Raw genomic sequence first — 122,267 nt, 5'->3', positions numbered from 1 at the left:
GGGACCAAAAAGTTTTGGGTGGTAGGAAGGGGGGGTGGGCCAAAGAAGTTTTCCTCTTCAAAACCCAAAATTCGCGCGCATTGAGACCCTCTATATCACTTTTAACATGGGCAAGTTTGGGTTTTCAGTGCTTTTGTTTGAAACAATGATGGCACTTAGTGTACACATATAATTAATATAACATTAAAGATGATCAGCAACATGCAACATCTGGGTTGGTCTAAGAAATACTGGCACTTTTATATCTCTTCAAAGTAGGCTACAAATATGATTATAATCATATTTGTAGCCTACTTTAAAGAGATATAAATGTACCAATCTGATCAAAATACAACTAAATCAAGAAAATAAATGGGATTTCTTTGCACGTAAACTGTACACTTCAGTTTACTATTTCTCATTATTTTGTACACATAGGCCCATGGGTAGATTTACCATAGGGCAGAGTGGTACCACAGTCTTTGGGGGCCAAAACTGATACCTGTGTACATTTGCGTGACCAAATTAATCTCATATTTGACCATTTTAGCTTTTTGCATAAATTAGTTCCAATTTTAACAAAATTATATTTGACCATTCAAGCTTCAATATGGCCAAATTTTTTTCGCAGTTCGCGCGCATTTGTACTATCATAATAGCCACGGATCCAAATTATGCTGATGTGCCTATGAACCTCCAAATAAATTCTCTATTTCATTTATCCCTGTAAAATCAGATAAACACCCTGATTTGGGACAAATCTAAATTAAGTACGGTATAAAATGAAAATTTGGCCTTGTGCTTGTATTTCATGCCCAATTGTCCCACCGGGAATGTTTCAAATAATTATTTGCCTTCCTCAATGACATGTGACCCAGATACCACACCACTGGAAACAACACTATTATTATGTTTGTTATACGATACCGTAATGGGGGGGGGGGTCAAAAAGTTTTGTCTGTCAAAAGAGGGGGGTCAAAAAGTTTAGCGGTCCATCAAGGGGGGGTCAAAAAAGTTTTCGAGTGAAAAATTTGAGGAAGACCAGCCCCCTACCAAAGTATTAATGAACACTCCCTTAGTTACTTTTTTTAGATGTTTATAACCTTTTTAATTCTGGTGGTTCCATGAAGCATAAAAAATTTAATATCGCATCAGCTGTGGGATAAATAGACCTAATTATTTACACGGTGTTGATACAGTGCAACATTGCAACATTGCATAGAAAGGTAAAAGTTCATATTGTGATCACGACCATGACAACATGACAAAAGGACTGTTGTGTCTTTAGCCTTGATAATTGTACGTACGCAAAATATTTATTGCCTGCTATCACCGCGCAGTGTCAAATCCGCGAGAGCGAGTCCGGACGGATAAAGATAATTTGAAAGCCGCAGGTTTATTTTCATGTCGATCATTTTTAAGGTATTTCTGCATTATAATGGTTTGGATGTTGCGATGGATGATACTGTTACAGGTGCTATCTGTAACTTTCTTATTATGCCTGACATATCTAGACAAACAGAACAGAAATAGGTGTGCACCTATCTGTAGCAAACGAGAACATATTACTGGAAATGTTGGCACCGACCTTTGTGGAATCGTGAATAGTCGGCCAGTAGTTCATTTCTATCGGCGGAAAAATGTGAGTAATATTTATGACCAGTTTTGATGAAATCGGACCATTTTTCAATTTTGACCTCTGTGTATGAAATTTTTGACATTTGACCTATTCGACCTTATAACTCCTGAACTAAACACCGTAGAAAAATATGACAATTGACTTTTTTTATTCCCTGTGATGAGAGGAACAATTTTTGTCCTCGTGGGAACCACAGGGGCATAGAAAAAAATGGAACCAATCAAATTCTTATAATTTAAGGATGCCAAAAAACATTGGTTCTAGTTCTACTAATGTCGCAATATAAAATCCCAAACCCATAGCACCCTGTACTATTCTGCACGGAATTTTGGCAAAGTGAGCCAAGCGTTCCAAGTTATATAAGCATCCTATAGCGCAATATGACAATTGACTTTTTTTTATTCCCAGCAATTAAGGTATATTACAGCACGATTAAATATATATTCGTGGGAAGTATAGAGGGCATAGAAAAAAAATGGAACCAATTCTAGTTTTATCCTTTGAGAATTGTTTATACATGTACAGAGAAAAAGAAATAGATGAAGTGAAAGAAATAAGAAGTAAGAAATTATTAAGAAGTTAAGAGAAAGAAAAAGCAAAAATGATAACGGAGAGTGAGAAGACGAGAGAGGAGAATAAGCGAATAACAGAGAAAGCAAACAAAGAAAGGAAAACATGAACTAGAAACACAACAGCACAAGGTGGCCTTTCGATGAAGCCAGACTCTTGATGCGTTACGTAATTAAAACACCCATTCAGGTATATTTCACACCTGCTTAACATAAGTCACCCAATTTCGAAGACTGGACGTTGTTTGCCCAATCTTGTGAATATTTATTGGCAACATTTTCCAATATGTCAGCGGTCAAATCATACACAATAGATGAATAGAAGCTTCAGTCCCAGCTTTAAAGTTAGCAACTATTTTAAACAGTTGCGATTTGGTAGTTCACAGCATCGAATGGTAGTGAGCTTTGGCAAAAATTGCATTGATCATTTCATAGCCAATGATAGCGAGTGTGTAGGAGAAGCAAAATATCACAGATATACTTTTGTAAGTCCTGTGGTTCTTGAGTTATGATGTAAAGGGGGCTAAAACTACAACAACTCATTAACAACAGTTAATAAAGCTAAGGTTTCACTGAAAGTATATGATTTGTAGAATGAAGTTTTGCAAAACATTAAAGTGTTATTTGTCAATAATATATTGATTTAGATAATGAAATTTGTTCAAGTCCTTCCAGAGGTAAAATTTCCGAACGGCCCACCAAAAATCGCTTGCCCCTCCCCCCTCTCTGCCAAAAATCGCTTGCCTCCCCCCCCCCTTACACATGCCCAATTTTGTGGATCCAAATTTGCATATTAAAGCGTTTTTAGAGCGTTTTATTTAAAATCACTTGCCCCCCCCTCGGCTGCCCTAAAATGTCTTGCCCCCCACCCCCTTCGGCTCGCCAAAAATGTCTTGCCCCCCCCATTTTACCCTCCCCATGGCTCATAATTATTGCACAGCCCCTTAGTGTAACGGTTTCATATCAAAAAGTCGTTCCGTTAACCAAAAACTATTTTTATGGTATATGTTGGAGTTTGGTGTCTAAAATCAATGCGCAATATTTGCATGAAAATGTCTTTGCGATAGACATGACTTTACAATATCCTACAGACAAATACACATATCGCTTCAAATATAACTTAATTTAGTAGAACAAAGTTTATCAACTTGACACACTTATAAAATAATTAAATAAATTGTGCAAATTATATATATTTTTTGTTACATTTGACCTATACTTCCGTTTTGTTTCCTAATGTTTTAAACGACAATTAGTGAACACTTTTGCAACAAATATATTACCCCGAATGTTTTGCGTCAGTACTAGGCAGTTTCAAGTGTAAACAAATAAGCGTTAAACAAAATTGACCTGCTCATTATTTTGGAAAAACACGCTTACAACGATGTATACTATAAATTACTACACTCCTGGTTCACCGTAGCATGCAGTACCGGTTACATTGCGGCCTATACACGATCAATTTGATTGATCAATATCAAAGACCCTAGACACAAGAGTAGATACAAAATCTGCTATTATACACTGTACATGTACACACGAACATCAATAGTGATTTTATTGTCCAGCCGTCAATAAAATTAAACTAGATTAGATCTCTTCAAAAATATTGTATGTTGTAATATCTTGTATCCAATCCTGCATCTAGGGTCCCCAATATCGATCAATCGAATTGATCGTGGATGGACCGCATAAAACATAAATTTTATTGTATTTATTTATTTAGTTCAGGATATTTAAAACTATAAATATCCTACAAAAAATGAAATGAGCCGTTCATTTTTTGGTTAACTGTCTCTTTTTAGAAACTATAAAATTTTATTAGGTTAACTACTCAATTTTATGACAACTGTCAAATCTCTTTTTAGAAGTTTGGTAGCTCTGAAAAGAGCCGTTTGTTTTGGGCTTTACTGCCGCTTATTCGTTCCCGGCTTTTTCTGCCAGGACCGTTTCTTCTTCTGATGTTGATGATGATGAGAAGGTTCCCGGACTCTCTGCTCAGGTGTTGGCTGTGAATCCAGACTTGGAAACGTTGGAGACGGCGTTGAAGGTTGCTTAACCTGGCTAGGTTTAGACACTTGTTGTGCTGGCGATGATGTCGAGTCCTGACTAGGACCTGATTTGCTTGGAGAAAGTTGACGACTACTTGAAGATATCCTTCTCTTCTTGTTGGATGATGTACTTTAACTTGCTATTCTTGCTTGCTGATTCTATGTTACTGGTTCTGGTACTAAATACTGAATGACGTTTCTCACTGAATACGTCGCTATTTATCATCTATCCGCTGCACTCTGATTGGCCCGTAAACCCGGATGTCTGATTGGACGGTCAGATCGGCCAATTGCGTAGCCCGCTTAATTGGCCAATCATGCCAATCAAAGTCGCTCCCTGTTTTCTCGCCATTTCTCGTATATTTACGTCTTATTAAATGGTATGCTTTCCATTAAAATTAAAACACTTTTTTTCTGTGTGGTATTACGATAATATTCTTAACTTAGAATAATTAAAAACCGCCGTTTCTATCAAGAACCAGATAAACCCATATTTTATGTGCTACAATAACATCACTTATAATATATATAGGCCTATATGTTATAAAACTGAAAAACATTATGATTCTAATTATATATTAGGTAATAACTTAACTTATATAGAGGAATATTTATGCGGACTGGCTTAAATACTTAGCATACAGTAAAGCTAGACAAGCCTGTTTCGATCCTCAAGGGATATCATCAGTAGCACTGTACATGCTGTATAAGGTCTAATTATTACTAACCTTTGCATGTCGTAAAAAAATAAAATTAAAAATATAAATTTTCAAAATTAATTTTTACTGCTCGAGAGACTTATTGAACTTTTGATGGCTCTGAAAAGAGCCGTTCATTTTACGGAAAAAACCTTTTTTCGTACTATTTTTTTGCGAATAACTTATCGCTCTTTATAGGGTTAGGCTTGCCCTTTTATAGACCTATAGATAGTAGACTTACTATTTAGAACTTTTAGTGGCTCTTAAAAGAGCCGTTCTGTATGTGATGAACCAAAAACAAGAACTTTGTTTTGGTATGAGGGAAACTGTCGTTCATAACGATCAGTTATAATGGTGGAAAAAACTCATCTAGTCCTCTACTCTCCATTGCTAAATCTGTTAGCATACAGAGGGTGGGTGATTCTGTTCTTGAATCAAGGGCAAAGCTTTTTTCATCGTCATTTCCTACCGGTAATGTTGCCTTCACTAACATATCATTCAAATTCTTAGTCCTACTATGAGCTATAATAGGAATTTCAGGAGAGGTACGTTTAAGATCGGGCTGGTCGGAAATGATATCCCAGTGTTTTAGGAGCGCGTTCTTGACATGTTTACTATTGATATGCGGGTAGTAATTGATTTTGAAAACTAGCGGGATTTTATCATCTTTTTGTTTTTCTGTGATAAACCACTGTCTGTTTTCAAAATACACTTCACTTTCTGCCTTTTCTATTTCTCCAATACTGTAGCCTCTTGCTACGAGTTTACTCTTGAAGACGGATTTCTTTTCAACGTATGACTCTACGTTGTTCGAGTTACGTGCCTTTGATAAAACCCCTAAAGTAGGGATGCCCCTTTTGCTACAAAAGATTGTTTTCTGGAAAGAACTCATCAACAGAAGTATTTTGGTGGTTAAATGGTCAAAATCGGTCAAAAACTTTTCGAATTATGAATTTTCAAAGTTTCCCATTCTGACCGGTCATTGGAACTAAATAAATTGACAAAGTCTAAATATAGCAATGTGAGCAAAATTGGTATAAGCATATATTTACCTTTTTATATTTCTTTATTTTAATATATATGCAAACATGAAACAAGCATATTGTGAAAGCATCAAAGGGGTTTCTTATGAAATGGCACTTTACTAGTCAATAGCATTAAGTATTTCTTCAAACCGAGGCACTGAAATCATGCTTTTAGAAAACATTTGCCAAAAATCATCCATAATGGCCAAAGTGGCACAAAATCAAAAGTCCAGGAGAACTTTTTTTCCACAACAATATACACTACACATAAGAAAAATACTAATGTACTACAAGGGATTTTCAACATAGGAATCCAAACAATCAAGTACCAACATGCACAGCTTTGTCCTGATATCACTTCTGGGGTTTTAACAAAATGTTTAACCTCTATTGCAGCATAAGGTATCTCTTTGATAGCTGATAATGCCCAACCATTCAGCAAGTGGCTAATAACTGACCTTGATAGGCTTGAATGAATACTGTCATGTGCTACAAAACCATCACACTCCAGGGCCTGGTCACTCCATATGCTACAGGGAGCACAGTACTTTAACAATGGAGTGAAAGACTCATTATTGATTAGGCGCGTATTTTAAAAGTACAGCTCCTGTGCGTGTATAGCAACAAGTCAGTGCAGATGGTATAAATATAAGAAAATGTTTAGGGTTGAGATCAGGTGAATAATACAACAAATGAGCACGAAACTTCACATTTATGTTCAAAAAGGTGTCTATTTAACATGATTCGAAAGGTGTTTGGAAATTCCAAAGGGAAGCTGGTATTTAATTTTTAACTCGAGATCTACTTGTCCATTTTTTTTTCTTTTTTACAGAGGGTATGATAGAGGTAATAACGACAACTCTGCCAAATTACAGCTCAGTAGGTCTAGGTGTTCACCTGATCTTATTCATCTGAATATTTTGTGCCATTCTGAGCAGTGCTGCTGACTGGGCCACTGGCAATTAAGCGCACTGTGGCGATGGACCAATTTTGACTCACACTTACAGAAAAACCAAATAAGTTATGATGCTGTAATTTGCAGGATAGTTACAAAACATATTTGGCATTAACATCTCCAATTTTTACAGAAAAATTATGAACAATAATAGAATGAGCTCAATTTAGAAATGTCTGTGCAAGCAGTGCACAGTTGAGCTCCCTGTATGTCTATGGGAGTGTTCTAATCAAGTTGATGGTTCATTGGTCATCCCTACCTAAAGACTGAGGGGCTGTGACATGAGCTTCTATCTAGATAGCACCATGTTTCCGTAGGCTTAGTGTAGCATCTAACGTCTAAGATGTTTAAAGTTCTAAACCTTATACCTTATATTGTATATTACTAGGTCTAGAAATTGGATTTCTTCCTTAGAGGCTGTATATGTGATGGATGTAATTCATTAATTTCTGTTATGAATTCTTCCAATTCTTTCATTGAACCTGTCCACGTGAGGAGTGAATCATCCATATTTCATACACTCTTTGATAGCGAGAACCAATCAGAGCAAGCGTTAGAAAAATCCAAAAGATGCATTAATTGTGTCTAATGCACTCCGCGTACTACGCGAAGTGCTTTCGCACGCGTTCGCGTCGCGTAGGATTGATTCATTTTTCGGGCGGGTTGATGCATTTATATTTGGTTCTATTTTCCAACATTTTTAGTAATAATTTTGTAATAAAAACAGCAAAAATCACGTGTTGTTTTTCTTCTCGTGTATGAAATAAGTTAATGAACGCGTATTATTTATTGCTCGAGAAATTAGACAAAATAATGCACTTGCGCTGATGTTGATGCGTCTAATGCACTCCCCCCCCCCCCTTCGGGGCTCGTGCATTAGACGCATCGACCTCAGCGCGCGTGCATTATTTTGTCTAATCTCTCTCCCAACAAGTAGTACGCGTTCATTAACCTATAAATATGTGAAATGAAAAACGCGGTACTTTTTCATTCATGGTCAATATTCTTTGAACCAATCTATTAACTATTAGACAACATAACGAGGGACTACTCCTTAGGCCCATGGGGCAACCAGCGACCTGAAGATAAAATTCCATTACTCGGTGACCTACGATAAAACGCCCAATAAAGACTTACTCACCGGACCGCGCCGGCCAGTTAAAGTACATGCCTATATGGAGATAACCAATCCTTTTGTGATATGTCCATTCACCCATTATAATAATAGCAATCAGATTTTGGGATGGATGTTTACACAGTGATTTAGAGAAAAAGCTATGTAAATAATCAAAAGTACATGTCTACAAATTGACAAGGACAACTCCTTTTGTCAAATTTGATTCTATGCTCAATCATGGAAATAGTCAAACACCAATCTTTAATCCTATTGTTGAAGAGGATAATAAGCTTATACTTATGTATAGCATTAGTAAAAAGCTTAAGTCTTTGTTTGCTTTGGCTAAATCCTGTTCAAGTGGTGGGTTAACCAACAATTAACAATGAGAGGACATTCCTGAACCTCGTTCAGTTGGGGATGATTTGAAGTGACCGCCAATTATGACCATTTGATATTTAATACCAGCAATGTGGAAAAAAAGAAATAATGTAGTGCCAAAATAAAGTACTCTTTTACGGAATGAGCAAAGTTTAACAAGTTATAACTCCGCTTCTGCAGTACGAATGTCAGGTTATTATTTCCCAGTCTTGGAAAAAAATTGCAGGCGGAGGTGGGAATCGATCTCGGTACCTCCCGGTTAAAAAGCATGTGCAAGACCACTAAGCCAACTAAATATCTGTTATGAGATGTGTGACATTAATCTTTGATATTGCTTAATGGAACAAATCGCGGAATTGAATCAGTAATAAGAGAAGTTGATTCTTTTTAGCGGTCAAATTGGATAAAAGGGTAAATATTTGTCCCTGCTCTAAAGAAAATATAGGTTAGAAAATTATCAAATAAATTTAAATTAAAAATTGAGATTTTATATTTATTTATTTCACGAGGCGGCATTATCACAGACAAACACTGTATACGCTAAAAACTCGACCTTCATCACTAGATGCTGTCATATAGCTCAGTGGTAGAGCATCAGACTGCTAATGTCAATATCGTTGGTTCGAATCCGCCTGCCAGCAATGGTTATTATGATTTTAATGCTACGCTACAATTCTGCATCTTCTCTAAGTGTTAGGCGGCTTTTATTTGCACAATGTGGCGCTCAAAACACCAGGTTGGTGCTAGCGGCTACCCAAAGATGGCCGACCAAATCCTGACCATGACTTGGCTCGTTGGATTCGTCTATACATTTGACATGTTGATCCATTCACAAATTATCATCAAAAACAATTCCTAGGTTAATACGGGCACTTTTTGAAGCATGGATTGTAGCGGTACCGACGTGAATAGAATGGTCATGAATTTTCTATGGTTCCATGAAGCATAAAAAATCTACACACGGGGATACATCATTAATCGGGGTGTTAATACAGTGCAGCATTGTACGGTGTAACTGGGTGTAAGTTCATTGCGATTATTGTGATCATGACCGTGAACACATGACAAAAGGACTGTCGCGTCGCATCGTTAGCCTTGAATATTGCCTGCTCTCACCGCAGTGTCAAATCTGCGAAAGCAAGTCAGCACGGAAAAAGATAATTTCTGAGCAGGTTTACCAGTCCGGTCCGACTGCCTGATCAGGAAGTACTGCCGAATCAGGCAGTATGTTGCAGAGTCAGGCAGTATGGTATCCCACAATGCAATGCTCTATTTCAAATAGAGCATCTTTTGATATCTACATTATTTCTTGGTTTAGAGTAAAGAAGTAGGTAAAATATATAAAATTATCAATGAATGTACAATTAGTAGTAATTTTTCATCAATTTTAGTTAAAATAAAGTTAATTTGCATATTTAAATCAAATTTTTTTAAAACCATTAGAAATTGTTTTTTTATTTAAATTATTTTTCTCCCGGTGGAATTTTTTTTCGCCCGGTGAAAAATTGTCAACTTACATGTAGCTCATGTGTGTCAAAGTAAAATTTCCCCCGATCTTTTATAAAGTCACCATGAACAATTTAGTCCTTAGTCTGTCGAATTCGGAAGGGTTACCAAAGCCTGTGTTGCCTAACTCGGCAACATGCTGCCTGATTCGGCAGTACTTCCTGATCAGGCAGTCGGACCGGACTGTTTACTTTCATGTCAGTCATTTTTAAGGTATTCTGCATTATAATGGTTTTGATGTTGCGATGGATGATACTGGTACAGGTATTGTCTGTAACTTTCTTATTATGCCTGACATATCTAGACAAACAGATTGGAAATCAGTGTGCACCTATGTGTAGCAAACGGGACAATATTAGTGGAAATCTTAGCACCGACCTTTGTGGAAGCATAGATTATATAATCTATAGTGGAATCGTCAATAGTCGGCCAGTAGACTGCGGAACTCAGTCCTCAATGATAGTCAGTCATTTATCTTTTGGTCGTTATATGACTATCATTTGAGGGACTGAGTTGTTATAATATATCTTCCGAGGTGCAATTTCAGACAATAGCTGGGGATTAGTGGGGCAGAGGTTATCTATTGAATCCTTTCATGACCACTGAAGCATAGTCAAGTCTGCCAAGGACATCGACACAAATTGAAAGACCATCACAAAAGAATGCATGCATGTCAGGTCATCGACACCAATTTGGTGTTTGTTATGACACAAATTTTGTGTCTGTTATGCACCTCGAAATATGTACCTTAAAGTCTGTATCTAGTCGGCCAGTAGTTCATTTCTATCGACGGAAAGATGTGAGTAACTTGAAACATTGTGGCAGGTGTGGGTGGTGCGTTGGTTTTTGCCATACAATTGGGGATATATTCCAATTTTTTAACCTGTAATTGGGGATATACCGCCAACCGGGGATATCCCCGATTTTCAAAAGGACTCTATACAGGGTAACAGGTAGCTCGAGATACTCTAGCTAAAATACAGGTTTACATTTACTATCTTACATTATCTTGCTGTATTTCAGCTAGAGCGCCAAACGACAAGCTTCCGGGTTTTTTGGAGAACAATACAGTTACGTAAGATGAAGAAGAAACCCGCCTCGGAGCCCGCCCTACTCATTATTTCATTGTACTTATTGCAATTTGCCTCCACACATTACGTAATCAACACAAAGCTTTTGTGAGGATTAGTGAGTGGATAAAGAAATGGACAGCGGAGGATACCAGGAATAATAGACAAAGGGATAGGCATCCTAGTCTGCTGCCCTCTTTCGAAATATGTATCCTAGGTCTCACAATAGGCGGATTAGCGGCCATTTTGTCTTCGACATGATTTTATTCACGTGTCCTTATATTTTAGTACACAAATATATAAGTTAACAGGTTTACTATTTTAAAATTATATTTTGAGTATACAATATATTCTGTAGTAAATAGATCAAATGACGATGATTGTTTAGGTATTATATGCTTGATAGAATTAAACTGTTTGACCAGCTAGTATTCTCCTCCGCCGTCAGTGTGATTCTAGTCACTCCACGTACCGTGTTGCGAAGGTGGAGGAGTCTAAAGCTGTATTGACGAACACGCATGCGTTAAAAATTATGTAGCCTAGGTCGAACAATAGCGTGACGTAGTTTCCGGCATTGTTCCTATGCACTTTCACCCTCCTGAGGATACGAAGGATACGCCGATTGCTAGTTGTCAATCATGAATTGCCGCAACGTTTTAATATTTTACTGCATGGCATTCCGCAAGCACCAAGACAAATTATGCCGTATTTTTCCAAAGATCATCTCATATGAAGTAAGCTGAATGCGATCTGTACTTTTGTAACATTCCGATCGCTTTTGATCACCTATTATCGGCAAATTTGCTTGAAAACACGTGAGTTCATGTTGTGTAAACATAATTAGCATAGACACAAATGAAATTACGATGCAATACAACGCAATTTGAATGCGCAGCAGATCTGGTAACAGGGGCTATACGCCGTAGAAGTGACGTAGTTAATCGGATTAACTACCATAGCAATAGATGAATACAATTTTGGCAATATCGCCCAGCACTACAACGTTCATGCGGTACCGATGCATTGAACCATAGATTTCAAAGAAATGCTAATCACTTGCACCTGTAAGATTAGTCTCTTTGAAAAGAGCGGTATTGTATTCAATCTATTATTTGATTGAAGACAGGTGATGAGTGCAACCTGCTGCAGTGCAGCGCGGTATATTCAAAAATTGTATTCATCTATTGCTATGGTAGTTAATCCGATTATGACGTCACTTCTACAGCGTATAGAGCGTGTTAAGACACTCTACAGGGCAATAGGGGGTGATGTCTCCATTTGCCCTGTAGAAAGTCAGGAATGTTTGACAATTTCCTAGTCAACTGGGGAAGATCGGGCTCTATTATGTGCCAACTGGGTGTCCCCATTTTCATGGTTACGCAACCTGTGTAAAATGTGTGTATCCCCGATTGAAGGGGGTTTACCTACAGTCCCTCATTTCAAATATATAGTTTTGGTTTCTCTATTGTTCAGAAACCAAAAATCAAGGGATTAAAATGTGGAGATGAACTGGTATGCAATCATAACACTTTTGTGCTGAGAGGACACAAGAGGGTATATAATCAAAAGTACAATGGCCTATAACCATACGTATATCAGAGAGTTGATATTCTTGAGAGGGCACTCTATTCACGTGGTTTCTTTTCCAACGCTAAAAGATCACGAATTTTGGTGGTTTGCAAATAAAAAGTGTCCGCACTATCGATTGATTACGTAACTGTTATGAATAATTTATTAGGTTTTTCAATGCAATCGCCTCGACCCATTAATACATATTATCTGTATTATCAAAGTACTTAGAATAGCAATCCGGTGAGTTCACTGAACTACGCCCTAATACTGATGGCGTTTTAATGGCGTTTAATGGCGCTAATCCTCTCCATACACAGATGAACAAATACAATAGATGAAGGTCAACACGTATGACCTCCTATGTGACATGTTATTATGTGATGTACAAAAACCTGAATATCATAAAGATCAGTATTCGTTTGTGCATATGAACTGCACATTTACGTTGCTAGATATTACTCATTATATATAATGACAAATATTGGTATTATGACAATACGGTATATACATTGTATATAAAACGACTAATAGATCCTACTATCATGGCGTCAGGTCAATGTTCATCATACCCCGTATGTTTCTTAAAATTCATTCATATTTGAGACAAATTGCTGTGCCAATTTTATTGGTGCACAAGTAGATCCGTGTTTTTTTAATTTTCATTTCCTTTTAATGAAAGAATTAAGGTTTTCCACTGCACGGTGGCCACAAGGGTGATACTAATTTTAATGCTATATTTTCAAAACGAATACGTGCTCCCGGTTGGCTCTATAGCGATTTCACAGAAAAGGTATTTCTAGTGCAATGCAGCGTCGGACTCTAGCTGAGAGCGTAGCCTAAGTCATTCCGGACTCCAAAAGGGCTCTCCATACACAAATGAACAAACACAAAGGAGGGTAGTCTCCTCCGTGACCGGCTTGATTTCGATGGAGCGGAACCAAATTGGCTGCGGAGGAGACGGGTCATTTTTCCATGCAAATTTTTCAGTGTCAGCCGCCTGCGTATATAATAGCCTATTGTGCTAACATTTGAATTATCGATATCTATCAACGCCGGCGACTTTTGATGCTCTCTGCCGTAGGTGGCACACTTCCATGACACCATAAAATTGCACCCAAGTTCCGATAAGTTATGCATAGACATCGTTGAGACATAAAAGATGGATATATAGAGGGTATGCAATACGACGTCACTCATGACAGAGTCATCCTCATTTAAATAAAATTCTGTCCTCCATAAGGTGCCACGGGGCAAATCGCATGATAATACATTAAAACAGGTGATAGGTATAAATGGATGTGGAATCGATCTAGAGACCTGTCCCTCTGTCATCTTAAGCTATTTTAGAACTGTCCTCCAACATGGCTGCCATCTCAATTGTTATATCGTTCCGGTTGGTTTATTGCATACACTCTATAGAGGCCTTGCATGAAATTATCGATTGGCTCCAGACAAAGGATTTGAACCGGTGTCCTCACCGTAGTTATGGCGGAGTGCAGTCCATTCAATCAAATGTTGTCATCAACCTATTTGATCGTAGTGCAGGGTTATGTGTGTGAGACGAACTGTCACGGTAGATTGCAATCATGCTTTTGTTGAATGCATTTGAGTAGTCCGCCATATTTACGGGATGATACGTCACATGCAAGGCCTCTATACGAGGCCTAGACCTACATGTAGAAATCATGTGCATATATTGAGGGGGGGGGTGTTTTGTTTATTTGTCTGAAATATAAACGATGATGATGATGTAGATGATTTGATTATGAATTAGATTATTCCCCGGAAAGCACAACCCATACCTCTTACCTATGTTCCGCCACCTATATATATCCTCCTCCCTCCCCCTCCCCACACTCGATATCGACTCTTCCCTATTATTCCACTCCACTCTTGAGCCCCCTCTCCCCCTCCTTCCCTTCCCACTTCCAATGCTCTCTCCCCTCTTTTTTTCTCCCTTACCCTTACCCCCCCCCTCACACACACACACATACCCTCTTTCCCTGGCGATCTCTTCTATCTCTCTCTCTCTATTCTCCAAATTGAATAAAAGTTAGTTTCAACCAGCTTTCTATGATATTGATCTTCCGTCATGCGACATGCACATAAATAGAATTGTGTATAATAGTGTTTATAACACTGAAGTCATAATCTGTCAAGTGCCTATTGTAATGTCTGTGGAAATATTTTGATGGTCTATATATTTTCACAGTGAAATCAGCTTAGGCTAATTCGTAGTCTCAAGTCAATGCTTTCAAACTAAATCAATGCTTTCAAATGTAGACTTCTTTGTTTGACTTCTCTGCTCGTGAATATTGCACTGCGAAATTTAAACATTTCTTTTGTATACTTAGAGTAGGTAACTTCAAATCAAATAATTTTACGATCCACACCACTTATAAGAAACTGAAACCAAAACCGAAACTGACTGTCACAAATGTTCGGTTTTAAACAAAAGGTAGAAACAATGAGTTCGATATCTTATGATTCAAGTGGTTAGGCAGGACAATAGGAAAACACGTGACCAAAACCAAAACCAAAACCTAAAACTATATATTTGAAATGAGGCAGTGAATGTGTAAACACCTGTCAAATGTCAGAAGCCTTATATCATAGAACATGTTTATAATATATTTCCGTAACCACCGTGTACATCATGTTAAATTCACCATATATAGGAGAGATACAGAACTTACAGAGCTATAGTCTATAGGGCTATTTCAACGGCACCCCTATTTGGTGGGAAAATGTCATTGAACTGTTACACAGCAGACAAGTTCAAAATTAATCGGGTTTGGTTAAAAATAACAATAACGTGTTCCTCTAGTATTCAGCAAAAGTATAGTTTGACCTATCTACATCATACAGTTATAAGCATAAGCAAAGAGGTAACATTGTGTCTAATTGTGACTCCACGGGGGGGGCAAAATGGTATCAAATTATTTGTCTTCAGAAAAAGAATAGTTTGCCCTGTGTATGATGTTTCGTTACCTTGGTAACACAGCAACTAATTAACGTGCGAACCACCTGTCACGTTGTGAGATAATTTAATATTTGAATTGAACATTAAAGGAAACACGAGCATTGATCCCGGGGCATTGATATATTGAAATTGGAATCAATCAATCAATCAAGATTTATTTATTTAAAAATTCATATATATTTGATCGTGTATGGGCGCATTAAATAACGTTACCGAACGCCACCAGTGTCCTTGCCATTCAATAAAGTGTGGAGACCTCGCAATTAATGAAAGTCACAATTGAACCATTCAGGAATACAGATCATAATACGTAATTCTAAAGATACAATCATCCAGAACGCTACGCTGGAATTAATTTGGCAATTTCAAAAATAGTAGAGTGATCAGTTAAGGCTCTAACGAAAATACCAGATTTTATTGAGAAAATCATTAATCGTGTTATTGTTACACGGTTGTTTGATGGGATCATTTATTAGTTTTTCAAACAAAACATCATGTATAACCAACTTTTAGGCTTAAACAACTAAAAGTGATATCGTGCTAATGTATACAGATGCTTTTGAGTCATTCTCAACTTTAATTTCCCCTCTTTTACAAAATTATTCACTTTTATAGTATTTTTTAAAGCTTTTTCGGATATAAAATGTATGTATTAATCCCAAAATTGGTGGCGCTATTTAGTTACTGGAAATTATCCTTACAAGCTTTTAATACAAATAATTCCTTTTATTATTTGATAAAATATGTTTATAAAATTTCCTTGTTGCTTGTTTCACCTATTCCAGCTGTTTCACCTATTCCAGCTGGCGGTATTAATCACCTAACCCTTGCAAATAAAGAAATATGATTTAGGATAAATAGCGCCATCTATAGTTTGCATTTAGTTAATAATGAAGCCAATTCTATATACATCAAACAGCCGTGGTTAGTATACAGCAATAAATCAAAATTAAAATCGCTAGAAATATAAAATTGCTTATTTTCACCAGAAATTTTAGCCACCCAATTTTTTTGTATATATGTTTCCTTGGGTAGATTCCACATAATGGCATTATCATTTCCTCTTAACAAAGTAACGAAACATATTAGATTTAAATTTCCACCAAAGATTGACCGGGGTTCGAACCAGCAACCTATGGATCCATAATACACACGCTATATCAATTTGCTACGAGTCGTTCTGCCAGAAAGGCGTCTGTTTATCACACTTCTTGATTACGGAATAAAGCGCATGAACACGATATACTATTACGAGTAAATTACAAATGAATACGTATATAATCTCCGATCAATAATGAACCCTAACCCTAACCCTGAGACCCTAGCCCTAAGACCATAACCCCAAGACCCTTACCCTAACCATAAAACCCTAATAGTTCACGTCCCGGGGTCAATAGTACCGTGCGAAAATTGGTTGGGAAATTGGAAGGTGCCAGCAATAGGCAATACTGATACGGTGTTTTTTCTACGTAATGCATTAACATATGTCAAGGTCAATAGGCCTCAATGATACTTGACTTATTTTGTTAGATTCTGCAAATCCTAGAGGGTGCAAACTATTCTTAATTTTAAAAAGTTTTGCAAAATAAACAATTTAAGACATCTTTGGTTAAAATATGAGCATTTTTATGAAGTGCACCCCAAAATGTGGCATTTTACCCTTTTGCTTATAACTCCAGCACTGCGTCATCATCCCTATATCTTCGTGTCAAAAATTGCCGTGATAGTACCATGAATCCTTTCATTTTTGTTCGAGATAGGCCGAGCGACTCAGGCTAAGCATACCATTTACATGATATGAGATACCATAGCCCTGCCATAGAGCCTGCCGCTTAGTTTCTATTCTACGATTTGCGCATGATCAGTACCACATACGGTGTTACTATTATAGAAAATTCGATTTGTTTTCAGGTAAAACGCAGGTTTTGTTTCCAGTACACTAACTATAAAAGCAATACACTGATTAGCGGGGCCTTGCTGTTTGCTGTTGATATCTTTAACTGAATTTTATAAGTAAAGATTTTGAAATCCAAAGTAAAAATTGTGATATTTTCAAGTGTTTGAGAAATGAATTATACATAGGAACCCGTGTAAGATCCAGCTGCTGTATCTATAATACAATGTACATTTATCGACTTTCTTTATCTGCGTCAATAATAGAATATCGATTCAATCGAATTGAATACATGTCTCCATTTTGAGTTTGTACTACACCTCTGAGCGACAAAGCGATCGATTTCTAGCCAATCAGATACGGTGAAATACCAATGCGTTCGGTGAAATACCAATCGCCCGTCGCGTAGCTCACCAACGGAGTATTAAGTTTATATTTATAACACTGGCTGTTGACACTGTGTCCAGAACCATATATCACTGATAGGTCAAACTATACTTTCTCTGAGTCGTTATGAACAGTGGAATACTTTGACCCTTGTATAAACTTTGATATTCTATAGACCCCATTGGTTACCTTCATACTTACCAACCTTTCATGACACATCACTTGAGTATCACTTAAAATCAACATATGTTTCTCATTCATCGATATTATGCACCATAACAGATGCGTCTGAATAAATAACAAAGATCCATTTATATAATAATTTACTCATAGTTTATTCATCGAAAATACAAAGCGTGTATGCACCGTAGGTTGACCAAAAGGTTTGAATACAGTAGGGTAGGGTCGGGAGCGCTAGTTCGAATCCTTCAAAGCCAGTCAGTGCTCAGAGGCTACTAATTGAAGGGATGTCAACCGAATATCGAATTTTTGATTTTAAAAGCACGGGGAAAACCGGATCACCCGGAGAAAAATATGTGAGGACGGGCTTGGATCGGCAACCAAATTCACATGTGGCAACGCGGGGAATTGAATCCGGGTCGCAGTGTTAATAAGAGAGTGAGAAGTCCACTACACTAACCAGTACTCCTTCATTGATTTTAAAAGCATGACACTGTTTAAAACAATGGATGTTTGGAAGTAAACACAGCCGATTTAGTCAAAAAAAAAGGTTTGTCTCAAAGCTCGCGCCCGCATTTGTAAAATCACGCGATTTGAAAAAAAAGAAATGCGGACATTTTTTTTATTTAAATTTTTTTCCGGAAAAATTCGGCAAAAATCAGATTTTTTTTATCAGACCTTTATTTTTTCTAATGTTTGCCTTATATAACGTTCGGGTGATCGTATCGCATCACATCGTGCAGTGTCATGTGGCTAAAATTGCACTTCATCTAATTTTTAAGCTATTCAAAATAGGCAACCCTTGCTCTACTATGACTACAAGATACCATCTATATCAAAATTACTTTTATCCAAATTTAAGGATTTGCCAAAAATTTCACCCCTGATTGAGCAAATTCGAAGCTAGACTTCTCGAGTAATCAGGGGCGTAGCAAGCTTTCTTGGTCAGGCAAGTTTGTCAGGCGGGGATAAAATAAAATTCCGGTCAGTGCTCAGAGGCTACTAATTGAAGGGATGTCAACCGAATATCGAATTTTTGATTTTAAAAGCACGGGGAAAACCGGATCACCCGGAGAAAAATATGTGAGGACGGGCTTGGATCGGCAACCAAATTCACATGTGGCAACGCGGGGAATTGAATCCGGGTCGCAGTGTTAATAAGAGAGTGAGAAGTCCACTACACTAACCAGTACTCCTTCATTGATTTTAAAAGCATGACACTGTTTAAAACAATGGATGTTTGGAAGTAAACACAGCCGATTTAGTCAAAAAAAAGGTTTGTCTCAAAGCTCGCGCCCGCATTTGTAAAATCACGCGATTTGAAAAAAAAGAAATGCGGACATTTTTTTTATTTAAATTTTTTTCCGGAAAAATTCGGCAAAAATCAGATTTTTTTATCAGACCTTTATTTTTTCTAATGTTTGCCTTATATAACGTTCGGGTGATCGTATCGCATCACATCGTGCAGTGTCATGTGGCTAAAATTGCACTTCATCTAATTTTTAAGCTATTCAAAATAGGCAACCCTTGCTCTACTATGACTACAAGATACCATCTATATCAAAATTACTTTTATCCAAATTTAAGGATTTGCCAAAATTTCACCCCTGATTGAGCAAATTCGAAGCTAGACTTCTCGAGTAATCAGGGGCGTAGCAAGCTTTCTTGGTCAGGCAAGTTTGTCAGGTGGGGATAAAATAAAATTCCGGGGGCACAGACGAAAAAAACTGAAGTTGCATTACCGGTTTCATTTTGACTGTACATATTTTCGGGCTTCCAAGAAATTTTTACTGAGACGATGTACTTTACACTATTTTCGCCCATGATCTGGATGGAAATGGCTTTATTGTATTGTGACAATGTGCGCGCGTAACGCTTAAAATGTTGGTATTTTACAATATTTTGGCCCATGATCAGGGTGAATTTAGGTGGAAAAGGGGCTCCTTGTCCTTTGTCTTTTCCTTTGCCCTCCAGATTTTCTATTTCATTGTTTTGTCAGAGGGGCACTTTTTCTATCAATTTTTGTCAGGGGGCACGCAGGCTATGCTTACTGTGAGTAATTACCGTTACTTCCATTTGAGGGTGAAATGGTCAACTCAGGTCCCATTGAACTGCTTTCTTTGCTTTTTGCCGGTTGATATTTCCCAGTAAAAACCCTCTCTCCAGCAGAAGAGGTAAATAACACTATAATTTCACCCTTCCTCATTTCAGAAGCGTGGATTAATTCACGCAAGAAACGTGTTTAAAATGTTGGGGTACGTGAACCAAGAATCCGAAGACGTTACTCAGTGGGACGTTTTATGGGCACACCATTCTCCCTTTTCGCCAAAGAGAAACCTAACCAACGAAGTACAGCACAATCAAAAGGTACAATAGGCCAACTGCATATAAACTTTTACCCTGGTTTGATCACATTGCTACTACTAATAGCATGGTCACTATCGAGGAACGCAGAACGGGAGAGGTGACGAAAGGTCACACAAGGATAAAAAAAATGAAAATGCTTCAATCTTGTTGAGAGATATATCAAATTACTCGTCTGATGACAAGGGTTAGGAAAATGTATAGTATGTGCTATCTACGATCTATTGTTATTGAGTCATCTTACAAAAACCTCATTTTTAGGCAAAATGGTCAAAATGTCAACTTACTCCGATTGGGGCGAAAATGGTGGCAAATTGCTCATCTTGATATAAGAATCAAGAAACGTTTTTGAACTTACCTTCTAAACTGTTTACTTACCCAATGGCCTTTGACATCTCAGTAAGTGAAAACATTAGATAGGCAAAACTATTCTTTTTCTGGCTCTACAAAAACAATTTGCAACCATTTTTGCCCAAATCAGAGTAAGTTAGAATTTTGATCCATGTACAGCCAAAAATGTGTCATTTAGCCTAAAAATTAGTTTTTTGTAGGATAACTCAACAACGATAGGTCGTAGATAGCGCAAACTATACATTTTCTTCTAATATAAATCCATGTCATCAGACGAGTATATCTCTCAACAAGATCGAAGCATTTTCAATTTGTTTACCCCTGTGTGACCTTTCGTGACCTCTAGCGTAAAACGTACCCTACAATTGGAGTCCACTACCACCCTAGCAGTGATCTAGAGGCTCTATACTAGCACCTTAAGGTAACAAACAAACTCGACCATATATAAACTGAGCTCAAAAAGAAACTTATATTTTTTTACAACTTCTGAATCACAAGGTCATATCTTAAAATACGGTCAATCAAAATGAACCAAAATTACACACAGGATTACTTTAATACTCTCCTCAAAACACATGTCAGTAACCAAGCAGTTGTCCAACTGACACAACAGCAAAATGCACTGTCATGGGACAGCTTCCTGGACTTCCTCCACTTTCACAGCCCAACATTTGACACACAGCACAAAAAATCTGTGAGAATGCACACAAGATCCTTGCACAGATGATAAAACGGTGCTGCTTCCTGCTTTTCATACACTTTTTCATGAAACAGGGCTTGGGCTGTGAATGTGATACAGCAATCTGATTCATGTCAGTGCATTTTGCTGTTGTATCAGTTGGATAACTGCTTGTTACTGACATGAGTTAAAGTAGAGTATTGAAGTAAACCTGTGTGTAATTTTGGTTCAATTTGATGGACAGGATTTCAAGATATGACCTTGTGAAAAATTATAAGTTTCTTTTTGAGCTCAGTTTATATATAATATGTTTAATACTACAATACAATATTGTAAGTTGTTAGTTTGAAGATTAATATGGGATTAATATTAAGAGATATTAGGAAAAGGGTAAACATTGATAATTGATATTTATCAAGTTAATTAATATTAATTCTGCTAATTAATTAATATTAGTTCGATTTTTAATTAACAATTAAAAAAAGAATACAATTAAATGAAAACCAGGGGTCTAGTACTCCTAAAACTGAAGCGGGCACTTAGCTCGGCCCACCAATTTGCGGTGCAATAACCGCTCTTGTTTCCTTATTTCTATGTCAAATATTTTCTATAGAATATGCACATTGTTGACATGGAATGATTTATAACCGTGATTTATGTATACATTATTTTTTCAAAGGTTTCGATGACTACTTGATTCATGAGAAGAGACATGAATGATTTTCATAATGATCAAATGACCCTTGAATTCTGTATATAGCTAAGAATATGAAGAATAAAGTTCATTACATTATGTTACAGGTAGACCATGATGCAGTCAGGTCTACAGTAGAATTCACCACGACCTTTGCAGGACTTAAACCCCATTAAAAGCTATTAAACCAAGATAATATTCATTGAAAACAGCTCAACTATGTTACATCAGATCTTCTCTGGTTAAATCCACACACACATGTGTCTGTTTTACCTGTGTGATGAGCAATGAGCTGGTATTATAGTTTAAGTTGGGTGAGCGATTATAAAGCAAACGCAAGGTAACAATTACTGTGTGGCCTTTGTTCACGAAATGAGACAATACTGTGCATATTGTTAACCACATTCTTGAAAATGAGAAACATAATGGCTGTGGGCCGTAACACGGTTTGGAAATAATTTCTTCATATTTTTGGTGTTATCTGTCGTTTACATATCCTTCCTAAAACACCAAAGTGCGAATATTTCCAAACACCTAAATTAGCTAAAAATTTAGGACATGTAAAAAAACTATATTTTCTAGAATATCAGAAGAGTACTTTTAATATTGGCCGGTTATTTTTCACACAGCGACGTTAACTAGGCAATGTACTATTACCTATAACATACACTAAAACACCAAAGTGCGAATATTTCCAAACATCTAAATTAGCTAAAAATTTAGGACATGTTACAAAACTATATTTTCTGGAATTTTAGAAGAGTATTTTTAATATTGGCCGGTTATTTTTCACACAGCGACGTTAACTAGGCAATTACCCATACTTCTATCATACACTATTTGTAGAGGTTACGCGTCAATGGTAAGAGCACTGTGTATTGTGTATAGGAAAACGGACAGTAACTGCAGTATGCTTAGGACTATTAAATTTAGTTACAATGATAAAAAAAATATGGAATGACTTCCTATCAAAATGCATAACCATACATTTTGGCCAAGGATTAGGCTATAGACTTTAGCAAACATGTAAACTTTCGAAGGCGACGTTAAACAATAGTTCAAATCGTCCTCCAGAAGACATGCAAATGCATGGAGTAGAAAAGAATCAACACCACGAACAGGTGATTGGTATTGTACTCACTGACCTTCTTCTACCATATCAATTCGGGGTCACTCGTAATTCACGGACGTCTCTGATTTCAAAGACGGGTCAGTGTTTTCACATACGGGGAGTCTCTGATATCACATACGTCGAGCTTTGTTGACAGCTGGGCACTCGATGCAGCACATCGGAACAAAGCTGAGTGTATTAGAATAAGCTTTCCTATGTTTGGCAAATATCTACCTGTGCAAAAAGTATATCTATCTGTGCAAATTCTGACAAATGGTCCCAGAACACACTTAGATTGCAATGGCCAAAATCAAATGTTTTGAAGTAAAAAAATCCCAAGAGTACCCGAGCCTGCGCTCTAATTCATGAATTGGATAGTAAAATTAGCAGGCACTCAACTTGAGCTAGCTACAACCCTGATAAGGCCTACTCACAAAATTATTCCCACTGCGCCGGCACGTTCACCAAAATTACTAATATCGTTTGCGACTGGGTTTTGAAACTAGGGAGTATGTGATTATTTTATGAGACGTCTCTGAAATATGATACTGTTATGTGACATGACACTTCAAGAGTATTTGATATCAGAGACGTCCGTGAATTATGAGTGCTCCCGAACTGATATTGGTGATCCGGGGCAAAAAGCCATAGCCAGCGGTTTCAATCGGCGACTATCCTACAAATCCTACACGGGCTACAAATTCAGATCTAGAGATGTATTCAATTCCATTTAAATCAATATTCTATTATTGACGCAGATAAAGAAAGTTGTATAGTGTCTCACTATGGTGCATTGTAGTATAGACTTGTAATTTAATATTTAATTTAATAATACATTTAAAAGTTGTCACCAGTAATCCCGTTATGATGATTATAACTTTTTGCCAAAACTGATAATCAAAGAAACGAAGGGCTATTGTAAATGAATTATGAAATTTGTTTTGATTTGAAATTATGCGGATTGTCACAGCGTATCTTTTGATACCAATTTCAAGGTTGTCACTCACTCGATCGCATCAAGTGATTATCAGTTTTGGCAAAAAGTGATAATCAACAAACCGGGATTACTGGTGAAAACTTTTAAAAGTATCAATTTGATTTCGTTTCGTTTCGGTGAATACAATAAGCCCAATCTATGCGTTCATTTATTCATTCGCTGTTTTCCCGCCCTTTTACAGGTTAACCAGATCCCCGGGATGAAGTTTATTACAATCAAGGCACTGCTGACAACTCGAGGGAGACTAAAATATGTCCCCAAATCCTTTCTGATCCCACAGAGTGCACCACACTTTTTGGAAGAGGTTTGTATTTTAATGTTTCTTTAGACAGGGACCTGGGAAGTTAATTTCTAATGCAAACTTCTAAACACGAGAAATTACAATTTCTAACATTCCGTGCACGAAAGTCAGAAAATCTGCTATTATATCATAAAGACGGGAAGTAACTGGAAGGACAGTTTTGGTTTTCAGCTGATATAGTAGGGACTTTTGGTTGTCTTTATTGTTGAATTTGCTCATGTATGCTTCTCAAAAATTCCTCTTATTTCTAGCAGCTTAAGCAAAACAACGACATAAATCTATTATGGATGCAGAAAAACATAAACCACAGAGGGAATCAAGTGAAAAAACTGAAAGGTAATGTATTCATTATATCTGCTATGTGTAAGTAAAAAAACGGTTATAGTTAACAGCGTAAGAGAGTTTATACATGTACTATGCTAAGTTCTGAGCAAAAGATAATAGTGTTTTTAGTTTTTGTTAATTCGTTCATTCTTTCCCTTTTCAGAGCTTGACCTGAAGAAGAAAAGTATAATTCAAGAATACATATCTAATCCTTATTTGGCACAAGGACGTAAGATGAGTCTTGGAATCTATGTGATCGTGACCTCGATTGACCCGCTTAGAGTTTATATTATGGACACGAAATATGTCATCCGGTGCTCCTCAAAACTGTATGACCCGGAAGATTTCAGTGACCCGAGAACTTATATTACCGATGGTTTTGACCACTCGAATCTAGATGACTATCGTCTCGAGATGGGCAAAGGAGACGACCAAGTAAGTGCATATCTTAAGCTGAATTTATACTCCATCGGTGAGCGACGAGGGATTTGTATTTGACCAATGAGGTGACGCTCTTCCCAACGCAGCAAAAAGCGCCCTACCTCATTGGTTAAAACCCAATCGCTATCACTCAGCGATGTAGTATAAATTCAGCTTTAGTCGACAAGTCATCTTTAACCCTCTTCATACCTATACAATTTTCTGTAGCATTATTGGCAACAGGTGTGGTTTTAGTACGCAGAGGCAAACTTTAAAAATCCGGGTAAATCATTTTATTTTATTTTATTTTATTTTATTTTATTTTATTTTATTTTATTTTATTTTATTTTATTTTATTTTATTTTATTTTATTTTATTTTATTTTATTTTATTTTATTTTTAACATTCGGCCGAAGTCAGTCTAAGCCCAATAGTGCTCAGATGCTACTAAATTCAAGGGATGCCATCCGGATATGACGGGACAGGGATATGAGAAGAGGTCCGAATTTAGATGCAGGAGGAAAACCGGAGCACCCAGAGAAAAACCTGCGAGGACGAGCATGGATCGGCAACCAAACTCACATGTGGCACCGCGGGGAATTGAACCCCGGCCACAGTGGTGAGAAGCGAGTGAGAAGACCACTACACTAACCCGCCCTCCTAATTTACAAGCCAACTCTGTTAAAACAAATGTTTGCTGATTTCCATTATTAATGTTCCAGATCCCTTTGAGGTACAAGTACAAAGAAGCTACTGCGAATAATCTTGTGTTTGCAAGCGAAGGTACAGAGTTATTTTCGTATTTTTTTATAATCATTGCAGTGGCTGCTAAAGCTACCCTATATTGAATTGATATTAATGTGTGGCCAATAAATCAGGGGCTATTTTAGGAGGAAAAAGCCACTGCACGTTGGCGAATGTAAAGTGTCCATGATCAACCAACTGTGACGAGTTTGCTGGAGGGATGGAGGGAGGTTCCACCTCCAGTTTTGGAAATTTATACAAATACACGCCTTCGAGATTTCCAAGTTGATCATATTATACGATTTTTACTTTTTACTTTTTTTGGCATGTGTAGGCAATTGCATTTGATCATAATTCATTGTGTTAAAAATAATTTAATTTTATGACCACTCAAACAATTAGAACTTTCTTCTGTTGAGGGGTTTATTACTGACAACATAATGCCCACTATTTTGTTTCCAAACCACGCATATTCGCATTGCGGAAGAATACGTGGATTTGTGCACAAAAGATCTAGATCCTGAAAGGAAACGACAGGTAAGAGATGCACCATTAGACTTTAAGGGGGGTAGAAGTTGGGGTCTGGAAAAAACCAGAAGAACCAGAATTTTTTTTCGCCGCCGGGGCAGCAATTTTTTTTTTTTTTTTTCATGCATTTATACACAGTTAGGTGGAGGAATTTTTTGTTTTTTGGTTTTTTTTAGTGCTGGTGGGGAAAGTTTTTTTTTTTTTGCTCATGTAGTGGGGAAAGTTGTTGTTTTTTTGAAAACTTCCTACCCCCCCTCCCTTTGAATTCTAATGGTGCGTCCCTAACCTACTTTTAGCCTTGGTTCAAGGCTGTTTTTCTCAATCTCTTTCTCACTATTTTGCTTAAGTATTGTTAAACCATATAGTCGGGGTTGGGAACAATAGATTTGGTCGGGAACCTGAATTGGAATATAGTTGCAATTATTTTTGCTTTTCTTGATTGCAATTCCCCCCCCTTCAGTATCCCGAAAAGGTTGACCCAATTTCTTCCGATGGTTTGATAAAGTTCCGCCCTTTTTTCTTAAATACTTGTTTTTGCCGCCCCTTCTTCTTCTGTCGCCCTTCCATTTCGCCGCCCTGCTTTTACCCCGGAGCCACCCCAAAATACGCGCATGGTGATATTGCTGTTAAAGGGCACACTACTACGATGTAATAAGTAGTTGCCTTAATTTTGAATCGCGTGAAAGAAGAAAGATACACTTTGATGGATATCAACCTCTACACGCACAATGCTCTCCAAGTTGAAAAGACCGCGGTCAGGTATTTATCATTGACGGCCACTCAATTCAGGCAAGTAAAGCATTTAGCATGCGTGTATATTGGACGGGTAAAAGCAGGGAGAGGCAGAAGAATTCCTTTTACACAAGCGAGGTACTACACTGCAACTAGCACAATTCCTCGCATGTTGATATAAATATTAATGTTTTTTATCAACCTTTATAAGAAATATGACCACCCAAATCTTTTTGTGCGGTATTATTTCTATATTCATTAGGCTATGACACCTACTGGATTCAAAGTCAACTATACGACGCCGTTAGAGATGTGTTTGAACAAAAATGGTCATCAATAATAAAACATTATTTAAATCCTACCAAGTAAGTACATGTATATTAACATATCTTTAAAGGAAGTCTCCGGCAATCACAACATTATGCCTTATATATATATAAGAAAAATAATTATCAAGCACGAATCACATGGTTTTATTTAAAACAAACTCATATTGACCATAAAACGAATACAAACATCCGTTTCTTGACACGCGATATTCGCGGGCGCCGAAATTGTCTAGTGCAATGGCGTCCCAGTAATACAATGAAAGCCGACAACAATTGAGCACAAATAACCATTACGTCATTGCACTAAACAATTTCGGCGCGGGAATTTTGAATATCGCGTGTTGAGAGCCGGATGTTTTTATTCGTTTTTATGGTCAATGTGGGTTTGTTTTAAATAAAATCATGTGATTCGTGCTTGAAAATAATTTTTCTAACGTATAAGCCATAATGTTGTGCTTGACGGAGACTTCCTTTAATAATCTCGGCTAGGCCTGAATTAAAAGGTATGATTTTGAGTCCATGAAGGATATGACATTTGACCGTTACTGTCATGTCTTGCATTTAAAATCAGAATTAATTGTGATCAAGTTATTTGCACCCTGGCAACTGGTTTACAATCAACTTGGGCTATTCCAGTTGAAATCAACACACCTCTTCAGTGGCGTAGCTAGGGGTGTTGGGCCCAAGGCTAAGGATACATAATGGCGCTCCTCCCCAATTCTTGTAACAATTGCGTAACAATTTGCACAAATAGAGCCTACCACTTAAAGTGAAGTTGAGCATTTGTCTGAAATTAATTTTTCAAATGATTTTGTGCTGAAATGCGCGCGAAATGTTTTACTTTCATCGCTTGGAGAGGGCGCAGAATCGATGCTGTAATGGTCGATTCGGTGCCCCCTAAGGGTGGCGACCAGGGCACGTGCACCTCTTGCCTCCTATCGAAGACATCACGGTTAATCTCCCACACTGGGAGTGTGAATTGCAATGGGTTTACCTGAATGGGTGACTCCATTTGAAATATACACCACCCTGTATGGGAGATTAAGGTCATGTGATGTATTCCATAGGAGGTGTATGGATTATAACTTGAATAACCCAAATGTGGGTTATTCCTTCATGTAATTTTACACGAAATTAGGGTTAGGGTTAGGGTTAGAGTTAGGGTTAGTTTAGGGTTAGGATTAGGATTAGGGTTAGGGTTAGGATTAGGGTTATGATTAGGATTAGGCTTAGGGTTAGGGTTAGAATTAGGGTTAGAGTTAGGATTAGATTACACGAAATAATTACATGAAGGATCGACCCAAATCTGCGTATCATATTTTCTAATAACTGAATTCAGACTGGGGGAGCGTTAGGGCTTTCAGATAAGAAATAGAGTAGAACTCAGCGAAACCTTGTTTGTTATTATAGACCTTAATAATTAACTCATGATCAATACAAAATTTACAGGAGAGATTCGTTTTTTTGCATCACAAGATGGGACTTCGTGCCGGATGAGGACTTCAATTTGCATCTGTTAGAGGTAAGCACATTATGCACCCGGATGTCGGTGATGATGGGATGGATATGATGATGATGACAGTGATGATGATAATGGTGATATCGGTGAGGATTGGGTGACGATGATGATGATGATGATGATGATGATGATGATGATGATGATGATGATGATGATGATGATGATGATGATGATGATGATGATGATGATGATGATAATGATGATGACTATGACGATGTTGATGTTGATGATGATCAGAATTGGTCGGACTTCTTTTCTTTCTTTCTTTTTTAATATCTTTTATATTGTTTGTCTCATTTTTGATATAAAATGTAATCGATTGAGCCCATATTTATTTGTCAAGCTATGAGTTTGTACGTCTCGTCTAATACCGTAAAACCTCATCTACAAGCATATAGAGTGCTTCTGATGTAAGCTAAATTAGTCCAGGCGCCATTATGGAATTTGAGCAAATAAATTACAGATCCAATCATATACAAACAAGTATTATTATAAGACCAATCTATTGTATTGGCATATTCACGGTCGGTAGTATCGTATTAATTTAGCTTTCATCAAAAACACTATATGCTTGTAGACGAGGTTTTACGGTATTTTAAAACTCGGAGACCAATTAACAATGGGCGTTAAGCATCCATTTTTAACATTATTATGTTTTTACACAATATTTTCTCACACATGAATTAATCAAAACATAATAATGGAACATATCGGACTTAAGCGGTACAATTATTACAAAATGGAAAAAACATTTTGTGAATTTTCCACCAACATTTTCACATGACAAAATAAATACAACCCTATATTTTCCAACTGGGTTGGTCAGAAAAGGGCAACACAGCTTCTTATTTGAGTATGTGACGATGCTATTGAAAATGATAACGAAAATGACGGTGATGATGATGACGATGACGATGATAAAGATGTCCACGACCACGGCTTGAGGATTATATTGTGAAATTATTGATGATCGTTTATCCTTTTTAGGCAAACATGTCACCGAATATGCCTGACGTTGAAGGTCCGTTTTATATATCGTTTTTCACTTCAACTTTGTATAGCTTATTTCGAATATCTGGTGTTGACGACATTCGCAAGAACAACAGTACAAAGTATGTAATTTTCTGAAATATATTTTTGTCGTTTACATATTTCTTATGAACTTGGTTGAAATTTATCTGAAGAGCATATCTTTTAATTCAGTGTACATGTAATGGATATGACACGCAGTGAGCTACATTTGACATGCTTGATAGCCGCATTTAGTGTCGAAATGTTGACACTTCATGAGGTAAATAACACCTATAATTCAAATCACCAATCAGTAGTATCTGGGGCATTTGAGCGAAATTATGAATAGCGCCAAAATTCCCCCTAGTGGTGACTTTTGGCCAGTGGCGGCCATTTTGAAAAAAAAAAAAATGAGGGCAGTATAACGGAAGTTACCTATGTGATTTAAGTAAAACAATGCCCTTATGAACAGTTGATATGTAAACCAGCGGGTTCTTTATTTTAAAAAAAACATGCAATGTTTTGGTTAAAAATAATATTTACAAGTGTTTATAGCGTTGCCAAGAGATACGATAAAGCGCCCTCCTACTGAGTCGGCATATATATCCTGTAGATGCTAGGGTTATTTCACTTGTAATTTTGCATCCTTGTAAGAGTACAGGTTATCAGCCATCGAACAGCATTGCATCATTTTCGTCTAGAAAGTATATTAATCATCTAGGTCAGATGGCTAGTGACGGATGGGGCAGTGAAACAGAGGTTTACTTATGGCAAGAGTGTGAGTCGAGACGGTCAACCATTGAGGAACTGAAGCGTCGACTACAATATCTGCTCAACTACATAGTCGGTGACGAGCTAGAACAAAGTTCGGGTGCATTGATGAAAGAAAGGCGCAACGGATATCAAGCAGATAATCCGAGTCAATTGCAGCACATCTGTATAGCCTGTGAGGATCCATTGTTTGACATAATCTACGAGGAAGCCCTAGATAAACTTGATCTGGGATATGTGCAAGCTATATTCCTGGAGTCAGCTAAAATTTTGCAACTTGATCCTAAGGTGATTGATTTCGACGAGATTGTAACCGAATCTTGTGCAAAATGGGGCAACAGGGAGTATCGCAATGGCAAGGAATCCTTCCATGGACCTGCACAGATGCGATTTATGCATCTTGGAAGTCACTTATGGGGTTACTTATCAGAAGCAGAGGCAGTGCATGCAGCACGCATGAAAGTGGACAGGCTGACAAAACGTTTCACTCAGCACTTGTCAAAAGACTAAACTAAAATGAGAGGACAATTCTCGACACTGAAACCGAAAAGATACTTAGATCTGTGTGACTTTCTCCAGTCAGCTTATCATCGCTTCTCAGAGTACCTGACTTGGTATTCTTCTATGGTCTTTATTATTAAAAGTGCCAGATTATCTGATTATGTATATATTGCCTTCATCAAAGCCAATTCAATTGACAATCACAAGAACAGAGCCATACAATGTACAAAAAATGTAGATAGGGTATTCATAGATCTGGCTGGTCCAAGTCCAGGGGTCCAAGTACAACAGATGTCGCTAAATGTGTCACAACAAACTGATCTTTCTCTGGAGCTGTCTTATAAACAAGGAACTGAATGCTTCTAATACACTTGTTTTGCTGGACATGTAAAGTAGCTATACCATGTGTGAACAGAGTGTCATGTCTTCATTTGGAAACAATGATTTTTACCATGCATTAGCACTTATGATATATGCAAGTTATTTTTCAGTGAATGCAGTGAAGCAACGACTAACATATTATAGTCACTGATATTGTCTGAAATCATGTCATTGGAACTTGACTGGAGCTGTTATGTTATATGCAAAAATCAAGACAGAGTTGTGTTTACATTTGACCATAATGCCTCTAAGAGGTCTCTAACAATACTTTGTATAATATTATTGACCAGATACATGTAGAAACGCATTCTGTTTGTTGCTGAAGGTTCAAAATATGTTTAGACATTTAAAAATATTACGTCCAAATATTGTAAGAATTGCTTGGGCAAAATAAAGCTCAGATGAATAAAGAATTAAATCAGTATTCCATTGTTTTTCTTGTTTTTCCTGTTGTCTATTTTATTACCACAAATTCACACTTTCATATATCAAACAATTGTGTAAACTTATGATGTTATCAGGCATGAGAATTTTCCCTTTTTAAAAGGGAGCAGTCAAGGATGGTATTCAGGGCCAACATACTTATTTGTATACGTTAACAGCCCAAATCAACTCTAGACTATAAACAAGGAAGTAACATAAAATGGTCCAATATTTTAAGGGGTTACTTTAGAGAGTCCAGCAGGGTATTGCAGCTTATATGTTATATACATTTATTGTTGTTGTCTCGTTAAGTTGCTAATACACGTGATATTTGAAAAAATTGAAAGTAACAGATTACATCTAGACCATGCCTTAATATGAAGTACATTGCCTATTCCTAAATGTGTTATAAAATAAAATCCAAATAGTAACAACAACACAGTACAGTACAAGAAGATAAATGTCTCGCATTTTACAATTCTTTAATTATAGACTTTTAAAGGCTAAAAACGGTACAAAACAACTGCACGGATTCTTAGTTGTCCAATGAACTCACACTGTTTCTTTGTATACAATAAGTTTATAACATTTAACCTCAGGGGTGCCATTCAAACTTTCTGAGTACGTGCCACTTTTAAGAGCCATATTTTTAAAGCTCCTCACACTTTCAAAACTGGTAGATTACAAGTGCATTTCAGTTCTGATGAATATTGGCATTTAGGTTCAGTAAATATCACCTCAAACCTCAATAAATTTGATAATATCAGAATAATGTTGCTCAAATTCAGACATTTTACCCCACAAAAATCAAATTCAGTCTCTTTAAATCCGCCATTTTAGGCTAATTCGCTACATTATGATCATCATAGTGTAAACTCATAGAAAGCACATTTTCTATCAAAAAATTATTTTACACCATCTCCCGACACATCCCAATTAATTTTTAGCCCTTGCGGTTTATGCAGACCACTTCCAGTCCAGTCTTGGAATTTTGCGAAAAATATTCCATATCAACATCAAACAAATATTTCAAACCCTTCTAAAACAGGGATTGGATTATAAATTCCACAAACTCCTGTTCATAACACTACTGTTATGATTCTTTCATACTGGTTCAACTAGCCTTCTTTCATCATCTAAACAAAGGTTACAATGAGCAATTGAGTAACAAATTGATCAGGATGAGAAGCAAAATGAGTAACAAATTAACCAGAGTGATCAGCAAAATTAGCAAATAAGTAACAAATTGAGCAGGATGAGCAGAAAAATGAGCAAAGGAGTAACAAATTGAGCAGGATGAACAACAAAATGAGCAAATGAGTAACCAATTGAGCATGATGAACAACAAAATGAGCAAATGAGTAACAAATTGAACATGATGAGCAGCAAAATGAGCAAATGAGTAACATATGAACAGGATGAGCAGCAAAAATGAGCAAAGGAGTAACAAATTGAGCAGGATGAGCGGCAAAATGAGCAAAGGAGTAACAAATTGAGCATGATGAGCAGCAAAATGAGCAAATGAGTAACATATGAGCAGGATGAGCAGCAAAAATGAGCAAATGAGTAACAAATTGAGCAGGATGAGCAGCAAAATGAGCAAAGGAGTAACACATTGAGCAGGATGAGCAGCAAAATGAGCAAAGGAGTAACAAATTGAGCATGATGAGCAGCAAAATGAGCAAATAATTAGTAACAAATTGAGCATGATGAGCAGTAAAATGAGCAAATGAGTAACATAAGCAGAATGAGTAGCTAAAGAAACTATAAATATCTGGTTTTCTTCATGTTTCTAATCATTAAGTTCTGAACTTTCAAAGAAACAACATGAATGCCTTATCAGCTGCCGGTAAACCCTATGCTTGTTCCTTGTGCAATAAAATGTTTGCTCGCCAGTTCAATCTGAAGCGACACAAAGAAACTGTACATGCTGTTGAAGAGTCTGAAAAAGATGAAGATTCTGAAGAAGATTCAGAAATTGACAATTCTCCAGGAGATAATTTTGAGCCAGACTATTCTGATTCAATATCTGAGGATTCAGATTCCAACAGCAAAATAAAATCTGAATCATCTGATGGAGAGATGTCTGGTGACGAGTTTGAAGACAATGCTGCATATCAAGAATTGTATCAGCAATCATTAGAAGAAACTCAAGCGATAAGGGATGAAAAATACCAGAAGTATATCAACCAGGGTATGGATGAAGAACAAGCCAATGAAAAAGCCTATATTAAAACTTTATGGGCACTTCAGCGGACCTTTTTAACAATTACATGACATATTTGTGGCGTAATATTCATCTGAAAGACGACGAAACTCACCAGGAGATTATGGATGATCTTGAAGAGAAAATAGATGGCGACTTGGACATACGCAAAGCTCTGAACATAATGAAGAGAGTAATAGCTAAACATAGGAGCAAATTTGATGGTCTTTTCGTTTACGATGAAGGGACGGATGAAGGAATGGAAGAGGATGATGATGACAGCGCTTGAAAAGGAACCAAAATTACTTTACCAACACAACCACCACCACTAAACGTGCTAAATTAAAGTACTTTAAACACTATACTGTAAAATAAATAAATACCAGTGCTGTATATAGTTTAATACTTATTATAAAGTATATTTGATATTAATTCTGTACATAAAACCATCATGTTATATTTACAAATAGCCTTTAAAAGTCTATAATTAAAGAATGTAAAATGCGAGACATTTATCTTCTTGTACTGTACTGTGTTGTTGTTACTATTTGGATTTTATTTTATAACACATTTAGGAATAGGCAATGTACTTCATATTAAGGCATGGTCTAGATGTAATCTGTTACTTTCAATTTTTTCAAATATCACGTGTATTAGCAACTTAACGAGACAACAACAATAAATGTATATAACATATAAGCTGCAATACCCTGCTGGACTCTCTAAAGTAACCCTTAAAATATTGGACCATTTTATGTTACTTCCTTGTTTATAGTCTAGAGTTGATTTGGGCTGTTAACATGGTTAACGTATACAAATAAGTATGTTGGCCCTGAATACCATCCTCTGACTGCTCCCTTTTAAAAGGGAAAATTCTCATGCCTGATAACATCATAAGTTTACACAATTGTTTGATATATGAAAGTGTGAATTTGTGGTAATAAAATAGACAACATGAAAAACAAGAAAAACAATGGAATACTGATTTAATTCTTTATTCATCTGAGCTTTATTTTGCCCAAGCAATTCTTACAATATTTGGACGTAATATTTTTAAATGTCTAAACATATTTTGAACCTTAAGCAACAAACAGAATGCGTTTCTACATGTATCTGGTCAATAATATTATACAAAGTATTGTTAGAGACCTCTTAGAGGCATTATGGTCAAATGTAAACACAACTCTGTCTTGATTTTTGCATATAACATAACAGCTCCAGTCAAGTTCCAATGACATGATTTCAGACAATATCAGTGACTATAATATGTTAGTCGTTGCTTCACTGCATTCACTGAAAAATAACTTGCATATATCATAAGTGCTAATGCATGGTAAAAATCATTGTTTCCAAATGAAGACATGACACTCTGTTCACACATGGTATAGCTACTTTACATGTCCAGCAAAACAAGTGTATTAGAAGCATTCAGTTCCTTGTTTATAAGACAGCTCCAGAGAAAGATCAGTTTGTTGTGACACATTTAGCGACATCTGTTGTACTTGGACCCCTGGACTTGGACCAGCCAGATCTATGAATACCCTATCTACATTTTTTGTACATTGTATGTCTCTGTTCTTGTGATTGTCAATTGAATTGGCTTTGATGAAGGCAATATATACATAATCAGATAATCTGGCACTTTTAATAATAAAGACCATAGAAGAATACCAAGTCAGGTACTCTGAGAAGCGATGATAAGCTGACTGGAGAAAGTCACACAGATCTAAGTATCTTTTCGGTTTCAGTGTCGAGAATTGTCCTCTCATTTTAGTTTAGTCTTTTGACAAGTGCTGAGTGAAACGTTTTGTCAGCCTGTCCACTTTCATGCGTGCTGCATGCACTGCCTCTGCTTCTGATAAGTAACCCCATAAGTGACTTCCAAGATGCATAAATCGCATCTGTGCAGGTCCATGGAAGGATTCCTTGCCATTGCGATACTCCCTGTTGCCCCATTTTGCACAAGATTCGGTTACAATCTCGTCGAAATCAATCACCTTAGGATCAAGTTGCAAAATTTTAGCTGACTCCAGGAATATAGCTTGCACATATCCCAGATCAAGTTTATCTAGGGCTTCCTCGTAGATTATGTCAAACAATGGATCCTCACAGGCTATACAGATGTGCTGCAATTGACTCGGATTATCTGCTTGATATCCGTTGCGCCTTTCTTTCATCAATGCACCCGAACTTTGTTCTAGCTCGTCACCGACTATGTAGTTGAGCAGATATTGTAGTCGACGCTTCAGTTCCTCAATGGTTGACCGTCTCGACTCACACTCTTGCCATAAGTAAACCTCTGTTTCACTGCCCCATCCGTCACTAGCCATCTGACCTAGATGATTAATATACTTCTCTAGAAGAAAATGATGCAATGCTGTTCGATGGCTGATAACCTGTACTCTTACAAGGATGCAAAATTACAAGTGAAATAACCCTAGCATCTACAGGATATATATGCCGACTCAGTAGGAGGGCGCTTTATCGTATCTCTTGGCAACGCTATAAACACTTGTAAATATTATTTTTTAACCAAAACATTGCATGTTTTTTTTTAAATAAAGAACCCGCTGGTTTACATATCAACTGTTCATAAGGGCATTGTTTTACTTAAATCACATAGGTAACTTTCGTTATACTGCCCTCATTTTTTTTCAAAATGGCCGCCACTGGCCAAAAGTCACCACTAGGGGAATTTTGGCGCTATTCATAATTTCGCTCAAATGCCCCAGATACTACTCCAATCATTCGACACTTTTGTAAACACAACCTAAACCAGGCCCGCGGAACTCGGTACAAACTTCTTACACCGATTTGGATGACGTCGATTCGTAAGAGACACAAAATTACCACTCGTTAAACGTTTACAGTGGCGTAGTGTCATAGCCCGGTGTCATAGGGGCACGTGTCTCACCATCGATCCGCAGATAGAAAACTTGTCGGAAAACGGCTTGTACCGCCCCTCATATTAGGCCTGGCGCCACCAACACCCCTCACCCTGCTATCGTGGACGGTGCCCCCACCTCCATATGATGAAACATGCTGCTCCACTGCACGTTCAGGTATTAGTATGTGACGTGTAATGTGAAGTGACCATAGAATCTTATTTACATTGGGCTCTGTTGAAGAGACGGTTCAAAATTTAAATCATGAATAGGCCCTAATTGTATGCAAGAATCACATTTTTGTACCGTTGACTAGAATTAGCCCCACCCTGCAGCTGTCAATACACAGCTACGAATCCAATGTCGAAGCTTAGGGCTATAATCATTTTCTAAATCCTTATGATCAGCGCAGTGACTTCATTTCAAAACCATCAAACATGGTAAAACAATGCTTTTGCAGCCGGACTAACATATATGTTTTCCCTTTTCAGACCATCATACATCATAAGAGACAGTGACGTCATGTTAAACAGTATTCCAAGTTGCTACAACTCATCGAACATATCATGTGCCAATACAGTAAGTAAAATTATGCTTAATGATAAGGGAAATGTTTAATATAAATTGAAAATTCTGCCATTGAGGTTCATTGGCAACTAAAAGCGATCTCCGAAAAATATTGATACGTTCGCAGTTTAACAAATAACGGTTAAAATGAAAGCCATTATTTGGGGGCTAATTATTGTATCAATTTGAAAGGCCTGATACCAATGTAAATATTTGTTTGGGTGACCCAAGTTCATAGTCATTAAGGCTCGCGCTCTTTTTTACAGATTGCCTGGAATTTCATATTAAGGTTTCAGCGATAGCCCGAAAAAAGGTGGTATGTTTTTGAAAAGCGTTTCCGCTTGGAATGTAGATATAGCTACCGTATTGTTGATATTACTGTTCGCAATTTTAATGTATGCACTCTTTAGCCGACAATTTTCAATGCATTTTACACGCTAGAAATGTTGCTTGCATGAATACCGATATGTTTAACAGTAGGTAATAGAAGATTATGTAACCTCAAAGTCGGCCATCGATGGGTTGGCTTTGGTTTATCTTTATCTGTTTAATGAGAGTGCAAGCACCGCCATACATACATTCTCCCAGCCACATTTCCCTAACATAATATGAGATTAAAAAAAGAAATTTATATTGTCAAAGGCGCCGGGCGGGGCTCGAACCCACGCTGCTGCACTGCGCCACTATCATATTATACCATAACACCAGCGCCTTAGACCGCTCGGCCACGAAGACTTTCTGATGTCATCGTGAAAATTTAAACATATATAATATTAATAAATCGCAACTTCAACATACTCAGGGCCGGATATACTTTTTGGGGGCCCTGGGCCAAGCTTAACTTTGGAGGCCTCAAACTCACTCAACTGCCCAGTTTTGGTTTAGGTATAAGATCGATAGTGGCAGCGGAGAGATGAGCATAGGTTTTACTTGATATTTGCATGAAGCACACGAAAAATATTAAATTCAGACTAGTTTTTAGCCCCAAATGAAGGTGAATTTTGGTACGTAAAGGGCCAGTGCGCACAAAGCTCGCAAAATGTTGCAATTTTACCCAACTTTTGCCCAAAGCAAGGTGTTTTCAGGCTAAAAAGGAATATGCACAGGGTCCTTTTGGGGGCCCCTAAAATTTGGGGCCCTGGGCCCTGGCCCATCAGGCCCAATGGTAAATCCGGCCCTGAACATACCATGTGACAAGCAAAGATATAAAACGTATCATATTTTGGAATTTTATCTGCTTAAAACATTAATGTGTATTATAATAGATCTACCATTATTTATATTGTTGAATTCTCAAGCGCATAGAGACAATTAATACGAGCGGCCTATGATACATACACAATACATAAAATCGATTTTGATTTCGGCCACGTGCCCTGCTGTGCTTTCCCGCAAGTGGGCGGAAGTTGTATTACGAACTGCATCCGAACTCCATTTTGAAGTAAATGCTTTTGACAAGGCATTGGACTGTTCCAGTTTGCATTCAAAATCCACATTAGACCCCTAATTTTATTAACGAAATCAAAAGATTAGATTTATCATAACAACAAAGCGTAAAATCATTTGTGGGGTCTAATGTAAATGTTACATAACAAATTTACCGTTTTTACAGAATTTATTTTCAATTCCAAAACAAATGGCGTATATAAGATTGAAATAAATTCTCTACCTTCTATACTAGATCAATTTTGACGCAAGTTGTTATCAACAATAATGATAGATGTACAGTTAATATTCATATATTCCATTACCTATCTGATGGTACAGTTTTTACACAGAAAATATTTATTTGAAAAACCTGCCACTCTGCTTTTTGACCTGTGCAATAATTACAATTAATTTTTTTCTTTTTCTAACAGCAAGCGTTTCTAAAATGCAGTATGGCGAAATGTGGTGCAGGTTTCTACATACCGAATATGGGTTTCTATCATGGCCTCTGATTTATTTCCTTCAAGAGCGCCGCTCTGCGCCGACCAATGCTTTGGAGCGTAATCACTCAATCAGATTCTTGGTTTGTTGTTTTGATTGTCAGATGATTGAATCAGCCTATCAGAACCACAATTCCATGTTTACGCTGTGTACGCTCTGAAAATGAAAGCTCAGTGCCGTTCTTCTCTACCAGAGAAATTACCTAATAAACCATAACGAAGTAGTAATAATTTCCGAATGAAAATGATATGTATTTCTTATTTTCAGGAATATTCCCTTTGCCCGCAGTGCATAACACAAAGTCAGGTAGAAATGTTGAAATCGTTAGTTTTTGAGCAGCTCAATAGACACGGCATGAAACGTGTGTTCCACACGCAAAGGGTGAGTAGGTTTTTAACAGCCTTAAAGAGCCAGTGGCGTATCTCCCGTGGGACGTGCAATATCAGTTAAAGACCAAAAAGCGAATGCCATTAAACTTCCTTTTTCGTAATGAGCTTTTTGTTTTTTGTTTTTCGATTTGGTTTGTTTTTTCGTATTTGTTGTTTATTTATTTATTTGTGTATTAATTTATTCATTTCTGTCCATACAGATGGATGATTTTAGCAGCAACAATACACAGCGTGTCAACATCAATCTTGGTAGTAGCTTCGATTTATACCACGATTGGCTGTCGCACAAATGTCAGTTGGATATGTATTGGTGCTATTAACTGCAAAGCCACCTCAGAAGATTATACTCTTAAAATATCTCAAGCAGGAAGTGTTGTAATGTGAAAATATAATGTTTATAATTAGGCTTGGAATGTCCAGAATACATCATATGTTGTGAAAGTGTGAATGAAGAAATTAATAGCTATTAATATAATGGGGTTTAAGTATATAAGAAAATGTACATGATTTTTGGCAGAGATTATGACAATGTTGTAGTGGGCTGTATTCAAGGAAAAAATGGTTGGCACAGTTTGCCTGTCTTTTGGTATATCTCTACCCCCCCCCCCCCCCACTCCCCCAATTCAATGTTGGACCAAGCCATGTTGTCAACAGGCTTGTAAGACCCTCCAACATTGAAAGATGGTGAGTGGGGAAGGGTGATATATAGGGGGTAGTCTGTACTTCACATATATTGCATGTATGTTTCACTCGCCTCTCCAATTTTGATAGGGCACGCATTTCAATTGTTTAGTGCAAGTGTGCCCACTATTTTTTTTCCTTGATTGTAGATAATGTACTTATTTCCACATGCCTTCAAAGAAAGGCAATTGCGAGTCAACCATGTCTTATGTAGTCAATGTACTACATGATCCAGTTATAAGGGAGAAGAGCTAGAATACGTCAAAGTGCGTACCTCTTCCAAGAAATGAATATATTCTTCTGTCAACTTGCTAAACTTGTGTAAGTCTATAATGGATTATCAATATAATATTCGCTTGGTGCAATAATGGTGAATTCTAAAATATAAAAATATGGTCCAAGCATACATTCAAACATAATGATTCATCAATCATTTTTGCATAAGAACAAATGATAATGAGACAAAATGATGGGTGTTAGCACAATTAATCCTTGAAATAAGGGATCATAAAAAAATCAATCCAAGGTCATCAGAGGCCAAAGGTCATATGGGTCCAATGTTAAACTTTGTTCAATTGGGCTTAAACTTGGTGCAACGCATCCTAAATAATTATGAGTGGAACATGAAGAAGTCAATCTGAGGTCACCCGAGGCCACAGGCCACTTGTGTAATCATGAAAAAAATCGATCTAAAGTCATCAGCGGTCAAATGTCAAATGTTAAACTTTGTTAAATTGGACTTAAACTTTGTGCAAAACATCCCTGATATTAGGGGAGCATGAATAAGCTAACCTGAGCTTAACTGACGTCAAATATCACATGAGGTCAAATGATAAAATGGGGATGGGCCAAGCATTCCCGTTGAATTTTCAGATACGTGACTAGACTATGCCATAGTCGAATTTTGATAAATAAAAATACGCTATTATATATTAATCATGATGATGAGCGCATTTCGTTGAACTCAAAATTATACTAATGGTTATTACAATTAAAGTGTTCAATAGTAAATGGTCATAAAGGGTTTATATAATAAGGACCGTTCACAAACACTTGTAAGGGGGGCTTGGTGCAAAAAGGGGGCCCAGACAATTTTTGACCCTCCTAATGGGGGGCCTGAAAAAATTTCCTGGAAAAATTAAGTTTATATGCTTTTCTATGGGGTTGGCCCATAATTTTCATGTCAAAAAGGGGGGCCCCTGAAATTTTTGAGGTCTGTAAAGGGGGGGCCCGAAAGTTTTTCGCGATGAAATTTTTTGCATCAGCCCCCCCTTACAAGTGTTTGTGAACGGTCCCTAAGTAACAGTAAAAGTAAAGTATACGTAGGCCATGTTATTGAATGCAACATATCCTGCATAGTTATAATGGCTTACTTCAATACTGACCAATTCTGATTTTGGAATCTACCAGTTTATTGATAGCCAAAGCCCGAGTAAAATATGTACTTTGAATTTTGAGCAGGACTTTGATCGAGGACTTTGCCCCTAACACACACTGTCAATCCAATTTAATCGCAAGCCAAAGCATGGAGAGTATAAGACGCGCTAGACGTACGTCATGCACCTAATGAGAGTTTAACTTTTGCGTCATCCACAAAGCGCCGCAAATTCCACAAATAGGTGTGTACGATGTAGTTCTGGGCGACCAATTACAAGCCAGATTTTTAGATGCATTACATCATGGCCAATTTTAGTAGGCCAGAAATCCGACAATCTCATCCATAGACAGCCGTGTTAAGCATGTAAACCGCTTGGGAGGCCAACAAACAGCTTAAATGTAAGAGCCAGATTATGCAAAATAGGCAAGTGGACTGCGGAGAAGTCTAACCTCTATCCCCATCTATGTTTGTAAATAATATTTTCTTGTACAAAAGTTCTTTATCTTTTCTTTGAACAAGTTCATTAAGAATGTTGATTTCAAATGTGAATATTGTTCATTTTGAACAATTCCAACTCAAAACGAAGGTGATTTGCTCACGTTTTAGTGACGTTTCACCACTACACTATTGGCTTCTTCAGACTGGCAACTCATCACGCCCTCTACGGTGCATCCTGTTGCCTATAAAAGCAAGCAGTCAGATGTGATGAGTTGCCAGTCTGAAGAAGCCACTAGTGTAATGGTGAAACGTCACTAAAACGTCAGCAAATCAACTCCGTTTTAGTTGGAATTGTTCAAAGTGAACAATATTCACAGTTCAAAGGTTCTTTTGTTTCCAACGGCCCCTATTAACCAAAACAGTTATTGACAAAAATATTGCAAAATTACAAAATAAATAGAAATCAGCCCTCAGTGCAACACAAGCGTAAAAATGTTCGAATTTAACATTTATACCATATTTTATAATCGACTAGACCATTGATGTGCCTATTATATCATGACCTCCGAGTGCAAACAAATATTGCTTTACAGACCACTTAAACAAACGAACTTGTTTGAATAAGAAACTTTGAATTGAAACATTTGTCACATACACATACACCCAAACATACACCCAGTGGCGTAGCTGGGGGTGGGCAGGGCCCTGGGTGGAATTTTGCAGGGACGAGGGAATTTTGCAGGGACAAGTGAAAAAAGAGAAAGGAAAGGGGAAAAGAAAAAAGAAAAGAAGGAAAAAGGAAAGGAAAGAAGAAAAAGAAAGAAAGGGGAAGGAAGGAAGAGAAAAGGAAGAGGGAATGGGTAAAAGAAAGGGTCAAGAGGGAAGGAAAAGTAACAGAGAGGAAACGAGAATAAATAAAAAAAGAGGCAAATAAAAAGGGAAGCCTAAGAGGAATGGGGGAATAGGGAGAGGGAAATGAAAGAGGGAAAAAGAGGTTTAAGAAAACAACTTGCATGTTAATTGTGGGGAAACAAATCATGCACAAGGGGAAGGAGTGTAAGAAAGGGGAAGGAATTGAAGAGTATGAAGAAGGAAAGGAATTTTAAGGAATGGAACGGAAAGTGATTTGAGGGGGAAGTAATTTATTTAAGTGAGTGTAATGGAGGGGCGAAGGAATGAGAGAAAAGGGAAGAAATTAAAGAAGATGAAGAAGACGGAAAGAGAACGAAGGGGCACTAAAGGAAAAGAAGCGGGAGTAATTTAGGGGATGTAATTTAATGGAAATGGAAGGAATGAGAGAAAGGGGGAAGAATTTACATGGTAAAATTTTCACATAAAAACGTTACAAATGTATGCAAGGAGGCTTCTCCTCATGGTATAAAAATGACCAAAAACCCCTGAGCTTCAGGGGGCTTCGCCCCTGGGACCCCCACAGGGCCCTAATGCGGGCCCCTGGACCCCACGCCAGTATTAAGGCTCTATTCGCTACGCTCGCTCGCTTTGATCTATTTCTTTGTCAACTTCGGGGGAAAAAATTTGGAGCCCATGCCCACCCTGGCAGAGAGGGCTGGCTACGCCCCTGCATACACCCTCCGCTCTACACCTACTCCTACATAGCGTACAACAAGGCTTTTGTAGACCGTCATTTCATGAAGACCACAGATGGTGCCCGGGGCACTCCCACTTTGGAGGTGACGCTGTCACCCACAGACCTCTTATTGCAAACACATGCTCTGTCACCCGAACACCCCTAATTTTTCCATTTGATCTGTCACCCAAGACCTTTTTTTTCAATTTGAACAGCAACTTTCATTTATCATTAAATTTTGAAGCCATTTAGAACTAGAAAGTCAATGTTTGAGGTTTCGGTGGCGCTGTTTCGGCTCTCACCCAAAGGTTCCATTAAAAATGAGGGTCATGTTCTCACCCAATGACCCCATATTATTTACATTTTGCTCTCACCGAATGCCCCTTACTGTGAAAGTGCCAGCCCTACACCTATATCCATTTATATTAAAGTGCCCCCCCCCACCGGGAGCTGGTATGATGAACTAGAGCAGAGTCAAGTCAATAAGGAACAGATGCCCATAACCCACATCCTCTACCACCCATCCACACGCAAACAAATTAATGAATAAATAAATAAGTTAATTCATTCATTCATTCATTTTTTCATTCATTCATTCATTCATACATTAATTAATTAAACAAATAAATATACGCAGGGAATGAATGTGTATAACCTATGTTCTGAAAAAAAACCTAATTAAATGTTTTGCAAGAAACAGATTGTTTCAAAAGAACGGAAAGGATTTCATAGAACAACATATGAAGCACATTGACAGTTAACTACTGTGTTGAATGATCTTTCTTTCAAACTTGGAATGAAGTAAATTCTTCGCAATCAGTCAACCGATTCCAGTAAAATTGGCGTATAAGATGCAGAATAAGATGGGCTACACGCTGATGTTTAGAATTTTGGATTATGATGTCTATTTCTTAACTTACATCCAAATTCATTCGCCCGGTAATTTTTTCTGGGACACCCTGTATATCGTGAATTTCAAAAAATCAAAATTATTTGATTTCAGAAAGACATCCTTCGTATTCAGAATGCAATTCGATATGTCTGATGTGCTCTCATGTGTACAAAATATACTGTCCAAACGTTGCTACCAGAGCCCTTAATAAAGTAATGTTTCAACACGAATTCGTGGCAAATATTGCTATTTTGCCAAACAACACTTCCCGATATTATGAATAAATCATAGCGCATCTAAGTATTATGATATAATATCTGGAACCCGGGGGCACTTTGGAGGTGACGCATATGTAGGCCTGTTAAAACCTCCTTTTACAACATCGCTGTCACGCAAAGACCCCATATTTTTTTATGAGCACATGCTCTGTCACCCAAACACCCCATATTTTTCCTTTCGATTCCATTTGAACAGCAACCAGTCATCTATCACTGATTTTGTTACTTCTTTGGAAATAACAAGCCATTTGATGCCATTTAGAACTAAAAATTCAATTTTCGAGGCTTCTTTTGGCTCTCACCCAAAGACTCCATTTTAAAAAGGTCATATTCTTACCCAACACCCCTTAATTTAGATGCAAATGGTGCGTCTCTCACCCAATGACCCCATATTTGTTATATTTTGCTCTCACCGAATGCCAAAAATCATGCTCTCACCCAATGACCCCATATTTTGTATATTTTGCTCTCACCGAATGTCAAAAAACATGCTCTCACCCAATGACCCCATATTTTTGATATTTTGCTCTCACCGAATGCCAAAAATCATGCTCTCACCCAATGACCCCATATTTTGTATATTTTGCTCTCACCGAATGTCAAAAAACATGCTCTCACCCAATGACCCCATATTTTTGATATTTTGCTCTCACCGAATTCCCCTTACTGCGAAAGTGCCAGACCTACACCTATATCCATTTCATATTGTAGTGCCCCCACCCCCGGACTGGAACATTCGTCCCCATTGCACTAAATGGTTTGATTTTAAAAAAAAGTTTATGGTACCCGATGTTCGTCAACCTTTTTAGAAACGGGAAACGACGACATTTGTGACCCATCACATCGAAACACGGCAGTTGTCGAAAACCCACATTTAAAGATAATAAAGAAAATGTACACCGAAAAATAAAGAAAATAATAAGGAATTTGAATCCTATTTGTCACATAAAATCACCATTCAACATACGACATCAATGGGAGAGGTGTCATTTTAAAGCTTAAAAGCTGTCCTTTAGTCTGGTAAAGAAACCTACAAGTTCATTTTTGACGACAACTGCCGTGGGTCACATTTGTAAAGAATTGTCAAGTGAAAGTTGTAAATTTGTTGGGTCTGACAATAATTCATAAATAATTCATATTTATCGCTACTTTGTCAAAAAATTAACTGATCATATATACATTTCGCAAGAGATCGGGAATCACTTCATTTCATTATCTGCATGCCATTAGACTTTAGTCAAGTAATAATTACAAAGATAATTTCAAGGATTAAGTTTATAAAACAATGGCCCGGTTTAAGCTGGTTACCGTGTAAATAAATAATATTTACAATAATTATTGTTATCGTGTGAGATTTGTTGTGTAAGTATTGTAATATTTTTAGTGGCAGCTATTTTTTTTAAATGTTTGTGTTAATTGGGTTATTCCAGTTGAATTCCATACACCCCTATGGAAGACATAACCTTAATCTCAAACACAGGGAGTATGAATTTCAAACGGAGCTATCTGAATGAGTAACTCCGTTTGAAATTCTCACTCCCTGTGTAGAATGTTAAGGGATGGGGTATGAACGTTTGGACAGTATTTATTGTGGGACCTTAGAGCACATCAGACGTATCGAATTGCATTCTGAATACGAAGAATGTCCTTCTGATATCAAATAATTTTTATTTTTTTTAATTCGCAATGTAATACACATTTTATGGCAAATGATTAAAAATTGATATTTTTGATATTTAACAGTACTCGAAGTAAACTTTATAAATATAATGATTTATACTTAAAGTGTATGTAGGTGGGATGAAAAGCCGACGATAAATTGAAAATTTTGACCTTTCGTATTGAAGATATGGATTTTTTTTTCCAAAACACAAAAACATTTTAGGTCTTTTTCGGGAAAAATCCATATCTTCAATATGAAAGGTCAACATTTTCAAATGATCGTCGGCTTTTCCATCCAGCGACATACACTTTAAGAATATGTCATTAGATTTATAAAATTTACTTCGAGGACTATTATTATATCAAAATGTGAAAATATCAAATTTTAATAATTTGTCATAAAATTTGTATTATATCGTGAATTTCAAAAATTAAAATTATTTGATATCAGAAAGACATTCTTCGTATTCAGAATGCAATTCGATATGTCTGGTGTGCTCTCATGTCCCATAAATAATACTGTCGAAACGCTCATTTCAGATCCCTTAAGGTCATATCTTTCATAGGAGGATGTGTGTAAGTCAACTGGAACAGCCGATTATCAGGCTGGCTCAATGACAGGAGTCACGTTCTGTGGATAATAGTACCAGATTCAACCAGATTCACCATGGAAGCAGTCAATAGTGACAGCCTCGTATTCTTCTGCAATGGTATCAAGGTACGATTTTAATTTCAAAAAAATACTTTTTAGTAACTCTGTAATTACTTTTAGTAAAGTTTTATTATAATATTTTGCTGTAAGCCTTTAACGAGCGGGTACTACCGTGATGTTGCAAACTCAGGCTAACAACGCGTACGGCGTGAAGTTCATTCATAAATTTCCACGCGACAACAGCAGATCGCCTCAGCAGCCAATCAGAGACAAGTGCGTTTCAACGCAGTACGCTTAAAATACGCTCTCGTCAAAGGTTTTCTGCAAAATATTATATCATTATCGTGTTTAAACCTATGTCACACGTATTCATTTTATTAAGTTCAATGCATAGACTAAAATCTACAGCAGTTCTACAGGTAGTTTGAAATCATTTCTTATTTTCTTCAGATTATTGAACCAAGTCCAGACCCCGATTTGTCTTTGCTAGCCTTTCTACGCAACAATTGTATCCTTTTTATCAAAACTATATATAAAATACGCACTGAAAACAATCAAATTCGGTGTTCAAATTAGCAAAAAAAATTTATTTACACATTTTCACTTCATAATTAATTTTCTCAGTCAAATGAAAAGCAATATTTTATTTCTTCAGTAAATATATGACAAAACTATAATATACACTGAAAACGAAAGTTGGTCAATTGACTAAAAAAAAATAGTCATTTGCTATGTCTTATTTGACTAAGAAATAACTAGTCATTAGTTCTTGAATTGACTAATATTAATTAGTCCTTCAGCTTATGTCTTATTTGACTAATCCAGAAAATGATTAGTCTAGCACAAAATTAATTAGTCCGTAATTAGTCATACACTAAAATCGATTAGTCTTGTATTAGTCTCTTGACTAATTATCAACTAGTCAAAGGCATTATAATTAGTCTTAATTCGTGAACGAGTGCCTGCAGCGTATACGCAATGGTCTCTGACGCAAGCGTACATTTTCAAGGTCGTGGTGTGCGCGTCAACTCAAGACTCTCGAGTACGCGTTCAGGAATTAAAATCCAAAAACAGTAATATTCATGTCATGATTGACATGAACATGTACATAATCATGCAATGCCAATGCTTTCTATTTTCTATAAAATGGCCACAGATTTAATTTTAAGATTTTAACTACATTCCCTGGCAACACAGACAATGGCAGATGACTTGCATAAAAACTTACATTCACAATGTCAAAGAGACGACTGTCGTGGAACGAGTCGTCTGCTGATAATTTACATAAGCTTAAGCCCCATAATCATGACAATATGCAGCATGAGCCACGACGACTCGAATTACCTCCAACAATGGGACTAAAATCTGAGTTAAAGCCACGACCGCGAGTGTAATATATAATAAAATGTACACCTTTAATTTATGTTCCATGTGTACTTGTTAAAACGATTTTTACGTGTAATTCTGGAGAAAAACATCACGAAAGCTTACCTCCAAATTTTGCCTGGCACAGAACTTTCCTGCTGGCCCTGCTGTGTTGACTTGGAAACCCGTTTTGTCTGGACGAAGTTAGTATTTCGACAATTAATTAGTCTTGCAATTAGTCGAGTGCGTGATATCAGTCAAACCTGTTCGTATTGACGAAGCGCCATTAGTCAATCAACACTGAACGAATTAGTCAAGAATTATCATTTGTCCTGCATTCGTAATGACCAAACTTTAATTAGTCCGTCATTAGTCGACAATATCATGAAATTAGTCCTGTGCCGTTTTTAAAAGAAGACTAATTATTTCGACCCACTTGACTAACTATTTTCGGAAAATTACTAATTTTTGTTTTTAGTGTATAGACCCGTACAATGTGCCTAATAAAATTGAGAAAATCTTCCTTTAGCGAAGTTTATTAGTCTGAATCGCTAAAAAGTTAAATTTAAAAAAATCATGGGCGAAGTTCAGGTCCAAACTTTTACCGTAAAAGACACAATTTCATGCCTAATTTTAACACCAGGATTTTTTGAAAGGGTATATACAAGCACTATGTATTTATCTGACAAAACTGGAAAAAATATAAAAAAACCAATTTTTTATTTGACCAAAAAAATGAATTTCAAAGCAAAAAGGTATATCTCTGAATTTTGTGGATTTCAACATGTATCGATTGACTTTTAGCACGACTATGTATAACAATAGAGGATGGCCTGTATAGCGTTCTGAGTATTAAAGTCATAATGTACGATCTTATAATATGAATTTGGTTAATTTTTTCAAACCTGATTTTTTGGCATATTTGTAATGTTTACACATGTCACAACTTGCACCTAAATGGAATCGGCCAAATTTGTTGTGTTTGTAGGTAAACAGAGCAAAGTTCGACATAAAGTCATAATTCAAGAAATTATGACTTTATATCCGCCCATAGAACTGCGTGTTAAACGGCCAAAATAACAAGCAGTGTTTCTTTCACGTTACCTCGTTATTTCAGCTCAAAATGGACAGAAACCATTCCCGATCATTATTACTAGTATTATTTCAGCATTTTGAGTATATAATGACAAATTTAACATTTCAAGGTAATCGTACATTAAGCCTTTAAGCGACCTGTTGGAAGTATACTCGAAGGCATTTCGTCTCTTCGCAACTATACGGACTAATTTTGGGTCGTGTTGACTTTTATTCATTTTCTATATCTTGTCAATTTCAAAACCCGGGGGCACTCCAACTTTGGAGGTGACGCGTATGTACTAGGGCTGTTAAGACCCTCTTTTTCAGCGTCGCTGTCACCCAAAGACCCCATATTTTTTACGAACACATCATGCTCTGTCACCCGAAGACCCCCTATTTTTCCATTTGATCTGTCACCCAAAGACCCTTACAAGTTCAATTTGAACAGCTACTTTTATTTATCACTGATTTTGTTACTTATTTTGAAAAAAAAAAAGAAATTTGAAGCCATTTAGAACTAGAAATTCGATTTTCGAGGTTTCTGTGGCGCTGTTTCGGCTCTCACTCAAAGATTCCATTTTAAAAAAAGGTCATGTTCTCACCCAATGACCCCATATTTTTTACATTTTGCTCTCACCGAATGTCAAAAATCATGCTCTCACCCTATGACCCCATATTTTTTACATTTTGCTCTCACCGAATGCCAAAAATCATGCTCTCACCCAATGACCCCATATTTTTTACATTTTGCTCTCACCGAATGCCCCTTAGTGCAAAAGTGCCAGCCCTACACCTATATCCATTTCATATTGAAGTGCCCCCCGAGTTTCAAAACAGTTGTTGTGTCGTCGATTTCGTGTCATAGAAGATTACAAGCAATAGTTGGCACGATGTATCACTAGGATCCACAACATGCTCATCTATCAAGGCACAGTTCTTTAACCCCAATACATTTGCACATTCATTGAATGACCTTTGAAAATTTGGGTACAGAAACTCATACTCTGAAACTTGAGGTCAAATTTTGCATTGTGATTGTTTAATTGAGGTTACTGAACTATGCCATTGGGATGAGGCCATTGTGGTCCATAGTGTATCCGTCTTGTCATTTTAAATCAGCTTGGCCTTGCTCTGTATCAGCTTAGCCTTGTGCTGATATAGACTTAGCCTTGTCCTGGTATTGATCATTCAATTGTTTCAATTTAGTGTCTTTAGATGAGATTGTGATGACAAGGCTAACGTGAAAGTATAATTTTTGAACCCTGGCTAACCCTCAAAAGTTGAAAAAAGATAAAAGACTTCCTTTAACCCTTAAAGGTACCAATCTAACTCGATATGGTAAAAGTTGAAAGTATATCTAGCAAAAGTATAAAAGACTTTTTTACTATTGTTAATAAAATACTACAATATTTCCTTTTTTCTGATGAAAATTTGGTTGGCACAACGTGAACAGTCTGGTAAGTTGTGTCTAATTCAAATACTACTCGCTTAAGGGGGTACTACACCCCTGGCCAATTTTGTGTCTATTTTTGCATTTTTCTCAAAAATTATAGCGCATAGGTGACAAGTAAGATATGTATAATTATAGGGGCAAGGACAACAACTACTGCACTGAAAATTCAGCAACTCAAGGCAAGTAGTTATTGATTTATTGATCAAATATTGGTTTTCCTCATTTTTGACTGTAACTCCACAACTGTTGTCTGTGCTGAAATAAAATTTCCAATGCAGTAGTTGTAGTCCTTGCCCCAATAATATACATATCTTACTTGTCACCAATGCGCTATATTTTTGAGAAAAATGCAAAAATAGGCACAAAATTGGACATTAAACCAACTGAAAACAAATGAGGCAGTCAAGTAAATTGTCTTTTGGTGTATACTATAACTTTATAGTACACCAAAAAAGTTTTGTTTCTTTAAGGTTTTTAAAACATGCGTAATGTGTGTTTATACTTGTAGTACCACATAGGTTAAATGTGTTAAAAATAATCAGGACAGTATTCATGATAATTATTTTTGATACCGCACGCGCCAGACACCGTCGCGTGACAATGATACACCTGTCCACCTCGCACGCCAACGCACATACTGATATAGCGCGTGACTCGCCGATTATTGTACGCATTGTACACGTAAGATATACGCAAGTGAATACACATAAATACGCACATCCGCGCCTGCGTACGATCATAATGCTGAACAGTATACGCAATGACATACGCGGGTGTATACAAATACATACGCACACCGTGAACCGCGAACTCATTTACGCATTTAATGACGTATGACTTGCCAAATCGTGTACGCACATGATATTCACTAGTGCATACACCCCCGCAACCCCCCCCGCATATACGCTAGTGCATAGACATTCACACAAACATCCCCAACATATTACTTGTAACGTGTAAACGCCAAAAGCGTATGTATACGCATACTGATCAATATGCGAAGCGTATGCGAACACCGTACGCGTATATGACATATGAGTGTGCTTATACGCACAACCATGCGTAGTTCATGATTTGCCTCTCGTTATAAAAGGTCAGCAGACCTTACACGTCCTTCGACATGTTTGAGGCGATTATGCAGATTTGATCTTGTGAAATATCCTTTCAAAGCAAATGAACTGGAAATTTGTCCTCGAGAGATTCGCTGTGCATGTGTACGAGCGTATGTTATTTATTTATTTATTTATTATTTTATTTATTTATTGTTTGGATGGGTCTGAGAAGGTGTGGGCCTAGGCCTATTATAAAACTACACATTTATTTTCAATTTGTTATTTCGTTTTCGTTGTTGAATACAAACTATGAGAAGGACATTTGGTAACAAATGTACAAGAAAATATTATTTAAAACAATGACAGGTTACAGAAAACAATTCTTGTAAAGTCACTGTATCTGAAAATGTAAAACAAATGCTGATATTCTTGGGAAAGAATGATGGTATTAAACAAAACTTAATTTACATTGTATCGATGAAACCAGTTGAAAAAAGAACGAAATCAATCATTTTAATGTCATTGTTTAGGAAAATAATGCTCGGAATAATGTTATGCATATTACGTATTAAATCGCGCATACCTCACGGAGCTTCAACTAATTTCGTGCAAAAACCGGTGGACCATCATCACCTATAGACCATATTCAATAACCGGAACAGTATAATTTATTCGTACATTGATCGGGTACATATTGCCATTAAACCATCTGAGGTTCATTTTTGCAAAACTATTCAATCACTATGGAAATAACAAAAAAAATGGTCGGTTGCTAGGCCGTTGAGGTCAATGGCCTTACGGCTCAGGTCATGACCAAAAACGCGTCAAATGCACGCGCGCGATTAGTGGCGAGTCACGCACCCTGATACGTACTGCGTCTGGGTTTATAGGTCGCGCGCCGCAGAGGGTTGTCTGATGGTCTGAGGAGGGGGGTGGTGTCCACTCAGAATTGAACACTTGATCAAAATAAAGGCCTAGGCCAAATTGAAGCCATTTCGGGGACCATTTTTGTTTTGTCATTGCTTTAAAGCAGGGCTCTTGTGGCGCGCCGTGGCTTCCCGAGTGGCGCGCAGCGCCGTTTAGATTTGTGAAAAAAACATTTAAATTATTTAAAAATATTTAAAAAAATAAAATATGTCTCGACCGGCGGCTAAAATGGTACAAAATGTTGCACCAAATGGCGTCATTTGCACCTCAAATTAAAAAAAAATCGATAGCTTCACAGGGGGGACACCCCCTCTGACTCCCCCCGGCGGTGCTACATGTAAAGCATTGAAAGGCGCTTTGCATTTTTCTTTTATTTCATGTGGCGCTTCAACAAATCTATTTGAGGAAGCCTGCTTTAAAGTGTACAGGTGTCCAAAACAGAAGCCAAAACGGACACTTCTTTATACGCAGGGGGTATCAAGGGGAGGGGTATTTGGAAAAAAATCAAAATAAAGGCTCAATTGAAGCACCATTTTGACACTAATGTTGTTATCATCGTTTAAAACGTAAGTGTACAGCTGTCCGAAGCAGAAGCAAAAACGGATACTTCTTAATACCCAGTGGGGATGTGGCCCCCTGAGTAGGGCCTATTTGAACAAAAATTCAAAATAAAGACCGAATTGAAGCTATTTCGCGACCACTTTTACACTATAATAGTTGTTATCGGATTTCCAAAACAAGCTTCTTATCAATACGCGGAGGGAGGGTGTCTGATGGAGGGTGCGCCGGGAAGGGGGGGGGACTCGAGTATGAAAGTAACGTACCTGTCCCTACCAGAGTATGACACTAGGGGTCTATCGAAGGCGATTATGGTCAAAAAGGGGGTTATTCAGTGGGGGCCCCCGCCTCCAAGAAAATGTGTGAGAACGCTAAAATTCAGTGGCTTTAACCGTAAAATATAACTTTCTGGGCAACGTTTTGTGAAAATTTGCCTTTTTGAAACTGAAATTGCTACAAAAATGTTAAATTTGTTCACAATGCGCGCGAAGCGCCTAAAATATTTGCAGATTTGGTGTAAATTTCTATTAAAAAAAGGGGGTCATTGGTATTATTGGGTGACAGATTTGCAAAATAAATCTGAGGGATTGAGTGAGTATAACAACATTATCACAGATCTGGATACGGTATTCACTTAAATAAAAGTTTAGCTTCTTACATGACAGGAGCTAACATGATTATCAACATCTGATTATTACTGGATGAATAATCTAAGACATGCAACATGATTATCATCACCGTTTACTAAACACTCCCGTTTACTAACCGCTCCCGTTTACTCAACTAGCGGGGACCCGCGCGAAGCGCGGGTCTCCCGCTAGTATAACATATTTGCACAACCTAAAGAATTAAAGTTGGATTATAAAATAGATTATGTGGACTAAATTTAATTTAACAAACTTTAGATTTAATTTAATGTGATACACAAATTCATACGGGAGATCGCGGAATATACGGGAAATGGACTGGACTTTATTTGGTTGAAATCGGTCATGAATTGGCTTCAAAAACAGTGAAAATATGGGTAAAAACTGGGTTTTTGTTATGCAAATCGGTTGCCAGCCTACGCGTCACTGCAACTGACCGGCAGCGCGTCGGCGCCGCGTGCGTGTTGCGTGCGACACCAATGCGCGCGTAAACGGCGCAGAGCCACGCAACTTGCGAGCCAGAGACAAGTGGACATGATAATGCGGAAAGAAGGAAAAATAAAGGACAAAAAGGTACATGGACGGGTCACGGGATTATTAAAACGGGTGAACACGTCCCCAGACACGCTATGAGAGGACGTAATAAATACGGGAAAAAGCAAAATAAACTAAAAAAAAAATGTAAGAAGAGACAGATTTAGATACATAAAATGTACCTTTTCAATGATTCTACCTGTTCAGTAATTCTTCCTGTTATAGTGAACGCTCCCATTTACTCATCTAGCGGGGACCCGCGCGAAGCGCGGGTATCCCGCTAGTCAAATAAAATTTTCGTATGTGATGCACAGTAAAAAAGGCTATGCACAACATTGATTCTGATGTCTAGTTCTCGACTTACGTCCAATTGTATTCACTCGGTAATTTTTTTATGGGACACCCTGTATACTATCTTGTATACTTCTAAATAATTGAATCAATTGAAATGTGTTTTGACAAATTAAACAAATAATTACATGCATGTACGAACAATAAATACGTGCCTTTCTTATTTTCGAATAAAAAAAATAAGATCCTTTGTGCGTCCTTAACCCTAACCGAATCAAACATCCAAAAAGCTCAAAGCAACTCAAAAGAGCATTTTGTGGTGCGGTGCGGTGCGGTGCGGTGCGGTGCGGTGCGGTGCGGTGCGGTGGCGACGATTTCTTTTTGACATTGGGGGATGGGGTTGGAAAATTTTTCTTGAAGTATAGTGAATTCAGCACCTGTTGGCGACAAAATAGTTTATGTCACAATTGCACGCGAAGTGCGCTAAAAATGTTGACATATTGAAGCTAAATTGGTGACAAAAAGGCACTCTTTAGGCTAAAATGGCCAAATATGAAGTTAATTTGTTCATAAATCCATATTCAGGCACCAGCATGGGTAGATGATCATGGGCCATCCCCTATCAAATTATTGAGTGGGATTTATCCCTCAAACCCCGGATCTTAGCCTATGTTCACATAATGCGATTCCGTCATCAGCTATGTTTCCTTAAGTTCTGAGACAGTACAACTTACTGGTAGCAAGGAAGGATGTGGCGTTGGAGCTTGCGGAGCGTGCACTGTGATGATATCATCTGCAGATCCCGACACCAAAGATATACAGTAAGATGTTATTCATAACTCAATGCTATTCCAGTTGATATCCATACACCCTCTATGGATGACATACCCTAATCATTCACACGGGGAGAGTAAATTTTAAATGGGGTTATTATTATCAAACATCGAATTAAAAAGATTAGTTTGCGTCTGACGTCAGAGCACAGGCGCAACGTGATTGGTTACTGACCTGCGCAGTACGGCATTTCCGTGTAGTTGACAGGACGTCATACACAAACTAGTCTTTTTAATTTGGTCTTGAATTATACATGACTCCATTTGAAATCTATAGCCCCTTAAAAGGTTATGTCTTCCATATTTGTCTTATTTTTGTTCGAATCATCAATATTTTCGAACCAGTTTCGGTATTGCCTGGGCCCAGGTCTACCCAACATGCCCAAGGAGGAAGATAATGTCAGAGCTTTCCCATTTCCCATTTCTGTTTAGAGGACTTTTGATGTTAATGACCTTTTTTTGACATATTTTGATGTGCATTTATGATTTAAAGCAATGTAAGACCCAAGCTAATCTATTTCATATTCAACACAGCGAAACTTATTTTCGACGAAGTGAACTAGCGGGCGGACACCACGCCTTTAACTACTGGCACGATAATAGCATGCAATGAATTTTGTAATCTTATCTCCCCAGTCATGTGGCAGTGAACGCTTGTCTGTATCCTGTATGTGCCGTCCACGGGAAGGCGGTTACTACCGTAGAAGGCATTGGCAGTACTAGGACTAAGCTACATGCGGTACAGGTAAGATCGACAAACATTCATAATTATTTTTTTACCGCAGACAAAAATGTTTCTCACGAAACATGCAAAAGCCATGGAACCGAGTTCGAAGCCCTTGTTATTTTGACATTTCAATACCGCATTAGGAAACGAATTTAGAGAAAACCTTCTGTTAATAAAATACTATGCTGAGCCACCAGCCTGTGTGGCTCACGCTCCAGTAATTTCAGATGATTGAGCTCAGTAATACATCAAAGAATGTCTTCCAATTCATGAAAACAAATAGATAATCAGCTTATCGGATTAAAAGCTTAGAGGGAAGGTCTTGCTGCTCAGCGAGTGTTTGTAATTATCAGAAGGTTTTCTCCAAATTCATTCTCTAATGGACAGTCGGAGTTCAAATAATAATGCACTGACCAATAAGTGACCTATGTAAAAAAGTTTTAAAAAAAACTTATTTGAAAATTATCACGCAAACAGCATGTCACAGTTAAAAGCCTTTTTTTCTCCAGGAACGTCTAGCTAAAGCCCATGGCTCGCAGTGCGGATTCTGCACTCCTGGTATGGTGATGTCGATGTATACGTTGCTACGCAACCATCCCAAACCCACCAATCAGCAACTCTTACGGGCAGTGGAAGGAAACCTATGTAGATGTACCGGATATAGACCAATATTGGATGCCTTCAAAACGTTCACAAAGGTAAGACATTTCTAACAGGGTTTCCAGTCAACTGACAAGACAATTGACATCCTAAAATATAGTAACGGTGTCCCCTGGAGTTAATACCACCGCTGCTTCATACCATAAAGCTGACCCAAACTGTAGTGGTGGTGGGTACAAACTCATCCAAACCTTCTCGTGAAATTCTTCTTGCTTTTCGTTTCATTTTCACAAAATACCATTTTCTTCTCATTTCGTTTAATTCTTTGTTCATCCTTTGATGATTCATTTGAAAAAGCAAAATATATATATATTTGAAGACAGAATTAAAAAGACTAATATGCGTATGACGTCCTGTCAACCAGACCAAAAATGCCGTACTGCGCAGGTCAGCAACCAATCACGTCGCGCCTTTGCCCTGACGTCAGACGCAAACTAGTCTATTTAATTCAGTCTTCAATTATAATGAGTGAGAAGTGTTATTGACAAATTGAGTTAATTGAACCAAATATCTTTTCAGGAATCGTGTGGCGAAAATTGTCAGTGTGTCAATGGTCTGACCAACGGCAGTACATCTCCAGTTCGTGAGCGGGTAAGTTTTGGTCATCCAGTATAAAATCATCCACCCAGTAAACACAAAACGTTTCCGACATTATTCCCAAAAGGTTAGAAAAGGTTGCCAGAAAACGTTTGAATGTCGGGTTATAGCAAGGCTATATAAAGGGTATAAAATGTTGTAATAACATTCAAAAATCCTCCGTTCATTGAAAACATACTGCAAAATATTCTAACATAATGTTATTTAAAAGTGTTGACAAATATTTGGAAAACAATTTTGCAAAAAATATTTTACAATAACATTTGGACAACATTTTAAAAATATTGTTATAGTGTGTTTTCATACAAAACGTTTTAAAAACGTTTTCATGACCTTATAACCCGATATTTATACGTTTTTACCAATACCAAAGCCCAAAATACAACCGATTTAAAACGTTTTTAAAACGTTTTTGTTTGTTGGGCAATATCAGGAAGCGTGTGAATTGCGGTTGGTTGTACATATGGGTGAATTGATCCCTATGGGGTGTATGTGGATGTGTGTTAGACCATTGTACTCAGAGATGTAAGCCAGCTTTCTTGGTGGGGACGGGGGCAAAATAAATTATTCCCAGTTGTGCATCATTTTGGCCCGATATTCATCGGTGGCGGATGAGTATACCGTTTATCTGTTTTACAAAGATTTTGTTTAAAAACTCCCGGGGAAATTCCTGAGCGTGGCGCACGAAAATTTGAGATTTTACACTATAAGCGTGGCCCATGATTGGTGTAAAACGGGAAAGGCAGAAGGTACAACAAGTAGTTTTGGGGCCCTTTTTTTTGTTGCTTTTTTTCCTTCCCTATCTTTCGCTTTTTCTCCTTTTCATTATTTCCTTTTTCTTTGCCTTCCCGATTTTCTCTTTTGAAATGTTTGAAATTTGTCAGGGGGCACTCTGCAACCCCAACCCAACTGGCTACGCCACTGTTTGTTCTTGATGTACTTAATTTGAAAAATACTTAACAATCTTTACAATAGTAAAGAACGTTGCTGTTATTTCAATACAACAATTTGAACATATATAAAATTTACATTAACAAACTATACGCAACTTTAGTGTATACATGTTGAGGGGCCAAGTGGACTTACGGTCTTCTTGCGCTCAGGTCTTCACATTATACCGGGCATAAAAAAAGTCTGGGAAAATTCCTGCGCATAGCGCGCACAAATTTGGAACTTTACACTTAGTGTGGCTCATGATTGGTGTAAAACGGGAAACACAGTAGATTTGGGGTACTTCTTGCCGTTTTTTCTTCCCAAACGTTACCTTTTTTCTCCTTTCCCTTTTTCATTTTTCTTTGCCTTCCCGACTTTCTCTTTTGACATGTTTGAATTTTGTCAGGGGGCACTCTGCAATCCCAACCCAACTGGCTACGCCACTCCTTGTACTTGATGTACTTAATTTAGAAAATACTTTACAATCTTTACAATAGTTATGAACGTTGACTGTTGTTTCAATACAACAATTCAAGGTAGGACAAATTGAGTAAATTGTGCCAAATCTCTTTTCAGGAATTCAATGGTGATGATTATCAGCGCATGAATGGTCTTACCAACGGCAGTATACCTCAAGTTAATGAGCGGGTAAGCTTTGGTCATCCAGCATAATTTATAGTCGACTATATAGTCGAGGAAAATATAACTGTCTGGACAAAAGGAAACACAAAATGTATAGTTTGCAATATCTACGGAATCTTTCAAGGTTACATAAACTGCACATAATATATAGGGTTGTTGAACTTGAACCCATGATCATGATTCTAGAATAAGATGGCTTTACAGATATAGCAAACTATTCTTATTTGCATTACTTTATAAAGGCGAATAATTTGCTACTATTTGTATTCACTTTGGAACATTTTTAAAATCTGACCCACGGTCACTGTTATAAATACCCTTTGGCACGGCCATCGACATTTTTATCCTTGGGACAAGAGGAACAACATATAATGTTAAAATTTGATTAAAGCATTTCAAAAATATAACCCCTTCTTGTGACCTTTGACCTCAATTTGCTCAACAGTTCCCGATCTTCTCTTTTGATATGTTTGAAATTAGTCAGGGGGCACTCTGCAACCTCAACCCAACTGGCTACGCCACTGTTTGTACATGATGTACTTAATTTGAAAAATACTTTACAATCTTTACAATAGTAAAGAACATTGCTGTTGTTTCAATACAACAATTCAAGGTAGGACAAATTGAGTAAATTGTGCCAAATCTCTTTTCAGGAATTGAATGGTGGTAATTATCAGTGCATGAATGGTCTTACCAACGGCAGTACATCGCCAGTTTATGAGCGGGTAAGTTTTGGTCATCCAGCATAATTTATAGTAGACTATATAGCCGAGGAAAATTTATCCGTCTGCACAAAAGGAAATACAAAATGTATAGTTTGCAATATCTACGGAATCTTCCAAGGTTACGTAAACTGCATATTATGATAATATATATGGTTGTTGAACTTGTACCCATGATTCTAGAATAAGATGGTTTCTCAGATATAGCAAACTACAGTTTGATCAGCTCGTATTCGGCGGGCCTTATAACATCGCGGATTGATATCGATATATTTTCTTTCAAGAATTGTCTTGTGACAACTCGTCACAAGTATCGAAATTTATTAATTAAATAATTTGGATATTTGATTTAAGACGCAATCTTTATAACAGTAAAGAACGCTGCTGTTGTTTCATTACAATAATTCAAGGTAGAACAAATTGAGTAAATTGTGCCAAATTTCTTTGCAGGGATCGTGTGGTGAGAATTGCCAGTGCGTCAATGGTGGTACCAATGGCAGTGTATCTGCAGATCAAGAGCGGGTAAGTTAGTCATCCAATAGTAGATTACGATTGTTGAGAACCACAAAGCCGTAATTCACAAAGGTCTGTTCTAAAACATCAGCATAAAGTTGACAACTTTTCTAAGATATCCCAGATTTTAAAAATTTATTCTGTACCGTTTAAAATCATACTTAACAAGGATAGCTCCCCTCTTTGGTTTCCAAAGAGCAATATTTCCTCCGGAATTCCTAGCTATTTCTTTTCTTTTCTATTGAATTTTACCATGTTTAATAAACTGTATCTTCTATAGTGCCCTGACGACTTTATGCTCATTTTGTGGGAGCAGGTCATTCTGAGTTAAGGCTTTCTCGTTCTCAACCCTCGATTAGTAGATGGGCCTTAATCTAGTAAAAATACTGTTATATTGACGTTAGACCCAAATACAGAAGATAAAATTCAAACAGAATATTTTTTATCACTAAAAACTAACAATCACCAAGCGGAATATAAAATAACTTCAAAGAGATCTGACTGAGAGCAAAGAACTGCAAATAAACGGTATTATTATTCTTATACAAGTCCCGGATACTAGTATCAGTTGTGCCCAGTCGTTTGAAACTTATAAGCATTCGTATCAACAAACCTCCTCTGCGTGTGAATAGAATGTTTCCACCATGATGTGACATTCTTGCTATAACCGTTCACAGATAAAACAACATAGTTACAAGAAACATTATTTGATGCATTCGCACCAATATGTACATCGCGCCAATCAATCCGGGTTCAATGTACAAGTGATGTATATCTTATTGCATAAGCATTGGATTAATGGGTAACCCTGAAAATAGGGACCCAAAATGTGTAGTAACTTATTACAACTTAGTTTAACTTTAAAACTATTAGGTGTACGAACCCAGGTTTGTGTATTGGTGTATTTCTTTTTTTTTCTCATTCATTTGACACCCCTAGATGTCAAACTAGACAACATTGACCACCATTATAGATCCACCATGACACCCTTGACCAACCATATTTTATAACATCTCTTGGCCCACCATGGCAACCCTTAATCCACCATAACACCCATTGCCCCTCCTGAACCCCCTTATCGTGGCACTTGAGAACCAAGGATCCAAAATCATAAGTGTTCTCATTTATTTGACACCACCCTGGGGGTCATACTAGACACCATTGACCCACCATAAAACCATTTGACCCACCATGACACCCACTGACCAAACATATTAGCCTTTGACTCACCACATGACCCACCATCACACTCCTGGATGAACCATGATACCCCTTGACACCCCTTGCCTCACCATGACGCCCCATGACCCACCATGACACCCATTGACCTAAAATATTTGGCATCATGAGAAACCAGAACTACACAAAATTGATATAAAGGGCGTTGGCTCTAAAAATGTTTTATCTTGTTATGTAAATCAGACAATTTCAAGCTCTGTGGCTTTAATGCTAGATCTCGGAGCTTGTTCCTTTGTTATGCTAAATCATTTCCCTATTTTCTGTGCACAAGGTTGTTCTTATACAGGTGAACGTGAAAAGAGTCTTCCGCACGAGTATAACGTGCGAAGTAAATATCGCATTATAGTTTGTTCAGCTCGTAATCGGCGGGCCTTATTAACATCGCGGATTAATATCAACATATTTTATTTTCAAAATTGTCTTGTGACATCTCGTCAGAAGTGTTACAAATTGTTAATTGAAGTCCTATACAGACAGATCAACTATATCAATCTTAACGTGGGTCTATATACTTTTCGGCGTTGGAGTAAGAGCCTAATAATTCTCGCCGATTACGAGTTGACTCAAGAAATGTAATGATGTGCAAATGGGGGAGGGCAAAGATTTTTCAGCAGGTCGGAAGGGTGGCAAGCAATAACTGATATTTTCAAATAACTATAATGACGTATAAGTGACGTATATTTTATTTCTTAAGCATTGAAGAATTGGGTAACCCTGAAAATAGGGACCGAGAGGCGAACAGGCAATTGCCGAAGCCTGAAGTAGTAGTCAAATACTTATTATTATCCCCTTGGGGTCCGCTAAATGGTGAGACGTAAGCAAGGACCATGCTAGATCCCGTGAATGGTTAGGCCTGCCCTGAGGTAGGCCTTACCGGGCTTTGTTATTAATAATTTTGTTAATTATAATGGTCAATGGAAATAACCCTGGGATTGCATGGGCCTACACATATGTTTTGAGAATAGGCCTATGACTATGATTTCTAATTTCTCGACCCAAAGACGGCGTTGCTCAGAGCAAAATTTTATGATTTGATATTCCTTCTGTGTGTAGACGTGTCATCGGGGCCGGGTGGTGTAGCGGTTTAGGTGTGTGGTGTGCAGGTGTGTGCATGTTTTTATTTTCTCTTTTTTAAAGAGCAGCGTGGAAATTAGTTTATCGGCTCTATCCAGGCTGCAGTTTTCCAATGGATATCACATGCATCACCTGACACCTACGCCTACGGACTGACCTGGGTAGTTGTTATCTCCATAATGGTGCATTGTGGAAAAGAAAAACGGTTAACAAGATCACCGTGGAAGAAATCTTGTGGTTGCCTGCTCCGCAGCCGAAGGATGATGATGGGGACAGGAATACTTTTGATTGACGCATAAGTATTAGAAATGTTTTCATTTCCCCACGGTTGTTTGATGGCATGTGAAACTGAGTCATATTTTAAAAAGTTGAACAATGATGGCGCTATTTATCTTAAATCTTGTTTGCATCTTTTCAAGAGGTAGACACTTGTATAATGGTATTAGAACATCAGCAAAAAGACTAACAAATGACAAGTGAATTTTCAAAAAAACTTTTTATCATGAAATGTAAGGTATAACTCATAATATATGGCTAATTCAAATTTAAAATATATGTAAATAGCGCCCTCAATTTGCAACCAAATGTACAGTTTATAGAATAAAAATCACCGCAAAAAGCAGAATAATTTGATATAGAAATGAAAATATATGTTTAAAATTGCTGCAAAATATATGTGTATGTACAGTTTATTAGTGTGATAGCTGTTGGTATTATTCAGGTCTAGAATTGAACGTTATATTATGTTTTGTAAGAAAATTAATAAATGATCACATCAAACAACCGTGCCCATTCCCTCTTTTAAAAAGCAGCATGGAAATTAATTTATCGGCTCTACCCAGACTACAGTTTTCCAATGGATACTAGTAGCACATGAGCATGTATATCACCCAACACCTAGGCCTATGGTCAACGCATAAGTATTAGAAATAAGCATTATTTCAGATATTTTGGCATAGGGCCAAAAGACGTGTCATCTGCAATGACCACGCATGTTCAATTCAATCAGTGTGGCAAATAACAATGACCACGCACAGTACAGGCTGTAATCAGAAAAATTTGTCTAAAAAACACTATTTTCTCTGAAAATAATGAAATTTGATATTTTTTATATTACACACTATCATCGCTGTAATATTTGTTTAGATGAAATTGTCATAAATATTTGAATTACTTTATCCAGGATTTTCTTCAATTCTCCATGTTCGGTTCAAAAGTGAACATTAAATACACTAATCATGCTAATTAATACTAATATATAACACTAATAAATAAATAAACATTTATACACTGAAAGATAACTGTTTGTTATAATTGCAAACCTAATTGAAAAAGACTAGTTTGCGTGTGACGTGAGGGCAAAGGCGCGACGTGATTGGTTGCTGATCTGTGCAGTACACCATTTTTGGTCTGGTTGACAGGACGTAAACTAGTCTTTTATAGACGTCGTTCATTATTAACTGATCGCTGGATTCTGTAAGTAACAAATCATATTAATTTCTTCGCAGATAACAAATGGCCTTGACACTCTTGAACTATTCACTAAGTATGACCCATCTCAAGACATCATATTCCCTCCTGAATTATTGGTAAGTAAACAAATGCAATCTGAAATATACTACAAGGGTCATTCAAAAAGTTTTACCTCCATCATCACATCTCTGTTATCGTAAGCCCCAGGATATTGAAATTACCCATTGTATATACTCTTTAATCTCGGCTACAAAATAAAAGTTATTTGCTGTAAATATGATTTTTGGTTGTTTTAGATATGTTGGTTAAACCGATAACAGATTTGGTACGTCGGAAACGGTTAAAAACTGAAGCCAAAAGTTCATCATCATTTTGTCGCTTCGGATAATCTCCATAAAATATTTTTAAGATAAAGTTGTCCAACTGCTCACTCAGGATAAATATGTTGTTCCTATTTTGAACTCCCTGACATGTCTTGGGACTTCAAAAACCAAATAAAACACGTTTTGTATGTGAAGAAAACGGCGATGGGTTCAACAGACACACAAATGTTAAATTTGCCACATTTCAACCAGACCACGTTTAAGGTTAATTTGTAATTACGCCCTTATTTTAAGCAGTGGATGCATCTTTATGAATGACCCTCGTATATCGTCCAGTATCCATCGTCCCAGCATTTTCCAAACTTCTAGATCATGTACACCGGATTCATATCATTCATCAACAAACACAATATCCTGACTAACTCACAAAATGGTTTTCGTAATAAGCACACAACGAATGCTCCTTTTTAACACAAATCAATGAAGCAAACAAAATGAGTTATTCCAGTTTAAATCCATACACGCCCTATGGAATACATTAATCTTGCACACAGGAAGTGTGAATTTTAGAGGGGTTACCTGAATGGGTGACTTCATTTAAAATATGTGAGATATTTAGGTCATGTCTTCCATAGGCGGTGTTTGGATTTCAACTGGAGAAGCCCAACAGACATCTTTCTTGATCTGTCCAAAGCATTCGACACCATCAACCACGACGTACGACATAACTTGAACTATATATTATAGTATCTGACTACCCAAGCACTGCACTTTAATGGTATAAAAAAGCTCAAGCATCGCCATCAAAATTCACACCAACTCCATTCCCACTTGACATCGCATGATAAAATTTAGTCGTCTTGCGGAGTTCCTCAAGGATCCATTTTGGGAACCTATACAGATTTTCATTTATAATTTTTGCCGATCATACGTACTCGTTACACATACACTGTAAAATATCACTAACACTGAACTCACAAAACTTACAAAACGTTCATAAGCTTCCCTTAACCATGATAACATATAAAAAAAACTATCTTCATGGAATATTCACTCACGCACAGCATTCCTTGGTGTCTCAGTAGATAATAACTTCACGTGGATTCCGCACATTATCATCACTGTGACTAAGATCTATAGGTTAATACCTATTCATCTCAACTAAAATTTACTTCGATGCCTCTGTACCATGATCCGATCAATAGAACGGACAACAAAGGTCTAGAAAAGAACATAGTCCACTAAACAACTCCATCAGCTCATCATTGAAGCCCTCCTGATGAGGATGTGTTGTACACGTCAAAATATTGAGATAAATATGATATGCTAATGTTGAATGACATCAAATCAAGTGGATATCACTTCCGTAAATGACCGTTCTACTTTACATGTTTATCCATCACTTTGATTTGATGAATTCAACTACATTTTCTCATGATACCTATTACAGACTATCAAGGGCGGATTCCAGAAGACGTCTTGGTTTCGCAATGGTGATGTTGCTTGGTCTTCCATCGGTTGTCTTGAAGAGTTGCTGGAATTAAAATCAAAGTACCCTGGTGCTCCAATCATTGCTGGAAATACTGCTCTAGGTAACTAATGGTGCCTCAAATATTACATAAAACAAAACGTAAATCCCCTAAGTCTTTGCGAGTACACCTGAGATGTTGTCATTTCACGTCACGCCGACTTGCAATGAGCAGTAAGTGTGTTCGTTAAACGATGTGCACAACGGAGTGACACGTACTGACGTCAAATGACGACATCTCAGGTGTACTCGCAATGGCGTATAGGATTTTTCGCAAAGGTGAATCCGTTGGTACATGGTTGTGTCTTAATTCACCTTTTGTACATTGTCCATAATGCATCTTGGTTGTAGCTTGATGTATGACGTCACAAAAATGTTACTAATCATGCTAATTTGAACTCTTAAGGCAAATGCTCATATATAAAAAACGTTTTATACCATTTATACACCCTTTATATAGCCCGACATTAAAACATTTTCTGGCAACCTTAAGTTTCTAACCTTCAGCGAATGACGTCGAAAACATTTTGTGTTTGCTGGGCTGTTAGCGTATATTGACATTAATATCCACGTTGCCATTAAAAAACAACGTTGAACAGAGATTAAGGTTTTCACTGCTTTAACTTTGATGTAACCTTTCTCAAAATATCCATCACCTAGGTATTCAGAAGAAGTTTACAGGTGTTAGTCATCCGGTCATATTGGCACCCATTCATGTTCATGAGCTGCAGCAAATAAAGGTAACTGATGACGGTTTGGAAGTGGGCTCAATGGTAACTGTCAGCAAACTATTCGATGTATGCCTGGAACACGTTACGAAAATACCAGGTTAGTTCAGTTGATGCTATACAGAAATATACAATGATTTTGAACATCTATATGAGGGGAATGATGAAACATATAGAACGTATGAGCATTCTTAATCAAATATTTGTTTAATTATGTTTACATTGTCTTTCATGTACCACTTGCCTTATTTACGACAAATGCAAATTTACAGTAGACATTTAAAAAAAAAAGCATAAAATATGGAATAAAAGATTCTCAATACATTTTACGCATTCCACAATGAGTACAACGAACGAAGTGAAAAAGTTACGTCTTCACAGTAAAGCTTATATCCTTTTCTGCTTTCATTACCAATACTTATAGACGAGAAACGAAGAAGCATTGATGCCCTTCTGGAGATCTTGGCCAGGTTTGCTGGAGAGCAAATAAGGAATGTTGCGGTGAGTAAAGTTTCTATCCTTACGCTATTTACGCTTGTTTCCGTGGCTTGTTTTATGGAGCATTCTCAACCGTTCGTGTGTATATAATAAATATCGCAGGCGACGTAATAACGTATGTACGAATATTAATCAGATAATAATGTGTCTATTTTGCTCATAAAGCCAGTAATCCACTTTGTCGTTAAAATACACAGACAAAGAGTGGTTTAAAGCCTTTATGATTCTATGACCATGATCACTGTTCCTGTAGGTGAAATGGCGTCAAACGACCGACTACTGCAAGACAACTTTTGGGGCTAATGTTTTCAAAACGTACGCCAAATTAATAGGGTAATAAACAGTGGTCATTATGCTGCTACCGCGATAAACCAGTTACGAATCTATGTTTATGTTTATAAACACCGCAATGATCTCGTCTAGGTGCCCTTCACAAGTTACTTGCCTATTATGGGAGATTACCTTCACCCAGTAAGCGTGTTTATAGTGGGAGCAAATGTACGGTACAATAAACACCAGTCGTGGTCCTAGACGGCTTGTGCTCCTTCATCATTATGTTTAGTGATGAATGAGCACAAACCGGCTGGGAACGAGACTAGTATTATATACGAAATTTTTATTCAATAATGAACCAATACATAAATATACAAACAACATGATAATGAACAAGAGGGTGGTGCCTTACAAATATGCTTTGGAAGTGTATTCGGTATCCGTGGGCCAGAAACATGGAAAGATTGATCCCCAAGGCAGTGGTTTGTATAATGGAATGTGGAGTCTAGTCGGGAGTCTAGTACTATCAAGAGAGGAACGAAGCAGTCTGGTGTTAAGTGATGAATAAAGGTGAATATTTTCCTGCAAATTAGTTGGAGCTAACCCATGCACCCACTGAAATATGATGGTAAGAAGTTTAAACTTTATGCGTTCTTTAACGGAAGCCAATGAAGCTCAGTAAGATGAGAAGAAATATGATCACGTCGCTTTAAACCAGAAGTAAGACGGACGGCACGATTTTGGATGCGTTGAAGCTTGTTAAGATTTAGTTTCTGTAGTTCCAGTGAGAAGTGAATTTCCATAGTCCAGGCGAGAGCATCACAATAGACTTTCCAACGTACCGTAGAGTGTGTTCTGATAACGTGGTTATTATACACTTAAGCGATGTGCCCAAAACTCGGCTTGTACAGTATATTTACTATAAACCCCTGAGCACTACCTGCCGATCTAACATTGCCTCTGATTGGTCAATTACGTGATATCTTTACTTTAATCACCAATCAGAATGGAGCTTTGCAATTAATTCACCCCAATTTTTTTGTGTGGTGAAATCATTCTAACAATGTTGCTGATTGGTCCAATTGATCAATCGGCAGGTAGTTCTCATGGAGTTAACGGTTTATTCCTTTCATTTATACAAATAATATCTGTATTCTTCCAGACCATTGGCGGACACCTGAGAGCTGCGCAGCCGCATTCAGATCTCAACTCGTTCTTTCTTGCATCCAGATGCTCTGTCACATTAGCAGCACATAAAGGTACAAAAAGCTTTTTATGTTATCGAATAGCTGCATTCTATATTGTATGCACCCGACACCTGGCAGCTATTACAGGTGCGGCAAAAGTGATAGCTGCCCTATAGATATTTGACAATTCTTGTATTTTATATCGTACGAATATGACACCTGGCAACTACTGCAGATGGGTCTTTCGATATCTATATGAGGGTCATCCAAACATTCTACCCAAAGTTCTGCCTCAACTCATATAATTTCAGTTCTGCAAAATAGCTGCTTCTCAAATCATTGGATTATACACAGACAGGAGTTTCATCTACAAATGATATGAGATCAGACTTGATTACCTTTTCAGATTGTACATGCCACCAGAACCATAATAACAAATCAATACAGGGAAAACAATCCTATAACATGATGAAGAAAATTTTCCATACTACGATATTATATGTTTAAGTGTCAACAATAAAATTATTAAAGAGAGAAAATACTTTTGTCACGTAGCTTTAAAAGAAACTTATTGTGTGAACATTATTTTTTTTCTATTTGAAAGACAAAAATAGAGTTTTAAAAAATCTAAATTATTATTAATGTCCTTCAACGAAAAGCTAAACATAAATCATAACCTCTTGAACTGACAGAACAAAGCAGATGGGAAAGTACTTTTGAGGAACCAATATCATTATTGTCATCCTTAATAGAGTGCAGACGACAAGGTTTTTTTTTAATTCAAAAATTTCGAATTGTAAATTTTCATGACCATATTTGGAATCAGCATGAAAAATGCATTCAGATGAGTACAAACAAGCCCAGTATTGGTTCAGTGGTTCTTAAGATAGCTCTTGATATTTTGAGAAAATATCGCAAAACTTGTATACTTTTTATGTTGAAGCCAAGTTAAGTTAACTGAATATGTTAATTACTTTTTTTCTACGGAAGGAGTCAAAAGGACAAGGCCTTTGTCAGGAGACTTCTTTCCTTCAAGATGGAAGACAGATGTTGCAGCAGATGAAGTCATCGTCAATATCAGTATTCCATTCAATAAAAAGGTAATATTTGTCATGTTTGTTGTCACTTCACGCTGAACTTTTCCTACTTACAGCAGTTAGAAGATCTTAGCCATTTCCGTCGACAGCAATCAGTGGCATGACGTGTTGGTCTATTCGTTTGTGCTAACTTTCGAGAACCCTTTTTCAGAAAAAAATGCTGCATCGTTACGATACTAAATTTGTTAAAAGTTGTCATGGTTATTAGCTGCAACCACAATGTATAGCTATAAGACTCCTCTATCCAGTGATACCAAAATAAATATAAACATCCCCTACATAATGTCGCTATGACGTAATAATTTGAAAGCTTTACATAAAGCATCAATTATTTCTACTGCACTTACGGACTTGCACACTGCCCAGGATATGTGAACAGAATACAGAATGAAAGCATGCACGTGTCACGGTTGTTTAATGTGACCATTCATTATTTTTTCTAACAAAACATTATTATAATGATCAATTCTAGACATGAATAAATACCAAAAGCTGTCACACTAATAAACTGTATATACACATATATTTTGTAGCAACTTTTAACATAGATTTTCGTTTCTTGAGGGCGCTATTAACATATATTTTAAATTTAAAATTAGCCAAATAATATAAGCTATACCTTACATTTCATGATAAAAAGTTTTTTGAAAATTCCCTTGTCATTTGTTAGGGTGTTTGCTGATGTTTTCATACCATTTTACAAGTGTCTACCCCTTGTAAAGATGCAAACAAGATTTTAGATAAATAGCGCCATCATTGTTCAACTTTTCTTTAAAATGACTCAGTTTTACATACCATCAAACAGCCGTGGTATACATTCCGTTACATTTTGCTTTCGTGCTCTTTAATGTTTTATTACATTTCCACTAGGATGAGTACATCAATGTGTACAAAGTGTCACGAAGAAATCACGTGGATACAGCCATTGTCAATACAGCATTCAGACTTCAACTTGATGAGGATACCAAGACCATACAAGATATATGCCTTGTGTATGGAGGAGTGGCAGCCACAACTAAGATAGCTACAGTCACAGCCAATAGGCTCATTGGAAAGTAAGACATGGCTTTGTTTATTGCTATAATCTTATCATTTACGCAAATCATACATTTAAGGTTGAGGCCCTGTAATACCAGGCTTTAAATCAGACTATGAGACATCCTGATGTTAAGGTTATAGCCATAATCCATTAAACTTGTATGTGTAGTCTATTTGATTTGGGTATTGTTATCCAATCTACCATTAAATAAGCCAGAGGGTATTATTTTCTCAACCCACCCCCCCCCCCCCTTACACACCCTATACAATGTGCATGTATGCCATGAAAGCTAGTCACTGCTCTATTGTTTATGGCCCTACAGAGAAAGTAATTGTTTATTTAGTCAACCAGATAATCCAATAGCTTAACAAATATAGTTTGACAACTGTAACAATAGGACTGAAAGATTGGCTGGACTCACCACCCTGAATACAGCACTGATTTAAAGCCTGAAATTACAGGGCTTCAACCTCTAATGTCGATTTTATTTTACGATATATGAGCGAGCAAAAATTTGTCATTTTATGAAATAAAGGCGATGGGTCAAAATAACATGACTAATGGAGCATACTATCATGATTTATCTAGAAAATGGAATAAGGACATATTGGCTGAAGCTTATGATGGATTAGTAAAGGAGTTGGCCCTTGACCCCGGTGCCCCTGGAGGAATGGTGGAATATCGGCACTCTTTGATTTTGAGTTGCTTCTTCAAGTTTTATATCGATGTCGTGAAACAAGCTATGCCCAATGACCAACTTGAGGTTTGAATATTAAACGGTGCATGATAACTTCATGAGTAATTATAATAATGTAATCATTGATGATGGTGAAGATGATGATGTTGACAAAGATAGGAGGAGGAGATCCGGGAGGAGGAGGAGGACGACGGCGACGACGACGACGACGACGACGACGACGACGAGGATGATGATGATGATGATGATGATGATGATGATGATGATGTCGATGACGACGACGACGACGACGATGACGATGATGATGATGATGATGATGATGACGACAACGACGACGACGATGATGATGATGATGATGATGATGATGATGATGATGATGATGATAGATGATGATGATGATGATGATGATGATGATGATGATGATGATGATGATGATGATGATGACGATGACAACGAAGACTACAATACGACGATTTAGGTGGGTGCGTGTGGACTATCATTATTGTACAAACGCAAGTTTTCGCAAGATTAACACAATTTCTTAGCTTTGTATTTTCTTTTTCGACAGAATCCTGCAACCCTGAAAAGTGTTCTTCGAAATTTTGATGAAGAATTCCCCAGTGGATCACAAGTTTTCCAGGTAATCAAGAAGCTCATAAATTTCTTAACAGTGGTTGCAACTTAAAGTTTCACTGAATGATGCAAAGAAATGGGGGTATAAATCGATTATCTAAACTTTGGGATCTTTCACAAGTGAAAAGCACTTTTATTATTTTGGTTACTATAGTGATGCACTTACTTAAAGATAATATTAAATGTTTTATAATTATAATCAATTATTTTGAAGATAAACCCAATGTTCAGAATCTCGAGCCGATCAAATTATTACATTTTCAACGTATGTAATAACATTCTGCTTATTCTGATTATTTCATTATAGCCGGTACCAGATGACCAGCCCGCCATTGATCCAATCGGACGGCCAATAGTACACGCTGCGGCGTTGCAGCAGACGACGGGGAAGCCGAGTATATAGATGACATCCCACAACAAAAGGGTAAATGATCGTGAATTATTTAGGGCTAAGCGCAACACTGCCTTATCTCCATTTGTGACCTGGGGTCCATTTCACTAAACTTTTAACCCTTCGTAACTCAAGTAACCGTCCGTAAAGTTACGAATACCCATTACTAGACGTAAGTTTACGAAGGGTCCCTGTAGTAAATCCCTATTAGTTACGAAGGGTACAGTTCGTAAGTAAGTTTAGTGAAATGGAACCTACGACTCGTCGTAAGTTAAGACGATTTTTAGACTTACGAAGCTTCGTAGAGTTTAGTGATATGGACCCCTGATCTGATCCACTCAGATCGAAGTCTGAAATGTTGAAAAAATGAGTTACTACCATTACTAACTTGCTCAGTACCTCAGTCTCTTGAATACTTGGCTGAACCTTTAGTTATGAAACTTTTATCTGACCACTTTCTTATGATTTTTATAATTTTGTATTTCCTCTCTTTTTGCCTAGTCTCAGTTTCATTATTGCCGACACTAGCCTGATTGGATCAGACCTGGTCATATATGTACATAGCAAAAATCATATTTTGGCATGGATTCAGAGAGTATGGGGAGCGTGGAACTTTTCAAAAAATTATGAGCTTTCCCGATATAACAAAGACTTATTCCAATCCCAATAAAGACACAGACCTGTAAAATGTAGCATTATATAGAAAGGCACATGGGACCGGAATTCTTTAGACGAAATCTACACTCCTGTGTAGGAGGTTAAGGTCATGTCTTCCATAGAAGGTGTGTGGATTTCTAATGGAACACCCCGGCCATTTTGAAAGCGATAACGAGTTGACTTAAGAGGTATCAGTTTGTAGTTGAAGGATTTGTTTAGGTTTTATAATGAAATTATGTCGAATTCCGTTTCTCTCCAGGTGAGACGTTTTTAGGATTGGTGACCAGTAGGCGTGCGTATGCAAAGATCATGTAAGTAGGGAATGGGCTATTCTATTTGAAATCCGCCCTCCCGCTGTGGAAGATTTTAGAAATATCTTCCACGTGTGAAATATGAATTTCAATTGGCATAAATACATTCGGTAACTCCATTTGAATTTCATACACCCTCTGAAAAGTGTCCAACATGAATTTACCACAGAAGGAGTGTGGGCTCTAAATGGAATAGCCCAATTACTCAAACTCAAGGTTTTGATTATTACACAGTATTTTATTTGATGAACGAGTTATTTACAGGGTCGTCGAGAGCTGACCCATGACCGGCATGTAAATATCACAATTATATCGTAATGAGTTTGGCAGACGGACGAATCCAGATTCGTCTTTTTGTAATTCATGTTACGGATGAATTATTTTGAATTAGAGAACACGGGACCAGGACTTTAGCTCAAGAGGGCAGCATGTCTGCCCAACATATAACGATATTATGGTCCTCCAAAAATTAGAATAGCAGAGCAGGCCCAGACCTAGTGAGCGTTTCCCTGTTTACCCCATGTCGGCAGTACTAGCAATTTACCTATTCTAAGCTCGTGACAGTTTAAAAGTTTATCAGGGTTACCCGTACTTCACTTTTAAACTATTTTGCCCAGATCAATTGATACCACGAAGGCACTGGCACAACCAGGTGTAGTTGACTATGTAGGAGCTGAGGACATACCGGGGGAGAAGAATATCCATGGAGAAGACGTCTTCGCTTCGGGAAAAGTACATGTATTTCCAATATTTCGATAAAAACGTTTAAAAAGAATACATTTCGCAACATTTTCATCCGTGTTTGTAAATCGATATCAAAGCCTACCGATATATTGTAAGCTATAGTGTCAGATTACACGAAGACAATGGTTAAACTATAATTTAACTTTATTCATATTCATTCGTAGGTAGAGTATTTCGGCCAAGTAATCGGAGGAATTATTGCCAAGACTCCAGAAATAGCTCGTAAGGCAGCTAAAATGGTCGCCATAGAATATGAGAATCTACCACACATTGTATCTATCAAGGTAGAGTTTATATTTCTAAAAGCAACTTAATATATTTATCCAACATTTCCCTAGATCAGAAAAAGACCAAAGAAACAGAACGGAATTGCAAATTAAAACAATCACGCAGCTGAAATTGCCAGGTGTGTTCAAGCTTGCTTTACCCGCTATGAGCCCCTGTCGACTCCCGTACAAAGCGCGGTTTATTCAATTGTTTATTTGAAACGCACAATTAACCCAACATCTCTTGTGTACGCGGGCATGATACGATCAATATTTTTCCTTGCGGTAGTTTCAGACCATGACATGGTCACGCTCTGCAATATACCTGTGCGTGATCCTGTTAATTTGTAACGGTGTCAATTTTTGTCAAGTTAGAGCTTTTGGTAGCAAATGGGGTATCAAATTGGAGCTAACACGGCCGTTTCAATCAAATTATCATATCATCTTAAAACAAGTTCTTCAGGGACGCTTCAGGCTAGCAATGCAGCAACCTGAATCTTGTCCTATTCCCCTGAACCGTTGTCACGTGACCGAGTACGGAATAGGTCGCACATTTTCGGGAACTAGAGTAAGATCCGTGTTATTGCGCTAGCAGGTGCTAAGATGAGAATCAAAATGAATTATAATGCAACAATCATGAAGATCAGAAAAATGAAATGAATGTGACAATAGTTAAATAAAGCTATGTTTTATAATAAGCTACGTCACCCTTGAGCTGCACTTCATTCCGTAAGCATAATTGAAGATCGAATTAAGAAAAGACTAGTTTTTGTCTGACGTCAGGGCAAAGGCGCGGTGTGATTAGTTGCTGACCTGCGCAGTACAGTATTATTGGTCTGGTTGACAGCACGTCATACGCAAACTAATCTTTTTAATTCGGTCTTCAATTCGGTGTATGACAGGAGTGGCCTATCTTATTCTAAGGTTGCATAATTCATAATTCGCCTAAGTAATAGTGTAACAAAGGGTAACCTAATGATGTCAACCAATGCATTAAACAACCCTTATGTTTTCAGGACGCTATTAAGAAACAATCTTTTCTGGCGCAAGAACGCTTCCTAGAAAAGGGCAACATCGAAGCGGCATTTAAACGAGCAGATCACATCGCTGAGGGCGTGGTGCACATTGGTGGGCAGGAACACTTTTACATCGAGACACATGGATGTCTTGCTAAGCCAAAAGAGGATGGAGAAATGGACATCCATGCGACAGTACAGTATCCACAACATGTGCAGGTGTGTTCTCATTTCAAACAACAAGATACCGTAGAACTTCGCCTAATAGCGTATGCGCTAATATTAGATTTTCATGGACAAAAGCAAAGCGCCTCCTTCAAAATACCAACAAGTTTTAAGGAAAGCTAAATATATCCAGTCGGACCGTGATATAATACATCATTATGTTAATGAGGTAACCGCTCCATTTCTTTGTCATACATGTGCGCATCGATTGTAAGCTAGGGGTTCAGACCTAATTTATTTATTTTCTAATTAATTTTCTACAATATTCCACATTCATTCTACGAACGATATTTCCGCTAAAAATGAGCTATTCCATTTTAAATCCACATTAATCCTGTTGAAGATTTAGCTAAAGTATTCAACAGAGGGGGTATAAGTTTCGAATAGAATAAACAATTGGGTAACTTCCATTTGAAAAACTTACTCCAATTGTGGAAGATATAGGTAAAACCATAATACAATGGGAGTATGGGATTCAAAATGATTAACTCTGACCAATTGGTCATTTGAAAAAACTCACTCCCCCGTGGAAGATATTTCCAAAATCTTCCCCAGGGGAGTGTGGATTTAAACTGGAATAGCTCGATATCCTGGAATACGAATCATGTCATGCGCTACTTCCGAACTCGGTATGGGCGCATGAGGCCCCGTGACTTTTTCATTGTGGAATGTGGAAAAAGTTGTATTGTGCTCATAAGTATTCTTTCATGTTATACCGATTTCCCAGCCGCAAAGATGAACGTTATTATTGCTGTTGTAATGTCGTTTTAACAATTTTAACAAATAAACGTTGTTGCTGAGATCGATAATACTAAGTGTATTTTGTATTTGCAAGATGATTTTTAATAGCATGCATGACCTCTGTCTTTCTCATAGATGATTGCGTGCAGAGTATTAGGAGAGAAGGCCAACCGAATCCGATGTCATGTAAGACGAATAGGTGGAGCATTTGGTGGAAAATGCTATCGACTCACAACGGCTTTAGCATGTGCTGTAGCCGCGAGGAAGTAAGGATTTTATTAACCATGTGGGTTTAAAAGCGTGGACTTCCAACAATCACGACTGGACAAAAATTCTGGAAATCAGAGTTCCTCTATATTATTTGGTCTATATAGGTACACCCCGGAAGTACACCTATAAGGGTAATCTAAGTGCAGTCCAGAATTATGATTTTGAGGTGTTTATGAAGTAGGCCTACATGATATTTTGGATTAACATTTCCCTCATACGTGTTTAGAATCTCCAATAGAGTACACTTATAAATTATTTTTTCACAGATGTGGCAAGCCAGTGAGGCTGATTCTAAGCAGGACAGAGGACATGTCGCTTACAGGGACAAGGCAACCCACATATGCGGAATTTAAGGCTGGTTTCACGGATACCGGTGTCTTGCAAGCCTTGAGGGTCAAGGTATATTGCGATGCGGGATGCTATGAAGATTGTATCAATTGGGTAAGAATAATATGAATGCGCAAGACCTTAATGAAGTTTGAATAAATATTATTGTACTGAGAGTACTAGATTTGCCATGTGAGATCTTGCTTGGGCAACCACATAAGCACAACGCAAAGTCCTCACTTATATTCTGTCGGTCGGACATCCGGGCTATCTCTAGTCTCGGGCCCAAACTGCATGTGGCTCACGGTTTGTTATGAACAACAGAAACCGACTGTGAAGGAGGCTACATAGCGATGTTGTTGGAGTGATATTCAATTTCGGAAAAAACGACACTCGACCATGGAATTTAATTTTAAGTTTGTCAGTATATAAACGGTAAATCCAGTAAGTTTCTTCCACTCTGAAGACTTAGAAACGGTTGTGTGATTCCACTGACTATTTGCGGTCGAAATTTACATAACACCAATGACAGAAATCATCAACAAAAATCGAATCAGGGACTTGTTTTCACTCGAACATCATCAACCGGAAGTGACGTGACACGGACCGACAGAATAACCCGACATAAATCTAAACCTGCTCATGTTATGACATCTTGATCGATACCGTCGTGTACAGCATCTTATTAGCTCCAATTTGATACCACATTTGCTACCAAAAGCTCTATAAATTGACAAAGATTGATAACCTGACCTGAGCGCAAGAAGACTGTAAGTCCACTTGGCCCCTCAACATGTATACACTAATGTTGCGTATAGTTTCGTATAGTTTGGTAATGTTTTATATATGTTCAGGGGCCAAAACAAATCTTTCATAACCTTTCACGATGTTTTCATCCTGGAACATGTATTAAACATAAAACCCTAAGAAACTATACGTAACTTTAGTGTATACATGTTGAGGGGCCAAGTGGACTTACGGTCTTCTTGCGCTCAGGTCTTCATATAAGAAACATAAATAAACCCAAGGAAGGCACAAAATTAAAAGTTGCACGCAGTTGGAATTCTAGGCCAAGCTCCCTTCCCAGCAAACACAAAACGTTTTCGACATCATTCGCAAAAGGTTATAAAAGGTTGTCAGAAAACGATAAAATGTCGGGTTATATAAATGGTATATTAAGAGTATAAAACGTTTTCATAACCTTAAAAAAACACATTTTGATAATCTACTGCTCAGCAAACAAAAATGTTTTACACAAACGTTTAAATGTCGGGTTATATAAAGGGTATAAATACGTTTTAATAACATTCCAAAAACATTCTTGAAAACTTGATACAAAACATTCTAAACAAAATGTTATTTTGGGGTTGAAAAAATATTTTGCGAAAAATGTTTGCCTAAAATATTTTCAATAACGTTTTAAAAACGTTTTCATGACCTTTATATAACCCGACATTTAAATGTTATTAAAAGTTTTGAAAAAAACATTTTAAGAACATTTCTGTGGTTGCTGGGTTCAAATATTTTCACATAATGTTATTTAAGTATTGACACAATATTTGGCAACAATGTTTGCAAAAATAGTTTACAATAACATTTTTTGAAAACATTTAAAAATATTGTTGTAGTGTGTTTTCATACAAAACGTTTTAAAACGTTATCATGACCTTTACATAACCCGACATTTTAATGTTATTAAAACGTTTTTACCTGAACCAAAAGCCAAAATATAACTTATTTAAAACGTTTTAAAAACGTTTTTGTGTTTGCTGGGTTGCTCGCGACGAGCCCATGACGACTATCCCAAGAGCCCGGTTTATTCAATTGTGCAATCGATATTATCTAGCGGTCGTTTCGAAGAATGTCATGGTCGATGGTTACGCTCTGCATTTCACCTCTACAGCTCCTTGTTTAATTTTAAATTTCATGCTATCAATCTTTGTCAATTTAAAGCTTTTGGTAGCAAATGTGGTATCAAATGGGATATAACAAGATTTTGATGCACACGACCATATCAATGAAATCTTCACAACACAAGCAGGTTTAGATAAAACAACACAGATATCGTTTTAATATAGTAAGAGCATAGTTATTACTTTAATATCGTAAGAACATAGTTATTACCATATATTTTTACCCAGTAAAGATTGGTTGAATTTCAATTAGTAGATTTGACATATTTTGTAATTATTTCACCAAATAAATCATTGTTTCATAATTGACAGGTGGGGGCGCACATTCTTTTCAACCTAGACTCTGTGTATTCTATTCCCAACATCCACACCACAGCGATATGCTGCAAAACTAACAAAGCCACCAACACCGCATTCCGTGGATATGGTGCCCCGGAAGCAATCCATATCATTGAGAATGTCATGTATGATATTGCTACAGTGTGTCAGATCTCTCAAATGCAGGTAAGCAAATGTTGTATTCTTTAGAACAGTTAAAAGCTGTAGTTTCTTACGCTAACTTTTACGCGGCTGCTAAGATTGATTAAGAATCATAGCACCAGTCTGCAATATTTTTAATGTATTGCCCTGCACTAGATCACCTTTGTTACATAGCCACTAAGGTATAGGACATTTTAAATTTTGGCTATAGCTCCCTCTTCAGAAGTATTTACATTTGTACTTGCTCAAGTAGCATTTTCAGGAAGAAATCTGGAAATCCAAACGTTTCTTTTATTAAAATATAAAAACTTACTCTTCTGTGGGGATGTACACTTTTTATTTTCTGGAATAGCCCACTCGCAAGTTCTCCATTATGCCAATGTCCACTTGCTCTGTTCGTTTAACGAATGTGTGATACTACATAGGACAAAAGGTCTTATCTTAAAACTGATTATTACAAAAAGAAATTGTTACAAGTTCTACCTAACAAAATCCAGAGTAGTTTTTGTTCTCCAATTCAGTTCACTTCTGATGCAAGTTGCTGAAAATAGTTATCACATTTTGTGTTATTACTATGATCACATTAGGAATATTATTTTTACCCAAGTAAAGTACTGTGTTAAATATCCTCTGATTACAACAAATTATATTTAATGTTTCCAAATCAAGGTCAGAGAAATCAATTTCCACCGTGAGAAACCTACATTGACGTACTTCGGTTCGTCTCTTGATGATTTCGATAATTTCCATCGTTGCTGGTTGGAATGCGTAACCAAATCTAACTATCATCAGAGACGCCGTGTTGTCGACGTTTACAATGCGTGAGTTATAAATTATTCCATACATCCGCCGCGTTACGACATAAATGTAGCACCAAGCTCTCCTCCAGTAATGGTTAGCGTTATGGTTAGGGTGGGGTTAGTAGACAGTTGCGTAGTCAGAGGACCCGAGAGCCCCTTGTCGCAATAAATCCCTTTTTTGGAAGACTTTACAATCACATATACAGTCTCTCTAAAAAAAAATACGGGTCTTGCCCCCGAAATTTGTATTTACCCCCAACCAGGAAAGCTGACTACTTACGTGCTAGTCACCCCATCATGATTAGTTGCACATACGGTACCACAGGAGTCGTTGCAGAAGCGTCCACGTAGCGATCCCTGACAGAATTTTTTATCTGTGCAATTCTGCACCCAACTGCACTTTGATGTATGTTGTACATATGCGCAAGAAGAAGAAGCAGATAGATGTTACAAATTACTTATAGTCCAGACTGTATGTGCAGCAAGACTATATACATAGTAATATTTCAATCGGATAACAATTATAGCTATTGCTATAATAATTACCAATATACTAATTTCATTTATATTTTTATAGTCAAAATCGATGGACCAAGCGAGGATTGGCTATAACACCTAATAAACATCTCGTAGGAATGCTGCCCATATACAAGATGCAGGTAAAACAATACGAAGTAAACGTCAGAGCTAATTAAGATTAGGCATTAAACAGCATTTCATAAAGAAACTTTATTTCGTAATGCCCACGTGACCAGATGGGCGCTGACATTACAGGTTCTAGACAGGAAGTCTGGAAAAGTGATCTTTGGAACAGAGAGTGGTCTTCATGTTTATTTCAATTCCAAATTCTCTAATAAAGAACTTTGGGAATAGGACTCGCTAAATATTTTAACCGGCGAGGTAGGTACCAGGGAATAATCACACGGCTTGGTAGATGCGTCTTAGTTCACTCGTCTCGGCTAGTCCTCAAGATTGGTATTCGGTTCATCGTCTCTTCATCGTTGATTTGGCCTGAGTAGGGGCGCTAAAATAAAGTTCTTCATAGAACCAGAGGTTCAACCAGGGACTTATTTAGGCTTTTAGAATCAGCCAAGCACGAGTATTATCACACAAACATGAAGACAATCAAAACCCAATTTACTGTTAATTAAGTTATATTTATTACTTACTACATCTTCTTCATTCGGTATGAAACTTTATATTAAAACTAACAAGAGAACTAGGAGTAGAACAAACTCCATTATCCAGTAATAATTAGCGAGAATTGTACTCGCTCTAAACTAAGAAGTTGTGTTCAAATCTTGACGCACACGGAGAGTTTATGGAGAGATGTTAACCATCTGAGTGAATGCCACAGACTACAATTCATTCTCAGTTTGCGTCGTCCACAAAACCTCTCTTTACAAAAGACCATTGTGACGTTTAACGATAGTCTAATCGAAATGATACGAGAGAGTGATCTCACTCGAGGTGAATGACACCATAGTTTTGAATAAATAAATAAATTAAAATAGAAGGCACGGGCTATAAAATAATATATCGCCACAACATACGCCCTCCCTAAAAGTTTTGGCGCCTGACAAAAGTAAATTTATTGAACACCAAATTTGTTCTACTTTCCAGTTCATAATTGAATTGCAAATTTCATTTATGTTTATACAATCATTGACTGTCCCTGATAACAATTCAGGACATTTTTATAATTTATTGATTATTAAACAAAATTTTATGAAGGTATATCCATGCGATATAAATCCTCTTATCCTCGTCAGTGTATCCTCGTTGTGTGATGATTTCAATATGCGAAGATAATATAAAGTTCTTTATACAAAGCAGCGTACAGCTTTGTTTTGCTGTTTGAAATACAGTGTTTAAATGTTCAACATAATAATAGTTATCGTAGATCAAATTAGCGTAGAAAATCGTTCTTCATCATAATTGTAAGTTCTTCTTCGCTTAAATTGTTTCCTTGTTACGAAATGTAATTCATCAATGCCTTGTCGTATCAGCATCTGTGGAACTCCTGATACCGAATTGACCCGAAAATTTACATGTCTAATTTTCAGGTAATTTCGGTTTCACGGAAAAAGTCAATGACTACATTGTATTTACATTACACAAACATTCCCTTACATACCCTTTCACGTACTTAGGCAAAACTCTTCTCCGGGGTTCCAAAATGATTACATTGAGATGGGAATGTTTCTTTTGAGGATTTTCTCGACTGATTTCCTTCAATATCGCAATATAATGTAACACGCTGAAGTACATATCGCGAAATACAATAATATACCTTACTTTAATTGAATCAAAATAAAATGATGGTGGCATCAACATTACAATTCTACATTTCTTAATTTCTTAAATGTTTCATTACTTAATTACCTACAAACAATTTGTTCCAATATTGTACAAATCCACAACATACGCGCCAACCAAATATACATTCGGGTTCATTGTCATTATAAATCAAAATACATTATTTTGTGATAATCCAATTCCACACAATTACAAATAGTACAATTGTGACAAACTTTCAAATTACAATTCAAAATCAATTCAACATATAACTTTCTACATTTATCAAATGCCAAATATATTTGTTTTCATTTTGACGTCCTTTGACTTTTATATTAGTCATTCATAAATTTGTAAATGCACAAACATCTTTAGAAGTATTCTTTGATAATTACAAATCACATAATAATTATAATATTATGCCTAATTTCACATTTTTTTAAAGACATTATATTTTTCATACAGCCTTTTGATCTAGTTGCTTACAACTGATCTAACAATGATACTGATTCCATAGTCTGGCCTTTACAGTTTACCAGTAATTTTGACAGGGTTGGTCTTCAGAGACTCAAGAGCAGCTGCGTTCAAGTTTGTCTCTGGTTCCCAAGTGTTTCTTGATTTTGAAAAATCCCGCCACTTTATGAGATATTCAAGACGCCCATTTCTATAGCGTCCTCTGATAATATGCTCAATCACATATTCAGGAGTTTTATCCTGAACTGGTGGCAGACCTGGAATGATTGGAACCTTTGTTTTCTCAGATTCTTGTGTGGCCAAAAGAGGAAGAAAAGAGTCCTCAGGACAATCGTCCGGAACAAGTCCTGGAATTGGATCTCTTTGTTCTAAATCTGTTGGTTCAGTATCATTGCTTGGTCGGACATACCTATCATATGCAAATTTCATACGATTGACGTGAATTGGTGTAGTAATCAATTTGTTGTTTTCTAGATTACGTACACGGAAATTGACTGGACCTGTTTGTTCAACAAGCAAGTATGGACCCGACCAGAATTTCTGAAGTTTGCGTGAAAGTCCTTGCTGCAATGCAGGAATATATACCCATACTGAGTCTCCAACTTGATAAGGAACTTCCGTTGCACTCTCATCGAAACGTTCTTTCATCTTGTTTTGATTTTGCTCTGCGTGACGTTGTGAGATCTTCCTCGCAATTTCTAATTGAGAGATTAGATGATGAATGTGCTCTCTGAGATTCTGTTCTGCATAATTGCAGTCTGACGTGAGCGTTACATCTAAAGGAAGTCTCGCTTCTCTACCATACAAAAGAAAGAACGGACTGAATCCAACGGAGTTTTCAGCAGGAGTTGTACGGTACGCAAACTGTATGGCTGTGATATATTGATCCCAATCAGTATGGAATTCATTTACATAGTGTGAAATGGTGTCTAAAATTACAGCATTGTACCGCTCTTGTATCGCGTTGCATTGTGGGTGATAACTTGAGGTATTCAATTTCTGTGTTCGCATGATTCGACACACTTCCAAAACGATCTTGCTAAGAAAATTTGTTCCTCTATCGCTTAATAACGTTTCTGGACAACCGTGGACACATATGACATTATCGAAAAATGCTCTTGCTATTGTTGAAGCATTTGTTACTTTCAAAGGTACCAAAATGGGCCACCTGGTGCAGTGATCCGTAAAGCAAAGAACATAACGGTTGCCAGAGGTTGTAATTGGTAAAGGTCCTAAAATATCAACACTAACGCGTTGGAAAGCACCTGGTACTTTCATGATTTGCATTGGGGCGATAACTTTGTGCCTATGCGTTTTGCGTTGAGAACAGGATATGCAAGATCTAACCCAGTTATCTACATCACGATACATCCCTTTCCAGAAGTACCGCTGACGAATTTTGCTGTAAGTTCTTTGAAATCCAAAATGTGCAGCTAACACGTGATCATGGCAGTTGTTCAGAACTGTATCAACAAAAGTGATTGGAACATGCAACTGATAAGTATTCCTTTCTGGCATGTGCCTCTTTGCTGGAGTATGCCAAATGTGATATAATAATCCTTCATGGACATAATATTGATCAGCCTGCAACAACAGATTTCTAGCTTTAAGAGCATCATCTGGCAATTTGTCGTGCTCTAGAAAATTCAACATAGAACTAGCAAAAGTATCGGTCAGCAGTGCATCTTTAAACCCTTGTAAATTGATTTCAGCTGGAAGAGTCGGTACATCTTTGTTTTCCACCTTTTGTCATTCCCAACACGTTTACCATATTGATAACGTATATTTTGACAACATTCACTTCAGGTTTTGTGTCACTTCTAACATCACTATCTACATTGTCATCAGGCAGCTCAGACAAGACGTCCTCTGAAATCTTGTCCAAGTCTGAACCTATCCATACATTGTTTAATTCTTCAGAATTTTGTGAATCAGACTTACAATGGTTACAATCGACACAAGTGTTTATAGAGTCATAGTTTAACCTACTAAGTGCATCAGCGTTACCATTGTTGCGTCCCCTGACATGTACTACATCAAATGTATATGCTTGAAGTTTAATTGCCCACCTAGCTAAATGACCAATTGTTTGTTTCTTGCTGAAAAGCCATTTCAGTGCACAATGATCTGTGACTACTGTAAATTTTACACCATGTTGTAGATATGGGGCATATTTTTGACTCCTTCAACAACTGCCAAGGCCTCTAATTCTGTGGTCGTGTAATTCTTCTCACCTTTGTGCAAAGCTCTACCACCATAAGATATGACTCTTTCTTTTCCATCTTGATTCTGAGCCAAAATGAATCCTAAGCCTACGCCACTGGCATCGGTTTGTAAAATGAATTCCGTGCCATCAAATCTAGGATAGGCCAAAATTGGTGGTTCTTGCAACTTTTGTTTGAGTGTTTCAAAAGCAGTTTTGCACTTCTCATCCCAAACGAAGTGCACTTCTTTTCTCGTTAAATTGGTGAGAGGTTCTGCAATCTTACAAAAATCTTTGATGTATTTTCTGTAGTACCCTACAAAACCCAAAAATGACCTGACCTCAGAGACCTTGGTAGGTGGGGATACTCCTTTAAAATTTTGACTTTGTCAGGATCTGTCGCAACACCATTTTCACTCACTATATGACCTAAGTATTTCACTTCTTTCTGACCAAATGAACATTTCTTTGGCTGTAGTTTCAGACCAGCTTGACGAAAACGGTCAAACACTTGTTTTAGATGACACAAATGCTCAGAAAATGAATTACTGAAAATGATGACGTCATCAAGATAACATAGAACAAACTGCCAGTTAAGACCTCTCAAAACTTCTTGCATAGCGCGTTGAAATGTCGCAGGAGCATTATGAAGGCCAAATGGCATTCTTTGGAATTCAAATAGACCATCTTGTGTCACAAAAGCGGTGAGAGGTTTTGAATTCTCTTCTAAGCCTATTTGCCAATAACCTGAAGCAAGGTCTAAAGTTGAGAAGTATTTTGGTTTGGCAGCGCCTAAGCTATCTAGTGCGTCGTTAATGTTTGGCAAAGGAAAATTGTCACGTGGACAAATATCATTCAATTTCTTGAAATTTATCGCAAATCTATAAGAACCTGGAGAACCAGCCTTGGGTACCATACATACAGGAAAACACCATGGACTAGTTGACTCTTTAATAATTCCTTGATCTAACATTTCATTGATTTGTTTCTTGATTTCCGCTTGAATATGTGGAGTATATCTATATGGTCGAGATCTAATTGGTGGATGTCCATTTGTTTTTATTTCATGTTTTACACCAGAATAATCTCCATGCGGACCTCCTTCCACTTTAAATATATCAATGTATTCGTTGAACAAATTAGTAATTTCTGACATTTCTGAAGATGACAAATGATCAGTGTTTACAGATATTTTAGAAAGTACTTCTTGAAGTCTAGGATCCTCATCCTTACTATCAATTGGCGATGAGTGAATTTCATTGACAAATTCTTCCTTCAAGTTAGGAAATGGAACTATTTTCTCAGATTCAATCAGTGTAAAAGTGCCTAATTTAGTCCTAGGATACAAAATGATTGGTTCATCAGTTGTATTCATTACAACTAAATGAGCACATTGATCAATTACACTTGACACCGTATTGGCAACTAAAATTCCCAGGGCAGTAACACGCCTACCACCTTGACAGAGACCAATGGTTTGTACTGGTAGCCTATTGTTTATCTTTGCACAAACTACAGACTGAGTGTGAGGAGGAATTTCTTGTTTCTCTAGCACTCTAATCTGACTACGCTTTTTGCGCTTCAACTTACTATCACCACAATCAATAATGGCACAATGTTTCTTCAAAAACTTCTTGCCTAAAATGATGCAAGAACTAAGATTGCGTGCAATATTCAAAGGCACCGGAAAAAGTACACCATTGACAGATATGACCAAAACAATAAATCCTGTTACCTCTAAATCACTACCATTTGCTACTCGAGCAGATTTAATACGAGGTTTTTGTATCATATGATGAACAGAATGCAGGTTTGAATACAACCAATCATGGTTTATTAAATTAATTGAAGCACCTGTGTCAACCAAACATTCAACTGGATTACAATTTATAGAAGCCGAAATGGTATTTGAATCAGACAAATTAATTTCAACAAATAAATCGGAATTGTTCATATCACTCTGTCCATAAGGTGGTAAAGGGCTATGTCCTCCCTTTTTGTCACAATTGGCAATGAATGTTCATTCTTACGACTATACTCACTCCCACCTGCATGTTTTTGAACATGCTTGTTTCTCTTACGATCCCTCGCAGATGGGTACATTAGTTTAAAGGTTTACCGTCAATTCCCTGTTTTGCATAACATTTTCTCCACCCATGGCCTATACGTCCACATCTATAACATGTTATGTTTCGTTTGGTAGACCTATTGATGGGCACATGATCTTGATATGAGTTTGCAAAGGAAACCTTTTTACTATCTTGGTCACTTTCTAACTTCCCCAGTCTAGTACTTATATTAGAAACCATGTTTGCTACAGAATCCAATGTTACATTTACCTCATCCACTGAATTACTAGAGTTTTCTACAGTTTTAGTACTAGATGTGTCACTTTCAGCGGTTTGCTGCACTGCGATACCTAATCGTGCCGCGTCTAAGGCATTACGGAATGTCTTAGGTTCTTTGGAAAACACAAATCCCCGCAAAGAAGGCAATAGACCTCTGACAAAAATTGACATTTGCTCGGAATCTGTTTTACCAACTTGTCTGCACCAGCGCATAATATCTGACGCGTATACGTCCAAAGTTTCATTGGTGAGTTGTTTACGCGACAGCAATTTTGATTCAATTCCCCAACGCCACGAATCACCCTCAAAATTCTCCTTAAGAAGAGCCTTAATCTTATCAACCGTATCCTTGTCGCTTTCGGGTATTGACTCAAGAAAGACGCTAGCATTGCCCTCAATTTTAATTGTCAGAGCCAATGCTGCTTTTGGCGCAGTATAATCTCGAAGTGCAGCATAATTTGAAAATTTGGTAATGAAAGAATCTAAATCATCTTCAGGATCTCCTGAATATTTGATTTTAAATCGTACATGTCGTATTTAGTAGCCATGTTTAAATCAAAATCTAATATTTCATCATCAGAACTACTATCAGATGTATTAGAAATTTCTTCAGAGCTATCATTCAACTTTTCTTCTAATTTAATTTCATCATCACCAGAAGCCATGGATGCTTACAAAAATTAAATCCATCACAATATTTGTCATCAAAATAAGTTGATAAATTGACTCGCTTTAATAAAGCAAAATTATTTAGAATATTTTCAAAGTCAATTTATTAATTTTCATCAACAAAGTTTTGCAAATAACATACATACATACAAGTTTTCCACTATCTATTTACATGCCATTAATTCATTGATCAAATAATTCATATTAGCAATCATAGTACATACTACAAACATGATGACCATCAATGAACCCGGTTGATTGACAAAGAAAGCCAATTCAATTGAATGAGTATACTGTGCGCGAATTTTAAATACATGCCACGCCACAGTTTATGACGGCTGAATGAACAATCAAACACAATACAAAGCCAAGCTTATAAGGACTGACCCAAGAAAGCAAGCTTCAATTCAATGAATACAATTGTACACTCCATTGATTACACATAAATGCAAACCCGTCACATACACAGCTGGTATCGATTGGCAGCCAACGCCCATTTCTAGCGCAAAATTACTCAACTCGCGAAATTTTGAAATGAAATAGGCCTACCTACTACGTGCCTAGACTATAGATTTACACACAATATATGTTGATGCCACCAAAATAAAACTTACCACCATCATTTTAACTTACCAAAATAAAATTTGAAACAAAAATGGTAAGGGTAGCCCGTAGCATCACTCAGAAACTCCGCTGACGTCTTCGGCCGTCGATGAACAAGATGTATTAATATATTGGGCAAAAATTGTCTCTTGTAAGTGTGATCTTTAAAATAACATTGATATAAAAATATCAAAACGCCTTGGCTTTCTCCACCATTTCTAATAAAGAACTTTGGGAATAGGACTCGCTAAATATTTTAACCGGCGAGGTAGGTACCAGGGAATAATCACACGGCTTGGTAGATGCGTCTTAGTTCACTCGTCTCGGCTAGTCCCTCAAGATTGGTATTCGGTTCATCGTCTCTTCATCGTTGATTTGGCCTGAGTAGGGGCGCTAAAATAAAGTTCTTCATAGAACCAGCGGTTCAACCAGGGACTTATTTAGGCTTTTAGAATCAGCCAAGCACGAGTATTATCACACAAACATGAAGACAATCAAAACCCAATTTACTGTTAATTAAGTTATATTTATTACTTACTACATCTTCTTCATTCGGTATGAAACTTTATATTAAAACTAACAAGAGAACTAGGAGTAGAACAAACTCCATTATCCAGTAATAATTAGCGAGAATTGTACTCGCTCTAAACTAAGAAGTTGTGTTCAAATCTTGACGCACACGGAGAGTTTATGGAGAGATGTTAACCATCTGAGTGAATGCCACAGACTACAATTCATTCTCAGTTTGCGTCGTCCACAAAACCTCTCTTTACAAAAAGACCATTGTGACGTTTAACGATAGTCTAATCGAAATGATACGAGAGAGTGATCTCACTCGAGGTGAATGACACCATAGTTTTGAATAAATAAATAAATTAAAATAGAAGGCACGGGCTATAAAATAATATATCGCCACAACAATTCTTATAACTGTTGATCTATGTATTGATCACACAGAATTTCAAAAAATTTTCAACATTCATATTATTATCACACTCACGTGAAAATCCAACGGTGCCTAGAACGGCGATGACGACCCTGGAGGTCAAACATTGGACTGATCAGAGCAACCGCTGGTGGCGCATAGTATGATCACGAGAATTGAAATATACATTATACATAATGATGAAGGTTTAAAGTGTTTCGAACATGAAAATGTGATTCCTCCCTTCAAAGTAATTTTTCATGCATTTATGAGGCTTATTCTTGCAACAAAACGGCTAAAATACTTAGCACAACATAAAAAGCATACCTTTACCCAGTGAATTAGCTTGGAAAAGTCTATTAGTAGTCTCTTTTACTGACGATTTTTTTTATGTTTGCTTTTATCACAGTGCATGGCAATGGTCACTGTTTACATAGACGGAACGGTACTAATTCATCAATCCGGCGTCGAGATGGGACAAGGCATATTCACCAAGATGATCCAGGTAGCAAGTCGTGTACTTGGTGTACCTCATGATTTAGTGCATTGTCAGGAGACTAGTACAACTACAGTACCCAATCAATATGGCGCCAGTGCGTCTTGCACGGCAGATAGGAATGGTTATGCAATCAAGGTACATGTACAAAATATGTTATAATTATAAACAGATAAAGAAACTGGTTCGGGTCTGATGATCCCGTCGATCAAACTCTCCACGGCCGTTGGTTTAGCAGCACGGGAGGTATAATTCATCAGGTGCAGCCTTTTGAGAAACGAAATCGGAGAAGATGTGAAGATGAAAACATTGCGCGCTTTTTTCAGCTGCATTCAGACATTTTAATTATCACGACTAATCGTAAACAAACCGTCTGAGAACCGTCTGAGTTTTATTGACAGGTGACGTCATAAATTTTATCATAGTGTGGGTGCAAAATAGCTCTGTTAAATTTTCTATAGCGCATGAACACTTGGCCTAAATTTAGACATGAATCATGTAGAGAAAATTGGTAAAATTGGGCAAAATTAATATTAATTCGCACAATAAAAAAAATGTATCGATCTACATGTATTAGTAGATTTAAAAAAGAGCATGTACAGTTTTGAGAAACACCATTCCAAATTATCTTTGTATGCGCATTAACTCTTAATGTTTTGATGCTCTTATTATTACGCTGTGTAGAATGCTTGTGAGACCATTATGGAGCGACTGAAGCCATACAAAGACGCTGATCCGAAAGGTTCATGGACTGATTGGGTAACTATTAAATGTTATTGGTAATCAAACCAAATTATGTTTAAAAGGTAAATTAAGAAAATCGGCAAATGCCCTTCGCTATTTCAGTAGGATTTCTTTCGTTAATTTCTGTTCCTAACATACTGTATACCAAATCAAAGTCTCGTACTCCTTAATGTATGCATGTACTCATTTGTATAGACCGTTCCTATAAATTGGCACTTACCGGCCGTTGATAGGGCGAGCAGCGATATCACGTGTTATAAGACAACGAATCCGGGTCAAAAGTATATTATGTGATTATAAAATATTGAGATAATCACGTGATATCCATCTTGACATTGCTTTTGTTATTTTATAATTGATATCGATGTTTACCCCATCAACGGCAGGAAAGTTCCAATTATAGAAATGATCTGTGTAGAGAGCAGCAGATTGTTGGTATATAGAGAATGCCATGCCTAACTTCAACAAAAAATGGTACAGCTCGGATTCGAGTCTATTACCAATTTTAATTGAGAGTCGAGCTGTATACCATACTTTTTGTGCTAAAATATATTTAATAAAGAAATTCTATAATTCTATAAAGCCTATTCTTCCTATTGCTTTCACTGATAATGTTGTGTGTTTTTTTCACTCAGGTAATGTCTGCCTATGAGAATCGTGTGAACCTTGCTGCTATAGGATTCTACAAGTAAGATTATTGTTTTCGTGAGAACTGCCCATTGGTCCGAACGGTCATTGGTCCAAAAAGTGAGGATAAGGTTTAGGAAATTTTAGGTTAGGGTAAGCAATGGGTCATGGTTAGTGTTAGGGATATGGTTAGGTGAAGGTTACGGTAGTTGTTAGGATTAGAGTTATGGTTAGGTTGTAGGTTAGGATAATGTTTAGGATTAGGATTAGGGCTTAGCTTATAGATTAGGGTTATGGTGAAGTTTAAGGATTTAGGTTTATAACATTATTATTTTGGACAAATGACCCTTCTGACTATTCGGATCTGTAAACCGTTTTCGTTATGTTTATAGTGACATTGAATGCATTGTTTAAATGTGTGTGACCCATCAGTCTCGATTGACAGCCATCTCCCTACTTAACCTCTAGTTGCGAGTTTGGTATCTTAAGGGTGGTCTTAACCTTTTTTGGGATTTTCTTCAAAAATTAGCATTTTGGCCCAAATTTGCCGTCACAGTTTAATTTATCACGTCTTTGCCATTCTAAATATGTATACTTTTATATACTTTAGACCAATATTTAGCAGTTATGAGGCCCGATAGTTTCTAGGGTTAAGACCACCCTTCAGCAATATCGTATTTTTACACCAATTAAATTTTAGGCCTGAACCTCGAACTTCGTCGTGATATTTAAAGGAGTATAAGTCATTGCACCATGCGTATGAATTATTGAATAGCGAAATACTATCTTTTTACATATTATACAGATGTGCTGACGTCACCTGGAGTTGGGTGACTAAAACAGGGCGGCCATATATGTATCCTGTCTATGGCACAGCGTGTAGTGAAGTAGAAGTAGATTGTTTGACTGGAAACCACCAAGTGCTACGGACTGATATTGTGATTGATATTGCCAGAAGTATGAACCCAGCTATTGACATTGGACAGGTATTTTCACAAACATTGATATCTCAAGACCAGTTCCAAGTTTAGTTGAAGGCATGGGCGTCAAGTTGAGTTGAAGGCATGGGCCTCCTCCCCCACTTTTCAAGCCGGTTGGCGCTAATGGTTAAAGGTTTTACATTACGCCAGCTATATATATAATTGACGAGCTTATTATATGATAATACCTTATAAATTTATATTTAGTGGACGAGGATTGTAACGAAAATAATGAAGGTGACATCGCCACTAAACGTTGGGACAAAATTGATGTTAAAAAAGTAAAAAATGAATTTCATATGTCCCAACCATTTTGTTGTGAGTATGGCATATTGCCGAAACGAAACATAATAAACTGTATTTATTTATTATGTCAACAGAGGGCGGAATTATTATTTTTTCGGTGAAAAGCCGTTTCTGCCTTCTGCGGTCTGAATCGCGTAAAGCACTTCTTGTGTTAGACGTCATAGAAAACTGTAGTACATTAGAGTAAACTGTCACTGCATTCTGCAAAAATTATTAAGATTAAATTCTGAAAAGGGACGAATAAAGTGTATCGGTGTGCAAACTTCTTGCTCGCATTTAAGTAGCGCTCAGCACAATAGATGGCTGTCTATTCCAGTTATTGATGTTAATTGCAACGTTTGGCCATTTAAAAAGAATTCTAATTCAGTTGGTACGTCTTGTCAAGAATACACGCAATTTGATTGGGTTTCACCTACACATTATGACACAATAGTGGATAGTCATATAAGACAGTGAGCGCGCCGGCACGCAACGGCGGTACGCTTGTAGATCCTCAATGTAGTGGATAGTCATATAAGACAGTGAGCGCGCCGGCACGCAACGGCGGTACACTTGATCCATTATGACACGACATTGGATAGGCAAAAGACAAAATCCTATATTTTATTCTCTAAATATACAAGCAGCTTTCCTGGCGTCTTTTATTTTCCATTCGTTGTACTATCTGATATAACAATCGGGAAGTCCCTTTTAATACTGTAACGTGCCCCGTTTGGGAATGGAAGACACATTATTATTTCTGCAGATGCACTTCTCTTAATACTCTTAAAACGCAAAATAAGTTATTAGGAGATAATACGATAACAGCGTTTATTGTATAGTTTGTTTGAAGTTGTATATGTTATGTTATTCTTTAGATCGAAGGAGCCTTCATGCAAGGGTACGGTCTGTTTGCCTTAGAAGATCATCGCTATTCCCCACAAGGAATACTACTAACGAACGGACCACACGCGTACAAAATACCCTGTTTCATGGACATACCATCTGATTTCAACATCACATTGTTGAGGAATTCAAAGACGGAAAGAGCTGTCTATTCATCAAAGGTAATCGATCTGTAATTAATAAAAAAATACTTTGCTGATCTTACTGATCTAAAATCAGATCTAAAATGTAAACTTTTCCATCCAGCATTCGTTTAAACTCAAATCTAGCAGAGGACAAGTTTCAGTCACAACACTCTAGCGAACGATGTGACACTAGTATTAAAACCTTTGACTTAATGGTATACGGTTCTTTGATGGGATCATTTATTAGATTTTCAAACAAAACATGTATAACCAAATTTTAGGCTTAAACAGCTAAATGTGATATCATGCTAATGTATACAGATGCTTTTGAGTCATTCTCAACTTTAATTTCCCCTCTTTTACAAAATTATTCACTTTTATAGTATTTTTTAAAGCTTTTTCGGATATAAAATGTATCTATTAATGCCAAAATTGATGGCGCTATTTAGTTACTGGAAATTACCCTTTCAAGCTTTTAATGGCAGTATTAATCACCTAGCCCTTGCAAATAAAGAAATATGATTTAAGATAAATAGCGCCATCTATAGTTTGCATTTAGTTAATAATGAAGCTAATTCTATATACATCAAACAGCCGTGACGTAAAAGCTAATCCTCTATAAAGGAAAATCATGATAGTATTTCCTGCACTGTTTTGGCACTGAATAGCAAAGACTGCAAAGCAGAATTCTGAATTCTGGCTCCCAGCATAATATGCCGTCGCTTTTTACATATTCTGCCATAGGCATCCTATAAGAGAAAAGTGTGTGAGCATCGAAAGATTGACTTAAAATTGATTGTGAAAACCTCCTCACTGCATGACAATATGTGGAATCAGCATGAAAAATGCATTAAACCGAGTACAAATAAGCCCAGTTTTAAGGGTTGTGTTTAGCTATTTCAGGTGGGTAGGGGTAGAAAAAAGATTATTGCCATTTTGACCAAAACACGTGAGTATTTATGATTTGCCAAACAGAAACTAACAGAATAATACCTAAAAGTATCACTTTTTAATCATTTTGTCATAAATACGACTTTCCACCATTTACAATTATTTGTACCGGGGTGTGCCTGTTGTCAAGTCGATCAAGATTGTGATGTAACATTCCGTACAGAGGGTAATCAGTACGGCGTGACAGAGCCATTATCATTTAAATAAAAGTATGGCTTCTATAAGGTTACAATAAGCGAACAAACCAAAAGATCGATGACGTCCAATAAACGTAACTAGTTTCGTTCTAGCCTCCATGCCAGAAACGTAATAATGAAATGTTGGAAATTTTGACATAATAATAATAATGACACATTCTTCAGACCGATGTTTTTGTACAAACGTAATCGAGTATTTTTACCCCCACCCCCTTAAACGAAACTGGTTTCGTTTATAAGACGATATCGATTTTTGGTTTGTTCCCTAAAACAGGTAATAGGTATGAATGGCCGTGTAATCGATCTAGAGAAACCTGTCTCGCTGTCATCTTAAGCTGCATGGGTGTCCCAGAAAGATCCATACCGGGAAAGTTGAATTTTGTAGGTAGCATTGTTATCAGTCGTATTGTTTTGAGTTCTAAATATTACATATATTTAGCTTTCTTGGTAATTTAAGATTTTAAAGATCGAATGTTTCTAAAATAAATTACAGAATATTGCGTACAATGGTGAAGTTTAAGTTTTGACAATACAATCTATTATGAAAATAATGAATAACCGTTCAGCACAAACTTATTTGGAAAAAGTTTTGCAGCTAATTTTGTTATGATCTATCGATTACTAGCATGCATGGTATAAAGGATTTGTTAAGCTTGATTGACCTAATACTGCATGTGTCGTCTTTGGCGGCAGTTTCGAAAATAATGATTGCGGTGTATGAGTTTCATCATTTGAAATGCCGGCAGAGATTGATTTAGGGCCTATTATAAAAATATTATAGAGGAGATTCGTCCTTGTGCCACAGCATGTATTTATGTCCCTATTGGCAAACACACAACTAGGAAAAGGTGAAGATTACATTTGCAGCAAGTTTTTCTTAAACAAGTTATACCCTCTATAAAATTACATTTTGGCGTAAAATTTATCGTAAAATGTTTTTTTTTAATTCAGCACAAATATCGGGACTAATATTGAAAACACATGAAAAAGGTCACTTAAATCAATATTAAGAATTATTCAGTGTTTCAAGCTCTACATTTGTGCCAAATTTGGTGTATCTCCTTTGACAACAGAATGATTTCTACACTATATTGCAAAGTAGGTCTACGTCTGGGCGATAGTGATAAATAAAAGCAGGTCAATGTCTGGTGCTTATGAAGCCTGTGCTGTAAGTTACACACGTGCAATTTTTGTCCAGTTTTAAGAATATCAATATCACGCCAAAACGAATCAAGTTTTTGAAATGAAAGTAACACAATAAGTAGGTGACATTTATGTCATTGTATTCCATGTACCGGTACTAAAATTAAATACACTGTTGATTAATTTTTCAAACACGGTATAGATCATTCTGGAACACCCTGTATCTTAGAACTGTCCTTCAACACAGGTGGTAGTATACGGTTATATTGTTCCGATCCATTTATGACATAGCCATCCTCATTTTAATACATGATAATACAATAAAACATGAGATCGGTTTGAATGGTTGTGGAATCAAACTAGAGACCTGTTCCTTTGTCACCTTTATAGACCTGATAAATCAAGCGGAACGATTCTTGTCATATCGTTTTACAGAATTGGTCGTATTGCCAGCGCTGCAGTGTTAGTATTAACTTTGGGCTTCTTATGAATTGACTGTCAATATCTTATACTAGGTATACATTAAAACTCAAACGGGAGAAAGAATCGCGCATACGCATGTTAGAACATTTTCAACAATGTTTTAAAATTTTATATTACAATGTATTTACATTAACATTGTACCCTAAATAACATGGACATTTGGGTGATATGTTGATGTACGAGCGTAGTTACGGGCCATATTTAGTGCCGATTTGTCCCAATTTGCTTTTGACTTGCCTGGCAACACTCCATAAAATATGGCTAGTCGTGTGAAGACAAAGTTGAAGACCTATAAGGAGTTATATTCGTTCTCAAATGGAATCATTATGAAGATCGTAAGTAAAAGTAATATAATAACATAGCGCTATTAGCTCGCCTATGAACCCTGATGTTCGTTAGTTAACCGGATAAATAACTTCGGCAAAACTGACAAACTTGTACCAAAATTGGCGTTAACTCGTTACTGTCGAAAATGTACAAAATATGGCTTCCGTGAATCTGAAAATATTGATATTTCAAAATTGGTTAATTGTATTACCATAAATCGAACACGGACATGCAGGATGGTATCTCCAGAAGTCTTTTGCCTAAAAAAATGGAATTTTGTTGAATTTAGAGTAACAAAATAACATGCGCCAGACAGTGGTCGACGAGACTGTAAAATCAGGTAGAAGTTTGTGTGTTGACGAGCTTCGAACATGCCTTCGTCGCATTCCGAAGTCACAAATATCTATCATAATTCTTATTTTAAGGTCCTGTAAATACCTCAGCAGAAAGATAGGGTCATCGTCCAACACGGACTACTCGAAAACAGTTCGCGTATAAAAAAGTGCGTGGGCTGTTTTGCATCGTTATATGTACAGGCATATTTGAAGAATTTCCCATAAGCTAATAATATTAAGGATGCTGAAATATTAATCTAAAGACTTCATTCTTTCATGTGCACCATAAATTTTGCACCTGAGATACATATTGCTAGGCAAAAATTCACAGCAAACATGGCAGATTTCTCCCATTTCGGAGCTATTTGAGACAAAATGGCCCCATCCCTTAATAGTGGTTCTTGAGATCCCGCTTGAGACCGTTCTTGATATTTTGAGAAAATATTTCAAAATCTTTTAGTGTATGTGTAAACCTATGGTCAACTATTTTCCTCGATCTAGGGCGTTGCTGAGCCGCCAGTGTCGTTAGCGAATTCGGTATTCTTTGCGATCAAGGATGCTATCCGATCAGCTCGTGCCGATGTAGGACTAACCGGACCATTTCGACTTGATAGCCCAGCCACAGGAGAGAGGGTCAGACTGGCATGTGCTGATAGTCTTGTAGGAAAGGTAACAAGGCTTTGTATATTTTGTTTGATCATTACTCTTTAAGTTGGTACTACACTCCCTGATAAATTTTGTGACTAATTTTGCATTTTTCTCAGAAAATAACTACACACTGGTAACAAAAGTTATGTATTATAGGGGCAAAGAATCCAATTACTTCACTGAAATTTCAGTGATTCAAGATAAGTGGTTCATTATATATGTTAAGAAATGGGGTACATTCTAGCGGTACCTCTTTTCTTATCATAAATAACGTACTACTTGTCTTGAATCACTGAAACTCCAGTGTAGTAACTGGATTACTTGTCCCTATGATATACATAACTTTTGTTACCAGTGTGTTATTATTTTTTTGAGAAAGATGCAAAAATAGTCACAAATTTATCAAGGGGTGTAGTACCAAATAAACTCTTTAATTTGATAATAATTGTGATAGTGATAACAACATTATATTTTATAGGAAGAAGCTGCAACATGTACAGCACTGTTACTGCTTCTATTTGAAATAAAAAGCTACATCATCATTTATCGCAAATGGACTATTCTATTTAAAATCCACACTACCCCTGTGGAAGATGTGGGATATATCTTCCACAGGGGGAGTATGAATTTCAAATAGCAAAAAAACATTAGCAGTTCCATTTGAAACACACCCTTCTTCCGTTGAAGATTCAAGTTGAATCTTTCTCAGAGGGTGTATGAAGTTCCAATGGAGCTGCTAATGTGTTCATTCCATTTGAAATTCATACTTCCACTGTGAAAGATATTTCCAAAATCTTCTACCGTGGTAGTGTGGATATTAAATGGAATATCCCAAATAATGGTGACTTATTGCATAAGTATATCGGTATGATTTTGGTATACAGCCGAATCCAGATTCGTCTTTGTTATGCATGAATTATTTTTAATTACGAGCAAGGAATCAACCCTTTAACTCAAGAGGGCACAATATTAATTTTTGACGGTGATCATCATTGATCGCACGGTGCTGCACCATTAGCCAACCCTGTTTGCTGCCGTCTTTAGCTTACTTAAAAAATTGACATGTTGCCAACTAGGGCTAAAGCGCTTGATCCCTTGTTCTCTAATTCAAAATAATTCATGCCTAACATGAATTTATCAACAAGGCGAATCCGGATTCGGCCGTCTGCCGAATTTATAATTAGATGCCGTGCACACGTGCACATGATACGATAGATATTACTTTGTGCGCATTGAAGATTGATACAATACAAGCAATGGAAAATGCTATGTTCGTGCTGCTTGTAAAATACCGCGTTCTTGTTCTTTAAATCTGAAAGTGTTTCTATTCTTATTTTCCTCGTAGTTTCCAGTGCCAGAACCCGGGACGTACAAGCCGTGGGAAGCTCCGCTTTAAGATTAAAACATTAGTAACAAAGATATTACGGTTTTCACAACGTCAGGCGTATGTAATTCAAACCAAGAAGTTAGTCAGTTCTATAAGTTGGTTTCTATAGGTAAATGAACGGTTTACTAAAAGTCTCATTGATGGATATAATTTACCTGTTACGCCATGGAGACCACATTAATGAACCCTGGTCTATCGATGATGCGATAGGTGCCGTCATTTAATATATCAGATACGCCCTCTGTAGATATGAGATACGCCTTATTTTGCTTGACAGGAACAAAACAGTAACAGATATCTTCATTTATATGACGAATCCCATGTTACTACAAACCGTCCCTATACAACTTGTCAAGCACCCTACGCGATTCACCAGAGCGGACAGCGACAGTAGTAAAAACAGCTCTGTGTCACAAAATGTAAATAATGTCCCTCTATAATCATTACAATACAAAAGACCAGTAAAGGTGATGTGCAATTAATCAGTATACAGATATGATACACGCAATACAAACTGCAGAATTTTGTTTACTTATCATTGCTTATAAAGAAAACAATCAACTTTCTTTGGCGACATAATTATTGTTACAGTACCTTGAATAAAGGTCCAAGTAAAACTTTAGAGCCTGTTCAAAAGGATGGTAAGAAAATGTTGCTGCCCATGTGCTCAGCAGTGCCATTTTGTCTGCCAATGTGTACTACGAGTGTACCAATGTGCATATCGAGGGTACCATTTAGACAACCTCACCGTAAGGCTTATGGACACCTTAACCTCTCTATTGTCAAACCTGGAACCAGGGAAGTTCAGGATGATATTTAGAGGTAAGTTTAGATTGTCCTTATCTACTTTAGAGATGGTGGCTCTGAAAAGAGCCGTTTATATTTAGTGCCTCTTTCCTATTTCTAAAAGGAGCCATTCACGAGAACTGCCCCTTGTTCACTAAAACGTTGGTGGCTCTGAACGAGTCGTTTATAGTGTAGTATAGATATTATTGGGCAAGGGTCAGCCCTCTATACCCGGGCAATATGATACTACAGGGTTTAAAAACAGAACCCTAATTACGCCCTCTTTTTCCCCTATTTTAGAAACGATGATCAAATATATTTTCGTATATAAAGAAACCTTTTTTTTCACTATAAACAAGTTGGCTCTGAGAAGTATAGTATAGAGTATATTACATATTGTATAGTGTATTGTAGTATATAGTATATTATATAGTAGAGTAGAGTAGAGTAGAGTATATAGTAGAGTATATAAATTATAGTATAATAAATTAGTATAGTATAGTATAGTATACTAAAGTATAGTATAGTATAGTATAGTATAATAGTATAGATATTATTAGGCACATGTCTCGTACGCCGGTGTGTTGTATGTACTATTTACTCTGACTGTTTATCCGGAACTACCATATTTGAGACTTGTCTATCAGGTACAGTATGTGTAGCACTGTGGTTAGAGTATCGGACTCGCTATACAAACGTATGGGGTTCAAATCCACAGGCAGGTTATGTTCATAGGGATTTTTTCTCTGGTTCATCTGCCTATGCATGTTATGTTTCTATTTTAATTTCATGTTAAAATGTGCTAGTGTGTGATGTGTGGTTCTTATTTCCCTGTGTATTGATATAAAATTATTAAGAATTACGATGCAGCATCATTAATTTGATCGTGTGTGCTAGTCTGTAATGTTTGAGTGTTTCTATGTTCCAGTACACGATGCATAAGCCTTATCGATTGTTGCTATCATTTAGTGCGGCAAAAGTGGTTCAAGAATGGATGAAAATCACGTGATGCAGGGCTGATATTTCATACGAGTGTTTTGTATTAAATATCCGTATAAAATGTTAAAAGTAGGCACGGGTTTTTAAACTTATCCAAAGGGTGAAATTTTGAAAGGCGGTTAATCACTAAGGTTAGAATGACCATTGTAAATGAAATGGAGAGTAGACATGGTAAGCACACACGAGCAGGTATATTTGACTGGGAGGTTAAATTAAGAACAAATTAACACTATTCAGGCTATTAATTATTTTAAATAATGAAGAAGGAGGTGGCCTATATGCTTCACCCTAACAGGGCGTAAGACAATGCGAGATACACATTAATATATGCGAGGATCGGAAATAAACGATGCAAGCCCAAGAAATTATTATTTAAATGACGTGTTTGGGGCTCGAGCAAACTGACTGTCAGTTTGCGCGAGCCCCAAACACGTCATATTAATTAGCTTTTAAAGGGCCTCTGAATCATTAGATAATCAAATGAGAAAACGCTGCCTTATTTTGATTGACCTTTATGGTAAATCTCATAATTCCTTGTGGTTAGAACAGAAATGTCGTCATTTGACGTCACGCCGATGCGCACATCGTTTAACGAACATCGTTACTGCGCATTGCAAATCGGCGTCTAACCGCAAGGAATTGTGGGATACTCAAAGAGCACACTGAGCAGTAATTTTAGACAACAATCTGTAATTATTGAAAATTGAGGCATATTGTGAGTGCCGTGTTAAACTTACCGGCAATTGAACTATGTTGTGAAATAAAGACGGTGAATTCACATAATTGGAAAATATCTGTGGTGAATTACGCTCAACTATTTCACATGCTGATATGGACTAGCATATGATTGCGTACATGTACATGTTAAAAGTGGACTTTGACCAAATTGAGGGCGCACATTAATTTCACAATGCCCCTTTAATGTTTGTAATATGTAAATAATGTAAAAAGTAAATAGTTTTGAGTTTCTTACTGTATTTTATTAGGTTGTAAATATGCTCATTATTCATGTTATTTTCTGTCGTTCATTAAATTGATACATTGATTTGGGATAATACACTCGAAACAAACCGCACAAACAAGTAAAAAGTAAAAAAGAAACGATTTTACGTATAATTTGCGCTATAAAGTTAAATGATTTATTGAGTGTAAAATTGACATTAAGTCATCGAAAATGCTCATTATTTTGTCTTCAACAGGACCTAATAATTATCTTTAACAAGTACAAAGTTTTGCACAAATGAATGATATTTTAAACAAACTAAAGAATAATCACATTTAGATTGTCATATCAAACTGATTTTAGAAAACACAAGGAACATGTTAAATTTATGTCACTATAGTTTGATCAGCTCGTTATCGGCGAGAAATGTTAGGCTTTTACCACTATGCCGAAAAATAGACCCACATTAAGAGTGATATAGTTGACATGTCTGGTCCATATTGTGTGTGTTAAATAAAGTAAAATAATTTTTGATACTTCTGACTAGCTGTCGTAGGACAATTCTCGAAACATATTGATATTTATTGATATTAATCCGCGATGTTATAAGGCCCGCCGATTAAGAGCTAATCAAACTGTTAAGTATAATTCACTTTAACTGATGTTTACAGAGAGATACCTACTTCACCAATATATTTCTAGAGTGCTAGTAATTTACATGTGCAATACTACAGCTATCAAATTATATCAATTTATACAATTTCGCATCATAAACTACACTTTTGTTAATCTTGATCTTACAAAAATTAGCCTATAATCCTAATATCCTTCTTCAAATATTGCAATAAGTAAAAATAACAATAAGATGATAATAAGATGATAATAAAAAAAAGTGCATCATTTTTCATTATAAAATCATTCGTATTGACATTACTGGTCATTATTTTAAAGGTGTTGATTTATAAAACAAAATGAGCTTAAACCAAAAGCATTATCAACAATTACCTGTATTTTATTATGGTTTTAATTTGCATAATAATCTTTCGGAGATACAGCATTAGCCGTTTGTGAATGTTTTTTGATCTATTTCAATGTTCCTTAAACCATTCTAGTTCTACGAGGGGGCTTTACCACACCAGTTTCTTTCATCTAGCATAAACAAAACGCATTTGATTACACCCAAAGAACTTAAGCTAATCGTAGATCCATCCTTGGCGCTCGTTAGTGTTAAAACGTTTACCCCACCACGAGGTAGGGTCGACCATCAAAAATTACTATAGAGGGGGTTGGTGAGGCCCACTGTAGCTTTCTACAGTAGACGCCATGATTTTCATTTAGCTCTTGTACACTTATTCTAATAGAGCAGAATTTCTAATTTAATAATTCGCATGTTCGTAGAATTTAGCCGAAAATAAATTTTTTCTAGCCAGAATTTCGCAATTTTGCGAGGGCATACTCACATAATGACATCATAGCAACATTAGTGACAAATAACGGCATATGATGTTCAATATAGAAAAATAGGCCGGGGATAATTTACATTGTGACTGAATAATTGACAGTAAAAATGCGATAGAGGGCAGTAATTAGAGATTGAGGGCGCCATCTGATCCCCGATTTCTTATTCAAAGCAACCAATCTGTATAAGCTCCACAAACTGACGAATAACTATTTCCCTAAAATGACAAAACCATGACGTTTAGAAAAGCTGATAAACCCGATCCGCTATCAGTATTACAGTAAGGCTAACAAAATGTTATGTCTCAAAACCCCCGCCCGCGTTCGTTTTACTTAGCGCGTCCATTTCAACTGAAATGGCCAATTCAAGTTTTTATTTTTGCCGTAAAATCATGAAATTCTGAGAAATATTTTAAATAAAATAATAAGTTTAATAAAAATCTTTAAAACAATAAAAACGCATTCCGCATTGGTTTTTACAACTGCCATGGGCTTTGAGACATAACCTTTTTAGCCTAATGGACTGTAATTAACAGAAATTAAAGTACAACTTATATCAACAAGGTATGAAATGATTGTTTAATATAAAGGTGCAATATCCTCTAATAGGTCAGTCACAAGAGCGACATCATTTCTCCCCACCCCCTGACACAATTGACGTCATCATCATGATCATCATCATCACCACATATAAGCCGGTTTCACAGCTCTGGCATTGCTTTACACCCTCTAAAAATGTGACATAACAACGGCCACGTAATACCAAACAATAATATGGGCACAATTCACGTGATAAATAAACACTATCTTGTGTAAAAAAAAAAAGCAAACGCGCGTTATTTAAAGTTAAGTGTGAAATCATGGTAACTTGTAAACACTCTTGTTATTCAGACACCACACTTAAATCAATGAATAAACACCGGTCCCCTCTGACATTGAGCAACCAATCTGCATATTTTATTGATGAGCACAGAGGGTCCTTTGTCATTTTTAAACGGATTCATGTCAATATTTACCTTTATCTGAAGTAACGTTGCCATTTTTGTGGCATACACACATAAATAAACAAACGCCCGGTGTAATAATTCAATTGCTGCCCAAACATATCGAGTGAAATAAAGCCTTTTAAGCCGGTGAGTGAGCACATTAGATTACGACAATTTTAATAACTGTCGCCTATTTTCCTTGTTGATCGTGTCGATTTTGTTGATAGACCTATTAGAGGGTATTGCTAAACATTTTTGTCATAAGCTTTCATAATATAAAATCAATTACAGTCACTAAGTCACTATAATATCGTTGTGATTTTGCAGAATGCCGAATAACAGTTTACTATATACCGTCCCTACCTAAAACACGTCGCCCAGCGCGAGTAGCGACCAAAGCATAAACGGCTTTTCATTGTTAAAGAATTGGTGACGGCTCCCTCTATTGACTGAATAATACCATACACCCGGTTTATAGTCGGATATTATTCGGCACTATGACATGAACACTTAACGATATCATCATGAAAGCCTCTGTCAATTTTCCTCATACGAGACTGTAGTTTCCTTCTTTGAATAAGACGACGCCGAATACTTCATTGAGTAGGATTCAAGTTCGGACTGTTTCGATGCTTCTGCCATCTGCATCTTGGAGTGCACCATAGCCTCTTCTCCTGCATTCAGACGTGCCTCGCGTAATTCTGTATAAGGAAATAATGAAAATGGCATTGAACTATCGTGGTTCTCATAATAATGCAGCAATCTCGTATTACACCACATGACGTCATTCGATTACGGACTCAAGCTGAAGTAAGCTTACCTATCACGGGTGATATAATACGAGATATATATAATAATATTCAAGTCTGTAGCCAGGATGATTTATACTTTCAACTCAAGTCTAACGATTTTTTTTTGTGCGCAGTATATAATTCGATGTGTGTTTTTCATAATGCCGAAATCGTTTTACTATAAACCATCCCCATATAACCCATGAATCTAAAATCGGACCTCTTCCCATATCCCTGTCCCGTCATATACGGATGGCATCATCCCTTAAATTTAAAGAATTGCCTTTATAAGTAAAGATTGTTACCAATCTAACTTTAGTGAAGCAAACCGGTACTGTAGATACGCTCCAAAATTTAGTCATCCGGCCAAACCTTTTTGTCTTGCCACATTCAGCTAACGATTATGTTAATTAATACTAACTTTTGTGGGGAAAATCTTTTACTATGATGGAAATGTACATTTAAATGTTAGTGCAGCACAAGTACTGGTATTATGCAGTTTTTGTGTAGGCAAATCATTGTGGAAAAATCAACTATTTTTGACATCCGTTTGCGCAATCACCTCCACTAAATGATGCAAATATAAATGTTCATAAATGTGTGAAACAAATCTTTCATGTAGTATAAGTACAAGTGTTGTATATCCACTTCATCTATGTTACCTGCATTTTCAATTTGTTATAATAATACTCTTCTGAATATTGCATTTTCATAAGACCTTATTAACAATGTGTATGCATAATATGTACAATAATTCTATTTAACCACATTTTACCTCTTTGCCAATAAATTGAAGTATTGAGAAAGCAGGCTAGATTTGACGTTTACTTTTAAAGCAATAATGTACGATTTCCATATCAAAATAGATATTTATTTGTTTTCCACATAATGTTAGTTTTCACTGGTTGCATTATGTACTCTTCTAATTACGAGCCAAATAGATTATGTAAATCGAAGAAATTTGCTATTTCTTATCATCGCCTATAATTATCGTCAATGCGTGTATTAGCTTGCTGATTGTTATTGAGCGGAGCTTCACGCCGCTGGGACGTATAAATCTGTGAGCTTTATTTGGGGGATCCCCGGTTTTATCATCAAAATTAAATTTTACTGTAATTAAAGCACTTCAGACTTAGTCTTTCATATTTTAATACACCATGGGGCATTACAACCATGCAAAAAGTAGAAATTCGAGAAAAATGGAGGGTCCCAGCAAACACAAAAATGTTTTAAAAACGTTTTAAATAAGTTATATTTTGCTTTTGGTTTAGGTAAAAACGTTTTAATAACATTAAAATGTCGGGTTATATAAAGGTCATGATAACGTTTTAAAACGTTTTATATGAAAACACACTACAACAATATTTTAAAAATTTTCAAAAAATGTTATTGTAAACTATTTTTGCAAACATTTTTGCCAAATATTGTGTCAATACTTAAATAACATTATGTTAAAATATTTGAACCCAGCAAACACAGAAATGTTATTAAAATGTTTTTTCAAAACCTTTTAATAACATTTAAATGTCGGGTTATATAAAGGTCATGAAAACGTTTTTAAAACGTTTTTGAAAATATGTTGGGCAAACATTTTTCGCAAAATATTTTTTCAACCCCAAAATAACATGCATTCTGTTTAGAATGTTTTGTATCAAGTTTTCAAGATTTTTAGAATGTTTTTGGAATATTATTAAAACGTTTTTATACCCTTTATATAACCCGACATTTAAACGGTTTCTGACAACCTTTTATAACCTTTTGCGAATGATGTCGAAAACGTTTTGTGTTTGCTGGGGTGTCGCTAGTGGAGCAAATCACACATTATGGCTTTAACTAAAATTACTATATTGTTGATATTATACAGTCAAGTTAGAGTGAAGTAACATAATAGTATATCGGGTAATTCCGACCTAAATGTAGTTAAGGGGGTACTACATCCATTTTTTTTTTGCATTTTTTGAAGAAATGAGAAAAAAACCACTAATGTAACTCATTTTGGCTTCTACCTTTAAAAGCATGTAAGTTACATTGATACCGATGCCACCAATAGAACGAGAAGATTTGCCCCTTCATTTTGCATACCACTTTGTCCAATTTTTTTCTCATTTTTTCACAAAATGCAAAAGAAAAACACTAACAAAATGCAATGGGTGTAGTACCCCCTTAATCAATTAATACCTCGTTTCTTCACACGAACTATTCTGAGTCTAGCACGAACAACCTTCCTCTTATCGGGATCAGACGTGGTATCCAACTAAAAATGATATAAAATTATGAAACGAAAATAAGGGTACATAAATCAGAAATAAAGTTAATTTTATCTGACGTCGTTTGCCTACCAACCAGCGTGTAGTGGCAATTTTGATTAACGTAAATCATTTTATAACGTGTATTCAATGGAAGAGTTCAACATGCTTCCATATAGCGAGCGGTTAATGAATTGTACAAACTTAGTTGCCCGCCCTATTTTGTGCGCATGCTCTATTAATCATCAGATTATTCCTGCAACGAGATCCTGAGTCTGGTAAGTTAACACTATATGCATTTATAATGATAGACAGAGATAAAAAAAAAAAAAGACTAAATCGCGTCTGACGTCATGGCAAAGGGGGCGCCGTGATTGGTTGCCGACCTGCGCAGTACGGCATTTTCTGTCTAGTTGTCAGAATTTCAGACGCGAACTAGTTTATTTATCTCTGTCTTTCATTATAGGCTTATTTGCAAGTACACCGCGTGGAGAAATCCCTGAGGGGATATACCACTAGATATTTATGGGTCAACCCGTCAAGTACTAGCTGTTGTGGTCCTCCAATCTTTCAATATTCGACTGAGACGAGTGGATCAAATGACTCCAAAGATAGCTTTGATATTTTGCAACCTTGTAATACAGGAGTATATGGCCAGCCCTTTGAGATGAAATATCGTGAAAGTTATTTAAACAAACGACTTGGCAGCTAGTTAATTGCTATTTGATTAGTTTATCATAAAGGTTTTATTTCAACGAAATGAGCGGAGTAAAAAACATGCAGTGACTTATAACATTAAATGCCAACCTTACTGTGTGTATTTTAATACATATCGCTGACGTCTGGCTTTTAATGTCATTTTAAATGAATACTTAACATAACTTCAATCTCATTTTATGAGGATTATATTTTTGATGGAATAATCTATTAAAGGAGTATTTTATGATCCTGTCATCCTCTTTCTATGACATTTTTTATTAGATATCCACAAAAAATGCTTATTCCCAAAATTTCATTTAATTCCGATTTTGCGTTTGCGAGTTATGCATGAGTATGTGTATAACACTGCTCTAAAGGCCCTTGTGCAGAACGAAATACAAATTTGACGATATTTTTGCTAGACGATTAAATCTGCAAGAATTGTTTTGTACATAAACATTATGTAACCAGAGGTTTCTAGTGGTACAAAAAATCTTAATTTTTTGTAAAAAGTGGGGTGGATCACGAAATGCCCCAGAATTTTAAAGTTAACGAATTTTAAAGTTTTTAATAACTTTATAAATAAAGATATACTCAACTCTCACACAGCCATTGATTTCTAAACGAAATTATCATTGTTAACGTATGCAAAAACATTAATAGAAAACTGACCGTCCAAAACCTGAGATTCCGTAATACGAAACGCCATACAATAATGCAGACAATATGCTTAAAGAGGCGAAGGGACGTTTGGAATCTAACATGCAGGGGTCCCAATTACAAATGCAACTCGTAAATTAAGTTAACCCTAGAACTACTGAGTCATTCGTCATATACCGTTATATTTGGTACCCTACTAATGTATAGCTATGGGTCTCTTCTATCCAGTGATACCAAAATAAGTACAAACATTCCCCACATAATGTTGCTATGACGTCATATTGTGAGCGCACCCTTGCAAATTTGGAAATTCTGGCTATAAAAGTATAGGCAAAATTGATTTTGCGGCCAAAACATTTCTGCGATTTTCGCCGATTTTCTTTTCTATATTAAAAATGATATGACAGTATTTAAAAACTAACAAGTAAAAATTTCTTTTGGAATAATTTTACAAGAGCGAAAAGTAAATCATGGATTTTACTGTAGAACCTGTGGTGGGTTTCACCCACTTTTCAAGGTCGGTCCTAGTCCTACCCAGGGTAAGGAGCGGGTGTAAAACTGTTATCACAAAAATGAGCGTAAGGATGTATCTACGATCAGATGAAGTCGTTTGGGCGTAAACACACGCATATTTTTTTTTTATAACGGATGACAAATCTTACCAACACTCCCCTTTGTAGTTCTAGGGTTTAAGCGATTTCAGTCAGTTGTCCGAAACACAGCAGACATGGTCAAAGCTTACATGGTTGTTTTTTTAATTGCCACTTTTATTAAATATTTTTATTCATTTATTTGTCTATTTGACTTCATTTCTTATTAATTGTATTAACAAATATTATTAATCTGTAATTAATTTCTTTTGTCTTTAATTTCAACTATGCTAAAATAACTTTTTTTTCAAAAGATGTAAAAATAACCCGAACATCTAATGGGTTATTCCAGATAAATTATTTTTAAACTACCTGTAGAATACACTGGAATAAGTGTAAGCATGTGAAAACAAGTGCATTTTATTTTTGACAGGGAATCTTTAGGACGAGCCTGCAATCTGACCTAGTTTGATTAAAGCTTGCTTCAGTTTTCTTTAGTTTTCGTTTGTATAATTTGTAATTCCATTGAATGTGCTTTTACAGCTTACATAAAACATGATCATCCTCTCCTTCAGAAGTTAAAGAAACATTTGCATTACCTCATGTCAATATCCTTCTTACTGTCGATTTATTAATCTAGCCAAAGATTTTTAAGAGACCCACTCCAAACGATAGTCCGGGACGGTAGTATGGAGTTTTATTTGCACATATTAAACCTCCAAATTTTGGGCCAGTGCATTGAACACAACAAATCCTGAGATTATCATTGTAATGCGTTGAAAATAATTATACACGTATTGAAAATTTTCTTGCTATTTATAACAAAAGAAATGTAGGGTAACCCTGGTGACACACACATTTTTATCGGTAGGCCTACTTCCAAAATAATTAATACTATATACCTGAAATGTAGTGAGAAAATGATTGACAGCTATTTGAATTGAGTCACGGTGTGCTACTAGAAGCGTATCAGCATGATTAGTAGCAGTACCATGAATGGGATAACAAATAATTAAATTATTAAATTAGTTTACAACATGTCCAGTTGATGCTCTAAAGATGTAAAGCTCACGTTTCAAACACTGCGGCACTTCAAAATAATTACATTTATATGCAATTATGATCAGGGTAATGCGCCAGCATCATAGCATTCTTAAATAATTGTCTTAGGTGCAATTCGAAGACTACTAATATTTAAGAATCTGTAATGAATAATAAGCTTTAAAAATCTTTACATGCCTGGACAAAAAGAAAAACCTTATAAAACAGTAATTGAAAAAACGTAGCAAAATAAATCAAGGACAAAAAATAAAAGACAGAAAAAGAATGGAAATAACGGCGCGGCAAAAGCAAGAAGTACAAACCAATATACTTAAACTAAATAATTAAAAATGCATATTTCGCGAATAATTGAAAAAACTAGACAAATAATTATGGCTGTCCCTTATAAATTATCATTTAAATTCAAAACAACGGACAACATTTTGAGATTGTATTATAAGTGCTGGAAACGGTTGTTTTGGAGATCGCAAACTTGGTTGCGATCATCATTCATGGTCATAATTTGGAATTATTGCTTAGAGTTTTGTACGAATGGTGTGGTAGTAATCAGATCCCGGAACCAGATATTCAAATCATTCGTATAGAAGCTCTTTTCTAGTTACTTGCAGGGAAGGTCAATCCTGGGTTATTGGTCCACAAATGGCGACCATAATTAATGAGTTTTATTTTGGCAAACGACCCCCCAAGAAAAATGGGCTCCTATGGGGCTAATGAAAATATTCTGGTTCACTTTATATTTCAATTTGCTTTTCATCCTATCTCCATAGGGTAAACCGTTTGTGAGAAATCATGTTCATAGCGATTTCGCGTCGTTGAAAAAGCACTTTTGAGATATCGGCAATTGAAAAACAATAAAATACATAAGAAATATTGTAAACTACAAAGTTACATTTTTACCATAACTTTTGAACGGAAGCTCCGATTGATGTCAAACAAAAAGCAATAGAAAGGCAGTTTTCCCTTTTCTATAATATATCACAAAATTGTTAGCCCTTCCAAGGATATATTCCCCCTTAACCAATCGCTGTATAGAAGTATGCAACCACGGCGACGTGTCTACGCAAACCTCGTGGCTAATGTATATTCGGGTGTATATTACAGTATCATCTGTAGAACATACGGAGTCCATGCTTCTAGTGTTGGGCGGTGAATTCATACACGTATGTGTAGACACATCGCTATTAATCACATCACTACTCTTCTACCGCAAATTGATTTTTAATTATTAATATTTACTTATATGTTAACCACTCACCAAGCTCTGTAGTTCATCCTCGTCATCCATTGCGTCTACTTTAGCATTAAAATCCTTATCACCACCCCTTTTCAGCATAAGTCTTGATTCTTCACCTTCAGCTTCCGCCATGTTTATCACGTGGTATTACGTGTCTAGTAATGTCACCTGAACCCAAGAGTTGGTTTGGTCAATGTTCTATCTTTAGTCGTATCCAGGACGCTTCTGAAATTTAAAAGAAAGAAAACTAGCAAACCAGTGCAGATAATCGTCGTCACCCAAACACTGACCCTAGCTCTACCACTAAACTCTAACACTAACCCCAACCTTAAGGGTAAATACTCTTGAAGTCCACCCAACTTGTCCATGTTTTCCATTTTGCAAGTTTAGGAAGTACATTAATGCATTCAACACTTGAGATATTCAAATTGCACATTTTGTGCCTAAAATGTGTTTTTAAAAATAAGTGCAATATATTCATTTTTGCCCCACATATATCTTGTTTACTGTTGTTGGGTAGACTTCGCCGTTATTGGCTTGCACCCCTTCCCTAAATTAACCATGTGTACGTCATCTTAATATTGTACTACTACGTATTAATATTTGTTTCTGTATCCGGGTGCAACACAAACTAATCAAAAGAGTTACAGTGCACACCTTCTATCATGTCTATGGGTTAGTAACTTGTCAATAAAAGAAATGTCCAGTTGCCATGCAATGTTACTGGAAAAAGCTTGGACTAAATATTAAGTGAATGAAAATCAAGGAAATATCCAAAATAAACTCTTAAATTGAGGATTTCAGATTTTGAACTATTTTTCTACTGGATTGTTTTCTCCTTTGGACAAAAAGTCTGGATTTCCAACCATCCGAAAACCTCTATCATGTCTATCTGTGTATCTGTTGGAGGATATGAGAACACAGACACTTGCAGTATTTGGTTTGCAATACAACAAACGTTATACACTCATTTATTGGGGTGCGAAGTTGACAAAATCTCTGAAGAAATATCCAGCTAAAAATTTATATCCTGGCGATGACTTGAGGCTTGAAGACAACTGATAGAACATAAATCCTTGCAGCAACAAACGACGATACACAAAATGGTGTGTGTGAAATTCGTTTTTAACAATACGAAAAGGGGGATGATCTGTCCTCACAAACGCGTCTTTACGCCCAAATGACTTAAGCTAATCGTAGACACATCCTTTGACCTCATTTAGCGATAACATTTTTACCATAGCACTTTACTCTGGCGTGGAACCGACCATCCAAATTTACCACAGGAAGGGGGGTGGTTCTACAGTAAAATCCATGATTTTCATTTTGCTCTTGTAAAATTATTCCAAGAGATATTGACTTTTTTTTACTTGTTGGTTAGTTTCAAATAGTCATTTCCTTTTATATTTGTAAAGAAAATCAGTGAAAATCCAACATTCGTAGAATTTTTAGCTGAAAATTTTATTTTGACCTATACTTTTGTACATAGCCAGAATTTTCAAATTTTGCAAGGGTGCGCTCACATTATGACGTCATAGCGGTATTATGTAGGGCATGTTTGTACTTAATATATGACGGTATATGACGTTTATAATTGAAAATTAGGGGGGTTCGCCCCTTCGTAATCGGTGTGACAAAATATGGCTCAGTAATTCTAGGGTCAAATGCCAAAACAAAATCCATGATCAAATTGGATTATTCACTGGCGTAACATTAAGGGTACACGATATATTGTTGGTCGAAGCAGCCAAAAAAAAACGATTTTCATTTATCTTAATCAATATATTATTGAAAAATAACACTTTGATGTTTTGCAAAAGTTCATTCTACAAATCATATACTTTGCAAATTTGCTTGATTTATTGCAGTTAATGAGTTATGTACGTTTCACAAAAGTGTTGTTTTTTCAGCCTTCTTTACAACATAACTCAAGACCCACAAAACCTACAAAACTATATCTGTTATATTTGAATTATTCTACACATTTCGCTATGAAATGATCAATGGAAATATTGCCGAAGCTCAGTATCATTCGCAAGATGCTGTGAACTACCAAATCGCAAATTTAATAGAAAAATGTCTTTAAGGGGTACTACACCCATTGATTTTTTTGGCATTTTTTGCATTTTGTGAAGAAATTACAAAAAAATTGGACAAAGTGGTATGCAAAATGAAGGGGCAAATCTTCTCGTTTTATTGGTGGCATCGGTATCAATAAGCTTACATGCTTTTGAAGATAGAAGCCAAAGGAGGTTCACTGATGATTTAAATTCACTTTATTTTGGAAAGCTTACTATCAACGGATTTCGTTAAAATTTTGGATATGTGTTGCTAACACATTAGGGAAATAATGTTGATATGTAAAATGGGAATAAGTGGTCCCTGATTTCTTTTATGACTTCATGAACTTGGTGCTCCACAACTATCAAAAAACGAACCGGTTAAAATGCTTCTATTTTCAATGTCGAGCTATATTTTGTATTTTGAACTTGCAACACTATGTCACTGAAACTTAATTAAGCCATAGGTAACAGGTTACCACAACCACACTACAGCAATGTTGAAAAAAGATTGTATTTTTGTCACCTATACCATCATATTAGGTAGTTTTCCGTAAGCTTCATTTTTGTGATTTTGGTAACTATTTTATATTTATTTGCCCAATCCAACTCAACTAGGCAATCTAAATTGTACTCACCAGTTACATCCCAAGGTATTTTAGTATATCCACCTCACACATTTCCATTATATATCCAGTAACAGACAAAATATCAAAATTGATGCCTCATTATGACATGTATGATATCACAGACTATCACATGTATTCAAAATTGATGCCTGAATTTGACCTGAACCAATTGACCTATAACCTGACCTTTGATGACCTTATAGCATTTTTTAATCTCTTTTCCTAACAACATATTATAGAAGATACATACATGGTGTAGTATTAAATTGTCTATGTGGAAGAGATTATTTAGGCCTATTTAATTTATTCAGTGTTATAATCAGTGAGTATATTTCTATAGATAGTATAACAAAGGATTTAATGTATTCTATTCATGTATTCTACTTGGACATGTTCAATAGAATAAATTATGGTTTGTTATGAAACACACATCTCAGTTACCAGGATACAGTAAACAAAAAAATATATAGGGCTAAAATGATTTTCTAAAATGGTTTAAAACCACTTTGTATGTAGAGATATTTTATAAGTTCAGGACATGAGATGATGAACATATTTATCGGGATATTTATATACTTTATAAATTTGCAACAAAAAAAAGAAGATGGGTACTGATGAAAATCAGGGTATTAAATCGCCTTAAAAGTAAAGGAAAAAACTTCATTGAATACTCATGGACTGATGACAAATAAACATCGAAAACTTTGGGAGTACATCGGGACGCACTATACACGAGTGATAAAATACTGATGGCATGCGCCTCTGTTCGCCTCAGCCATCATGTCAGTAATATAAACCTTGTGATTCCTTGAACGTGAACATAGTGTAGACACGGCAAGCCATAACTAGCTTCTTTGACACGGCTGTCAGTGAAATATTATGTCTAGGTACTTACGGTGTAGTATGCATTGCTGAAATGCCTCGACGAGAAAAAGTTGTTCGAACCCCGCCAAACATGGACATTAAATGGGAACATCTATATTTTTAATTTGATTATACTTATTTTGCCTCAATTAAAAAAGGAACCACTTAAAATGTAAGAAATGAAATAAATTGAAAAGTAGATAAAGTACCTCTGTACATGACAAAAAATACACAACAATCCTGCCAGTGATGCAAGTTTTACGTGTTAAAGGTCAATTTTTTCCGTGTCCTAAAAATCCCTAAAATTCACAAAGTCTAGGAAATTTTGGCAACTTTCTAAAAACACTGGGCCGTATGTAAACAAAACAAAATGGCGGCTTGTGCGATATTTCTGGATTATCATGATTATCGGGGATTCGGAGAGCCAAAGAATAACCAATTTCATTGGATTTTAAGAGTACTATAGGCTTAAAGGCAAATAAAATAAAGGAATTGAACAAAATATCCGTGAAATATGGGGTTTTCTTGCTGAATGTACATTCAATAGCCATTATATGTGTTTTCCGTTTTCTACTCCTATTACCACCTTAATTTATTTACTTCAAACCTCTATAAAATATACTTTCTTTATTTTTATACTCTCATTTTTATTTTTTATTTTTATTATCTTTATGGTATTTTCTCATAATATCTACTTATTCTTGTGTCTTTCGCATTTTGTGCTTACCTATCGAGGTATGCAGTATTATTTTAAAATGTAAACAAACTTCCTGTATCTCAATTTCCTAACTATGTACGAATTTTACCGGAACCCTTTTTACTATTTAGGTCTATCAGCAAAAATCTTTTGCTTTAATTGCTAATCCATTTAAAACACTTTAATATTTATTTGTTAAAGAAATCTAAAGCTTCACAACCTTGAAAAGGTGGTTTCCAATGTACATTTTTAGAATTATTTTATTTAAATGATTATTGCCTCCTGATTGATTATGTTCCTTTAATTAACTGGTATTTATAAATGATTTATGTTTCGTCATTAGGTTATCGATCTACTATTAATAATAATCTGCACGGTCATGTAAATAAACATTCAAAACTATTAGTAACCAATTATGTTCATGTTCTCATACTCAAAACTGGTAGTAAATGTTCTTGTTATCATACTCAAAACTGGTAGCAACCAATTATGTTTTCATACAGGTTGTATGTAATAGATAAATATTTGAACGTTTCAATTTCCCAGTAGCTGATAATTACCCACTGATATCCACCTGTTCGTCTCCGTATTTATTTATTTATATATCTATTTTTAGCTATTTTTGCATCACCAACTTCAAGCTACCAATAGGCTTTAAGACATCAGGGTGTGTGACCCTATTCCTAGCTGGGCGCTACTGGCTTGTTATTATATGGATATTGTATCTCACGCCCCTATGGTTCAGTGTTTAAAATACAGCAAATACCTGCATTTCATTGAATAGATTCATCAGGTTTGTTCAATAAGTAAACATTTTGGATTTTTGCTTTTCGACACCAAGTGAAATTTTATTCACTACAATATTTCGTCCTACACGTCATACCAGTCATTCATAGCTGATGAAGTCCTCCGACGTGTAGGACAAAATATTGTAGTGAGTAAAATTTCACTTGATTTCGAAAAGCAAAAATCCAAAATGTTTACTTGTATTTCACTCTGAAATTACTTTTATTATGACCCAAAAATGTACAATAGCCCATTAGCTCAATTCTAAATGCATTCTAATGGGTAGACAACATAAAATATCTATCAATTATATTTCAAAAACTATGACTTCTTGAAAAAATATAATAATATTTTAAATAGATTAGCAATTAAAGCAGAACATAATTTTTGTAGTAGACCTAAAAAGTAAAACATGTTCTGGTAAAATTCGTATATATTTAGGAAATTGAGATACAGAAAGTGTGCTTAAATTGTAAAATAATACTTTTTTAAAGTATTATTTAAAGTATTATTTACTTAAGTATTTAAAAGTACTTAAAACTTAAAAGTACTTAAAACTTTTTTTAAAGTATTATTTACTTAAAAGTGCCTCGATAAGCATGATAAGAAGTATGCAAAATTGACGTAGAGCTATAGTTTAGCACAAAATGTGAAGTAGTTAGATATTAGGGGGAAAGCTTTGAGCAATTGAGAATAATTGAGATAACGGAAAAATTCTACCAAATTCTAAATTTTTGAATGATCACAGAAACGCACTTACCTTACTTGGTAGCCAGACGAATGGCAACAAAAAACAATCAGCAAAATAACATTTATATTAAGTAGGTAGCTTACCAATGCGTCAAATATAAACGTGACACAACTCCAGTAGAACCTTCTTGTGAGATGAGGTAGTCCAATGAGTAGATGACTAAAGCATCTACTAGAAAAGTCCGGTGTAAGCTACCAGGGAAAACGAGCAACCGGAAATAGATTAATGTGTTAAGGGCACATGCATACGATTGTTTTTTCTGATCGTCATTTTCGACGTCTTCTTCGTCGTCATTTTCATCTGATGCGAGTTCTTCTCCTTATTCATTTTCTTAATCGTTTTTGTTCCTTCTGCTCTGTCTTCTTCATCTGTTTCTTCTTCATCTTTCTATTTTTCTTCTACTGCTTCTGCTTCGTTTTGCTCCTTTATCTATTTACTCTTCTTCTTTTACTCCATTTGTTTCTTCGTTTTCTGTACGACTTCGTCTCAATGTCGTCTTCAAATTTCAAGGCCACTGAGAATTTTCTGTGAATCTGTGAAACGTAGCAGCGGCGTAGCTAGGGGTAAGGGAAGGCGCGTAGGCGCTGTCTTAGGAGTTCTTTTGGGGCACCGAATCGATCAATTCTGCGCCCACTAATTCGATTCATATGAAAAGGTTAGACTACAAAAACGATTTTATAAGTGCATCTACGCACAATTTCCACCTCGATACCCCGAGCACACAGACATTTCCAAACACACCGAGTCTAGCCTCTTACGCGGTCTGTGTTTATACTACACGGTTGAATGCATAGCATCATAAGAGCTGTGTGAGATCTAGTGGAAAATAGGCATCTGTGATTGGTTTTTGTCAAAACCTCAAGTGTTCCCTTCATGCAATCAGATTTTTTATATCGAATGAAAGCTAACACTTCCCCCTAAAAACACTTTTTTTCATTAGGTCAGCAGATAACGCAATTCAATGTTTATAGCAGGGCGAATATGGTAAATCTGTCGAAAACGACCTATCCCTTGTAATATTTTTCAAATTTTATGTCATTAAATGAAAGAGAACACTTTTATTGTCCTTATAACAACTTCATTTTAATGAGCAATGTCCAATTTTCTTTCAATTGCAAATCTTGTGCAAAAAGGTACTATTTTCGCCTGTTTTGTCATACGGTGTGACTTGTAAATTCAATGAACTATGACTTTGCTAAAGAGCGCTTACAACCAAATTGATATGCTGCGCCCCCTCTAAGCGTTGAAAGTCAACATTTAGCCTGCTTCCCGCGCATTTCAACACAAATTGTCAAGACAGAAAGTCAACTTGATTGTAACCAAATTAGTAGGATTTATGCACATTTTCGTTTCATACTGCCATGCCGCTTACCGATTGTCTCTGAGTGGCATGACGCATGCGCATTACAGGGAAACGGGCATAATCAAGGCTTTCGAGGGCATTCCGTCTGAACAATTCCCAAACCGTACGATCGTATCCTTTTATTTCCAGTGACGTGTCCTTAAAGTAACTCAATTTATTAAGGTCGTCTATTGCCAGTCTCACCTTATTGCATTTGGTATGTGATAGCGGATACGTTGCGTGAGGTTGCAATCCATTATAAAAAAAAATACCTAAATGTAGAGCAATAATTAAGATCGACCCTGTGCATGTAGGATTTCTGGCAAATTTCTATTTACTGAAGAGTTATAATATCACTATGAAAGAGCAAGAATCAAATGAAAGAGACGATATATATAAATGAGAAATTTAAAACTACCCCAGATATGTGGGGGGTTTGGAGCCATATATAAAAGAATTGCTGTATTCAAATTATATACTTAGTTCTCTGGGTTGTTAGGATGATTATATTTTAATCTTTACCCAAAGAAGCCAGAGCACAAAAACGTTGAAAAACCCAGTGCATCTGGCCGGATTCGAACCGGCTATCTTCGTATTACTAGCACGACGCTCTACCCAATTGAGCCACAGAGGCGCACTGGAGAAAAGCGGAAGATTTAAATCTATAGGTATTAGGTTCGAATGATGTTCGTCGCATTCCTAGCAGAAGACATCAGAACTGCATATTTTTATACGAAATATAGAAAGTCACATAAGGATGAAAATTATAAACTTAGTTCTCTGGGTTGATAGGATGAACACATTTTAATCTTTACCCAGAGAAGCCAGCGCACAAAAACGTTGAAAAAACCAGTGCATCTGGCCGGATTCGAGCTGGCGACCTTCGTATTACTACCACGATGCTCTAGCCAATTGAGCCACAGAGGCACACTTGAGAAGAGGGGAAGATTTAAATCTATGCATAGTGCAGTTACGTCCACGGCAAATTCACCGTTAGCTTTCAAGCCATAAACCCGCTTATTGAAGATTAAACCGATATATGCAGTACTAAACCATTATATAGTAATCTATTGTCCAATGCAAATTTATTACCACCTGATAATATTAATCCAATGAGCGACCGAATTGTCCGCTACGGACGACTAATCCAATCGATAATGATGCTATTGACATGTACGAGAGGAGTTCCACTGACCGAGTTTTGGGGTATTTTTCACTGGTTTGCAGCTGTTTGCTGTCATTTACTCATCAAGGCGGTCCCCCGTTATTATAAGGACTATGCCAATTATTTAAAGATTGACATGTAGAGAATAAGCCATACTTGATTGACAGAAAGTACTAAATTTGTACCTATGACGGTTTTATGACACCAATTTTCCAAATACGACCAGGTTATGGCTGCCCGGTGAAGCAAAATGTGCATTGGAATAACACGGCAAGTTTGGATAGATGGTAGGATTTCTTTTTAATAAAAATGTATGTTCCCCCGTTATTAAAGCTTGTACTGGGTTGAAGATTCAGATATTTGGAAAAGAATAAGTAAATGAAACATAGAGCAAGTACTAAAATCATAGCTTTTATACTTTTTGATATATGATGCTAACTAGTTCATCCCCTATAGCTACAACATTTAACACAGCGCTACCAGTAGGGTTCAATTGCCTATTGTGAGTGCCCCTGTGTTGTGTGCATACATTTAGTTAACAATAACTGCATGATGGGGTATTATTAGGTTCGAATAATGTTCGTCGCATTCCTAGCGGAAGGCATCAGAGTCAGAAGCGCGTCAAACTGATATTGTATTGGCCTTCGTCTCTGTTCATTGTGGTCCCTTACTTCTTTGATTTATACTCCCTCTTTAATCCAACGTTTGTATCTGCCTGTCTTCTTGCTCAGTACCTTAGCCTCATCCCAATATATGATGTGACATATGAAAAGGTTTGACTACAAAAACGTTTCTCTTATAAATGCATCTACGCACAGTTTCCACCTCGATACACCCGAGTACACAACGATTTCTAGCATAGCGAGAATGAGCGAGTCTAGTCTCCATGCAGTCTGTATTATACTACACGGTTGAGTGCATAGCATTTTAAGAGCTGTCTGAGATCTAGTGGAAAATAGACATCTGAAGTTGGTTTTTGCCTAAACCTCAAGTGTTCCCTTCATCCAATCAGAAATTCTTTTATATCGAACGAAAGCTAACGCATCTCCCTAAAAACACTCTTTGTCATTAGTCAACAGATGACGCAAGTCAATTTTTATAGCAACGCGAACGTGAAAAATCTGTTGAAAAAGACCTATTCATGCACACTTGTACTTAAAATGTAGATTTTAAAAG

The 122,267-nt window shown here is 36.6% G+C and overlaps 5 protein-coding genes across 6 annotated transcripts; 4 read left to right on the top strand and 1 right to left on the bottom strand.

Moving 5' to 3' along the window:
• Positions 1-10,684: 10,684 nt before the first annotated feature.
• LOC140165019 (probable tubulin polyglutamylase ttll-15) lies at positions 10,685-40,728 on the top strand. The gene is made up of 12 exons (XM_072188431.1): positions 10,685-10,716; positions 20,215-20,370; positions 24,381-24,503; positions 24,752-24,836; positions 24,988-25,259; positions 25,967-26,027; positions 27,511-27,613; positions 29,027-29,099; positions 30,084-30,208; positions 37,766-37,853; positions 40,038-40,151; positions 40,360-40,728. Exons 2-12 carry the CDS (start codon positions 20,251-20,253, stop codon positions 40,477-40,479), a joined length of 1,284 nt encoding a protein of 427 aa, XP_072044532.1. The 5' UTR covers positions 10,685-10,716; positions 20,215-20,250; the 3' UTR covers positions 40,480-40,728.
• A 15,687-nt stretch (positions 40,729-56,415) lies between these two features.
• Positions 56,416-63,728, top strand: LOC140164158 (xanthine dehydrogenase-like). The gene is made up of 8 exons (XM_072187401.1): positions 56,416-56,453; positions 57,102-57,210; positions 57,702-57,890; positions 58,372-58,443; positions 59,959-60,030; positions 60,678-60,749; positions 61,197-61,268; positions 63,636-63,728. The coding sequence occupies exons 1-8, from the start codon at positions 56,416-56,418 to the stop codon at positions 63,726-63,728; spliced, it is 717 nt and encodes a 238-aa protein (XP_072043502.1).
• Positions 63,729-65,062: 1,334 nt separating this feature from the next.
• LOC140164157 (xanthine dehydrogenase/oxidase-like) lies at positions 65,063-73,451 on the top strand (the record flags this gene model as incomplete). Its single annotated transcript, XM_072187400.1, has 10 exons — positions 65,063-65,161; positions 66,819-66,960; positions 67,557-67,724; positions 68,049-68,125; positions 69,558-69,654; positions 70,573-70,682; positions 71,550-71,734; positions 72,307-72,481; positions 72,984-73,055; positions 73,356-73,451. Coding segments are annotated over 10 exons (1,221 nt in total), but the record flags the coding sequence as incomplete, so codon positions are not given.
• On the top strand, positions 71,554-101,555 carry LOC140165018 (xanthine dehydrogenase/oxidase-like). The gene is made up of 20 exons (XM_072188430.1): positions 71,554-71,734; positions 72,307-72,481; positions 72,984-73,055; positions 73,356-73,472; positions 74,356-74,407; positions 75,025-75,139; positions 75,316-75,435; positions 76,434-76,652; positions 77,535-77,665; positions 77,936-78,110; positions 80,222-80,413; positions 81,059-81,210; positions 81,767-81,848; positions 91,119-91,343; positions 91,890-91,964; positions 92,585-92,637; positions 93,382-93,562; positions 94,720-94,908; positions 98,810-98,977; positions 100,302-101,555. Exons 7-20 carry the CDS (start codon positions 75,388-75,390, stop codon positions 100,350-100,352), a joined length of 1,941 nt encoding a protein of 646 aa, XP_072044531.1. The 5' UTR covers positions 71,554-71,734; positions 72,307-72,481; positions 72,984-73,055; positions 73,356-73,472; positions 74,356-74,407; positions 75,025-75,139; positions 75,316-75,387; the 3' UTR covers positions 100,353-101,555.
• Positions 101,556-103,392: 1,837 nt separating this feature from the next.
• Positions 103,393-118,799, bottom strand: LOC140165017 (uncharacterized). 2 transcript variants are annotated; one of them, XM_072188428.1, is made up of 4 exons: positions 118,668-118,799; positions 112,819-113,022; positions 108,485-108,560; positions 103,393-106,216 (listed from the first exon to the last, which is right to left on the bottom strand). In XM_072188428.1, the coding sequence occupies exons 2-4, from the start codon at positions 112,927-112,929 to the stop codon at positions 106,053-106,055; spliced, it is 351 nt and encodes a 116-aa protein (XP_072044529.1). In that variant the 5' UTR covers positions 112,930-113,022; positions 118,668-118,799; the 3' UTR covers positions 103,393-106,052. The 2 variants fall into 2 exon arrangements, with proteins under 2 accessions (XP_072044529.1, XP_072044530.1); XM_072188429.1 differs by having other exon boundaries at positions 118,594-118,699.
• Between the last annotated feature and the right edge of the window lie 3,468 nt (positions 118,800-122,267).

Source organism: Amphiura filiformis, chromosome 11, assembly GCF_039555335.1.
Source record: "Amphiura filiformis chromosome 11, Afil_fr2py, whole genome shotgun sequence".
NCBI classification, from domain to species: Eukaryota; Metazoa; Echinodermata; class Ophiuroidea; order Amphilepidida; family Amphiuridae; genus Amphiura; species Amphiura filiformis.
Note: the sequence above shows the minus strand (reverse complement) of the source record. Positions and strands in the feature narration are given on the sequence as shown.

Bases quoted from the DNA above. Each gene is read 5' to 3' on its own strand.
- LOC140165019 (XM_072188431.1), top strand. From the start codon at position 20,251: ATGTTGGGGTACGTGAACCAAGAATCCGAAGACGTTACTCAGTGGGAC. The intron at 24,837-24,987 runs GTAATGTATTCA...TTCCCTTTTCAG, and splicing joins TCAAGTGAAAAAACTGAAAG to AGCTTGACCTGAAGAAGAAA. The intron at 27,614-29,026 runs GTAAGTACATGT...CAAAATTTACAG, and splicing joins CATTATTTAAATCCTACCAA to GAGAGATTCGTTTTTTTGCA.
- LOC140164158 (XM_072187401.1), top strand. From the start codon at position 56,416: ATGATATCATCTGCAGATCCCGACACCAAAGATATACA. The intron at 56,454-57,101 runs GTAAGATGTTAT...TTATCTCCCCAG, and splicing joins CCCGACACCAAAGATATACA to TCATGTGGCAGTGAACGCTT. The intron at 57,891-58,371 runs GTAAGACATTTC...ATATCTTTTCAG, and splicing joins CCTTCAAAACGTTCACAAAG to GAATCGTGTGGCGAAAATTG.
- LOC140165018 (XM_072188430.1), top strand. From the start codon at position 75,388: ATGGTCGCCATAGAATATGAGAATCTACCACACATTGTATCTATCAAG. The intron at 77,666-77,935 runs GTAAGGATTTTA...ATTTTTTCACAG, and splicing joins TGTGCTGTAGCCGCGAGGAA to ATGTGGCAAGCCAGTGAGGC. The intron at 91,965-92,584 runs GTAACTATTAAA...TTTTTCACTCAG, and splicing joins AAGGTTCATGGACTGATTGG to GTAATGTCTGCCTATGAGAA.
- LOC140165017 (XM_072188428.1), bottom strand. From the start codon at position 112,929: ATGGCGGAAGCTGAAGGTGAAGAATCAAGACTTATGCTGAAAAGGGGT. The intron at 108,561-112,818 runs GTGAGTGGTTAA...TATCATTTTTAG, and splicing joins AGGATGAACTACAGAGCTTG to TTGGATACCACGTCTGATCC. The intron at 106,217-108,484 runs GTATTAATTGAT...TTCCTTATACAG, and splicing joins AGTTCGTGTGAAGAAACGAG to AATTACGCGAGGCACGTCTG.